Below are 144,179 nucleotides of genomic sequence, written 5' to 3'. Positions count from 1 at the left end.
GTGAAAGCTCTCCTATTCTCATTGATGCCAGAACAAAAAAGTGTAGATAAGATGATAAACCAACAAAGGGGAATTATGATTTGTGAAATACACAAAGCACACCCTTTGGCATTAGGCCCATTTAGTGTGGCAAATATGGCCATTTTCCAAGATTTTCATGGCTACCATTGTTCCTTCTTCAAAATGTATTGCAAAGTGATGCATGAGAAAATTAGTAATTTGATAGATTGAATCCAACAAAGCATAGATATTACACAAATTACAATCTTTGTTGAAACTATTGTAAGGATGAATATGGAAGATTGTGGATACACAAATCTAGGACGATCCTTGTTGGAGAAAACACAACTATTGAAGTTGCAATTCATGTGAAAAACAAGGATCTTGCTTATATATGGATTTTGGGATAATTTAAGCAATAGAAAGTGTCATTTGGGAAAGAAACATAAAATTATATTTTTTGGGCTCCACACACACACACACACAAAAAATGAGCCTACAAAGTGCCAAAAAGGTGTGGAGAGACAATTATGTAAGAGGTGTGTAGGGTAGGTAAGAAAATGGGTCAATGGTAGGGCAAAAGTGAGAGATAGTGTTGGGGGGAGAGAGAGAGAGAGAGAGAGAGAGAGAGAGAGAGAGAGAGAGAGAGAGAGAGAGAGAGAGAGATAAAGTTTCCATTTTAATCAAAAAGAAATGGCTCACACCAATGTGCATTCATCCCCCCTCTCATTGGTCCATTTTTTAATTAGTGTTAATTATTTATTTCTCCTTAAAGGAGACCCTTTTTTAGTCGAAATCTCTTCTAATGTCAAGCTTGATAAGATATAAATATGAGGGGCATGGACACATCAAATTATCTGACATTGTTAGAAAAAGCATGCCTAAACTAGTGGGATAATCAATTAAGAAAATTTGATTAGATTGATATCACCACATGCTCATCACTTCCAACATCATGGAGTCCACATATGTGAAGTGTTTCAGAGTAATTCGTCAAATCTAACACTTAATTCCTAGAGTCACCATATCATCTCCCACAGTCATATATCTACAATTTTCCTTTCATCTCTTTCATTCATAAAAACCTATTCTAAACTTTCAAGGATCTCTTCCACTCACCATCTCCATCTATTTTGCAAGTAGTCTACTTCAAGATTAAAAATATGGCACCCACAACTTCTATGGAAAATCAAGGGCCTCATGAGAGGGTAGGCTAGTAGTTTATTAACTAGGTCTAATTCAATGGGACCAAGGAAATTTGATACCTTTATATTAGTTGCATCACTTCCTTGAGGACAAAGCCATCATTGTAGAAGCTAATACTAAACAACTACAATGTAGACAAAGAGGGTATACCATTCCTTAACACTTCATCTCTTTGTCTCCACACCAATAATTCATCCTACCAAGAGAAGATAGATAAAGAGGTAGAACACGCTAAGATGGAAGTGCATTTTTCAATCCATAGCTAAGGAAGTAGGCAAGAAGAAGGTAGAAGCAAAGATTGCAAGAAGGAAGGCCCAATCCAAAGAAAAAGAAGCCAAAGTATTGATGGCATGGACAAAGTATTGATGGCATGGACACATCAAATTATCCGACATTGTTAGAAAAAGCATGCCTAAACTAGTGGGATAATCAATTAAGAAGATTTGATTAGATTGATATCACCACATGCTCATCACTTCCAACATCATGGAGTCCACGTATGTGAAGTGTTTCAAAGTAATCCGTCAAATCTAACACTTAATTCCTAGAGTCACCATATCATCTCCCACAGTCATATATCTACAATTTTCCTTTCATCTCTTCCATTCATAAAAACCTATTCTAAACTTTTAAGGATCTCTTCCACTCACCATCTCCATCTATTTTGCACACACTTCCTTAAACCCACCAAGCATTTGACGCCCAATCCAAAGAAAAAGAAGCCAAAGTATTGATGGCATGGACACATCAAATTATCCGACATTGTTAGAAAAAGCATGCCTAAACTAGTGGGATAATCAATTAAGAAGATTTGATTAGATTGATATCACCAAATGCTCATCACTTCCAACATCATGGAGTCCACATATGTGAAGTGTTTCATAGTAATCCATCAAATCTAACACTTAATTCCTAGAGTCACCATATCATCTCCCACAGTCATATATCTACAATTTTCCTTTCATCTCTTTCATTCATAAAAACCTATTCTAAACTTTCAAGGATCTCTTCCACTCAATCACCATCTCCATCTATTTTGCAAGTAGTCTACTTCAAGATTAAAAATATGGCACCCACAACTTCTATGGAAAATCAAGGGCCTCATGAGAGGGTAGGCTAGTAGTTTATTAACTAGGTCTAATTCAATGGGACCAAGGCAATTAGTAGTTTATTAACTAGGTCTAATTCAATGGGACCAAGGTAATTTGATACCTTTATATTAGTTGCATCACTTCCTTGAGGACAAAGCCATCATTGTAGAAGCTAATACTAAACAACTACAATGTAGACAAAGAGGGTATACCATTCCTTAACACTTCATCTCTTTGTCTCCACACCAATAATTCATCCTACCAAGAGAAGATAGATAAGGAGGTAGAACACGCTAAGATGGAAGTGCATTTTTCAATCCATAGCTAAGGAAGTAGGCAAGAAGAAGGTAGAAGCAAAGATTGCAAGAAGGAAGGCCCAATCCAAAGAAAAAGAAGCCAAAGTATAGATGGATTTGATAAGCAATCTACAAGATAGCCTCCACCAAACCCTACAGTAAGATCAACAAAGGGGTTCTATACAAAAAAACATGTACCCAAAAAAGCACTAGCCAATAGCTCATGACTACACCAAGTTGGCAAAAAAAATCCAAAAATTTATGCAACCCAAAAGACCATACTTAAGCTCAGAAAAGCAATTAGAAACCAACCCATCCAACCAGCACCTAGCACCAATTAAAAAAAACACAACCTACCTATGATACTATCCTATGATGCATGTAATTTTTCTACCAAAAAAAGGTAGGACTATGATATTGTCCAAGCCAAGTAGAACTAAACCTCAATATGTGGTATATAAGGCAATCTCCCAAGTAGCAAGCTTAGGCTATATGGGAGCCACAAGCAACCTATTGATATGTATGGCAATCTCCCAAGTGGCAAGCCTAGGTCTAACCAGCCTAGATGGGAGCCACAAGCTACCTAGTGATATCTAAGGCAATCTCCCTAGTATCGAGCTTAGGACCTACCTAGACTGGAGAGCCACAAGCTACCTGGTGATTTTGAACCAAAGCAAATCCCACTTACTCACCTAATCCCAAAAATCAAGAAGCTAAATGTATTATTGAGATTGCCCAAGTAAAAGCTAAGATCGAGTATTTACTCATTTCTCAAGTCAACCCAAGTGATGCAAACTTTGAGAAGCACCTTCAAGACTACATATTCTTTACACAATCCACAAAGCATGTAAATGCTCTTCTTTGTTGTATTATTATTTTAAGTGGAATTACCATTACTCTTGTTTTTTTAAGATCTACTAAAAGGAGAACACATTTAACTTTCATAGAGAAGGAGCACTTTATCCACACATTAGAATTGTTTAGTTGCACCTCCTTGTGCACCTAGTTTATGAGGTTGCTATTGTTGGCAAGATTCACAGCTTTTCTTTTTCTTTTTCTTTTTGTAAAAAGTGTAAGCAACTTTGCAAGGCAAAGAGAGTAGGCCATAAGGAATTAGCAAAATCCCAACACAAGGTTGGTGCAAAAATAATTTGTATGTATCTCGAGTCTCCTTGCTCAAGAAGATTAGAATACCCTTGGTACAACGAAACCTATGATAGCATTCTAGTTCAAGTTGCTCAATCTAAAAACTAAATGAATCTCTTTAAGTAAAACTCAAGGAAAGGGAATTTCTTTAAAAAAACTAAATGAATCTCTTTAAGTAAAAGTGAACACACCTCAATTTAGGAGAGATAAAGAAGTGGTGCTAAATACAATGAATAGCACACTAAAAGATTTAATAGAGCAACAACTACGAGAAATAGAAATTGAATGAATCCCCTGTGATCTTGCAATTCTCCCTAGGATATACTACTCTCACTTAGCTAGATCATGTTCTCAAAGAGAGTTGAGCAAACGAAGAGAGTGCAACCTAGTGAGAGTGGATATTTGCAGGGGATGTGATCTTTGGGTTTGTTATCTATAACTCTAATCAACGTGGATAACTCTCCCTTGTTATCACATGAAAGACATGTTCATTGCAAGCATATGGATGCAAGGACCAATAGGTATAATTATAGTGTCATAACAAGCTTTGTTCAAGAGAATATTAATCAAGCCATAGAGATGCCAATCTTGTCTCCTTGTGATTCAAATTAGCAACCTTTGATCAATACCACCTCCTTATTACATCAAAACATTTTTGTTCGTCCTCAACACCAAATTCAAGACAACACTTTCATTGCGAGCATATTGATATAAGGAGCAAGGCATATGATTATAATGTCTTGGAAAACTTCAATAAAGACAGTTAATTAGTTGTAGAAATGTCTTATATCTTCCTTGAATGATTACAATGGACCTGACAAAAAGTCTTGGGGATGGGCTTTACACAATCTCACGTGCCCATTTTTTATGTAGATGGTCCAATGTTGTCTGCAATGGTGTCAATACTTCATGTTGTTGTTTACAATGGTGTCAATGAATACTACCAAGTGATTCCAATGGTTTCTTTGTCATATACTCCACTAAGTTCTCAATAGACCAAAGCAATCCTTATTTTCTACACATTGCAAGTACAGTTTGAAGTGATTGGCATGCACGCATATAAGTAGATACAATACTAAGATTGTCTACCAGTAAAAGCTTATGCTTGTGTTGGCAATAACTGTGTAGATTTTTAGACCCTCTTCTACACAAGAACCACCTGCATGCTACAGATCTAAGTTTTTGATGTTTATGCCTACATGAAAACATACATACAAATTAGGAAGACAATACAGCCACCAGTACGTTAGCATGAATATACATAGGGAGTCATAGTATAATCATGTGATGACTCCAGAATTATGTCAAAATCGCTCCTACAAAAACAGATCGGTCAGCTGACAGCAATAATTGTTCCTCACTTTTACTCATAGCTAGTGAAAAGAAACCATATTGCTAAGGCTGGTTACAAGAACATTCTCAGCCCAAGCAATGTCTTGTGGTTCCTTGTCCAGGCATGCCTGTCCATCCCTGATGGCAGGCAGGCCATAGGGGCCCAATGACAGACAGCTGGTGTGTTGTAACCAGCTGAAAGAGAAAAGCATAGAGTGAGGACTTGGCTTGATTGAGTCTCTTTGCAAGTCCCAAAGAAAGTGTAATGCACTTAATTCTCTTTGAACATCCTTGTCTAGAAAACCCCAAGCTCATAAAAAAACCAAAGCAGAGACCTTAACTATCATTCATTACCTCAGCTGCACAACATAAAAACTGTTAGGAAACCTCCCATCAATAGTTAAGTCTTCAGGACTTCAACCTCCTGTAAAAGAATAATCAAATGCTGGGGTTGAATCTATTGTTTTTACTTTGAAAAAGCTTTCAAGAAAATTCAAATTTCACATCAACATGTGAGTATCGACGCATGAGATTAATCATGGAGGAAGTGAACCTACCAACCAGCTGGTAATCTTCACGAGACTTGGCCTCAGAGACTGTACCATGAATTGCGAGTCGTTTCAAATTAGGGCACCGTTCCAAGAACCCAGCAATCCACTGAGCAAAGAGGTCGTGAATTTTGGATGCACCCAGCTCAAGTACAACTACCTTCTCCAAGATGGCAGAGCTGCGGAAGGCTTGCTGATAATGCACATCCCCTAGGTCATAATTAAGTGCCAGCCAACTCAAGCATGGAAACGATGAGGCAATCATTTCCAAGTCCATGGCATCTTCCTCAGCACCCCACAGCCGAAGTTTCCTCAGCTTACTTGCTCTTGAAATCATTTGAAAGAATTTCGGCCACACAATCGTGAAATCACTCACAATTACCTCCTCAAGCAAATCAGCTGATTGACCAATTTCTAGCTGTATGATGCTCACATCCTCGATGAATAGATGCCGCAAACTGCCCTTGCTCACAAGTTCGAATTGCTCGAATGTGGAGTCCCTTAGTGTCAAACTTTCCAGCTTATCAGCTTCGAGCACAATACTGTCAACACTGAGCCCCTCGATGTTGAGGGTTTTCAAAGAAGCACTATTCAGCTCGATTGTGGATGGTGCATCCGAGAATGTGATGTCAATGTTTATCAGAGACAGAAACTCCAGCTTGGGACAGACAGAGAGTAGCAAGTTAAGGTCTAAGGCTGACAGCCCAGCCCGATTATTGAGAGTAAGAGAGACAAGAGATGGGAACTTGTGGATGGTTGGGTCGACTGTCGGTATGTATGCAAACCCCCACACCAAGTGCTCCAACTTCTGCCCACCACATTTCTCCAGTATGTTCACCCTCGGTTTGGTTGCATTCATGAAGGTGAGAGACCTTAGCGTCTCCTTTGTGTGCATAAGCCATGCAATTACTAGGGCTGCAGAAAACTCCTTCGTGAGACCCATGCAGATTGACAACTCATGTAGACATCTTGTTCGCATCAATGTTTCTGTTATTACAATCTCACACTGACTGACTGTCAGGTCCCTGTAAGTGGGCCAGTCCGAATAGGCAAAAGAAAGCTTGTGAAGGTGATGCCTTGCAGCCTCTCGCCATTTGCGGCAGGTCGCAGAAGCGATCACAACATCCCGAGCAGACGCCACATGAGACAATATGTTGCCCACCACTTCTGTAGGAAGTGAATCCATTGATTCACTCCAGAATGCCAATCTGCAATGCACAACAAAAATGGACATAACAACACAATCATGTTTCAGAAAATCAAACAATCACAACAATTACAAAAATGGACATAACAACACAATCATGACAGCCTAGTAAGCCAGTGTGAGAGTTAGAGCAGTATTCTTACGCTAAAAATTGATACCAAGTGCGATGATTGAAAGCAGAACTTAAGCTTCAGAATTTGATAATAGCAGTTTTCAATGAGTGAGTACATGGAAACAGAAGAAAGCAGCCGACTTTAATACTTTTCCCCACAGCATCATGCTTTCAACAACAGAAACATCCACAGACAAGGCTGGGACAGTTATCCACATGCAAATCAAGGCAAGGCAAGACGATCCATTGAAACATACTTTGTTGAAGCGGCAACATTACATTGCATGCATGCATAAATGCATACATACATATATTTTTGTATATACATACAAAAAACCATCAAACCTTCATCATCATGCATAGCATAGACTATGTCATCAGCACCCAAGATTGTGAGATTTCAACAGCAATCAACAAGCCTCAAATAGAGCATGGTACCCTGCAAACACAACATGTCCATACCATTGCTGAATAAAACTCAAGCTTCAAACACATTCATAATGTTTACTTCTGAATTAGAGTTAACACAATGAACAGTAGGCACTTCCATCAATGCTCGAAATGGCGGATCCAATGGCGTTTAAGGTTCGAACACGAGACATGAATGCAGCAAAGAGAAGTACCTAAAAACAGAAGTTTTGGAAGTAGTACACACAGAGATGGATTTGCCCAAAGCACGCCACCACATTCATGCAGAATCAAAGCAAAGCAAAGGAAGATGGCACGTTTGAGGGGAAAGACTGGAGATAGGTGCCTGGAAGGTAGTGGGGCCCACATGGGGAATATGTGGGCAACAAGGGCAAAAAGCATCGTGGGCTTATTCGCTTTGTTTGAAAAACAGATCTATAATTTCAAGGTTTCATGGCAAGCTCTGCATCGCCGTTGCCTAAGCTGTGGTTAGATCTAAAGTAGTGTTGATAAGCGTGTGTGTGTGTGTGTGTGTGTTTGTGTGTGGAGAGAGAGAGAGAGAGAGAGAGAGAGCTTACTTGCACAGATCGAGTAGCTCACTTTTGCAGAATTTTGGGCTCACCTCTTCTTCAGCAGAGGCGGAGGCCGGCTGTCGACCCCTCCCACGCGCACCATTGCCACGGCTCGCATACACAGATAGAGCTCTTATAGCTTGGATTAGCCAGCAACCACAAAGAAAGCGCTACAGGAATCCGGCGATGCAATCCCTTTCCTTGACCCCCACAACTCCTCCATATACTAAACGCACTCAAAATGCCTTTATATGTACACGTGTGTAATATATATATATATATATATATATAAGTACACATATATACACACGTGTATCCATGTATGAATGCATATTGCATATATTTTTTTTGTTTTTCGAGCCAGGGTCAAAAACGAGCACGCTCGTTCTAAGACTCGAACAAAGAAACGCTTTACACACATATTGCATATATGTGTGTGTAAAGTATGCTATTTGGTATGTGTGTATGTATGCACTTATATACATACAATTGTATGTATGTAGACACACACACACACACATATATATATATTGCATGTCCATACACACACATATATATATTACATACTTGCAATATGGATGTATGGTGGGTGTGTGTGTGTGCACGCGCACACACTCACATTTAGTTGTGCCTTCACATATGATTTTTTTGCATGTTTATATTTGAAATATAAGCATGCATGTGTCTATGTCAGCACATGCTTTTTACAGTTTTATGCATGCATTTTTATAATGCTTCACCAAATCTATCCCATGCTAATTGATTCTTTTTATTGGGCTATTAGGGTGGAGGGGCTAATATAGGTTTTGCCATCAAAGAGCATTGATTCACTTATGTCAACGAGGTTTAAGAGAGTGTTAGAGTAAAAAATATTTCACTCTAACTTGTTGGAAATATTGTGCAGATACGATTTCAAGTATTAGGCACACAAAGATGTGAATGTGAATCTTTTGAGGATTGTGAAAATCAAAATCTTAATGTTCGTTCAACCAATCAAAATGCAAAGAAACTTCCATATACTCATCTCTTTGTGGGATATGTGTGTGATAATGGTGGTTTTGGTGGATTTTTTTGTGTGTGACAGGGTGGGGGGGCACGAAAGAGTGAGGTGGTGTTGGTCATGTGACATTGATGGTTTTGTTTAATAGCCCCCTTATTCCAATTGAAAACATCCACAAACAATACCATTATATTCCAAGACTTTTACTACGAGAGACCTAGTAAGCTCTCTCAACCTCACTCATTGATTTTTTACAATTCTCTAGTTGCTCATTTGCAATGAGAGGGAAAAGACAAAGAACAAAGAACCTTTGTCATAGAGACAAGGCGAGTGCATAAGCTATACCATAGAAGCAAGAGACAAGAAAAAACATGCATGTATATGAAAGAACACTTCAAAAAGTTACCATGAATAAAAAAGACATGAGAGAGGTTTTGAAGAAAGAGGAGAGGAAAGAGAGAGAACAAAATTGTGAAGGCAATAGGGATACAATTATATTGCCCTTGTTTGTGTGAAAATGGTGATCCCATGAAAATAGGCACAATCGACGCCATTGTATTCTAAATGACTTTACCATAGGAGACCTAGCAAGCTCTCTCAACCTCACTTATCAATTTTTTACAATGACATTAGTAATCTTCTCTAGTTGATTATTTACAATGAAAGGCAATGAGGGAGAAACGACAAAGGAACTGCCATAGAGACAAGGTGAGTGCATGAGCCCTACCAGAGAAGCAAGAGACAAGAAAAAGCATGCATGTGTATGAAAGCAATTGTGTCTATCCTTAAAAAAGTTACTATGGATTTTAAAAATAGGATTTTATTCATATTGCTTCCATGAGCACTCATAAAATATAACTTTAATTTAGCTACTTGAATCAATAACTTTCTATACTCATATGTGTGTTTATACACATATGGTGTTTATAAGCATACAATATTTTTCTATGCTTGTATGTGTAGTTATTTATACATCATGTGTAAGCACATTACATATAATGTGTATTTGTTGATATGTATATTTGAAGAGCTTTTCTTGAATAACAAAAGACGTTTGACTAGCACACCATAAACGACAAACACACACTTGAGTTTAAAGACTCTTAAAAAAGGAATCATGCTTAATGGATTATTAAGAGGTTGTGGTCAAACTAAATTCCCACTTGAGTTGAATGTTCCTTACAAAGTGCATCATGTTGGGCCATAAGAGCTTGTGGTCAAACTATTTAATTAGTGCCCTTTAAAGACTAGAGAACTTATGAAGGGGTTTATGGTATAGCACACATATCACAACTTCTATATATTGCCATTCTAAAAGAAAAAATAGTGAATGCCTAACACCTTATAGATGGCTTATCTTACTAGAGCTATATAATCCTTATGCAATCTTGTGAATATACTACATAATTATTTGCTTACACATTTGAATTTCTCGTCTTCATCAATATATGTGCCCAATCTTTTTTATGATTAATTGGCAGGCATAAGGTTTGAAACCTTAGGGGGGAAGGTTCAAAATTTTAGAGGTTGAAAACTATGGAGGATCCTCTGCACGCGTGGTGTCTCTGGAAACTTCCTGTCCTTATAAAAGGAGGCGGAGGCATGTTAGCAGCCTAGGGGAGAGAGAGAGAGAGAGAGAGAGAGAGAGAGAGAGAGAGAGAGAGAGAGAGATGTACTATTTTGTGCCTAAGAGAGAACACAAATATGAGAGAGAACACAAATATGAGAGAGAGATGTGCAGTGTGCCATTCTGATTTGGCATTTTCGTGAGGAGTCTAATGGTGTTGAAAGTTTTTTATTGCATTTGAATGAGGTGTCATTTCTTTTGAACAAGCATGATTAGCCCCAAGGGTACACAATGGCAATGCACACTAACAAAATTTATCAATTTATATGGATAACCAAAGGGCAAGAAGATATTCATAGGATAATGCTAGTGTAACACCCTTCTATTTACACATATTCGGGTCGAGTCTCTATTAATATATTAGTGCTTATTGGGCACTAATATATTCATAGAGACTCGATTCGAATATGGGCACTAATATATTAATAGAGACTCCACTCGAATATGTGTAGGCACTAATATATTAATAGAGACTCGACCTGAATATGTGTAAATAGAAGGGTGTCACAGTAGCATTATCCTATGAATATCTTCTTTCCCTTTTGTTATCCATATAAATTGAGTAATTTTGTTAGTGTGCATTGCCATTGTGTACCCTTAGCTTGTTCAAAAGAAATGACACCTCATTCAAATGCAATAAAAACTTTCAACACCATTAGACTCCTCACAAAATGGCCAGATAAATCTAATCACGAAAAAAAACTCAAAAAAATAAATTGCAAGTGCATTGCACATCTCTATCTCTCACAACTTTAAAAAAAACCAGACCACAACGGTGTACTACGCATCTCTCTCTCATATTTGTGTTCTCTCTCAAGCACAAAATAGTACCTCTCTCTCTCCCTCTGTGTGTGTGTGTGTGTGTGTGTGCACGCACGCGCGTGCATGTGTGTGCGTGCATGTGCGTGCGTGTGTGGAGGCCGATGGCCTAGGCCACTAACATGCCTCTACCTCCTTTTATAAGGGCGGGAAGTTTCCAAAGACACCAATTGTGTGGGAAGTTTCCAAAGACTCCTCCGTGGATTTCAACATCTAAAATTTTGATCCTTCCCCCCCTAAGGTTTCGAGCCTTATGCCTAAGTTAATTAATTTATCGTAAAAAAGATTGGGCACCCATATTGGAAATGCACATAGGTGAGATTTTTCCTTTTGATTCATTAAGCTCTCCCTTCTCTGATTAAGATCCTTTTATGTATGATTGATGATTACCTTAAAATCTTTGCTCCCCCAATCCCAGAAGTGAACTACAACGTTGCTTTTGTTGATTGGCATTGAATTTTATGCCCCTTTTTTAAGGACATTACAGTGCCCTATTGTAAATGGTCACCTTATCAAATTTATTAGCTATATTTCAATGTCCTTATAGTAACTTTAATTTAAATCACCACCTTGTTAAGTTATTAATCTCCTCAAATACACAACATTGATTCCTATGATTTTGGTAGATGAGAGATTGACACTTGTAGGTTCAACTCATTACCTTCCAAGATTGTTTTGTCACATCCTTCTTGGCTCATTTATGTGTTGGCATATAATGCTCCTAATGAACCAACTTTGATAAAGAGGTTTGTGCCCCATTCTTGTCCTTCATTCACTTTAGGCCTAAGTAATTACCATAAGTGAAAGAGATGGTTTGTGCCCCATTCTTTTCCGTCCTTCACTCTTGCTACCTTTTCCCTTAGGCTTGAAGAATTCCCATTAGTGGAAGAGATGGTTTACTCAAGTACAACTTACCAATGCTTATACAATAAAAGATGGATTCTCTACAAAACTCCATGCTTTTTTTGGGGGGGGGGGGGGGGGGGAGAGAGAGAGAGAGAGAGAGAGAGAGAGAGAGAGAGAGGGGGGGGGGAGGGAGGGAGGGAGGGAGAGAGAGAGAGAGGATTCTAGTTTGACATGTTCTTTATTTTTTAAGTATTATTTTCTTTTTTAAATATTCATTTAAGATATTATTTAAATCAATATAGCAGGGTCTCTTAGTCCAAGGTCTTACAAAGTAATGAATACAATCTCTCATTTTGTGCTTTTTTCATTCAGTTTGCTCATAGCTTGCACATCTAGGCAATTGTTGAGATAAAGCAATTCCAACACCTCAACCCCCTCCACCCCCCCCCCCCCCTCTTTCTCCACCCAACCATAAACACACATCAAACAACCCACCTTCCTCCATATGTTAGCAAGCACCCATTCACACATGGCATGAGATCACATATAGCTTTTCACATGCTAGGTCAATCATGCTGCCACCTTCCTCCATATGTTTACATCCCCTATTACTTACTTTTTTCCTCCCTATTTTCACTTTTTAGTGCCTCTTCTCATTGCAATCAAATATTTTACAACATCACCACCACTATAGCCCAACCACTACTCTTGTTCTCACCACTATGAAATGTATCAAGATGATTACCAATAAACCATGATAGATATAATTTCTTTATCTTGAATATCTTGTATGACATAATTTCTTTATCTTCAATATCTTGTATGATAGATATAATTTCTTTACCTTCAATATCTTGTATGATATCAATCAACTTTGCAATCCAAATAGGATGGCCTAGAGGCTCTATTATTCTCAATCAAATTTACAAGATGTACAGGTAGAACAACTCCACACCTCTACTCTCCTTACGAGACTTATTTTGCTTCAAGTAACATATGTATTGGTTTCGTATTAATGATTCACTCTATCTTGTATGAAATGAAGAAATTGAGGGACATTACATGAATAGAGCCTCTATTCTTTTTTAATGCTTGCATATTCACTTTTTAAAAATCATAACAATTTGATTAGATATTTTATTTTTAGCAAGTAATTTGGGCTTACATGTGTGCTTTCCTCTCTCTCTCTCTCTCTCTCTCTCTCTCTCTTGATTTGTTGTAAACTAGCAAGAGTTGTTGTGGAGGGAACGACTGGGGCTTGTGTGGAAACTATGGGTCAAGGAAAAGTAAGGGACCTTTTGGATAGATTGGTGGTGGGAAGGGAGTGGGCTTGTTGTAATGTATAGGCATAGGGAAGATAGCATAAAGTGGGTAGAAAGGTCTACAAAAATTACAATTATATTAAAAAGTTAAGAAAAGGGGAAGGGGAGGATAGGGGTGTTGATAGGGCCTCTTCACGCGATGAATCTTCAATAATGTCAATCAAGGTGTACAAAATATGTAAATGGTAAAAATAGTTCTAAGGTATATACCTTAGTTGATTAAGTGGGCCATAAACATATATTACAGGCATAATTATAAGGTATATACTTAGTTGATCGATCACGTTTCTTGATTAAATAACATTATATATTAAATTCACTATAGGTGACAACATTTGAAATTAACGCCAAATCACAACGATCCCCACAAAATGTAAGCATCATGAACTACCATTTCTAATACCAAATGATAAAAATTTAAGGAATATTCCTATAAAATGTTAGCATGCACTACTATTTCTAATGTTTTGAAAACTACTATTTATATTCGGTTTGCTTTTACTAACAAAGAAAACCCGATCTTAACACAACAAAGCCTATTCTTCTTTTGCACCTCTCTCTCTCTCTCTCTCTCTCTCTCTCTCTCTCTCTCTCTCTCTCTCTCTCTCTCTCTCTCACACACACACACACACACACACACACACACACACACATGTTACTTGATCCTCTTTTGATTATCTTTAATAGCCTCCATCTTGTTACAGTAGCTTATCTCATACAAATTTTGATAATTAGATTTAATTCCAATATATTATCTCATACAAATTTATAATTATTTTCAAGAAAAAATTCTAAATATAGATCTTAGATTAGGTTCTTTGTTGAAGAGAATCAATTTTAGATGGGAAGAGGATCATAAGGGAGCCATTCAGAGCTATAGGATTTGTGGCAAAAGAAGTTTGTTTACATACTCTAGTATTTTCTCTTAACATTATTCAATCAACTCTCTCTCTCTCTCTCTCTCTCTCTCTCTCTCTCTCTCACACACACACACACACACACACACACACACACACACACACACACAACACAACACACACAGAGAAATACTTTGTTGCCTCATTTATCAAAAACTTATTTATCTCAAATAGCTTACCTTTTGTTTCATCAAAGCAACATCTTTGGATTCACCTAATAGATGTAAAGGATTCCTTTTTAGCTCAATTGTGTATTAAACTTTAAGACTTTTGAACCTTCATTAAAAAATAATGAGAACTACATTTTTAAAAGGTAAAAAAAGTTTGGCCTTTAAAAGAAAACATATTTTAAAAAGGTAAAAAAGTTTGGCCTTCAAAAGAAGACATATTTGATAAAGGTAAAAAAGTATAGCCTTCAAAAGAAAACATATTAAAAACTAAAGTTGTTAAGTTAACAAATGTTGTCGACTCTTACCCATGTTGTCCCATAGGTGGTTGTGTGCAACTTAAGACTCGGTTGTGCTTACTCTTACCCATGTTGTCCCATAGGTGGTTGTGTGCAACTTAAGACTCGGTTGTGCTTACTATCTCAAGACTTCATGCTCCCTCAATGAAGGACATCATGGCTAGCAAATGCAACACAATAAGCCAAATCCTTTGAGAAGGTACCAAATTTTGATCTTTACATAAAGAACAACTTGCCTTGCACTTAAGCATCAGAAGAAGGGACATAACCAAATGTTAGAAATGTAGGATTTTGGGTGTAATTCCTTGCCATTACATCTTGACTTGTGAATGTGTGTCAAAGAATGGTAGGTTGTAGGCTTGGTCAAATCACGTCATGTAAAGCGCAAGAGGGATGAATTGGATGGAGTCCAATTTATGTTGGGAATACATTGTTTCATGTGAGATCCAAGTATATTAAGGATGTATTTGTATAAGCATTTTTCTTAGGTGTAGTCAAAGTAATGTGATTTCTTTATACAATAGGTTTCTCCTTGTCGAGCATAAGTCTATATCTCCATCCTCCTTAGATTATAGAAATTTGTCTAATATTTGGACGTAAGTCCTAGGTGCATCTTAAGTTGTCTAATGTTTGGATGTAAATCCTAGTTGCATCTTAAGTTGTCTAATGTTTGGATGTAAGTCCTAGTTGCATCTTAAGTTGTAATATTTTATGAATGTGTGTGCTAAGGTTGATGATGTGAATGGTAGATTGTAGCCTTGCGCAAGTCACATATAAATCATACAAGGGATGAATGAGGTATGTTGGGAAATTAATGAGGCTTGTTTCATGAGAGGCTGAAGTATATTAAGTATGTATTTGGAAGACCTTTGTATAGGCTTTTTTCTCAGTAATACATTATATATCTTTCTTGAGTCAATTTTTTTGTGCTTTCTTTATGTATATGCTCCCATGGGTTTCTTCTTATCTAGCATAAGTACGTATATGCTCCCAAGGGTTTCTTCTTCTCTAGCATAAGTATTTGCATCCTTTATGTATATGCTCCCATGGGCTTCTTCTTATCTATCTCCGTCCTCCTTAAATTTTAGAAATTTGTCTTAGTATTACATCCTCCCTTCCTTGGAAGCCTCTCCACCTTATAACAGCCCTAAGGGAAGCCTCTCCACCTTGTAAGGCCCTAAGGGATATCTTTGTGGGTTCTCATAAAGTTCAGCCAAGGCCTCTCTTTTTGTCCTCTTGCATTCTTCATTTACACACTGCTCTTGAAAAATACAATAGTCTTCAATGCATTATACATCATAGTAGCACATTGTATCCTTCTTGCAATAGTGTAGTTCATCAATTATGCTCACTCTTAGTAGTAAGCATTAAGAAACTAATTTGAAATACTAACAAATCTTCTACATAGCTCAACAATTTCTATAGTAGTGGTAGCCAACCATTTCTCCTTTATATTAAAACTTCACCCTTTTTTCTTTGTATGCACTCGGCACACCAGAAAGAGGGGCTTAGGTCAATGTGTCTTGACATTCAATTTGTAGTTGGCATCGAGACACTCAATTACGCCTTCCTCTACAACCACCAATGGGCATCTTCATCATTGGCTATAGCTAACTCATGATTAGCCATGAGAATCCCTCAACACCAGCAAAACAGGCTAGAAAGGTATCAAAACCTTAAGTTCTAAATAATTCAACCTCCCAAGAGCATGCATAGAAGCCCTATGTTCATCAAAACACTAAGCAGTAGACTACAAAAGTGAAAAGTGACCAATGGAGGATGGCTAGGAAAGCATGTTTTTAGATTTCATTTTTAATCAAAAAAAGAAGGAAAACATCTAGAAGTATGACCTAATAATGAGAAAATATATTTGTATGCATGTATGTAGCATTTATCAATTTATTATTTATGACCAAGGATGTATAATTCATACGTATTTATAGATATGCATTTTAATAAGTCTAGACCTTGATTTAAATTTTTGATATTTTAAAACTCATACAAAGACACCAATTATAGTAAGATAAATAAGTGGTCTAAACAATGAAATTCTTGAATTTCTAAATGCACTAATAGACAAAGACTATCCAAACAAATTCGAACCAATTTCTGAGTCGACATAAAGTTTATGGCTATTTGGAGTTTGGTCCCTCCTTTTAGTGCTAAGGCCAAACTCTAAACAACCATAACTTTTACGTCACAAAATTTATAAATGTTTGGAGTTCGGTTTGCACATTCTCCTCCTTTTGTTCCTAAGGCCAAACTCTAAACAACCATGACTTTTGTGTCTGACTCAAAATCATTTCAAAATTGCAGTTAAATCGAGTGAATGGGGAATTTTCCATCCTTTCATGTATATAGAATTTTAAATTTCATCTATTTAAATAATTTTCATAAAATCCTTAATTAAATTCTCTCCCAATCATGGAGGGATATAGCAACAATAGCACCTATTTCTTTTACTACAATCAATGCTTTTGTATAATCTCTAAAATGCTAAAGTTTCTATAAAGGTTTAAGCTCCTTAATATATAGTTATTATCTTCTATTAAAATATAAGATTTATTATATAATATATAATAAATATTATATTTAATATATTTTATTAAAATAAATTTTAATATAATTATTAATAACATGTATATTATAGAAAATTCTATTTTGTTTTATCACACATCCTATCTTCAAGACAAAAGAACATTCCCATCTAATATGAAATCCCAACTTCTTGGCTGGCTCGCAAAATTGGCTAATTTAAAAACCCTTTTGGAGTCTTTTTCTCAATGTACTCTTTTCTCTTCCAGATTTTTACATCAAGTCTCTTCCCCACTGGATTTTCCAAGAGGTCAAAGTCGGTGTATACAGGTTGCTTCACTTTGAGATACCACCTCCTTGTTTTGGATCCAAATTTTTGAAGTCTAAATATGTAAATGGTTGAATGAAGATTGAATACTGTGCAGTTTGTCTAGTTTTGAAATCATCAGATGTATATGGGTAACTTTTGAGAGAGTCATGATGTAATAGCCCTCATATAACATAATATACATTTCCCCCAAAAAAATCTATTTTGTTATATATATTTGTTATGTATGTAAACATATAATCCTATAAAGACATTATTGTAAAGCCTAGGCTTTACCTTGGTACTTCTTAGATACTTTTGAACATTAGTCTTTTTACTTGAGATTTCAGGAGACGTCATTTTGGGCTTTATTTCGAGATGTAACCTTTTGGATCATGCATTATGCAAAGCAAGTAACCAAAACCTTGGTGTTCACATTGCTATTCTCTGTGTTTTTGTGTTTTTCCTATGATTTCATAATTATGTTCCTGTAATGCTGTAACGTTGGATTCTGTGTTATGTGATGGAGATAGATAGTCTGTTTGTTATCCCTAAGATCTCAAATGATGATGATGATGTGTGGGGAGTGTTTAAAGCCTATTCTCTGTAATTTCATATTTCTATGTGTAGTGTTTGTTTGGGGCCTTGTTTAGCCTTAACACTTTTGGCGATCCTGCTATTTTGCATGCCCAAATTGCTTTATCTATGGCAAAGATGCAGGGCTGTGAAGTGTTCTTCCTTTGTTGAGGAGAAGATGGAGAGATGGCTTCAAGAATTTGGGAATTGGATGACGAAAGAGAAGGAATTTGAGGCCTATGTAGAGAGCATGTATGTGTGGGCTCTTGATGCAGCCAGTTAAGATTAACTCATTTCACGTAGTTTTAGATAGTTGCAACTTGTTTTGAAACTTTTAGACAAATCAACCTATTTTCAAGCAGTTTTAGGTAGTTTCAAGAAAACTAACTTGTTCTAGTTAGTTTTGGAAAAAATGGACAGTTTCAAGAAAAGCGGGTAGTTTCTGTAAAAACGGGTAGTTTCAAGTAAGACAAGCAATTTTAAGAAAATCAGAATATGAAAAGTCAATTAGATTAGGAAAAGCAGATCAAATCAGGTTTTGATTAGAGATGATTGAACATGACTCGATTCGAAGGGTTGGAAATCATCTCATATCTCTATCTTTTCACTAATTAGAGGTCAGATAATTGCTTACTCATCTCCAATATGCATAATCGATTTTGTGCATTTTTGTAGAATTGAAATCTCTCTAAATGACTTGTTTGGGCAACCTAGTGTCAGATTTGTTTTGGATCTTAGTATAGCACCAAGCTCTCCATCTCAAAGATGCACTTGGTCTTGCATTGGTGTGGTGCTTCTTTGCAGGGGCCTATTCTTTTCATTTAGCCTGATTTCTGAAAATGGGAAAAAAGAACAAGAAGAAGTGCTCAATTTGTTTTTTGAAACATGATCACTACACAAAGGAGTGTCCCTACATGTGTGAGGAGTGTTGCATGGGGGATAAATGCAAGTACTATTACATGGTTGATCTGTGTGAGGAGTTGCATAAAATTGTCAAGAGGTTGCGTAGTGCATCATCTCATAGCAAGATGGAGGGAGCTAGGGAGAAATTAGAGGAGTTCGAGGATTTTCTTGAGGAGGCATATGAGTGGCATGATGATCATGAGGGGCAGCGATGTAAGTCTTGTTCTAGTAAGAAGAGGATTTCCATGTTGCAAAAAGCATGTGAGATATTGAGTGAGAAGTATGAAGATGAGTTTCAGGAGGAGAGTGATGATGATGATGAATGGAGTGTACCTAATTGGATGCCGATGATTGAGGTTAAGGAGGTGAGAGACGAGGAGAGCCAGAAGAGCCTAAAACCATCCTCGAGTACCCCTAATCCAACATCAAAGCTACCTTTGGTCACCCATAAAAATCAGCAAAGTAATCAGAGAGATCAAGGAGTGGAAGAGGGTGAAGGCAAGAAGAGCCAAGAAGAAGCCCCAAATACTCCTAGATTAAACTCAGATGCAGATTTTGTTTGTAGATCATCTCCATTGATCAAAATAATAAAGGTCTTTGCAGGATATAGAAATCTTTGCTTTTCCAATGATGCATAGAACTTCAACTAGGACAGATTTCAAATTTGCAAGTTTTGCAGGAATTACAGAATTTTTAGAATTTTGCAATGCAATCTTTGCAAGAAGTGTAGATTTCATAATTTTACAGGCAAATTTCATATTTTTAGGAAAACAAATTTTGCAAGAAAAGAAAGTTGGATAGTGAGGCTTTTCATAAGTTCCCACAATCAGATTTGCATGAGGGAGAAATCACAAATGAGAAGCATGCTAGAGTTGATGTGCATAATGATGAGAAGTGTGCTTATTTATTTGATGTTGTGGATGAGGATTGTATGCAGTCAAGATGATTTTTGCATGCTGCATGATGATTTACATGTGGGAAAGAGTATTTGGCAACCCCGAGTATTTGGAGATTATGAAGAGTTTGATTAGTGCAAAGTTTCAGTTCTCAAGATTTCAACTGTTTTGGAAGTTCAGTGTTAGTCAAGAATTCAGGAATATTTGTAGTTTCAAGAAATTTTACGAATTCAGATTTTCCAAATCAAATTACTGAATTTTTTATTTCAAAATATTAGTTTGTACAATATCAGGTTGCAGAATATGAAAATAATATTTCAGGTGTGCAGAATGTAGAATTTTAGAATTCAGATTTTTTGAATTAGAATTTTTAGTTAAAAAGTCAGTTTTGAAACCAAAGATGTTTGCAGTGGATTCTACAATGCAAAAGTTCTTGATGCAGTTACTCCTATCCCTATTTGGAGTACTTCTTTGATCAAGGTATGTGTGGGATTCGAGTCTTCAAGTTTTGAGAAAACTTTAACCGCCAGGTGTGCCAGGTGTGTAAACCTAGGCTTTACCTTGGTACTTCTCAGATACTTTTGAACATTAGTCTTTTTACCTGAGATTTCAGGAGACGTCATTTTGGGCTTTATTTAGAGATGTAACCTTTTGGATCATGCATTATGCAAAGCAAGTAACTGAAACCTTGGTGTTCACGTGGCTATTCTTTGTGTTTTTGTGTTTTTCCTGCGATTTCAGAATTATGTTCCTATAATGCTGTAATGTTGGATTTTGTGTTCTGTGATGGAGATAAATAGTCTATTTCTTATCCTTGTGATGTGAAATGATGATGTGATGATGTGTGGGGAGTGTTTAAAGCCTATTCTGTAATTTCATATTTCTATGTGTAGTGTTTGTTTGGGGCCTTGTTTAGCCTTAACAATTATACTATTAGGGATACATAATGACTAACAATGGCTTTATTTGATTTTGGGCTTTGAAAAAAGCGAGACAAAGAATGCACAATATTTAGACTAATTTTTTATAGTTATTCTGAGTTATTGAAAGATATTATTCTACCATTTCTTGTTTAGTCTATCATCACTAAATCATCTTGATTATAGTCCTTGCTCAGTCATTTACTACTTAGGAATAGAAATCCTCTATTTACTATAAGCAATATTCATATGTAAAAAAGGTTTAATGAAGCTAAGCTTGCATGATAAAGCCTTCTTAATTACAAAATTCTACATTCATGAATATGGCAACTTAAAGTTGAACTTAAAGTATTAAATATTATATTTCTTCCTTGGTTTTGTTAACCACTATGGTTAACATGACCTTTTGCGTGGCTACCACATTACTCTTGTAATCCATCTTTTTTTGTAACCGTGCAAAGTGCCAATCGTAAATGAGACAAGGGATGACCGCGCTTACGAGCTGTGTAAAGTCGGTCATAAGGAATTGATGTACATAGAGCTAGTTAAACTAGGAAGACTAGTTTTGGGCCCCCATTTGTAATTGGGCAGTCGACCATTGTAAAAAGTGAGCTCATGTATATAAGACATTTTATGGAATATGAAAAGGGACAATCCCATTTGTCTCAATTGAGTCTTGCTTTCTCTCTCTCACTCTCTCTTGAGTTTATGGTAGTTTACTTGCTTGCTTGTGATTGTTGGTGTATGTGAATAGGAATGGTGTTGATCTCCCTTCTCTCCTTCACTCCCTTCTCATTGATCTCCACCTTGTCTTGCTCGCATACAATTGGCATGAGGTAGAGGTTGATCCCTCCATAGATCCTTCCCTCTTGCTCCTACCTAGCTTACTTGGATCTCTCTTTGGGTGACACAAAGAGAGTGTAGAGTGAGCCCCTAGCGGCACATCAGGCACATCAGGGAGTTAACCCTAATAGGGTTGGCCAAGTGCAAGTCACCGGATTCGACCCTTGCAAAGCACTCTCTCTTCTTCTTCTCTCTTGTGTTTGTTGTGAGGTAGCATGTTATTGGTCCTTTGTAGCTCAAGAATACCCATTCATCAATAAGTAATATTCATGTGCAAAAAGAGAAACAAATCCAATCTTGTGATAAAGCCTTCTTAATTGTAAAATTATACATTCATGAATATGGTAACTTAAACTATATATAAATAATTCATTTTGGTAACAAGTTTCACACTTGGCAAGAAAAAACCCACCTTCATTTGATGGAGAAGGATCTTTGGGGAGTTATGGCAAAGATAATCAAAACATTGAGCTTAATGAAAGGTCACTTACCATCATTGACCGTAGCATGTTAGATGGGTTTATACATCATGTGGACCTCACCAAAAAAGAATAAATAAATGAGGGACAACCTTAACAAAATCTTTGGTACAAAGGTGAAAAAATTAGAAATATTTCTCAAACAATAATTTTTGGCTTTGGATATGAAGCACTTGGAACACACCGAACACCCCCCCCTCTTTGCTAGTCATTTTAATATCTCCTACGCAATTATTTTGTCTTTGTTCTGATGACGATGCCATAGTTGTGCTTGCCATTCCAATGTCAAATCCAATCTTTGAAGCTAATTTGATATAACCTTGAAAACCATAATTTCAACTCTCCTAGATGAGGATAGAAGATGAAAAGACTTAAAGCCCTCTAGACCTATTAGTGAAAATACTTTTTTAAGACAATCATTTTAACGTCAACCATAGGCCTTCAACAAATTCTACCAAACATAAGAAGTGACTCTAAGAAAAAAGACCGTGGAAAAAGTTAATTGACCATAGTGAAGGAAATTTATCTAAGAAGGTGATACTACCACATATAAACTCAACTCTAAACATCTATATTGAAGATCAAACCTAAAGTTGGATAAAGTGAAGAAACTTTCATCTAAAAAGGTGATACTACCACGGATAAACCCAACAAATGTCTATTTTGAAGACCAAACCCAAAGTTGGATGTAGCAATGTGCAAGATCTTAGAAGTAAGGGCAACTATGGGCCTACGTGTTCTTGTAGTTATGGTGGTATATGTGCATGAGATTCTTGCAGCTATGGTTATACATGTGCTTAAGATATCATGGCATGTCCATTTTTATATAAGCACTAGTTATGATGTGCCGCCCTAAGGTTATCCTAATGTTAAAAAATGGTAGATTATATCCTTGGGCAAGTTACATGGAAATCATAAGTGGAGTCTTAATGTTGGAAAGTTCATGTCTAAAAGTATAGGAGGGTTTTTTCATGTGGGATCCAAGTTTATGTTGGAAAGGTCATACGTCTAAAATTAGAGGAGGGTTGTTTCATGTGGGATCCAAGTTTATTTAAGCATGTACTTGGAAGGCCTTTGTATTAACATCTTTTTTTTGCAATGGAACATATGTATTAACATTTTTCTTATCAATGGACATGTGTCTATTAAGTGCAAAATTTATGCCCTCCTTTTGCTTATAATCCAATGGAATTCTACTTCTCTAGAGCATAAGTGTTTATCCTTCTTAGATTTTGTCTCTCCAAGTCATTTACACGAGGATCTCACATCTTACACCCTTAGACAACCTAGTAAAGTGAGGCAACTTTGAGTTTTTTTCATAAATTCCATCTATAATGATTTTGAAATATCACTCGGGAGACTACAAAAACTTCTTTCTACGTTTTTAAACTTGCTTATGTGTTACAAACCATGTACTACGAAGGGATAGTGTAAACCCTATGGGTAGTGAAAAATACAACATAATTTAGAGTTGGTAGTAGGGAGAGGTGCAATAATCCCATAAACTTAAAGTCGATAGTAGGGAGCGGTGTGAAATAATCCCATAAATTTAGTTAAATTTGATTTATAACAAAAGCCTTGGGGGCTACATAGGTGAGGGGTATGATCATAAGTTTCTTTGAATTTGGTTTAGTGTATAAAGCTAACTATGAATCATTGAATCTTATAGTGCTAGCTACAATAGGGCATCCAACATAGCCATACATTAGCAAGGTGGTATATGGGTTAGGATACCTTACTCTTATGAGTATCACCATAAGCTTACATCTCTTGTGCTTGATGCAATTATAACACTTACGTTGGTGTGTTTTCTATGCATGTGTGCATGTATTTGGTAATTTAGATGCAACTAGCTCACATTTCTTAGAGTAGTTCCCAATTCTAAAAAATGAGAATTGGAACATAGACCTTTTTGTACATCCTAGGAGATGTCGCATTGCATTCAAACTTTTTTAAGGCGATGTTTTATAAAATTTATGGGGCATAACTTTCTTTGTGGTTGGCAAAGAGGAGTGGCACAAAGGAAGCACCTCTTACCTTTGGGCTAATATAACCATTGGGTTTTGGTGGAAAGCACTACAAAAGTGTCTCCTATCATAGCACTAAAAAGTCCCTTTAAGCAAAGCAGAGTTTAAGCTTTTCTTTTCTTTTAGCATGATAGCTTTTTGTTTTTTTATTTCTCTCCAAAACTTAAATTTGTTATTTATACTAAAGTTGAGAAGAAAAAACTAAATATCCAAAACCTTAGTGTGCTAAGGTCAAGAAGAAAAAACTAAATATTCACACATACAAAAAATATGTAATTTATCATTGAGCTTTCTTTTAGTGTATACTTTATCTTGATATTAGTTCAAAATGCTATTTGTAATATTCCATTAGCCAAACTTTGGACTTAAAAAAGGGCCCTAAAAGAAATCCCATGTCAGCTTTTTTATTTAAGGGCTGATGGTTAAATTTTTGCAAATCAAATCAAAATTTGTCGAAGATTGTAGATTAGGAATCTACTCTCTTCGGGATCTATATAAGTGGCTGATGGTTAAATTTTTGCAAATCAAATCAAAATTTGTCGAAGATTGTAGATTAGGAATCTACTCTTCGGGATCTATATAAGTAACTCTCTTCGGGATCTATATAAGTGGCTGATGGTTAAATTTTTGCAAATCAAATCAAAATTTGTCGAAGATTGTAGATTAGGAATCTACTCTTCGGGATCTATATAAGTAACTCTCTTCGGGATCTATATAAGTGGCTGATGGTTAAATTTTTGCAAATCAAATCAAAATTTGTCGAAGATTGTAGATTAGGAATCTACTCTTCGGGATCTATATGTAGATTAGGAATCTACTCTTCGGGATCTATATGTAGATTAGGAATATACTCTTCAGGATCTATATATACTTATATAGATCCCAAAGAGTAGATTCCTAATCTACAATCTTCGACAAATTTTGATTGTAGATTAGGAATCTACTCTTCGGGATCAATATGTAGATTAGGAATCTACTCTTCGAGATCTATATATACTTATATAGATCTCGAAGAGTAGATTCCTAATCTACAATCTTCGACAAATTTTGATTTGTCAAAGTATATATAGATCCCGAAGAGTAGATTCCTAATCTACAATCTTCAACAAATTTTGATTTGATTTGCAAAAATTTAACCATCAGCCCATTTTTAAGAAAAAGTTGACATGGCATTTTCTAGAGAGCCCTTTTTTAGTCCAAATTTTGTCTAATACACATGTTATGTATTACACATGTTTACTATGTAATGTGTAATTTCATGTGCAGAGTATGATATCAAACAAAAGTCAACCAAATTTCACAATCACCAGACAATTCAAGAGCTAGATAAGATTTTTCCTTTCCCTTTTTCTTTACTTTTATATATTGATTACATTGTAGAGAAAATCTATGATCACACAAAAGGACCATTAACTTGAGATATTCTTAGATGGTTAACTTTCATGATTAAATTAATACTATGTATATTATGATTAATAAACTAGATAGTAAGTTTTATAAACCTATAGTTAATACCATGATTGAGATAGTATGATAAGGTGACCATATGTCATGTTATTGTTGATCAAGAAGTTTTGTTCTATACTAATACTATAAATTATTGAGACCGAAATCATATAATCTTCTGTCATCGTAGTAGCTACCACCACCCTGGGTGGGTCTTGATGTGTTTTACCATTGAGTTGGACATTCTCACCCACCCCTTTAGTAACCCAACGTTAGATCTTGCTAGGCACTAGCTACAACCTTGATCAAGCCTTATCACGTAACACTCTCTCTTTTGTAACTCATCCTTATATATTAATACAAATCTAACCTTTCTTGCCCAATAAAAAAAACAATGGCATTTTAATTATCTTCTCTCAAATCAAAATGTCTTGTACCTTTACCCTTGCTTAAAATATTTATTGTAACAAGGGTCTTCCTTACTAGCTAAAGGATTCATTACTTGCTCTATCTCTACCTTCTCAGCCATGCCTCTATTAGTATCAAAATGGGAGGCCCATCTACACATCCATAAGGCATGTCAGCGTGTTAGCAACGCAGACCCTATGATCTTTCTTTAGCACCAAGATCAACTACTTATGTGCTCATCATTTATCTCCCACCTATGCTTTGTCAACTACAAAGATTATTCTCAAGTCCACCTATAACTACTTCTTAATCCTTCTCATCACATTTGAGTAGCCCTTAGACCTTCATTGTGATTGTGCTTGGTTGATTTTATAGTTCTATGCCCTCTTGGATCACTAAGTCTATCCAAGTGACAAAGTTCACCACATACAACGTCGATGTAGGATTCAGCTTCTTAGTCGAGTAGGGAATTCTTCCATGGGAATTGATACTGAGCTCCTTTTTCACAACAAAGCCATTGACACAGCCCGCTCTCCCACTGGGCTTGAGCATAGGGGAAAGCCCAGAAGAGATGAAAGACATGTTCCCTTTACGACTGACAAAGGGGCAAGAAGACACAGATGTCAAGCCTGAAGGTCGGCCCAAGGTAGGGAGTTTGTGATGGAGAATCTTCCAGAAAAAAGCATTAACCTTGAAGCCTAGGGTAGCTTTCCAAAGTTCTATAATGTGTCTATTCCATGCTCTAGGAGGGCATGCTGGAGGTTCCAATTAGTGAAGTAGGATGGGAAATTTGTAGCCTTCATGCTCAATAGGGGCTTTCCCAAGGTGGTACTCCAATTGGAGAGCTAATTGTCCAGTTTAAGCCAAAGTGTTGTGGGCTAATGGGCAAGAAGTGCTTCTAGTACTGCTTGCAACACATTGAGAGGGTGAGAGCCCATGTTTCTTGGCACCATGCAATACATGCATCCCAAAGGTTGTGCTAAATGCAAAGGCTTCCCTTGTGAAGCTTACGAGCCTGGTATAGGTGTATGAATGCTCGTGGATTTCCTGTTCCTTATTGCAATGAGACCACATGCTTTCTCCTAGGGCACCATCACCAACAAGTGGGCATTGTTGGTGTATGAATGCTCGTGGATTTCCTTGTTCCTTATTGCAATGAGACCACATGCTTTCTCCTAGGGCACCATCACCAACAAGTGGGCATTGTCGCCCAATCAATTGTAGTGTAGTTAGAGCCCCTTTCCACACATGCACCAGGCCTTGGAGAAGTGGGGGCTTTTAATGAAGCATTTCCTGGGGGTGCCTATCCTATGGTGCCATGTGAGACCCTGCCATTGTCAAGGGAGAAGCCACTAGCTTGCTAAATGTAGTGTCTTGTGATCACACTCCATGGTCTGCCCTTCTCAATTCTCTACAATCACTAGGTTTGTTACTTTCATGGCTAAGCTAGTGATGCCTAGTCCACATTTTTGCTCAGGTGTAAAAAATTGGTCCCAAGAGATTGAGTGCCAGGCCTTACCATCTTGAGCTCCCTAGAGGAAGTCTCAGAATAACTTCTCCACTTTTTGCCATGCAACTTTATTGAATACACAATAGGTGGTGATAAAAACAACATATGGTAGCCTTCTAGAAGGCTGGTGATATCATCTTCAGTTGGAATAGGTCGTTTGAAATACAGGTATGCTATGCAGTCTGTTTCAAACTTGAACTCGAGCAGACCCTATCCATCAGGAGGGAAACAATGCTTCAAGATCTTTCTTGCTAGCAGGAGAGTGGGAGTGTACTCGGTTCTTTCCTTGGTGGCCTTGAGATTTACAACCACCGACTCATAGAGGTTGTGCATGGTGTTAGCATCCACAAGGCCATTGTTACATTTATGTTTTGGAGATGAAAGTTAGATAGAAGGATAACATAGTAGCAGAGATATGAAAGTTTCAAAAGGGGGAGTTTAAGAAGTTAAAACCTTTAAACTTTCAAAAGACTAGTGTCACTACCTGTCTTCGATAGGTAGGAGCTAGACACACCATTAAAATAGATAACTTTTTCAAGGAAGCATCTTTGCATGTAGTTACATGCAAAAGAAATATGTGTTAAATCACCCTTCCTTTCCTCTTTTGAATAGAAAGTGGGCTTACTCATCTACGACATGCAGGAACTCGGCACAATAGGGCCTAGCGAAAATAAAAGCTAGGCACATTGGGTTACATACAAACACACATATAGATGCATGTATGTATGTGTATGTGTATGTGTACGTGTAATCCGTTGAAACCATACATGCTACAATAGGAAGATATGTGTATGTGTGTGTGTGTGCCTATGAATGCATGTGTGCATGTCACATACACACATGTAAATATGTGTATGTGGAGCATGCTTGCATGCACGTGCGCACGCACACACACACACACACACGCACACAATTTATGTATGTGAGCACCCATGATATCCATAAATATTATTTACACTCATACATGTATGTATACATATATTTATGAGTTGACTTCATGGTCCTCAACTTGCCAACCTTATATATAAACACATCATGCTTGCCATATATATCTATATAGAAGCTCCTAAAGCACCAAACTTGGCATATAAATATACATTTAGCATTCCAACCCAATAAAATGATGAACAATCTTAACACACCTGAACCCAGCTTTAAGACAATCTAATTAGATTTTATCTCCTTGGAAGCCTATACTCCTCGCCTCTATCTGGCAAAATATATTCAAGATAAAAACATTAGCTATTGAAGATATAATTCTCGAGGAAAAAAAGAAGGATAAGGATAGAACCTTACAAAACTCATTTGGTGGATCAATATATGAGGTGAACGACGTTTGAACAGGCTTGTAAACAGCAAATCAAGAAATTATGTATTGTCCAGTGCCTATGCACCGAAAATCTAACTTATCAGGCTTTTCATAGTCCACAAACATTACACGTACATGAAGTTGATCCACAATCTTAGATTGTAAATTCCAAGGAGCCCAAAGCTCTCGTTGTAAGTGTCTCGACCATACAAACCTAACAATAATCTGGGTTCTAAAAAATAAAGATACTCCCTGTTGCAAAAAGAGTGTATCAATAACACTATAAATTTATCAAATAAAACGCAAAAGCTACATAAAAAGGAAGTTTCTTTATATACCGTGAAACACCGGTGCTCTCTAATAGTTTGGTAATTAGAGATATTGCTTTTCCTTCCCAAAATGGAGGGTTTACAATTCAGCCATGAATATTAAATAGATTTTAGAAAATAATAATATCTATATTATAGCAACCGTCTTAAAAAATCACCTTCAATATCTTATCCATCATCATAAATGAACGAAAATGATCTCCTTGCCACATCCATCCTTAGCAATATACCCCTGATATCAAATATAACTCTCTCTCTCTCTATATATATATGTGTGTGTGTGTGTGTGTGTGTGTGTGTTTAGTAGCTTGAGCCAAGTAAGGAATAATATAATGGCACTTTATATAAAAGCAATCCAGAAGCAAACAAAGATTGCACATGTCACACCTTTGCAAACATTCTCCATTCAAATGCTTACTTCATTGTACAAAGATATGTATAAATGTAGTCTCTAACATTTGTCGGCTGCCATTTACATTTACATTCTTTGGCATGTCATTTGCAAAACCTCCTTGTAGACAACATTGGTTGTGAAGACTTTGTTTGTACCTTCTGTGCCGCTTTCGTATTCCACAATATGCTTTACACACACATTCACTGCATCAGATAATCTAACACACGACATAGCAACGTACGGTTGCCCATGTGTGAATACTTGTGTGGCCAGATAAAGTCCCAATACACTCAATGTTTGTCCTTGGGACTTATTTATTGACATACCAAAAGCTAACCTGGTAGGAAATTGTCTCCTTCTCATGTCAAAAGGCAATTGAAGCATAGTAGGTATAAATATTATCTTGGGAATAAAGACCCTGTCTCCAATGTTTGTACCTGTAATGATTTCTGCTTCTATCACCTTTGAGTTAAACTGCTTGCATATCAATCTGGTATCATTACAAAGTCCCCGTCGAGGATCCAAATTGCAGAGCAGCATGATAGGAGCATTAATCTTTAGAAGTAAGCAGTGAGGAGGGTAACCACCACCTAAGTTCAAACTGTTCAAGTACTCAGTTGGATACAATATTACGTCATTCTCACAAACAAGAAACAACCGAATCTACACTGAGGTATTCTCTTTCAAGACCAAGCAATGAACTCAAGGCTAGTTCCCCATGCAATCGAGATATGAAGACATTGTAAAGATAGGTTTTGCCTGATCCACTTGGTCCAACTATTAAGACTCCTTTCCATGGAAACAGACAAATCAGCCCGTTGAATAGAATTAAACATCATTTCTTCCATAAGCAAATCATTGTTGATAGTGGCAACACTTGATCTATGTGAAATAGGCAACCCTTCAAAATCAGCTAGCCGCTTTCCATACTGTTGTAAGAGATCTTGCATGTGCAACAAAGCCTGATTCTTTGATATAGAATGACAAACACCAACATCAACATAGCCTCTTTGTTGCACAAGGAATGTAAAAAATATTGTGAAAGTTCGGTGGAGAATTTGAACCAAAGCTATCCAAGGTATATAGGCTCACAAAAAACCATTATAATGACAAACAATTGACGCAGTTGGAATCTTGTATTCTGAATTGCACCTTCTTGGAGACACATATACCACTCCTCATCACTCTTCAACATCCCTTTAGCTTCACATACAGCCTTAAAACATGGATACAAATGTCCATTCACTGTTTACAAATCCTCAAAAGATTTACACCCTTTGCACACTGTGAGTAGCATGCGTAAGTAATATTGCTCACCTGCACTCGGACTAACATTATACATACGTCCGATCATATTTCTCCTTTTCCTTTTAGTCCATGAGCGAAGAGCCAAATTCCATACCCACTTGCAAGGGAAATCAACATACACTTGATTGGCTTTGAACCATTCGGTGAGAGATGTTCTTTGGTTTCTGTCACAACTAATCACATCACGCAAGTCATTCTGGTCATTAAAAAGCACATTATTGTGCATCGGGAGATGAAGATGTAACCTTTGTATATCAGGCTTTTCATCGTGCAATCATGTTGATATATGCGCCAGCATGCCTCTGACACAGACACATAGGAAATTCTTCCATGTGAATTGATACTGAGCTCCTTTGTCACACAAAGCCATTGACACAACCCGCTCTCCACTAGGCTTGAGCATAGGGGAATGCCCAGAAGAGATGAAAGACATGCTCCCTTTACGATTGACAAAGGGGGTAAAAGACAGAGATGTCAGGCCTGAAGGTTGACCCCAGGTAGGGAGTCTGTGAGATGGAGAATCTTCCAAAGAAAAACATTAACCTTGAAGCCTGGGGTAGCTTTCCAAAGTTATGCAATGTGTCTATTCCATGCTCTAGGAGGGCATGCTGGAGGTTCCAATTAGTGAAGTAGGATGGAAAATTTGTAGCCTTCATGCTCAATAGGGGCTTTCCCAAGGTGGTTCTCCAATTGGAGAGCTGATTGTCCAGTCTAAGCCAAAGTGTTGTAGGCTAATGGGCAAGAAGTGCTTCTAGTACTGCTTGCAACACATTGACTGCTAGGGGTGAGAGCCCATATTTCTTGGCACCATGCAAGACATGCATCCCAAAGGTTGTGCTAAATGCAAAGGCTTCCCTTGTGAAGCTTACGAGCCTGGTGTAGGTGTATGAATGCTCGTGGATTTCCTTGTTTTTTATTGCAATGAGACCACATGCTTTCTCCTAGGGCACCATCACCAACAAGTGGGCATTGCCACCCAGTCCATTGTAGTGTAGTTAGAGCCCCTTTCCACACATGCACCAGGCCTTGGAGAAGTGGGGGCTTTTAATGAAGCATTTCCCGGGGGTGCCTATCCTATGGTGCCATGTGAGACCCTGCCATTGTCAAGGGAGAAGCCACTAGCTTGCTAAATGTAGTGTCTTGTGATCACACATGCACCAGGCCTTGGAGAAGTGGGGGCTTTTAATGAAGCATTTCCTGGGGGTGCCTATCCTATGGTGCCATGTGAGACCCTGCCATTGTCAAGGGAGAAACCACTAGCTTGCTAAATGTAGTGTCTTGTGATCACACTCCATGGTCTGCTCTTCTCAAAACTCTAGAACCACTAGGTTTGTTGCTTTCATGGTGGCTAAGCTAGTGATGCCTAGTCCACATTTTCGCTCATGTGTAAAAAATTGGTCCCAAGAGATTGATTGCCAGGCTTTACCATCTTGAGATCCCTAAGGAAGTCTCAGAATAATTTCTCCACTTTTTGCCATGCAACTTTATTGAATACACATTAGGTGGTGACAAAAACAACATATGGTAGCCTTCTAGAAGGCTGGTGATATCATCTTCAGTTGGAATACGTCGTTTGAAATACAAGTATGCTATGCAATCTGTTGCACACTTGAAATCCAGCAGACCCTATGCATCGGGAGGGAAACAATGCTTTGAGAACTTTCTTTGGTAGTAGGAGAGTGGGAGTGTACTCGGTTCTTTCCTTGGTGGTCTTGAGATTTACAACCACCGACTCATAGAGGTTGTGCATGGTGTTAGCATCCACAAGGCCATTGTTACATTTACATTTTGGAGATGAAAGTTGGATAGAAGGATAACATAGTAGATATGAAAGTTTCAAAAAGACGAGTTTAAGAAGTTACAACCTTTAAACTTTCAAAAGTGAAATTACTTAGAACTTAAAGGTTTAAAGAACTTAAAACCTTTAAACTCATAGCATGGCGAGCAGGTTGATCAGCGGAATGGAGCTGGATGCTTCCATCGCCAACGTCCTGAGCGCACGAGGCATTGTTACTGCCAAGGTATGTAGCATTTCCACACACTCCACACACACACGCACACCCTCGCACACACCCACACTCAGAGAGAGAGAGAGAGAGAGAGAGAGAGAGAGAGAGAGAGAGAATGCTTTCACTGTCTTTGTTTGTAGTTGAGCAGACATGGCGCTTGATTTTTTGAACATGGGAGCTTGTAATTTGTTTTAGTATAAGTGTAGTAATGCGTTGAAGAAGGGGCACACAGGACAGGACAATCCAAATGAAATATTGGCTAAACTAAAAATTAAACGGCTCGAAGAACGAGCTCTCTCGCTAAGAACTCCTCTAGGGCGTGGGTATTGGTGGTGGGCTCTGATGTTGTAGTAGAGGAACTGTTGTGGGCAATGGATTCGGATGTGGATGTGTGTACCACAAATGGCTCTCTGTGAGGTGTCCCGTCAGAGCTGGGGTTGTCTCTCAGCATGCTGCCTCAACACTACATCCCTGTGTCGTCTGAGCTCCATCAAGTACATGCCCAAGCACCTCTAATCCTCAAATTGTATCACCCGTGTGAGTGGTCCGAATCCCTCTCGGAAGAGGCAATGGAATCTCCTCCGTATCTTGTAGTAAGCCGGGCAATTGAACGAATAATGGGCCTCATCCTCTACTGCTCCTGTGGTGCATATTGTGCATGCCTCTCCTCATGTGGGATATCCTTAGCTCTGCTAGTCTCTACTTTGAGGTGGTGGGAGGATACCCTGAGCTAGCCGAGCGTGATACGCATAGCATGTGCATGTGTATCTGTATGTATTCTGGGATCTCAAAGAATCTATTCACTGAGAGTCTCAAGAAGCGATCTCTGTAGAACTCACACTTCTTACCAATCCCTGACGGAGACACCCAAGTCTGGTGTATGTGTAGCCTGAGTAGATCTAACCGGATGATCCGGTTGATCTCTTGTCGTGAGAGATCAAGGTAGGGGGAATCCAGGCTATAATGAAACGGGGGGAGACATTCCATCTGTATGCCGTGTGCACGAAACCACTCGACTACCTCAGAGTACCATGTATGTGTCGGTAATGGTGGTGGCCGTGTTGCTGAGGATGAGGGCAGTCTAGCTCGTCTTAATCGCTCCCTCCCTCTTGCAGTATAATTGCATAGAGGACTCTAGTGCTAGTCATGGGAGGCGATCTCTATCAAGCGTGTATACATGCTGAATATAAGTGACAGTCTGAAAAAGGGCATCTGTAACCAATGGGCCACCCCAAACTCTGCATGTAGAATGTCATGTGGTACAGATGGCTTACTCTTGATCATGCGTGGCAACATCATCACTTGTAGCCTCTCTTTGCTCCTCTAGTGCCTTCCCTAGGCCCCACCCCCAAAAGGCTGCACCATACATAGCCGTTGGTCATACTAGAGTTTCAAAAGAGCCAGCACTTAGTGCGAGGTTCTTGGAAATGTGCTTGGAAACTCAGTCTCTCCATATGGGCTAGGGAGGCATGCCCCCTCGCAAGTCGGTCAGTGGGCAGCTGTGGTCATGCAGAACAAAGGGTCTGTAAAAGTGACTCCTAGATACACATACTTCGGCACAATCTCCACTGGGGCATCTCTGTATATGAAAGAAAATCGTGAGGCGATTGCATAAGATGTGTTGAAGACCATAACCTTGGTTTTTCCCAAATTGACTGTAAGGTCTCTCTCCTTGCAAAATTTGTCCAATGCATTTAAGTGTTTCTGTAAACCCTCGGCTGAATTTGAGATCAAGACAATGCCGTTAGCATATAGCAATATGGGCACTAATGTTTGAGCCAATGGTGAACCTCTACCTCCGAAACTATCCACAAATATTGCGATCTCATCAATGTATAGGCCAAAGACTGTAGGTGAGAGTGGGCAGCCCTGCTTAACCCCAATAGTGCTACATATATCTCTCGAGGTCCCACCGGGTGCACGTACTCGGCCGAGAACTGCCTCATATAGTGCCATCACACTCCATATCATCTTATGTGAGAAGTGAAAGAATGGCTGTAAAACAGAAAAAAACAGCAAATAGATCTTGCAAAGAAGCACATGTGCAATAAAACTGAAGTAGAAAACTTGTTATCTGCGGAAGTAGAGCACGAGGGCTGCCCGTAGGTGCATACAACCAACAGCAATGGCTGAATAATGAAGTGCTAATGATGCAAACCCAAGCCACCTATATATAGGTTGGACAAGAGCTGGTCGACCAGCATAAAAACAGTGGGCTGGCCGACTATGCAAAAAATACTAAAATAATGTCTAAATAATAGACAAAAATAGCAAAAAAATATCTAAACTAAGATGAATGCATGGCCTCATAAATCTGGCCAGATACAGCATGAAATATGCACCAATCTGGAGATGATAATGCCAACACCTCCTCTTCAGCGCGCCAGATGGGCAGACTGACTCCAGCATGCTGAAGAAAGACCTCCAAAGAGTCTGAAGGAACAACCTCCTCATAAAAGGCACAAAGCTTGCGAAGATATGGTACATCTGAATACCGAGAAGGTCTTCGGAAGAAGCCACAAGAAGATCGAGAAGATATCGAAGACGAAACAATAGAATCAATCTGAAGAGAGAAGCCCTCAGGAGATGGAACCATAGATGATACCTCTTCTGCACATGCAACAAGTATCGGGACCGAAGTAGACGACTCCTCTGAAGAAGAAGGAAATGAAACAACCACTGGAACAAACTGATCATCAGTAATAGTAGAAGTTGCCAGGTTCAAAGTAGGGACAGATTCCAAGATAGTGGAAGATGCCTCCTCTGAAACATAGGAAGGAGAAGCAACTGCCAAAGTAGGGAGCTCAAGAATATGTGAGGATATCTCGGCAAAATCATCCACCTGCCCAGTAGAAGAACCACTATCCTCCTCTGAAAGAGACGAGAGAAAATCAGCAATAATAGCATCAGCATGAAACAACACAAGGGAAGGGAGATACTCATCCAAAGGGATTAGAGGAACTGATAAGGTCTCTATCAGAAACTCCTGTAAATAATCCTCTGTTGCGGATAGGGCATTGACTTCTGAATCAGAAGTCTCCTTTGTGACCACCAGGATGGACTCATCCTGCTCCTGTGAAGATGAAAGAACAGGGGGATCATAGACAGCAAGAAAAGCCATCTTAGCATGAGACTTCGTACCCTCCTCTGTCATTGGCAAAGTATCTGAACCATCTGTTGTGGGTGAAGTGTCTGAGCCATCGGAGGAGGACTCCTGTTTTGCTTTAGCTTTGGCTTTAGCTTGTCTGGCAAAACATTTGGCCTCAGAATGACCAAGTCGGCCACAAAACTCACAAGATTCCTTCATCCTGGAACCCTTGTTGCTGTCAGAATTGTCGTCGTCAGAAGATGACTTTGTGGTGACTTTTTGCTTGTTGTTGTTGGAGTTCCCTTTTCCGCCTTTGCCTTTGTCCTTGTCCTTGTTAGAGGCAACAAAAGCAGACTCTGACTTGCTTTTTCCGCGAAGCATGCACTTGTCGTGGAGATAACTCACGACTTCCTCAAAAGGGGGGAGAGGCTCACGGAAGTAGATGTGATCTTTGAAAGAGTCAAAGGATGATGGCAGCTTACCAAGCAGTTTATGGATCGGGTTGTTGATTGAGCTCCCATACTCCTCAAGCTGCCTCTTGATCCTTGTGAATTCCCCAATCTTATCAATGATATTATCTGAGTCACTGATGGTAATCTTCTCAAGATCCGCCTCCAACTTAGCAATCCTCACACGGAAGATACTCTCCCGAACCTCCTCTGAATCTCATTCCACATCTGTCTGGCATCACTCCGGGAATATATGAATTGTGCCTGGATAGATGGTGTCATACAATGGATGATGATGAGACGGGCCCGTGCATCCAGAACTCCACGAAACGTGGGATCCACCAAGTGAGGAGTGGTGACAGAGGGCCACACACCTGCTCCTTCAAGAAGCAATTGCGTATAAAACGACCAAGTATGGTAGTTGATAGCAGTCAGCTTCATGGAATCACTCACTTGAGGGGGTGAATAGGATGGCACATGGGAAGGGGTTGGGATGAGGGTTTGTGGGAGGGGAGAAACAAGAGAAGTGGTGGTGGTGGGGAATATGGAAGGAAAAGAAGCAGGAATCTAGGAATAAGGTAGAGAAACAGGAAGCTGGGAAGAAGAACCCTGTGAATTTGGGGCTTGGGATCGGGGAGAAGAAAAGAGAATCCCCGAGTGAGAAGAATGACTATGACCAGAAGCCATATCTCCGATAACGCAGCAGAATCCTCCTCTTCAACAGAGCTGATCAGAAAATCAGCAGACGACTCCTCGAAGGCTGAGTGCAGCCAAGAGAAAGGAAGGAGCAGAAGGGATGGGAGGGTGGGAAACCAAAAGGAGAGGTAAGAAATGACTCCCTTGGGTTAAAAACCTGTTGTAGCACCAAAATACGGGGCTGAGATCTGAAAACGCAGCACCTCTGTGGAAAACACAGCACCTCTGTGGAAAACACAGCACCTCTCTGGAAAACGCAGGTCCTTAACAGAAAACGCAGCTCCTCAGTGGAAAAACGCAGCTCCTCAATGGAAAACGCAGGTCCACAGCAGAAAACGCAGGTCCACAACAGAAAACGCAGCTCCTTTGTAGATGTAGATGCGGTGGATCTTTGCCTACAGCAATAGATGTAGAAAACGCAGGTCCCTTTGCAACACTGGGCTCTGATACCATGGAATGGCTGTAAAACAGAAAAAACAGCAAATAGATTTTGCAAAGAAGCACATGTGCAATAAAACTGAAGTAGAAAACTTGTTATCTGCTGAAGTAGAGCACGAGGGCTGCCCGTAGGTGCATTCTTCCAACACAATGGCTGAATAATGAAGTGCTAATGATGCAAACCCAAGCCACCTATATATAGGTTGGACAAGAGCTGGTCGGCCAGCATAAAAATAGTGGGCTGGCCGACTATGCAAAAAAATACTAAAATAATGTCTAAAAAATAGGCAAAAATAGCAGAAAAATATCTAAACTAAGATGAATGCATGGCCTCATAAATCTGGCCAGATACAGCATGAAATATGCACATATATGCCCGATCTGGAGATGATAATGCCAACAAGAACTGGAGCTCCTGCGAGCGTCCTATCAGATGGGATTGAGGGATGGAGTCAAAGGCTTTGCGGAAATCCACAAAGTAGCAATACACACGTCTCTTTGAGGACCTCGCCTCCTCTCTGATAGATATCGTCAAGCGTAGAGAAGTTTCTCCTGAAGCTTGCGTGGCTTGATGCTCTGTTTTCCATCCTCTCTGCCATAGAGCTCATCATGTCCTCTAGTACTGCCCCATAGATTTTGGCCATTGTGTGACCAATCATGATAGTCTTGTAGTTACCTAGGTCCGTGGGTCTCTTGCTTTGTGGATGGGGACAATGGTGTTGGTAGTCCAGCAGGGTGGGAAGCCTTCACAGAGTGCTCTGTTAAAAAGACTGCCAAGAATGGGAGCCAATACGTGGTGCCCGTGGGCAAAATGTTTCGCGCGTAGACCCTCATGATCTTTTGCTCTCCCATTATGCAGCTTTTTAAGAGCCCTAGTGACATTGGGGGAATCAAAGAGATAAGATGATGTAGGCCGAGGGATGTGTGACATTTGTGGTATAGGTTGGTCTGGCACATCACACAGTTGTCGTGCATAGGCTTCCCAAAGACGAGGATTTGTGATAGGTGTAGGTGCTCTTTTTTCTTTGAGAATGCGCCAAGCCTTTGAGTTGTCCTCGCTCAAAAAGAGATGGTATAACTCTTGCTCTCGTCTGGCAAGAAATGTCCGTTTCTTTCAGTGAGTGAACGTACGGAAGATGCGTTGCATCTTATGTGCTAAAATCAGCCCATGTTCCCTCTCGCGTAAGAGGCGAAGCTTGGTGGTTTTGCACTCTTCATCATACGATCCATTTTGGGGTTGGGATCCCACTGGCAAACTTGTTGTGGAGCGTGTGGTGTAGGGGAAGTTGGCGTGGGCGGAGTCATGGATGATGGAGGAGAGCTGGGATGATGTAATGATGGAGATAGGGAGGGATAAGTTGAGAGCTGAAATGTGGCAGAAGAGGTGGTCCTCATAGATGTGGTCAAGATCATGATGGGAATGAATCCGGGTAAGGTGGTGGCAGGGGGTGTGGGTGTGGGCGGTAAGGTGGGGCATGAGTGTGTGAAAGAAAGTAATGCACGGTCCACTAGTATGGGGGGAGGAGGGATGGTGAAGTCTGGGATGTGTGGTATAAGAGCGGGTGTCACATGCACTTTGCACTATAGTGCATGGTGACAAACTGGCTCATCACAACATTGTACAATATTAGTTCCATTCAGGATGATATTTGTCGTATGCCGTGACCCCATTGTAATCCTTAGTCCAGGATAAGTCAGGCACGAGTTACATAGGTTATTCTCAGCCATAGCAAGTTAGTCAGTCAGTCTAAGTCCCTTAACCCACTTAAAGAGACGCATTCATGCATATACAGTCCGTAGAAACCTTAGGGTTTGCATCAAAAAGCATTCTGCATATTGCACATCATTCATCCATTGCATCGTGCTTGACTATAGTTGATAGATTTAGCAAATTTGTTATGCTTATTCTATGCAGGGCTAATGTGACCGCCTGAAGATGTTGCCCATTTGTTCATTAGGCATTGGTACGTGATTGGCGGGATCCCTAGGACCATAGTGTCAGACCAAGATGCCAAGTTTACCCGTCATTTTTGGAGGGCATTGTTTGATAACTTTGGTACTAAATTGAATTTTTCTAGTGCATTTCACCCACAGACGGACGACCAGACAGAAATCTACAACCAGCTGGCCTTTGATGTGCTGCTGAAGTGTTATGTCCATCATCAGCAATGTAAGTGGGAATCCTGTTTGCCTTTAGTTCAAGTTGTTTTGAATGATTCTTTTTCTTCAGTTCTTGGCGAGACTCCATAGCACCGTTTGGAAGACCATTCCAGTCGTTATTGACCTGAACCTCATCTTCAGTACCTGAAGCGAACAAATTGACGGAGTCTTACCAGGAGATTTTGGAGTCAGTAAAAGACAGGTTGGCTAAAGCATAGGAGGCCTACACTTGACAGGCCAACAAAGACCGAAGGGATATGAAGTTTTCGGAAGGTGATTGGGTGTATCTTCGGATTATGAAGCAAAGGTTGAAACAGGCGGGCAAGCGATGTCCAAAGTTGTCATTCAGGAGCTTCGGATCTTTTCCCATCCAGAGAGATTAACGAGGTTTCAATGAAGTTGAAACTACGTCTGAGTTGGACTATGCACGATGTGTTCCATGTCAGTTGGTTAAAACCATATACTGGTCTGATCCCTTCAGAAGTGAAAGACGAAGCGGAACTAGATATCATTGATGAAGCTGAAGTGATGGTTCCAGAATAGATCCTTTTGCATCTCTTCAAGCATGGCTCAGGCCGAAGACAAAGACAGATCCTCACAAAATTTCAGGATCGAGGGACCCACGAAGCAGTATGGCTTGACAAAGAGTTCTTCGATGGCTATCCGGCTTTATTGACGGATTATTTGGAGGCTATGCAGCTTCCGTCAAGTTAAGCAGAAGGGGATGTCATGTGCATCATGCACTTGGCTGCCACGTAGACATATCTGAACAAGAAGGTGCAGGACCTGGGGTGGAAAACTGGTCCCATGTGAGTCCAGTTCGGGACGAGTCAGCCAGGGTTCCACTCCATTCGTCCGAGGTTAGGTATGCATTGTCCTGCACATGCGTCCAAGGTTAGGTGTGCATTGTCCTGCACATGAAACAATGCCAGTCCGCACTGTGAGTCTCCCTTTGGAATGATGGCAGTTGCTTTGTGTGTTTGGTCTGTGACCAGATGCCAGACATCTGTGTAGGGCATGTAGGTTGTATGTAGAAGGGCACATACCTTAGGGCTACCCCAAAAAGGGGTATTATATCCCATGTTTGGGCAGAGGGGCCAGGCAGGCCCTAGGACTTGCCCATCAGCCCAAGGAGGGGCTGGGCAAGCTGTCGGCCAGCCCAAGAGGGCTTGGCTAGGCAGCCGACTACCCTTTGGGCCAGCCTAGCCAGTCGGCTAGCCCATAGGGCAATGAGGACCGTAGGCGGCCAGAGCATAGGGTCTGCCCAAACAGCCTGGACAGCAGCCCAGCGAGGTGGCCAAGGCAGTAGGTGTGAAAGGATGGCAATATAAGCATTTAATGCTTACTAAACAGGTTGTGGGTCTCTTTTCAGCAAACCGACCCTGATAAAACAGCCGACCAGCATCTTTAGGGGGTATAAATACCCAAGGCATAATTCAGTCCCATCCATCTCATATTTCATGAAGTGTTGAAGCCACTTAAGAGGCGAGGACAGCCAAGGAGAAGCTAACGCAAGGGTGGATTCTGCAGGTCAAGGGCAGAGGATTATCCTCAGCCAAGAAAGTTCAGGTTCGGTTTTTGTGCGTTATTTTCGTTGTGAAACGTGTGCTGATTTCTGAGCATTGAAGTTACTGATCTCCCACGAAGCTTCTGCATGTTACAGTACAAGTTGACCCCTTTGCTTTCTTATGGTTCTTCTCTAGCTCTTTGGGATGCTTGGTTTGGCCATTTGAGCTATCAGCTTCTACAGCGAGCTTCGAATGATGGGTTGGTTGTGGGTTTATGGACCATCAAGGCTCCATCTTCTGTTTGTTCCCCTTGTTTACAAGGGAAGCAACACCGAGCCCCCCTTTCCGAAGGAGGCAACACACAGATCTTCGACATCACTTGCTCTTGTTCATGCAGACTTATGTGGTCCTATGAGTACTGCGTCTATGAATAAGGCATTGTACATGCTCGTGATGGTGGATGACTTCTCCAGATATACTTGGGTCTTCTTTCTGAAGTCCAAGGAGGAGGCTTTTCAGCACTTTTGTGATTGGAGGGTTGAGGTGGAAAAAGAGACCGGTTCCTCGGTGAAGGCTCTCAGGACCAACAGAGGTGAGTTTACATTGTAGGAGTTGCAGCAATATTGCAAGGCTCATGGCATTCGGAGATAGCTTACTACAACATATACTCCATCACCGAATGGAGTTGTAAAGAGGATGAATAGGACCATTATGGAGATGGCCCGTGCTATGCTTGAGCATTCTTCATTACCTCAACGAATCTGGGCTGAGGCGGCTTCTACTGTTATCTACATTCAGAACAGGTCTTCTACTGCTGCTCTTCTAGATAAAACTCCATATGAGGCTTTCCATGGTGAGAAGCCCTCTATTGTTCATTCCCGGGTATTTGGTTGTTCGGTGTATATACATGTGCCTAAGGAGCATCGCTTCAAGTTGGACTCGAAGTCTCAGCGTATGACTTTTCTTGGATATACAGCATTGTGTCCAAGGCATATCGTCTATATGATCAGCAGGCCGACAAAGAAGTTGTGAGCCGTGATGTGGTGTTCGACGAGACTCCTACATCTTCAGAGGAGAGTGGTGAGCTTCTTCTTTCTCCTCCTCCTCCTCCTCCTCCTCCTCCTCCCTCTGCTTCTGTTACACCTGCAGCTGTGGATTCTCAGTCAGATGATGATGACTCTGCTGCTCTTCCAGCGAGTTCGAGCAGATCTGTGATTCTGGGTTACGTGAGCTTTCTTCTGCTCCTCCGCCTGGTTCTCTCAGGTGATCTTCCAGAGTTTCAGGGAAACAAATCCATGAGGGCAACATGTTTGTTAACTATGCTCTTATGTCCTCTATGATTCATGGTCCTTTTGATCCCACTTCTGTGGATGAGGCTCTTTCACATGAGCCTTGGCGTCGTGCTATGCAGGCAGAGCTGGATGCTATTGAACGAAATGGCACTTGGACTTTGGTGCCTAGGCCACTGCAGCGTAAGGTGATTGGTGTGTGCACTCGATCTTCAAATCGAAGTTCCGAGCTGATGGCAGCTTGGACAAGCACAAGGTGATGTTGGTTGCCAAGGGTTAGGAGTTGACTTCGATGAGACCTTCACTCGAACGGCCTAGATGACTACCATTTGCACCGTTCTTGCTCTTTGCAGGACATCATAGATGGCCTATATTCCAGATGGACGTTAAGTCGGCTTTCCTGAATGGAGAGCTTACACAGGAGGTTTATGTTGATCAGCTGCCGGGATTTGTTATTCCAGGCAAACAGGATCAGGTGTACCGGTTGAAGAAAGCTTTGTATGGTCTGAAGCAGGCTCCGTTGGCTTGGTACCAGCGGATTCGTTGGCTTGGTACCAGCGGATTGATGAGTTCTTTCAGAAGCTCGGCCTGCGCCGTTCTCATAATGATTCGAACCTTTATATCCTCCTTGAGAAGGGGTTGATTGCTATCATGGTGGTCTATGTTGATGACCTCATCTTTAGAGGTTCTTATTCGGTGAGGATCCGTTCAGTCATGGTGTAACACACGGAAGCTCTGGGTAGTCTTCTTTCAGCCCTAAACACTCTTGGAAACCTTCTGATGCAAAAACGCACCATCTGATGCAAAAACGCAGGTAGAGAGAGAGTAGAGAGAGAGAGTGAGAAGTGCTGGAAATTCAGTATATACTATGGTACAAAAAGGGTACATATCTTGCAGCCCTTGGCTGCCTTCATAAAAAGGTGGTTAACCCTAAAATCTGTCCCCTATGGGACCTCTAAGGATCCAAACCCCTAGTGGGATTGAATGCCTACAATGAGGAGCACCCTTTGCCTTTTATACCTCCTTTTGGACTTCTTGGACTGTTGGTAAACTGGCCGACTCCTGGTCGGCCAGTCATACATGAATTAAATGCCTTTTAATTCAGCCGACTGGTTATCTTGCCTTGTCATCATGCGCCTTCAGCCACCTTGCTTCTTGGTACAGCCGACAGCTCCTGTACTCAGCCGACTGCCCCCTGGTGCTTCTCCAAGTCCAACCTGGCCACTTCTGTATCTTGTGCTCCACACTCTGACTCTATCTGGTTCATACTATTTATCTGTTTGCCCCCTCTGGATCTAGCCCTGAGATTGTCCATGGCATCTATGATGCACATGACATCCCCCTCTGCTAAACTTGATGACGGGAATCCAACCTGCTCTTGGATGACTGTCATCATCCCAATCCTGTTCCGAAGTCCCTCTGTCATCATCCATCCTTGGCAAAACCTTTTTCTCTGAAAATCCGGTCTGTTCTCCAAACCACTCTGTCTCTGATGAAGATCTATGCATCTGGTCTTCCTCTAGTCCACAATCCATTCCTGCCCTCACTTTGAACACCGTCTTGGTCTTCGTTCCTGGAACTGAGTCTGGCACTCTCACATCACCCTTGGAGGATCAAACTCCCTTGGGACCGTTCCCTTAGAACCTATCTGGCTCACGGAACTGCCATCCCCATCTGGCACTGTGGAACACCACCAACAAACCTCCTGGGAGTTCTTCCCGCTTCTGTGCTCCTCGCCTTGGGCTTCGAATCCGTGTACTTTCCTGTACCTTGGACTTGTACACCATCATCTGGGACTGAATCAGTGTTTAGCTTTGCTGAGCCTGATGCTCTGATACCAATGTAACACGCGGAAGCTTTGGGTAGTCTTCTTTCAGCCCTAAACACTCTTGGAAACCTTCTGATGCAAAAACGCACCATCTGATGCAAAAACGCAGGTAGAGAGAGAGTAGAGAGAGAGAGTGAGAAGTGCTGGAAATTCAGTATATACTATGGTACAAAAAGGGTACATATCTTGCAGCCCTTGGCTGCCTTCATAAAAAGGTGGTTAACCCTAAAATCTGTCCCCCATGGGACCTCTAAGGATCCAAACCCTTAGTGGGATTGAATGCCTACAATGAGGAGCACCCTTTGCCTTTTATACCTCCTTTTGGACTTCTTGGACTGTTGGTAAACTGGCCGACTCCTGGTCGGCCAGTCATACATGAATTAAATGCCTTTTAATTCAGCCGACTGGTTATCTTGCCTTGTCATCATGCGCCTTCAGCCACCTTGCTTCCTGGTACAGCCGACAGCTCCTGTACTTAGCCGACTGCCCCCTGGTGCTTCTCCAAGTCCAACCTGGCCACTTCTGTATCTTGTGCTCCACACTCTGACTCTATCTGGTTCATACTATTTATCTGTTTGCCCCCTCTGGATCTAGCCCTGAGATTGTCCATGGCATCTATGATGCACATGACACATGGATGCTTTGGAGACAGAGTTTGAGATGACGGATCTTGGCCTTCTGCATTATTTTCTTGGCTTTAAGATTGTTAGACCCCGAAGGGCATTTCTTCTCACAGCAGAAGTATACACAGGAGATACTTGACAGATTTCAGATGACTGGATGCAAACCAGTATCTTCTCCTATAGATACTAGTGAGAAGCTTTCTCTTGTTGATGCTTCTCGAGGGATTGATTAGGGACAATACCGGATTCTCATCGGTTGTTTGGTTTGGTTGACCTACTCCCCATTGGACGTGTGTTTCGCAGTCAGCTTATTGAGTTCTTTCTCATCCAAACCCTGTCAGTAGCATTGGTGGTGTGCTCTCAGAGTTCTTCGGTACTTGCGTGGCACTCTAGACTTTGCCATCTTCTATGGCCAAGGATGCACTCTTCTTGGATGGTCTGATTCAGATTGGGCTGGAGATCCAAATACGTGGCGTTTGACCACCGGTTGTGTTTTTTCACTTGGCTCTGGAGCCATTTCATGGACTTGTAAAAAGCAGCCTATTGTGGCGCTTTCCTCTACAGAGGCGGAGTATCGTGCAGTTTGTTATGCTGCATGTGAGGCGATTTGGTTACGGAGATTATTGGGGGAGCTTGGCTGTCCTCTTACTCGATCTACTCTTCTTTGGTGTGCCAATTAGAGTTGCATCGCCATCGCCAAGAACACTATGTTTCATGCTCGTACGAGACACATTGAGATACATAGTATCGCTATGTTCGTGAACGAGTTCTTCCTGGTGATTTGCGTTTTGAGTATTGTCCTTGAGTGGAGAATGCAACAAATTTGTTCACCAAGCCTGTTTCTCAGTCTTCCTTGGTTCCTCATCTTCGGCTTCTCGGAGTATGTTCAGCATCTGGTGCTGAGAGGGGGTGTTAGCACATTCATCCCGAGATTTTACTCATCATTGGAGTCCCCTTTTTGGTCCTTTTTCATGGCCCTTGGTTGTGGGCTGGCCACCCTATTTTTGTATACTTTTCTAGCATTTTTCCCAGGTCGGGTACCTTTTTCCCAGTTGGCCAGGTTCAGATGTCCAGTCGGCCAGCCCCTCTTATGTATAAATAGGTGGGCTGCCCTCCCTCTTTTCTTATAGTCTAGTCTTCCTTTTGCTCCCTCACTTATGAGACTCTTCGTGTCTCTTGCTTGGGACTGTAGCACTTGAGTATATTCAGCATAGTTGCTTCATATCTCTCTCTCTCTTGCACTCTCTGCTTAGCACACTCTAGTGCTTGTTTGCTTCCGCTCTGTGCACTCATTCAGACATCACAGTCCAAATCGCATCGTGGTAACTAGAGCTCCTGGAAGCATCCAATGAGGTGGGATTGAGGGACCGAATCAAAAGGCTTCGTGGAAATTGACAAAGCAGCAATCCACATGCTTTTATCATGATCGGTTTCCTCTATGAGAGCCCATAGAGTGAATATATGAGAGCCCGCAGAGTGAATATATGGTCTAGTGTGGAGAAATTTCTCTTGAACTTGCTTGACCAACTGCCCTCCTGTGACCCTGATACTCTACCACGGAGTTGATTATGTCCTTAAGCACCACCCCATAGATCTCAGCCATACTATAGTCTTGTAGTTATTGGGATTCCTGGGGTCCTCCACTTGATGATATAGAACAATGATGTTGGTGATCCAGGTCGAGGGGAAGCCTTTGTTAGAAGTCATCTCCTGTCTAGATTTATACACCAGGGCCTTTGTTGTGGGTGTGCCCGCCCTTATCAGGTGTTTTATCATTTTTCCTCACTGCATTTTTCCCCTATTTTTCCCATTTTTTCTGTGGCTTGGGAGGCAGTTCTGAGCTGGCAGGAGCATTGAGTAGCTGGTCGGCTGACCCATCAGCAGTCGTGGACCTCTGTACTGCTGGCCGACTGGGCATATACAGTCATGGGCTTCATTCAGTGCCGGTCGACTGATGCTACAGTCGTGGAGCCTTTTTCAGCAGGCTGACTGCACATCTAGGGGCATATAAATAGGCCCCCAGTCCCCATACCACACTTGTATCATACCGGGATCTTCTTGTGTATATTAGAGCAGAGTTACACGCCTACATCTCTCTCTCTGTCTTGTGCTGTTTTTTTCTGCATGCGTTTTTTGCTCTCGTGTTCCCAGATCTGGTCATCATCTCCACTGCGTATTCTGACATGGTATCAGAGCCCTAGGCTCTAGATAGGTCTTGGGATTTGTGTGAGCAAGAGGGGGACTGTTTTGTGGCTAATTGGTGGACTGTTTTGGAATGTTCGGGAAGAGGAGAAGCAAGAGGAAGGCGGGCTGATTTGCTGGACAGCCACTTGCAGGTATCAGTTCTTCTTTGTTCCCACCCACCCACCCTTTTCAGACTACATCCCCGCTATGGCAGATCTGTTTGAGATGGCCGAGAGACATGTGAAGATCCCGACACTCCCCACGTCCCGGTGGACCGTCAGTTGGACGGGAGCAACTACGGCATATGGAAGGTTATGATGGAATTTGTTCTGGAGTCTTACGACCTCGCTGATTTCGTCGTTGTTGGGGTTCCACGGCCAGAAGTTGAGGAAGGGGAGTTACCGTCAACCCGAAAGGACCGGGAGGCTCAGACACAGATGTGGGATCGTGTCAACGCCAGGGTCCGTTCGTTTATCTTTCTCAACTGCACACCACAGGTAATCAATCATGTAAAGCATATGACGCTGGCCAGAGGTATATGGCAGCATTTGGCCTCACTTTACAACAGGGTATCGCCCATGAAGAGGATTTCCTTGGAAGTACAGATGCGGGTTATGAGCCCTGCAAAGTCGTCGACAGTGCGGGAGCATATTAACAAGCTGCAGGCTCTTCAACAGGAAGTTCTTTAGGCTGGGAAGGAGATATCGTCAGAGGACATGGCCATCACGTTGCTGTCACATTTGCCCTCTTCGTACTCAGCATTTTACTCGTCTTTGATTACCAGTGGCAGGCTCAGCACGGCCCATGGTCCTGGACCAGGAGGAACGATTCACGAACCCTCCTCAGGGTGGAGGTTCGGAGGCCTTAACTGGCCAACGGTCAAAAGGCCGTAACATGGGCAAAGGGAAGGCTCCGTCGGAGAAGTCTTTTGAGAAGAAGTCCGACGCTGACCGCGAGAAACTGAAGGCAGAGAGGACCTGTCATGATTGTGGCGAGAAAGGCCACTATTGGAGGCAGTGTCTCAAGCGGAAGACCGAAAAGGGTGAAGATTCCTCAGTAGCAATCATGAAGACTCCGGCTTTTGTGCACCTGGAGGTGATGGACACCGATGTTTCATTTTCTTCATGCAGGGAGGAGATTGGAGGACTCTCCGCAACGGATACTCGGGAGTGGATTCTCGATAGTGGTGCTTCCAGGCACATGACTCCTTCCCGTTCCGGTTTACAGGATCTTTGCAAGCTTTCTGGTCATATTCTTACTGGGGATACGTCCACTATTCCAGTTCACAGTGAGGGCAGGATGGAGATAGTTCCCGATGGCAGAGGGGGGAAGCATTCCTCCCAGGTGTTGTATGTTCCGGCACTTGGTTTTCATCTGGTGTCAGTGCATCAGGTTTGCAAGACTGGCGTACGGGTGGAGTTTGATGAGCATTTTGTTGCTCTCCGGGACAAAGCAACAGGCCAAGTGGTTTGGGAAGGCGGAGTGGATAATGGAGTTTACAAGCTTTCAGCACTCTCTCTCCCAGGTCCTCAGGTTTGTGATGAGTGGCGGTCTGGTAATGGCCACTTAAGTGTGGATACGCTGCAGGTACGGGCTTTCCGAGACCAGATGGTGGATAGCTTGCCAGTAGATGGCAGCAGTTGGCAGGAACTTTCCAGTACTGATGTTGGTAGTTCTTGTGTTCGTCAGTCAGAGGAAGCTGAACAGGTCACTTATGCTCTGATGTCTCGTAGTATTCGGGACAAAGAACCTCCAGTAGATGAGGATGTTCTTTCCACGGGGACCTTTCGGAAAGCCAGGCAGGTAGCAGGTGCTTACTTGCAGAAGGAGGTGGTTTCTCCAAGCTTTGTGGTTCCGGATTCAGAGGGGGTGGTTGACAGGTTTCATCAGGTTTCCAGGACTTGTTTGTGCACCGTAACAGGTGTTGATCCTTGTGAGCAGTGTGATGTCTCTGTGACTCAGAAGCTGTATGGTTCATTGATCTGGTTGATGGACACCAGATTGGACGGGAGCTTCCTGATGAGGCAGTTGAGCTCATGGTTGCGGATGACTCTTTGGGAGGCAGGATTGCGTTTCCTGTGGTTTCTGCGGCATGCGAAGGATCAGGGACTCTTGTACAGAGGAGGGGGATTGTTGGATGTAGTCCGACTCCACGGTTGGAGTGACTCAGTTTGGGGAGGAGATCCGGACACGAGGAGATCTACTTCAGGCCCAGGAGCAGTTTTACGGAGCAGTTGGAGACAGTCATCTTTTGCCTTGTCGAGAACAGAGGCAGAGTACCGGGCTGTTTGTGATGCTGTTTGTGAGGTGGTGAGGATGCAGAGGTTGCATTGCAGGTTTGGAGGAACCCATGGTCATCCAAAGGCACTTTGTTCGTGAACAGATCGTTGCTGATGACATCTTGCTAGAGTTCTGTTCGACGGAGGACAGTACGGTGGACCTCTTCACGAAGTCGCTCTCTCAGGATTTGCTCAGGCGGCACCCCAGCTCCATGTGGTTGGTTTCACAGCCAGGAGCTGAGAGGGGGTGTTAGAAGTCATCTCCTCTCTAGATTTATACACCAGGGCCTTTGTTGTGGGTGTGCCCGCCCTTATCAGGTGTTTTATCATTTTTCCTCACTCTCCGCATTTTTCCCCTATTTTTCCCATTTTTTTCTGTGGCTTGGGAGGCAGTTCTGAGCTGGCAGGAGCACTGAGTAGCTGGCCGACTGACCCATCAGCAGTCGTGGACCTCTGTACTGCTGGCCGACTGGGCATATACAGTCGTGGGCTTCATTCAGTGCTGGCCGACTGATGCTACAGTCGTAGAGCCTTTTTCAGCAGGCCGACTGCACATCTGGGGGCATATAAATAGGCCCCCAGCCCCCATACCACACTTGTATCATACCGGGATCTTCTTGTGTATATTAGAGCAGAGTTACACGCCTACATCTCTCTCTCTCTCTTGTGCTGTTTTTTTCTGCATGCGTTTTTTGCTCTTGTGTTCCCAGATCTAGTCATCATCTCCGCTGCGTATTCTGACAGCCTTCACATAGTGCTCTGTTAAATAAGCTTGCGAGAATATGGGGCTAAAACGTGGTGTCCATGTGCCAAGTGCTCTGCTCTAAATCCTCATGATCACTTGCCCTCCCATTTTGCAGCTTCTTTAGGGCCCTGGTGACATTCCTAGTGTTTAAAAGATAGGATGTAGGCCTGGAGATGTGTGCCATTTGTGGTATAGGCTGATCCGGCACATCATATAGCTGGCTCGCATATGCCTCCCATATGACAGGGTCTGTGATGGGGGTGGGGGTTTTCTTCTCTTCAAAAATGTGCCAAGCCTCCGAATCGTCTTCACTTATGAAGATGTGATGCAATTCTTGTTCCCGTTTGGCAAGGAAAGCTCTCTTCTTGCATGAGTCAGCGAAAGCTATGTTGCATCTGGCGGATTGTGATCTGTCCGAGTTCTCTCTCACGTAAGAGGGGCAATCTGGTGGTTCGGCACTCATCATCATACCATCCATTCTGGGCTTCGGAACCAACTGGTAGGCTGGCTGTAGAGTGTGGTGTGGGGGAAGGTGGCATGGGTGGAGTCATGGATGATAGAGGAGAGTTCGGCTGCGATGTCAAAGAGAGGTAATGATAGTAGATCCAGAGTGGGGATTCGATGGTATAAGTGGTCCTCATATACATGATCAAGCGCATGGCAAAAGAGGATGCGGGTGTAGGTGCTGGCAGGAGGTGTAGGTGAGCGAGTCAAAATGGGGCAAGAGACTGTACACGAGAGATATGCATGAACAGACAAAATGGGTGGGATGGTGAAATTCAGGATCTGTGAGGAGACCCCATGAGGTAGTCCACCGTGCTAGTCCCCCCTTGCATGTGGGAAGGATGTAAGGTTGTCGTACTGTGTCCATCTTGTCATCCCGTGTATATAACCAGTTCATGCATCCCCCCCATCTCTAAGAAGTGCTCTAAGAAGTGCCTACATAAGCTGTAACATCCCCTTCATCTTTGTTGCTCCTCTCTAATTCATTTCAGCTAAATCAATCTGTGACAATCTGATGGCATCATCATGGAAATCATACATTTGCACTTGCCTGCCTGCTGTCCAAGCATTTAAGTCCCCTAGTAAGAGTATGTACCCCTGCTGGGAGAATTCTGCTGAGAGTGAAAGTGTACATAGTAGATAAGATTTATAATTTTCAGCTATTTTTTAGCTGTCCTGTAAGCAAATATTCAATGGTTTCTTATCCTGCCTTTGCCAAAAGTGAGGTTTCTCCCCTTAAAAAAGAGACAAATTTTCTAATTCAATCTTATGGTTGGTCTTGTAGGATACCCTTTGTAAACTTCTGGTTTCTCTTGTAGGGTTCCCTTTGTAAACTTATGGTTGGTCTTGTAGGGTTCTCTTTGTAAGCTTATTGTTGGTCTTGTAGGATGCCCTGTGTAAACCAGAACTGGAGTTAATGGAGCTACTGGATTTACCATTGTCATTGATAAAAGCGGCCACAGCTCAGATCAGTCTGAATGCTTGTCCACCGTACCGTTCGGTAAGGCTCACTCCCTCACAAGCAAGGGATAGTTTAATCAAAGGAATTTCTGGTAGGTGCTTTTGTCAATAAATTAGAGTAGTACCAATTGCTTGTTTTGGCCTTGTCTGATCACTGGTATTTGCCAATATAGTTGTTGCTTTCGGATCTACATTAGTGTTCCCTTGGGTCATACTGGGTACCTCTTCTCCTGAGAAGGAAGCCATAGAATGAATGTTGTATGTGATGGATGGTGGGCATCGTAGTAACTTCCAAAGAAGTATAAGTAAATGCTTGAGATCATTGACCCTAAGTTTAATACATTCAACAATTCTTTCCTAATTAGGTTTGAATGCGGCTCCTCTCATATGAGGAGTTTAGCTTAATGTTGGTGGAACTGAATGGGGTTTTTGATTGGGGCAGGGAACAAGCTTTCTTTGGTAGCTCAAATGGGGAAAAAAGAAAGCTGAGCCAAAGAAGCCAGCCTACAAGAGCAAGTTCTTCTCTTTGCGTGGTGTATTCGTTGTTGATTGATCGGGAGCAAGCCGTTGCAGCACACAGGTTGATGAAGATGTGTGTGTATGCTGGAGAGGAGGGGCAAGACACTTATATAGTGCTGACCCCCCACTAATACCAGGTCGGTTGCCCCTGTCGACCAGCCAGCTCGACTTGGTAAAAAGGCCCTTTTTAGGCCTTTGGAAGGCTTATAATTGAGGCCTTTTGGGCCATTTTGGGCTAGCAGCAACAATGTTTCTGCCCAGACCATCAAGCCATCGGCTCTACCCCTTGCACACAGCAGCAGCCCGGCTGATCAGCGCAATCATCTTCATTGATTCAGCATCCAGCAGCACATAACCAGGTTAGGCCTTGCTCCGAAGATTTGACATTCATCATATCTCCAGTCGCCTTTGCTTCATCTGTCAGAATATGCAGCGTAGATGCAGACAAGATCTGAAAACACCTAGAGCAAGTGCACAACAGAAAAAGACAGAAATGAGAGAGAGAGGGAGAGAAGCGTATAACTCTGCTATATAAACAAGAAAATCCCGGAATACAATATGTGAAGTGTGGGGGCAAGGGGCCATTTTATATGGGCCCAGGTAACCAGTCAGCCTGCTGAAAAACAGCCGACAGCCAGAAAAAATGCCCACGACCAGCTCTGCCCTCCAGTCGGCGAGCATCTCCTAGTCGGCCAGTAGCAGACCGTGTCGGCGCACATAAGGGAAAGTCGGGGGCAGCAGAGCAGTCGTATAGCCCTCCACACCAAGGAAAAATAGGGAAAAATATGGAGAGTGGGGAAAGATGAGAAAACACCTAAATCGGGCAGGCACACCCACAACAGAGGCCCTGGTGTAAATATATAGACAAGAGATGACTGCTAACACCCCCTCTCAGCCCCTGGATGTGGAACCAATCCCAGTGAGCTGGAGTGCTGCCGGAGCATAGCCGGAGATAGAGACTTCGTGAAGAGGTCCACCGCACTATCCTCCGCCGAACAGAACTGTAGCAAGATGTCATCAGCAACAATCTTTTCACGAACAAAATGCCTCTTGATGACCGAGGGTTCCACCAGTGGAAACCCAATCCCGCCAAGTAACCTTTGCAACATCATCACCTCGCAAGCAACACCACAAACAGCTCCTAAGCCAAGGGAAGAACTGTAGCCTGACGTCAAGTTCCTCGTGTTTGGCTCTCCTCCCCAAACTGAGTCACTCCAACTTCGGAGTCTGACTCCATCCATTGTTGGGGTAAAGGCATTATGCCCACCCTTATAGTGTGTACAAGCCCATAAGTTGTATGGGACATAGTACACTTAGTACTTTTAATGTACTAAGTGCACTATGTGTACTTGAGCAAATATACATGTGTGATAGGGGAGTCACACACTCACACTTGATGAGTTGACTTATCCCCACAACTCTCTCTCTCTCTTCTTCTCTGTGTATGTCTCCCACATGAAACCCTAATTCTTCTCCCTTCAACTGGTATCAGAGCATGCGTGTACTGTACGGACCTGCGTGCTGCATCAGAACTGGTCGCCTGGGTGTGTTGCGTAGACAGAAGCTTGTGTAGGTGCCAAGGCACATGTGAAGCTGTTGTGTGCAGAACAGGGCAAATGCTTCTACAGTTAGTGCAACAGGGCCAATAGTCGGTGCTGCAACCACAACGGGCGGTGCTCATCCTTGAGGCTTACGTGGAGTTTTTCGTGCGCAGCAGGAGGAGTCGGGCGCCGTACTGGATTTTTGCGTGCAGCTAGAGGAGTCGGGGATTTGCTTGTTCATTTTCATCAATTGAACAGGTACAATCATCAATTGAGCAGGTACAGGTCCAAATTGCTCAATTTTTGAGCAAAATTGGCAACATTGGGTGACATTGGTCACATTCAGGATCAATTTGCAGGAAATTGGATGTCAAAATTTGGGGCTTTTGATGTAATTGTGCCATTGGGCATTTATACATGCTGTATGATGTGAGCAATCTCACATCTGGGGCAAAATTGCAGGAAATTGGAGTGCAGATCAAAGAGCTTTTGTGCCGATTGGGTTGATTTGCATGCAGGCACTCGCATTTGATGCTTTGGGCAATGTGTTGATGCTTGTCAAGCACTCAATGTGCCTGTAAATCAAGGGGCTTTTATGTATTGGATGTATATGTGGCCAGGCGGAAGCATTGTGAAGACTCTGGATGCCTTCATGTGCGTGAATGTACCATGTATGATCAGAAATTGATCTTGAATCAAGGGGCTTTTCAAGATTTTATGCTTGTTGAGCTTGGCAAAGCAGCAGGCAAGACTTTTATGCCTTGAATCCTCAGAAATCCACTTGCAGTCAAGGGGCTTTTGCCCAATTTCTGTTCGGGACTGTTGTATGCAGTGGTGGGGACTGTAAAAGTCTGATTTTCACTCATTTGGACAGCCAGGAGAGCATTTATTGCTGCTGTACTTGCTGGTACAGATTTGGTACAGCTTTGTACAAGTTTTGGCATGGCTGTACATTGATTTGAGTGAGGAAAAAGCTCATTTTCAGCTGCTGTACTTGTTGGTACAGATTTGGTACATCATTGGCGAGCACTTAGTACTGTTGTACAGTGGGTGTAATGCCCGCTTCTCTTACTGCTGAAGAATGGGAAGATATAGATGAGCTGGCAAGATCTACCATCATGTTGTCTGTGTAAGACTCTTTACTTTTCAGCATACGTGAAGAGAAGACAGCTTGGGGAATGTGGCAAAGATTGCAGGACTTGTATGCCCAGCAAAGTGCCTCAAGCAAAGTGTATTGGTTGAAGAAACTCATAGGTCTTCAAATGAAGGAAGGGGCATCTATGACAGCCCATCTAAATGAGTTTAATGGTGTGTCAGCCAGGTAATCAATCAAAAGTTGGCAATGGACGATGAGTTCATAGCCACCTTTCTCTTATGCACTTTGCCAGAGAGTTGGGACACATTCAGGACAGCCACTAGCAATTCAAATGCTATGCTGTCATATGCAGATGTGGAGGGTGCTCTTCTTCAAGAGGAGATGAACAGGAAGAACAACTCTGTTGGAAAGTCCAATGCAATGAATGCACGTGGGAGATCCCAGCAAAGGGGTAAAAGCCAAGAACGGGGAAGGAGCAAGTCCCGCTCCAAAAAGGACTTGGAATGCCATTATTGTGGCAAGAAGGGACACTTCAAAAAGCAATGCTACAAATGGAAGAATGATCAAAAGGAAAAGGGAAAAGGCAAAGACAAAGACAAAGATGAAGCCAAAGATGTAAAGCCAAAGGGCAAAAGTGGAGTCAAGATTGAAGAAGTCAATGTGTCACATGCAGGTGACAGTGAGGATGAAGTCCTATTCACGTCTTCACTTGATGCCCATTCACTTCTTGCAGGAGATGGTCATGGTATGCACTCATGGATCATTGATTCAGGTGCCTCCTTTCATGTCACAGGTTGCAGAGACTTGTTTGTCAGGTATACTGCTGGCAATGAAGGAGTAGTTTATTTGGGTGAGAACCATGCATGCAAGATTCTTGGCAGAGGTGATGTGAGGCTTGTGTTTTCAGATGGCTCACAGCTTATGCTCCATGATGTCAGGCATGTGCCTGAGATCAAGAAGAACCTGCTTTCTACTGGACAGCTTGATGATGCTGATTGTGTTACCACATTTGGTCGTGGAAAGTGGAAGATTAGTAAGGGCTCACTGGTTGTTGCCAGAGGCTCTAAGGTGGACACTCTTTACTTCATGCATGCTGGTGTTTGTCACCATGCTAATGTAAATGCAACCGAGCTACCGGAAATCTCTATGTGGCATAGCCGGTTGGGACACATGAGTGTCAAAGGAATGGAGCAATTGTCTCGTTTTGGTTACTTGCCTTCTCTAAAGTTCTCAAGTTTTCAGTTTTGTGAGCATTGTATATATGGCAGGCAACTCCAGTGCCCCCACAAGAAAGCTCTTGGACAGAAAGATGCTCAGTCAGAGCTTGTGCATACAGATGTATGTGAGATGCCTCAGCTTTCTTTGGGAGGGGCAAAATATTTTGTGTCTTTTATTGATGATGCCACACGCAAGGTGTGGGTTTATCCTCTTCGTTTGAAGAGTGATACATTCTCAGTGTTTGAGAAGTTTGTTGCTCATGTTGAGAATCAAACTGGCAAAACACTGAAGGCTTTGCGTTCCGACAATGGTGGAGAGTATATGTCCAAACAGTTTCAGGACTTTTGTGATGCTAAAGGCATCAAGAGGGGGCTCTCTACTCCTTATGATCCTCCACAAAACGGGACAGCAGAGAGGATGAACAGGACCATTCAGGAGAAGGTCCGTTCTATGTTGTCACATGCTGCATTACCTCATGGTTTTTGGGCTGAAGCTGTTATGACAATCGTTCATCTTATAAACAGGTCACCTAACACGAGGCTTGGTGGGAAAGTGCCAGAGGAAGTATGGATAGGGAAGCCTCCGTCCTACAAGCACTTGAGAGTGTTTGGTTGCGTTGCGTACGTGCACATACGCAGGGAAATGCGCACCAAACTTGATCCTAAGTCTCACAAATGCATATTCCTAGGATATGGTGACAGAGGTGAAATGGGGTATAGACTTTGGGATCCAGTGAATAGAAAGATTATACGCAGCAATGATGTCATTTTTGATGAAACATGCATGTATGAGGAGCCTGCAAGGCAACAGGAGCCTGGCAGAGTCATCTTTGATGATGATGGACATCATGGACAACAACCAAGGGCTGTAAATCAGCCATTACAGCAGCAAAACCAGCCCTTAAATGGTGCTGAAAATGGTCCAAATGGACAGCTAGAGATGGCAGAAGATATCCCTATGGATATCCCACAGTTAGAGGAGATACCGGGCATGATCTTTCAACCTTATGGCATGGAACAGGAGCCACCAATAGGTGATATGCAAGTTGGACAGCAACCTGCAAATGATGGTCATTGGGTACGGAGGTCCACAAGACCCTCTAGAGCCCCTGACAGGTTTGTTCCAGGGGTTGACTACTTGATGCTCACTGACTGTGGGGAGCCCTCATGTTATAAGGAGGCTTTACAGAGGGCAGACAAGGCTCTTTGGGAGCGTGCTATGAAGTCAGAGATGGATTCTCTGCACAAAAATGGAACATGGAAGTTGGTGCATTTGCTAAGAAGGTTTTGCCAAGAAGGTTTTGCCATGCAAGTGGGTTTACAGGCTCAAAGTTGCACCTGATGCAAAGCCAAGATACAAAGCCAAGTTAGTGGCTAAGGGCTTCAAGCAGGAATATGGTGTGGACTTTGATGAGATCTTCTCTCCAGTGGTCAAAATGACCACACTTAGAGCTGTGTTAGCTTTGATTCAGCTTGTCAAGATTCATACGGATGACAACCCGGCTGATCTGTTGACAAAGAGTTTGCCTCCAGAGCGGTTTGCTCATTGCAGACACTTGATGGGCATTGGATGAGGCCAGTTTCAGTGTAATATGCGGAAGCTCTGGGTAGTCTTCTTTCAGCCCTAAACACTCTTGGAAACCTTCTGATGCAAAAACGCACCATCTGATGCAAAAACGCAGGTAGAGAGAGAGTAGAGAGAGAGAGAGTGAGAAGTGCTGGAAATTCAGTATATACTATGGTACAAAAAGGTACATGTCTTGCAGCCCTTGGCTGCCTTCTTGAAAAGGTGGTAAAACACCAAAACCTGTCCCCTATGGGACCTCTAGTGATCCCAACCCCTAGTGGGATTGAATGATTAATTCTATGAGCACTTGGTGCCTTTTATAGGATTCTTGGACAAGGTAGGAGCTGGCCGACTGCTGGTCGGCCAGTTCTGAATACATTAAATGACTTTTAACTCAGCCGACTTGGTTATCTTGCCTTGTCATCATGCGCCTTCAGCCACCTTGCTTCCTGGTACAACCGACAGCTCCTGTACTCAGCCGACTGCCCCCTGGTCTTTCTCCAAGTCCAACCCGGCCACTTCTGTATCTTGTGCTCCACACTATGACTCTATCTGGTTCATACTATTTATCCGTTTTGCCCCCTCTGGATCTAGCCCTGAGATTGTCCATGGCATCTATGATGCACATGACATCCCCCTCTCCTAAACTTGATGACGGGAATCCAACCTGCTCTTGGATGACTGTCATCATCCCAATCCTGTCCCGAAGTCCCTCTGTCATCATCCATCCCTGGCAAACCTTTTTCTCTGAAAGCCCAGCCTGTTTTCCAATCCACTCTGTCTCTGATGAAGATCTATGCATCTGGTCTTCCTCTAGTCCACAATCCATTCCTGCCCTGACTCTGAACACCATCTTGGTCTTCATTCCTGGAACTGAGTCTGGCACTCTCACATCACCCTTGGAGGATCAACCTCCCTTGGGACCGTTACCTGAGAACCTATCTGGCTCACGGAACTGCCATCCCCATCTGGCACTGTGGAACACCACCAATAAACCTCCTGGGAGTTCTTCCCGATCTGTGTTCCTGCCTTGGGCTTCGAATCCGTGTACTTTCCTGTACCTTGGACCTGTACACCATCATATGGGACTGAATCAGTGTTTAGCTTTGCTGAGCCTGATGCTCTGATACCAATGTAATATGCGGAAGCTCTGGGTAGTCTTCTTTCAGCCCTAAACACTCTTGGAAACCTTGTGATGCAAAAACGCACCATCTGATGCAAAAACGCAGGTAGAGAGAGAGAGTAGAGAGAAAGAGTGAGAAGTGCTGGAAATTCAGTATATACTATGGTACAAAAAGGTACATGTCTTGCAGCCCTTGGCTGCCGTCTTGAAAAGGTGGTAAAACACCAAAACCTGTCCCCTATGGGACCTCTAGTGATCCCAACCCCTAGTGGGATTGAATGATTAATTCTATGAGTACTTGGTGCCTTTTATAGGATTCTTGGACAAGGTAGGAGCTGGCCGACTGCTGGTCGGCCAGTTCTGAATACATTAAATGACTTTTAACTCAGCCGACTTGGTTATCTTGCCTTGTCATCATGCGCCTTCAGCCACCTTGCTTCTTGGTACAGCCGACAGCTCCTGTACTCAGCCGACTGCCCCCTGGTCTTTCTCCAAGTCCAACCTGGCCACTTCTGTATCTTGTGCTCCACACTCTGACTCTATCTGGTTCATACTATTTATCCGTTTTGCCCCCTCTGGATCTAGCCCTGAGATTGTCCATGGCATCTATGATGCACATGACATTCAGCCTTGATATGGCCTTGTATATTACCATGTACATGCTGATTTTTCTTTTTCCTTCATTTAAGGGCACTTTGCCTTTAAGTGGGAGGTTGTTGGGGTAAAGGCATTATGCCCACCCTTATAGTGTGTACAAGCCCATAAGTTGTATGGGACATAGTACACTTAGTACTTTTAATGTACTAAGTGCACTGTGTACTTGAGCAAATATACATGTGTGATAGGGGAGTCACACACTCACACTTGATGAGTTGACTTATCCCCACAACTCTCTCTCTCTCTCTTCTTCTCTGTGTATGTCTCCCACATGAAACCCTAATTCTTCTCCCATTATCGATCAATCCCCCTCCTGTGTAAAAGAGTCCAAGATCCTTTGCATGCTGCAGAAACCACAAGATAGGCAATCTTGCCTCCCAAAGAGTCCTTTGCAAACATGAGCTCAACAGCCTCATCAGGAAGCTCTCGTCCAATTTGGTATGCATCAATCATGACAATGAACCATTTTGCTTCTGAGTCAAGGAAGCATCATACTGCTCACAAGGATCAACAACTGTTACAAGCTCTCGTTCAATCTGGTATGCATCAACCAAGACAATGAACCATTCTGCTTCCGAGTCAAGGAGGCATCATACTGCTCACAAGGATCAACAACTGTTACGGTGGGATGCCAAGTCCTGGAAACTTGCTGAAGACCACTCAAGGCCTTCGAAAACCTGTAAACCACCCCCTCTGAATCCAGAACCACAAAGCCTGGAGAATGTGCAACATCCACCTCCTCCTGCAAGTAATCAACTGCCACCTGCCTAGCCTTCCAATAGGTCCCCGTGGAAAGAGCTTTCTCAACTATAGGAGTTTCTCTGTCCCGAATGCTACGAGACATCAGAGCATAGGTTACCTATAAAGTTTCCTCTGACTGACGAACACAAGAACTACCAACATCTGTACTGGAAAGTTCTTGCCAACTGCTGCCATCATGTGGCAAGCCATCCACCATCTAGTCCGGGAAAGCCTGCACGTGCAGCGTATCCACACGTAAGTGGCCATTACGAGACTGCCACTCTTCACAAAACTGAGGACCTGGGAGAGAGAGTGCTGAAAGTTTGTAAACTGTATTATCCACTCCGCCCTCCCAAACTACATGGCCTGTTGCTTTGTCCCGGAGAGCAACAAAATGCTCATCAAACTCCACCTGTATTCTAGCCTTGCAAACTTGATGCACTGACAACAGATGAAAACCAAGTGATGGAACATACAACAGTTGGGAGGAATGCTTCCCCCCTCTGCCATCGGGAACTATCTCCAACCTGCCCTCACTATGAATTGGGATAGTGGATGTATCCCCAATAAGGATGTGTCCAGAATACCTGCAAAGATCTTGTAACGCCGTGCGGGAAGGAGTCATGTGTGTGGAAGCACCACTGTCTAGAATCCACTCCCGAGTATCCATATGATTCCATAGCGGAGAGTCCTCCAACCTCCTCCCTGCACGAAGAAGATGAAACACCGGTGTCCATAACCTCCAGGTGCACAAAAGCTAGAGTCTTCACGGTTGCTGCTGAGGATTCTGCACCCTTCTCGGTGCTCCGCTTAGGACACTTCCTACAATAGTGGCCTTTCTTGCCACAATCATTATAGGTCCTCTCGGCCTTCAATTTCCCTCAGTCTGAGTCGGGCTTCTTCTCAGAAGACTTCTCCGATGAAGCCTTCCCTTTGCCCTTGTTGTTGTTATTATGGCCTTTGGACTGTTGGCCAGTTAAGGCCTCAGAACCTCCGCCCTGTGGAGGGTTCGTGAATCGCTCTTCCTGGTCCAAGACCATGGGCACAAGCTCCTCCCATGTGATGGTGCTGAGCTTGCCACTAGTAATCAACGAAGAATAAAAGGCTGAGTACTGAGAGGGCAAATGTGACAGCAACGTTATGGCCATATCCTCCGATGGTATCTCTTTCCTTGCCTGGAGAACTTCCTGCTGAAGAGCTTGTAGCTTGTTGAAGTGCTCCCGCATCGTCGACGACTTTGCAGGATTCATCACCCGCATCTGAACTTCCAAGGAGATTCTCTTCATGGTTGATACCTTGTTGTAGAGAGAAGCCAAATGCTGCCAAATACCTCTGGCCAATGTCATATGCTTTATGTGGTTGATCACCTGTGGTGTGCAATTGAGGAAGATGAAAGAACGGACTCTAGCATTGACACGATCCCATAATTGTGCCTGTGCCTCTCGTTCCTTCCGAATAGAGGGTAATTCCCCTTCCTCTTAACTCCGGCCACGGCCCCAACAACAATGAAATCAGCAGGGTCATAAGACTCCAAAACAGATTCGATCATTACCTTCCATATGCCGTGGTTGTTCCCGTCCAACTGACGGTCCACTGGGAACGTGGGGAGTGTCGGGATCTTCACGTGCTTCTCAGCCATCTCAAGTAAATCTGCCATTGCGGGGGTGTAATTGAAAAGGGAGGGTAGGTGGGAAAAAATGAAGAACCAAACCTGCAAGTGGCTGTCCAGCAACAAGGCCCGCCTTTCGCTTGCTTCTCCTCTTCCTGCACGTCCCAAAACAGTCCTCCAATCAGCACTACAAACAGCCCCCCTCTTGCTCACACAGTTCCCAAGATCTTCCAAGAGCCGAGAGCTCTGATACCATGTCAGAATATGCAGCGGAGATGAAGACAAGATCTGAGAACACCTAGAGCAAGTGCACAGCAGAAAAACGCAGAAAAGAGAGAGAGAGGCAGAAGCGTTTAACTCTGCTATATACACAAGATAATCCAGGAATACAATATGTGAAGTGTGGGGGGCAAGGGGCCATTTGGCCATTTTATAAAATGGCCCCAGGTAACCAGTCGGCCTGCTGAAAAACAGCCGACAGCCAGCAAAAATGCCCACGACCAGCTCTGCCCTCCAGTCGGCCAGCATCTCCTAGTCGGCCAGCATACATGGGAAAGTCGGGGGCAGCAGAGCAGTCGCACAGCCCTCCACACCAAGGAAAAATAGGGAAAAATATGGAGAGTGGGGAAAAATGAGAAAACACCTAAATTGGACGGGCACACCCACAACAGAGGCCCTGGTGTAAATATACAGACAGGAGATGACCGCTAACATCATCATCCACAGCAGTTTGCCGTCTGGCTTTGCTTCATCGTGTAGGAGGAGCGTTTCTGCTGCCATAGTATCCAGGTTGCCGCCCTGCTCTTTGCGCAACACCGTGTGTCTACTGCAGTCTTGCGTTTGTAGCCTTCGACCTCTACATCACTCGGAGTGCCACCACTGTCCCCGACGTGAGCCTTCATCACCAACCAAGCCTCTTGCACTGACTTCGTCCTTGCTTCATCGCCGGAGTAGTACCGACAGGGCCAGCCAACCTGGCATAAGTGGGGGGCCAGCACTATATAAGCGTGCTGCCCCTCCTCTCCAGCATACACACACATCTACATCAACCTGCGTGCTGCAGCGGCTTGCTCCTGATCAATTAATGCATCCAGCAGCAGCATCAACAGCTGCGTTTCTGCCCATACCATCAAGCCGCCTGCTCCACCCTACACACAGCAGCAGCCCGGGTGATCAACGCAATCATCTTCATCGATTCAACATCTAGCAGCACACAACCTGGTTAGGCCTTGCTCCGCCCTGTTGCTGTAACCAGAGGATTCGACATTCATCATATCTGCAGCTGCCTTTGCTTCATCATCGACAACAGTTCGCCGTCTGCCTCTGCTGCATCATCTAGCAGCGTTTCTGCTCCCACAGTATCCATGCTGCCGCCCTTTTCTGTGCACAGCACCCTGCGTCTATTGCAGTCCTGCGTTTGCAGCCTTCGACCTCTACATCACTCGGAGTGCCACCACTGTCCCTGACACGAGCCTTGGTCACTGACCGGGCCTCTTGCACTGACTTCCTCCTTGCTTCTTCGCCGGAGTAGTACTGACAAGGCCAACCGACCTGGTATTAGTGGGAAGGCAGCAGTATATAAGCGTGCTGCCCCTCCTCTCCAGCATACACACATCTTCATCAACCTGCATGCTGCAGCGGCCTGCTCCCGATCAATCAACGCATGCAGTAGCAGCAACGTTTCTGCCCATACCATCAAGCCGTCGGCTTTACCCCCCTGCAAACAGCAGCAGCCCGGCTGATCAACGCAATCATCTTCATCGATTCAGCATCCAGTAGCACACAACCTGGTCACGCCCTGCTCCACCCTGTTGCTGTAGCCAGAGGATTCGAGATTCATCATATCTGCAGCTGCCTCGGCTTCATCATCCACAGCAGTTCACCATCTGCCTCTGCTTCATCATCTAGCAGCAGCATTTCTACTTCCACAGTATCCAGGCTGCCGCCCTGCTCTGTGCAGAACACCCTACGTCTACTGCAGTCCTGCGTTTGCAGCCTTCGACCTCTACATTACTCGGAGTGCCACCGCTATCCCCGACACGAGCCTTCATCACCGACCAAGCCTCTTGCACTGACTTTGTCTTTTCTTCAGCACGGGCCTACTACTCAGAGTCACTTCATTTGTGCCTCACTCAGAGGCCCTTTTGCACTGGATTACATTCACCATTATACATATACTCATTCATCCATTTCATGCTGTGGTGATTTGCTTTGGTCTCTCGCACATCTGGTCCTTTCGTCCTTTTGCCCTCACAATGGGCTACCTTGGGCACCCATAGCATATTGCTCCATTGTTGATCTCTGCATCTCATGGTACTTTTTGGCATCTTTGGCTTTGGTACAAAGCGAGGGTGGTGGGCTACCTTAGGCGCCCATAGCATATCGAGCTGTTGCTGATCTCTGTGTCTGATGATACCTTTTGGCATCTTTGGCTTTGGGAAAATAGAACTTTGGCGCAGGTGTAGTGGGATTTGTGAGAGTTGACCATTTCGGCCATCTGGACCATGGTTGCTGTTCTTTCTTTGACTGTTCAGCATGGCTAGGGTGCTAGCAGCTCTCTCAGCATTGCCACACTCCAACAAGGCAGCCCCACTAGACGGATTAAGGTATGCCAGCTTATTCTTGGGGAGTTGATGGCTTTGGACTAGATACTGCCCAAGCAAGGTCAACATATTCGAGTGGGATGGCCCACGACTGTGTTGTAACGGGCGTGTGCCTTTGGCTACCATAATTGACATGCCATTGCCAATGGTGTGGGGCACCAAGTTCATTTTTGTGGTACACTGCCTTAAACATTGTTGGGCCGTCAAAGCAGGCTTGGCACTGGATTGTGTGTTTGATTGCTTAGTCTTCAGGGCACCTGATGTAACATGTGTTCAACGGAAGCATACTCATTATGCCCTAATTAACACTATTGAAATGTTGATCAAAGACGTAATTGTGTAGAACACAAAGACCGGAGAACTATTCACCTAATCTACTGGATATTGCAAAGTTGAATATTTACAATGCTGTAAACTCAGATCTGCACACCATCCATGCTAGCATTAAGCTACAATGCATGAACAAAAGGTTCTACTGCTGTCCCTAGTATTGTGCTACTGTAAACTGCACATGGACTGTGTCAATGCTGATCTGGGCACTCCCATTGCTGCCCAATTGCTGTACTTAGCAGATCTGGCATTGAATACCTGAGATTAACACTGGCCCATTCTTAGATGCATAACTAGTGGTCAGCCAGCCTAGGGTTGGTAGTGGGCAGCACATATCCCCACAAATGTACAACATACATGCCCTTGAGTTTGCTCATACCAAGAACCATGTCCAATTGGCACGTTATTGTCATCCCCTTCTATATGTAACTCGGAGCACTAGGGAACATGATTCACTTTTGCTCTACTTCCACCAGGGTCATACTTTTTTTATGGGGGATAAAACCACACTTTCTATTTCTTTACTGTACAAAGAGAAGAGCCCTCAAAATGAGGGCACTTCTTATACAATGTACAACTAAAAGCAGGTCCATATGCAGCTGGTCTAGTTGCGGTAGCTTAACACAGTCATATAAAGATTGATGCAATTATCGACGCAAGTAGTAATACTTGTCAATCTGAGGTGATTGGAAGACTAGTCTATTGCGACCAATCCAGATTGTCCAAAGAGCCGAAAATCTTGTCCGTGCAAAAGAAAGGAGCTTTGTCTGTGAAATTCCTTGCCAATTTGCCAAAGATCCAGAAGTTTCTCGAAAAACATATGCCCTGAAATCTAGCAGTTAAACACAAGGATAGGCGTTGTAAGAACTCCTTGGTATCTGTGCAATTCCATAGCATGTGTGGAATAGTCTCATTCAAGCATGAGCATTGTATGCATTTCATAGTAGCAATTTCTATTTTTGCCTAGCATGTGCCAACAGGGAGTGTTCGTGCAATACATCTCCGTAGGAATAGCCTTTGTTTGAGGGGGAGTTGACTATTCCATATCGCTTGCAAGTTTTGCTTCCACCATTTTTTTGTTTTGTTCAATTGCCATATCCCATTTACATGCTTTGAAAACCATGGGCAAGGGATGATCGATTTGTAAATCTTTGATGTTGGAATTTGAGTAAAACTAATTGTGGCAGAAGCATGAAGCCTTGCTCTATGTAATGTCCAGTCTTGCAATCTATTCTCTTGAGGGTCATGCAATACATCTTGAAAGGGTTGCATTCGATTGTTTATTTGCTACCATGTTGTCCTATAATGCATACCCAATCCCCATCTTATTTGTGCGAGTGGAAATGACAAGATCTTTCCATCACAAGATATCACATCCTGTGCGGTGTTTATACCTTTAGTAGATAGAAAATAAGCATCTTCTAGGAGTTGTAATCGCCAATGGAGCAGTAAAGACTTTACTCCGATGCATATGTTATTGCCTCATATAGGATTACCTATTTGTGGAGGTTTTCCAAACCAATGTAAGTATTGCAACACTTCTTTCCAATCAGCAATGAATTTGCTAGTGTATGGAAAACCAGGAATTTTGCCTTGCACATGTCTAAAAACTATGTCCTAGTATTGTAGCTGCCATTTACCAAAGGAAGATACTTTAAATTTTTTACACATTTCCACTTCCATGAGCGTCCAAGGTCGTTCGTGAGGCAAGAAAGTATGTAACATTGTTGCTTCTCTTGTCAACATATGATAATGAATATTTATAACATTCAGTCCACCGTGCATTTTAGGTGAGCAAACCTTCTGATACCTCAACAACCTCGGTGCTTTTTTAATCTCCATAAAACTTCCATTGTCTGTGACATGAAAGAAGAAATTTGTTTTTTTGACCATATCAATAGTGGCAAGAAAAACTGTACGCCATGAGAATAGATTGTACAATGCAAAGTGTGACATGAAAAGTCATGTAGGCAATTTCCAATAATCTAGCTTCATTTGTATTTTTTGCATTACCCATTTAGTAGCGTCCCGGTGAGAGACATTCCAACCCAATGGATATCCCAAATGTCTAACAATTTCAGTGGGTGGGAGAATTTACCCATGCCATAAAATACCGTGTCAGTCTTCTTTCTTTAAAGGCAACAATTTTGATTTCTTGAAGTTTATAAATAGCCTTGCAACCTCGCCAAATAGATCTAGAGCGTGCATGAGTATGCATAGATCATTCTGATTATTTAAGGGAAAAAAGGAATCATTAGCATAAGCCTGAGCAATGAAGACACGATCATGTGGCAATTGCAACCCATGTAGAAGTCCATTGTTAGTAAGTTTATCCATATAAAGCAACAATGGATGAGTGGCTATCACATATAACAAGGCACTCAAAGGGCATCCTTGCTTGACTGATTTTCCTAGCTGCCATGGAGAAGATAATCCTTTTCCCAAAATACATTTTGCTGTGCTGTCTTTGTTTAGCCAATAAATGACATTACACATTTTTTCTCCAAATCCAAGTTTTGTCATTATCACTGCAATATAATCCCAGTATACAGTATCAAAAGCTTTAGTCATATCAACTTGTAGTAACAATACATCCTGCTTTGTGTATTTCGCATATTCTGTCCCCACATATACATTGTGAATATTGTATGTGATTTGTCTTTTGGGGACAAAACCATATTGTGCCAGATGAAGACCTCTATTCAAGATGTTTTTGATTCTGTGGGTGATCATTTTAGTGATCAATTTGTAGACCACCATCATCAATGTGATAGGTCTCCAATCTGAAATATTTTGACATATTTGTTTTTTGGCACCAACTTAACCTGACCCTCTTGCCATGAGGATGGCATAATTCCTTGTAACCATGATTGATTGATCATAAGCAAGGACGGTTGTTTAGTATATCCCAGAACTGTGGAAAGAATTCAAAAGTCAAGCCATCCCATCTTGGGGATTTCCGTTTGCCCAAAGATTTAACAGCATTGTCAAGCTCCAATTCCACAAAAGGAAGTTCAAGATCTTGTGCTTCTTGTGCATCCATAATTCCTGTCACATGAGAAAGTAGGACAGCACGAGCATCCATAATTCCTGTCGCATGAGAAAGTAGGATAGCACAAGCAATAAAAATTTTGTTTGTTAATGGAGCAGGCGTTGCAAAAGCATGTTGAAAATGAGTCACAAATTCTTGTTCTAATTGCATGATAATATGTGCCATTCACCATTTGTCCTTTGCAGTCTTGAAATGCATTGCTTTTGTCTTGATGTGTGCAAGCTTTTGAGGAGCATCTCTTATCCAACAATGGTTTTTGGTCGCGATCGGATCTGCCACTTTTCCAACTTTCTTTGATCATTTCTTTCTAGCTCATGCCTAGCATAATGCATTCTTTCTTCTTCTTGAGGGGATAACATACAAATATGGGTGAGTTCTTCAAGAACTTGTAGTTGTCTTTTCAACCGAGAAATTCTTTCTCTCTTCCCCTAAGTACCATTTTCCATAATTAGTTATAACTCTTTGCATGCGAACAACAAAATGGTACCAAACAACATCAATATCCTCACAAATCTCTGCATTCAAAGCAGCAACAATATCACCCACCATATCTTGAAATAGAGGGTGAGTGAGATAGCTATTATTTATTAAACACAGCCTCTTTACTAGCAATTTCTCATCAGCAATTGAAGTACCAAAATAGAGACCCATCCATAGAGGAGCATGATTTGAAAGTTGCAATAAATAATCAACCCACATACGATAGGTAATAGATCAGAGTGATCATCATTCAAAGAGTACAACCAACGATCTAGTCTGGCATGATATTCAATAAAAGCATTATGATGGAATGTAAAACCTTTCCTGTCTACACATGTTTATTTCCACATATCCATTGCATTTAGTTGACACATTGCGTTTTTTCATGACATCTTTTCAGCTCCAATCATATGTGAAACACTTCTAGTGTTGATATGGCGATGACGAGTTTTTAGAGTCTTTCTGCATAAAAATGCATTTGCCAACCATGGATATTGTAATAGTTTTTGCCCAAGTCTAGCCTTTTGTGCTGAAATTGATGGAGCATAAATTGATCCAAATCCATAAACTATTCCATTTAACAGGCCCTATACAATAATAAGAAGACCATCCGGATCATTATAAGCTACCATTGGTTGTAATTCATGTTTCACAAGCACACAAACCTCAGAAAAAGTATGGTTCCAGCATAATATGTATCATAATCATGGAGAAAATCAGTTTGCCCAGCTAGGGCATGCTGATTATCTTCCTGCAAACACACTATATCTGGTTTCATTCTATTTACATAATCCTAAACTAGTCTCCAAGTTCTTGGATTATTACATTATATGGCATGCATTTTATTTTGACATTCATTATTATGATGAAGGGGCAGATATATGAGCCTATCAAGTGCAAGCCATATCAATATCATCTTGCAAATCTTGCAATTTCAGCATTTCTCCTTTGACCACTTGAGCCCAAAAACCTCCTCCCTCGGCATTTGTAGAAGTGGAAGCTCTACCCTAAGGTGTTGTGGATTCTGTCCATGTGCGAGATTGCAATGGTTGAGGTTTAACAGTGACTACTTTACGCGCATTTGAAGTTTGCCATCCATCTGCATCTGGCACATTTTTATCCTTGTTTAGAGAGGATTTCTGAGTTGTACAGCTTTGCCTTGAGTCTGTACACCTGTGCTTACAGTCGGACTTGACATAGGATTAGACGTCTTATTGGGAAGAGGCTTTTGGGTAGCTGTATTTGCCAAAACAATTGGAGGTAGAAAGAAAGAAAGAAAGAAAGATTTTATTAACGTCTTCCAAAAGACCGAACTCGGCCTATGAGACAAATCGGAGTACCTGTATGGGGTATCCTCTGTCATCCCAACAAAATGAAAAAGTACTGAATAAAAAAGCTGAATCTGGGTGTGCAGGAGATGGAGCTCTATTACTAGGAGAATGCAAAGCTATATGCATGGAGTATACAATCATGATATGCAACCTAGCTAGCTCCATCCTGTACCATACTGGGGGTATAAAATGGTATACATCAGTGAAGGGGGTGTCCACAGCTCCCTGAAGAACATGCCTGGGTGTGCTCTGAAGCGAGCCAGTCACTCCGCACCCTCTCTGTGAAACTGAGCTCTGATCTCTGTCATCTCTCTCTGGTATAGGCGTGGTGTCCGAAAGCCAGGTGTCCTCTGTCTCCTGCGGGCTCTAAGTGTCTCTGCTCTCTGAAGAGTAATTCCCTGCCGTGTAGGGGCTAGGAGGGGTATGGATCTCTGAAAAAATGTAGTGATCTGTGTCTGTCGCCCCCCCTCTGGAGCTGTCTGAGCCTGTAATAATGTCTCTCTGTGGCGCTGTATGTCTAGAATGTATCTCCCCAGTATGCGCTGGTCTGCTGTCTCAAAGATCTGGCGTAGGGAATGTGGCTCTCTGAATAAAATGGAATATCTCTCTCTGATGGCTGTATATGCTCTGCATCTGCATACATAATGCTCCTCACTCTCCACCTCCTCTCTGCACAATCTGCATACCCTCTCCTCTCGCGGGATCCGTGCTGCTCTGCCAGTCTCAATCTCCAATCGGTGTGATGAAACTTTGAGCTGACCAATAGCCACTCGGGAGCCATGTGGTAAAAAGCCCTCCATGTATCTCGGCCTCTCTATAAATCCATCATCAGTGATACTCATGAAGTGATCTCTGTAGTATAGCATCTTCGGTGGAAGAGGCTGTGTAGGCGATATCCATGTCTCTCGTGTATAGAGCTGCCATAGATCCTGTCTCAATACTCTGTTCCTCTCACTATGAGAGAGACGGATATGTGGTGCATCCCTATCATACTGGAATGGTGGTAGATGATCCATGTCTAGGCCATGCTGTGAGAACCAATGTGTGACCTGTGCATACCATGATCCTCTGTCTCCTGCCTCAGCCAACTGTCTAGATGCCTGAAAAGCTCTGTATGATAATCTGTCCTGTGGCATCTCTCTGAATCTGTCTAGCAGGCATATAGTCTGAAATATGGCCTCTACCATCATAGGAGGCGCAGCAAACTCTGCTCGGATAATGTCATGAGGTACTGACGGTTTGCTGCGTATCATGCGTGCCATCATGAGGGCCTGTGGTCTCTCTATCTGTGTCTACCAATGGGTAGCAAGGCCTGGCGCCCATATTGCTGCTCCATACATCAATGCCGGTGTGACTAATGTGTCAAATAGCCACCCCTTCGTCCTGGGCTCCTGAAAATGCGCCTGGTGGCACTGTCTCTCTAGCATAGCCAATGCTGCATATCCCCGTGTCAATCTAGCTCTGGCTGCTGAACCCATGGTAAAGCGTGTGGCTGCTGCAGAGAAGGTAACCCCTAGGTACACGTATGATGTCACCACCTCCACCTGGCATCCTGCGAGAGTGAATGTCAGCTGACTCCTGCCCTGTCTCGATGTATGAAAGACCATAACCTTGGTTTTCCCAAGGTTCACAGTAAGACCCCTCTGTGTGCAGAAATCATGGAGGGCATGTAGATGCTGCTGTAGACCACCTGGGGACTCAGACACTAATACAATATCATCAGCATAGAGCATAATATGTACTGAGGTACCTGCTAAATCAATTCCATCTCCGCCTCCCCGTGTAATGAAGTCAGCCACCTCATCAATGTATAACCCAAATAGCGTGGGGGAAAGTGGGCATCCTTGCTTCACACCAATGGTGCTAGCAATAGTCTCGGACATACCTCCTGGACATCTGACTCGCCCAAAAACCTGCTCATATAATGCATAGATGCCCCATGTCATATCTGCTGGTATGCCAAGAGACTGCAGGCGCTGAAAGAGCCTCTCTCGTGGTACTGTGTCAAATGCCTTGCGGAAATCCACAAAGCAGCAATAGAGCTTTCTCTTCCTCACTCTGGCCTGATCAATCATACATCTCAAAGTGAATACATGGTCAGTGGTAGAGAAAGCTCTCCTGAAGCCTGCCTGCCCTGATGAGCGTAAACCTGCTCGCTGAGCATATAAGCTAAGTTCCTACTCCAGCACTGCACCATAGAGTTTGGCCAGCACGTGGCCAACCATAACCGTCCTGTAGTTGCTCGGATCGAGCATATCCCCTGTTTTGTGAATCGGCACAATGGTGTGCATCGTCCACTCCGCAGGCAAACCCTCTGCTAGTGCCCTGTTAAACAGGTGTGCAAGAAAAGGAGCTAAAGAATCTACTGCATATATGAGATGCTCACCCTGCAGGCCCATATGGTCGGCGGCCCGTCCATGCTGTAGGCGGCGGATAGCTTCCTGTACCATCGAGTGGGTAAAGAAGCTAGCTGTGGTAGGTCGAGGCTCCTGTGGCTGAGGTATAGGTGGCTGCTGTGGGGCATGGTATAGACCCTCTGCATATGTGTGCCATGTCTGTGGGTCTGCAATAGGTGTCGGGGTCCGGGGCTCTCTGAAGTGCCGCCATGATGTAACATGCGTTGCGGAAGCGTGTTCATGATTAACGCTAAGCAAAGAAGATAACGCTAATCCTATGTTTAGCAATGACACAAAAGAGAGGGAGAGAGAGAGACCTAATCTACTGTATATTGCCAAAACATGCTATATATACAATGATCTTGCTGATTCACAGCTTCATGATGCATACCAAAGATCCTTGCAACCCTCTACTTGCAATCGGACAAGAGAAGCTCCTGTTGATCCACCACTGTGTCCTTGCTGCCTTGCAGACTCTGACAAATGGATCCTCTTGATCTTTGAATGATGATTCTAATGAATGCCTAATGATCCTATTTATAGGAAAAAGGAATGAATTCGTAATCAAGTCGGTTTTGCCTATTTTCCCCACAAAACATTGTCCAAACAGTCATATTTTGTGTCCAAACTATGCCCAAAAGGTGTCCCAACCATTGGGCTATGTCTTGGGCACTTCCGGGAGCTTGTAGGGCTGCAAAATCTGCTCTAAATCTGCCCCTAAATCTACCCATATATTTGCTTATGAGAATATACATGTCTATGAGCATTGGCATGAACGGATGCACATGACATCCCCTTTTGCTAAGCTTGGAGCACTGGGGTAATCCATACACCTTTGCTCCGTTTTCCTTCTGGTCCAATTGAAGATTGCACTTCATATCCATTGGCTCAATCCCCAAGCTCTCTAACTTGGTCTTCAAGTTCTCTGGCTTGGTCTTTAGATCTTCTGAAAACTCCTCTGAAATTGTCGAGATGACCTCATCCTTCTCCAAATAGGATTTGGAGAGATCCACCTCCTTGGGAACTATCGGGTTGACCTCATCCTCCTCCAAATAGGATTTGGAAAGATCCACTTGCGCGAGCTGTGGTTCTGGTTTTGGTTTGGCTTCTGGCTCTAGCTTTGGCTTTGGTTCTGGTTCTGGCATGTGCATCCCGGGTAATGGCACCTCCTCGGAAACACCTCTTTCTGTGATCACGTCTCCCGAGAACTCTTGTCTTAGAAGCTCTCTTTTCGTTGGGTAAACGCTCTCGGTCATGGGCTGCTTTACAACCCTAGGTGATTCCTTCTTGGCCTTTGTTGATGCTGCCATGAATTGTGCCCATGTCTCCTTGAGTTGTGTCCATCTTTGCTCGTATAGAAGTGGGTCTTGACGCATCTCTTCTTGAAGCTCTTCTATGAGTTGTTGCCTAAACCTAGCCCCAACGATGATTTGTTCATACTGAGCATAGCGTTCTTGTTCCCTTTTGTATCGTTCATCTTCCTGTCTCCGACGACTCTGCAAAGTCGTGAGAAAGTCATCGTCCATTGTCTCTGAACTCATGATATTATTTTGCTGTTTTTTCTGTTGTAATCAGCCCAAAAACCCTAACTCTAGAGTTCTACATGCTTTCTAAACTCCCTAGGATCATGCTAGGCTGAAAACTAGACTTTCTAGCACTATACTATGCTGAAAATGAGCAAAAAGTTGATGCAAAAACGCAGATTTAACGCGAAAACGCAAACCCTAATCTTGCTCGTAAACCCTAAAATGCAAACCCTAATTTCAGAAACCCTAATTCAGCATGCACCAAATATAAGCTAAGAATTGTCCTAGGATGACCTAAGCTCTGATACCAATGTAACATGCGTTGCGGAAGCGTGTTCATGATTAACGCTAAGCAAAGAAGATAACGCTAATCCTATGTTTAGCAATGACACAAAAGAGAGGGAGAGAGAGAGACCTAATCTACTGTATATTGCCAAAACATGCTATATATACAATGATCTTGCTGATTCACAGCTTCATGATGCATACCAAAGATCCTTGCAACCCTCTACTTGCAATCGGACAAGAGAAGCTCCTGTTGATCCACCACTGTGTCCTTGCTGCCTTGCAGACTCTGACAAATGGATCCTCTTGATCTTTGAATGATGATTCTAATGAATGCCGAATGATCCTATTTATAGGAAAAAGGAATGAATTCGTAATCAAGTCGGTTTTGCCTATTTTCCCCACAAAACATTGTCCAAACAGTCATATTTTGTGTCCAAACTATGCCCAAAAGGTGTCCCAACCATTGGGCTATGTCTTGGGCACTTCCGGGAGCTTGTAGGGCTGCAAAATCTGCTCTAAATCTGCCCCTAAATCTACCCATATATTTGCTTATGAGAATATACATGTCTATGAGCATTGGCATGAACGGATGCACATGACACATGAGACAGGGCTATCTCTACTCATGAAGAAATGAAAGATCTCTAGCTCCTATATCTCTGCGAAGGCCCGCCTTTTGCGGCGAGTAAGTCTCCTCATCTCTCTCCTCGACTCCTGCTCTGTGATGGCTCCCAAGGCTCTCTGTATGCGGAGTCGTGAGTATAGGGCTCTGCACTCGTCATCATACCATCTGTTCTGGGGCATAGTCCCAGGTCTCGCAAGCTCTCCTGAGTGTACACGATGTGGGAAGCTCTGTAATGCAGCCGTGTGTAGGAGTGATGCGAGCTGGGTTGTAATGGTATCCATAGATGCCAGGGGATCCATGAGTAGGAGCCCATCCTCTACTCTGCCAGTGTATATGTCTGCCATGTCATGTGTGAAGTAGATGGTAGTGTATGGCGTCGGTATGTGGGGGACTGGTGATACTGGTGATCCGGCTAGTGAAAATGCCAAGTATGTATGATCTGCCCCAATAGGACGAGGTGGAATGGAGAATGAGGTGACAAGCTGTGATGCCTCCAAAGACCCCATAATGTAGTCTACCACCGTGCCTCCGGTCCGTGTATGACCCCCATGTGCGAAGCATGTCAGCCCTCCTGATCCCGGCCACTGTAGCATCCTGTATAAATAACGAGACGATGCCTGCTCCCAACTCTAGTAAGTGGTCCCCATAATGTCCTCTGTCTGGTCCAGTGTCCTCTGATGCCCGACTAGCCCCTATCTCCTCTGGATCCACAGGGTGGAGGATCTCCATGTCATCATAGTCATACACCTCACATTGTCTGCTCTGTGTGTGGGCATTGAAGTCGCCCGTAAGAAATACTTCCCCTAGTGTAGAATAATGCATAATCTCCTCTGACAGACAAGTGTATGGCGAGGCTCCTATCTCCTCCTCCTGTGGCATGTCCTCTGTAATGACATAGGAGGATCCTGATGGAGAAAAGTAACATAGAGCTATGTATATAACCCTGTCCTATGAGAGCTATAAGCTGATCCACATGTATCTGGCCTCTGGATCCTGTGCTACCACTCTCAGTCTCCCCTGTAGCTCCCGTCTGAATAGGACTGCTACTCCCCCCGACCCTCTCGAGGTACCCTGGCGTGTGGTCCTCCTGTATGCTGACTCCCACTGGAATCCCTCTACTCGAGGTAGCCCTCTCTCTGGGCTCTGATGTGTCTCTGTCAGAAGTATGATGTCTCTCCCCACCATAACATGCTCCAGTCGTCCAGGCTGCACCCATAGTGAACCATTACAGTTCCATACTGCTATGTGTATCTCTGTCAGTGGCCTGGTCTGTGTCCCATAGGCCCCAAACCGCTAATCCATGGGCCGGCCATCAATGATGACCCGACCATCTCGATAGAAGGCCTTCTTGCCTTCTCTCCTCGCGTGTAAGACTCGTGGCATGCAAGTTCTCCTATGCTCAAGCTGCATCCTCGTGAGATCATCATCCAAGAAAATAGGAGCTCCCTCTAAACCCCGTAGTATGACCCTCTTCCTCATGAAGGTGACCCTCTCCGTCTCCCCTGCAAACTGAAGGATGAGGGCTCGCTTGCGTGTTGAGTCTTTCCCGGCTCTCCATGCTTTGGTGAAGGGGAGAGGGTGCTCTTCCTTGTAGCCGAGCTTCATGCATAGAAGCTGTCCATCTTTCTCGGGAGTGGAGTCGGGTGTCTCGGCTATACCTGTGACTCGAATGTTGAGGCGGCGGGCATGCCTCATCTTCTCCTCCTCAATGGTGGTGTGAATGATTTGGTTTTCTTCCCTTTGAGTTTCCTCCCTCACTTCTTTGCGGATGTTCTTCTTCACCACCTCGACCCATCCTGACTGCTTGGCTTCGAGCTTTCCCTCCATGTCCTTTGTGATCTCCTTGGAGATCTCTTCTTTGATGGCCGTGAGAGTGTTGTCATTGATCTCCCCTTCTTCCTTCTCAGCATTCTTGATGGCTACCATTTCCACTTTCAATGCACTCACCTCCTCCTTGAGTGCCGTGTTCTCTTGTTCGAGGTTCGTGACCCGTGCTTCGAGAGCTATGATGTGCTTGTGTAGTTTGTTTTCCACCTCATTGAGGTTGGAATCGGATGTCTTCTTGTTCTCCTTGATTAATGCCTTCATTGCCATCTCAAGGGCCTCGAGTTTCTCTTGGAGACTCGGGGCCATTCCTCCAAATCACTCTGCAGTCCTTCCCACAGGCAGGGAGGAGAGAGAGAGAGAGAGAGTTATGTTGCTGCCTTGGGCGCCTGAGCAAGGGTGGGTGGGGAAAGAGCGCCCAGGCGAAATGGTGGGCAGAGAGGCGAACTGGCGAAATGGCAGGCAGAGAGGCGAACTGGCGAAATGGCAGGCAGAGAGGCGAACTGGAAGACAGGCGAAATGGCAGGCAGAGAGGCGAACTGGGCGGGCAGGTGAACTGGCGGGAGAGAGAGAGAGAGAGAGAGAGAGAGAGAGAGAGAGAGAGAGAGAGAGAGAGAGAGAGGGATCAAGTCAATAGATGGTTGCAGTTTCAAGGTTGGACATTCAATGGCTAGGTGTCCAAACTTGTGACATGTGAAGCATGCTCTTGCAAAGACACCCCATTTCAGCTTGAAAATTTTTTCACCCATATGCACATTCTCTATTTTCACACTTATAGAATTATGGGTGGGTTTATCAGTGTCTCATAATATGCAAAATCTATTACGGTTTCCCATTATAGGTGGTGGGCATATCATTGTACGCAATTCTTTGGTTAGAAGTGGCAAAGCATCACTAAAAACTAGTGGAAAGTCCACTTCCACCCATACAGGACAATGCTGCTTAACCAATGCCTGATAATCCTTGGTGGGAGTCCAAGGAAGCACATGAACCATCTACGTGCCATAAAATAAAGGGGATTTTTCCAACAATTGTTGTTTATGCATCATGTCAGATGACACAACCTCAAAAAAACCCCTAGTAGCATAATACACACCCTCAACAAAGCAACCTCCCAACAGTTTTTTCAGCCATTGAGCCACATCATTTGCAGAGGGCATTTTGCCAAGAAAGAAAAGTATCATTGCTTCCTTTGAAAATTTCTTGACCTTGGGCAAAATCATTTGCACGGGAATTTTGCATTTTAAAGTGGGTTTAGGCTTATCCCATGCAACCTGATTTGCCTGAAAGTCCTTATGCAAAATATCATATGATAATTGTGCATCGAGATCAACATGTTGAGCGCCAAATTGTTTTGTCTCTTTCATTCTCTTTGGATCTGAAGCATCATGAGATTTTTGTGTTCTAGGAGACTCCATTAAAAATACAGAAGCGGAGACACACACAGAGACTTTGCTATGAACAAAACTGGCAAAAGGCCAGCAAAAGCAAGAAAACCTCGAGAAGAAGGAGACAGATAGCTCTAGCAGGCAAGCAAGAACCGACGAGAGCTGAGAGAAACGATGAGAGCTGAGGTAAGGGCAGAAGCAGAAGACCAAATCAACAAGGATTGGCAGCACTGAAGGCACGAACGGAAGATGGAAACGGCAACAATGAAGGTCGAAGGCAGGATCAGAGGACTGCAACGAAAATAGGAAGCATCGACAACAATGATAGCAATAGCATCAACGACAACAACGCTAGCGTCGACAACAATGACTCCATACACACTTTTTTAAATATTTTATTATTATTATTATTATTATTATTTTTGTAAAAGCTAGTTTTCTATTACCAAAAAACAATATACATGGGGGGGGGGATGTACTTTAGAGAGAAGTCATCCAAGGAGGAAGACTAAAAAACAGTAGAGGAAGACTGGCCCAGGTCCTAGCCATGAGTCCCCTTGACATCAGGGGCGCTCGGGCATTCTTCAGACCTTGGCAGCATGGCTTTGACCCAGTAGCGGCCGAGCAGGGAGAGCGCCTTTTCCATGTTACAGTTTGCTTCCCTGGACTCCGCCGCGAGTACCTTCCGCTCCTTTCGAGGCTAGGAGCACTGGTGGGCTCGGTGCTCGAGACTGGGCCCACTGCAGCTTCAATGGTGGCTAGAGCAGCTGGGCTACCTTGGGTCAGAGTTTTGGTTCCTGACATCTCCTCCCTTCCGAAGGTCATTCAGCTACCTAGGATAGGGGGGGGATGGATTGATCAGAGAGTGGAGTTCTCGGGGCTCCCGAACCAGTGCTTTATTTGCAGACAGGTCGGCCACCTGGCCAAGGCCTACCCTCGCAGGAGACCTTGACCTTCACCGCAGCAGCAGGCCCCTGATGGCCCGCCGCCCACAGATGCGGCTCGGCAGGCAGCCTCCGGGACACCTGCTCAGCCCACAGAGACCTCGGAGTGGCAGCCTGGACAGGGGCGCCGTCGAGGGAGACAGCCACAGCAGCACGCCCAGGGACCGATGCAGCAGCAGCCACAGTTTCAGCATCACTGGGTTCCCGTGAGGAACAGCTTTGCTCCCCTCTAGGAGGAGACCCCAACGTCAACTGAGGACCAGCACCCCCTCCTTCGCCCCCACCCCCTCCTCCTCCGTCCCCCCCTCCCACCTCGCTTCCACCTTCGCCTCCTCCCGTCCCTGCTCCGGTTTCGACAGCGGCTCCTTCCCCACCCCCTTCTCCCCCCCCTCCTCCCCCCCCACTCGCCTCAGCTCCTCGGGAGGCCCTGGCAGTCCCCTGGCGTTCACCTGCAGTCCAGAGGGCTCGAAGCACCGACCTTGCTCGAGCACCGCAGAGGAGACTTACCATGCCGATTCGGGCTTCACGAATATCCTCTATCCGCAGTCGGCTGAGTCGTCTCGACACTAGACAGGGCTCGGAGGCTTTTGATTACTCCTTCACACGGCTTTTTGGAGCAGAGGGCCCCCATGAGCCAGCACCCATCAGAGTTCATGTAGTGATACCTCCGGCCCGCGGGGAGGAGGCACTTGATTCAGCGGTGGCCTTCTCATTCCCTCTTTGTGGCCCACGCGACCGGGAGTGGACTCTGGAGCTCGCTCTTAGCACTTTGAAGACTCGGCCAGTTGAGTTTTCGCACCATGTGAGCGATGTGGAGGTGACAGATGTGATAGGCCGACTATGGGAGTTGGCTCATTTTTTCATTGATCCTGGGAGTGTGGATGCCTCACGGATTCGACATTTGGTCGTTCGCATAGTGGCAGACTTAGCACGCGACCCTGGATATGTATGCATACACGAGGTTGCTCTGTCTGAGCGGGAGACAGTCGCCATGGGACACAGCCACCACTGGCGCCTGATCCGAGATTCTTGCAGCACACCGGGTGGGCAGATTCGTAGCCGCTCGGATGGGGACTATTCTCCATCCAAGCCGCTCGCGAAGGCCCACCGTACGGCTGAGACAGCATCCACCTCAGCAGGTCATCCATGAGGATCATTTCATGGAATGTACAGGGCCTTGGCGGCGCACATTATATACGTTATCGTGGTTGCTTGAGGCAGGAGCTTCAGAGATGCCTGGTTGGGGGCAGTATTGATATTTTGATGATGCAGGAGCACCATTTGGGTGAGAGCAGGATCCGGAGATATGGTTCGGTGATGCGTGGTAGATGGGACACCTTTTGGTCTGCAGGGTTTGGCCCCTTGGGTGGGCAGGGAGGAGTATGCATGGTCATTGCGGATGTATGGCGGCGGCAGGCCTTTGTGGATCGCGGGATCATTGTGCCTGGTAGAGCACAGTATGTCATTCTGAGGACGCATGATGAGCTCTTTGGCGTGCTTAATGGCTATGCGCCCAACCATGCTAGTGCCAGACAGAGTTCTAGACCCAGGTTACGGATGCATTGCCAGAGGCCGCACATTGGTGTGTCGGGGGAGACTTCAACATGCTTGAGGACTCGGCCGATAGGGTGGGAGGCAGTCATGTTACAGTGCACGGTACGGAGCTTGTAGCTTGGGAGCGATTTGGCATGACACTGAGGATCACTGATGCATGGTAGCATGAGGCCTTCTCCCGCTCTCAGGACAGTCTTAGTTTCTCTCGGTCGGATCGCCGGCAGGGAGGGACTAATCTATCACGAATTGATCGCTTTTATGTGGGCGACAGGTTAGGGGAGCGAGGGGGCTCCGTTGGCATTCTCGCTGGCACCTCTTTCTCAGACCATGCACCAGTTATCTTGACACTTGAGGAGAGGACATGGGAGACCAGCTTGCAGTTGAGAATCCCAGAGAGGGTACTTACAGATCCTAGTCTCGTTGAGGACATTGAGAGGATATGGCATGATAGTCAGAGCTTTGACTAGGATGCAGCAGGCCAGTGTGCCCAGGGACTCATCGAGCTCAGCTCTTTTTTGCACGCTGCAGCCTTGACACGGTTGGGAGAGGCTCGCGAGCGGGAGCGTCGGCTGAGACGTAGCCTTGCTTCGCTTCAGCGCCTTCAGGAGCAGCAGCCTACATGTGAGTGGGTGGCGTCCCAGCTGAGCCAGGCACGCCAGGAGGTTAGAGAGGTAGAGGAGCAGAGACATGAGTTTTACTATCGCCGCTAGGCCTCTCAGTGGACGCAGCTTGGTGGTAGAGTGACTGGGGAGTTTTTTGAGATTACTGGGCCCCGCCATGCTCGAGCAGGAGTCCGCCAGCTTGGGAGGCCGGACGGATCGGTAGCTACTGAGCCCGAGGAGATCAGAGCCATTGCCACTGGGTTCTATAGAGACGTGCTTTCAGCGGAGCCAGCCACTGAGGCTCGGGATGCTTGCAGACAGACTGTGTGGACCCATGTGCAGAGGAGGGTCATAGATCGTATGCGTACAGTTCTGGGTGAGCCTCTCTCAGAGGTTGAGCTTGCTGAGGCCTTGAGGGTCCTTCCGCGCCATAGTTGCCTAGGGGAGGACGGATTGACGCCTGCCTTTTTTATGCGCTATTGGGACCTTTTGGGGCTAGGCCTCCGCAGGGGCTTTCAGTATGTTTTGGACACTTGGGTGATGCCACAGACCCACAGAGCTTTCAGAGGGCTTGATCTTTCTTATCCCCAAGGGGGAGAGAGTATCAGATGATATTCGACATTGGAGACCTATTACGATCCTCAATACTGTCTACAAGGTCTTAGCAAAGGCCTTGAGTTTGAGGATCCAGCCCTTCCTGGGGGAGTTGATTCATGCTACCTAGACAGGATTCGTCAAGGAGCATAGTATCCTTGACAACATTTTCACCTTCTGGGAGGTGACGGCCCGAGCTAGATTTCTTGGTGAGGACTTGGTCTCGTGATGCTTCTCGATTTTGAGAAGGCATACGATAGAGTCGATTGGGGTTTCTTAGAGGGCACTATGCTTCGCCTGGGCTTTGAGCTAGGTTGGATTCGAGGGGTGGCAGCTCTATATTCCACAGCTCGTAGCTAGGTGCTGATTGCAGGAGGATGGGGGCCGAGTTTTGAGTTGACCAGATCAGTCCGTCATCAGGGGTGTCCTCTCGCCCCGTTTCTTTTTCTCTTCTTTGCTGAGGCTATGAGCATGTATCTGACGGCAGAGGAGGTTGGTTTGAGAGGACTCCAGCACCCAGTCCAGGGGGAGGACCTGCTCGATGCTGAGTTTGCTGATGACACGGGTTTATTTTTGCATGGCCAGGAGGCCAATCTTCAGCGGGCAGAGTAGTCGCTCCAGGTTTTTAGTGCAGCTTCGGGAGCATTGATCAATTGGCCCAAGACAGTGGCCTTTTGGATCAGTAGCGCTCCCACTCCGGCATGGAGCCCAGACCCGGGTTTTAGATGGATTCCTCCTGGCACAACAGTGCGATATTTGGGATGCCAGATTGGACTAGATTTGTCACCTGAGCAGCAGATTGCCCCGCTTCTTCTGAGCATTCGGAAGAAGCTTTTGTATTGGAGTACAGCTCGGCTATCCTTGGCTGGGAGGGTGGTGGTGGCAAATCAGGTGCTTTTAGCGACCATGTGGTACATTACGTCTTGCTGGATCTTCTCGAGCTCTTGTATCAGCCAGGTACAGAGGCTGATCAGGAACTTTCTTTGGTCTGGGCGGGATGGCCAGCCAGCCCGGGCTAAGGTTGCTTGGGCAGTTATTACACTTCCGATGGCCCAGGGAGGCTTGGGCATTATAGATCAAGTTGATCAGAGTAGAGTCTTATTGGGGAAGCTTATTGTTCGGGGGCTGCTTCCAGGCGCTGAGCCTTGGAAAGAGCTTCTTTTGCAGTAGCTGCAGGCTCAGGCTCCCCCAGTAGGGGGCACTTGGGCACCAGAGATACGATGCATCTTCATAGAGACGAGGAGGACAGGCCTCGGGAGGAGAGATTTGCCTTGAGCATCCTGAGAGCTTGGGAGTTGCTGAGACCAGGGCTCTCTCAGAGACCTCCTTCTTGTGATGAGGAGCGGGCCAGACAGCCGCTCATCTGGAGCCTAGCGGTTCGCACAGAGCAGGGTCATATGCTGGGTTCTCGGCCTCGTCTAGCCTGGGGACCATTGGCGGCAAGCCCAGCACGTAGTTTTGGAGATTGGCAGGCCTTCTGCAGTCTCCCAGAGGAGATCCAGGTGGGAGTGGCCTAGTCACTTCAGAGAGGGGTTGATTATGAGGGATGACATTCAGGAGGCACTCACAGAGGAGTGGTTCACGCCTCTCGAGCACGTGGCCCCACGGTGGATGGGAGCCTTTACATAGTTGGAGATCCTGATTCTGTCAGAGCTTGCACTGAGGATGGCAAATGCCTCTACTATGAGATCCAGGATGAGGGCAGACTTCAGAGAGTGGAGGTGGAGTCGCCTTTGGTTGCAGAGTGCATCTTTCAGAGGATACGGGTAGTGGCTGCCGCTTCTCTGAAGTGGCATATTGACCCAGACCCTGCAGGCCTTTCACACCACTTGGCGCAGCGGCCCCTTCTATACCCTACACGCGGGGTCCCCCCGTTGGCACTATAGGCCACCTGTTTGGCTTTTCCCCCCTCCTATTGTATGATATAGCCTTTCAATTCTTTGTACTGATACTTGTACTTTTCAGCACCTAGGGAGAGTCTCCCTGGCTGCCTTGCTTTGTTCTCTGCTTTGTTTTCTTATGAGCAGAGAGGATCTTTTGTAGCCCTATGGGCGTTTTTATATAACTAATGAAAGGATCTTTTCTCGGGGAAAAAAAAAGCATCCTGTGTAGACATATGCCATGCTAGTGGATGTACCAGATCTCTAATCAATTGATCTGCTGCTGGAATAATTTGCCCTGATCATAGCAATGCATGCCAGTCACAAACAAGAGGTCAATGAAAGCAGTTTGGACTTAGAAAAATTGATATGAAGTTCAGTTGCTTTACCGAATAATTCCAAAGTTTTCATGATGCACTTGAGATCATTTGGATCATTTTGAGGCATGAACAAAGAATCATCTGCATAGGCTTGAGCCACAAAATGCGAACCATTGGGTAATCGCAAACCATATTAAAGGATCCATATACATCAAAAGTGGATGCGTAGCAATCGCATAGAGCAATGCACTAAGAGACCATCCTTGACGCATAAATTTTTTTAAAGTCCACTGCGATGAAAGATCACGACCAAAAACACACTAGGCTGTACTATCTCTATATGGCTAGAAAATAGCTTGTTGCATTTTACAAACAAAGTCCATTGTAGTCATGACCTCAGCTATGTAATCCCATTTACTGTATCAAAAGCTTTAGCCACATCCACTTGCATAACAAGAACATCCTGAGAAGTATATTTGGCATATTCCATTGTCAAATATACATTAGCAATATTGTCCATAATTTGTCTTCTGGGGACAAAACTATATTGTTGTGGATGCAAACCTTGGAAAAGCAAATCACCAATATGATTTGCAAGCATTTTAGTTGCCAATTTATAGATAACTGGCATCAATAAGATTGGTCTCCAATCATCAAAAGATTGTCCCAATGCTTTTTTAGGTACCAAAGTGACAAGGCCTTCTTTCCAAGAATCAGGCATATATCCTGTTTCCCATGCAACATTAATCATATTCAAAATTGGAAGTGTAAGCTCATCCCAAAAAGCAACAAAGAATTCAACTGCTAGACCATCCCAACCAGGTGACTCCCAACGCCCCATACCATATAACGCATGTGTCAACTCTTCCTCAGTGAAGGGGAGATCATGCCTTAAAACAGATTCACTGTCAACATTGGAGTGCACACATATCAAGAAAAATTTCCTAGCATCAAGGACATCAGAATCCACACGAGATGAACTTTGGAAGATGTGCTGATAATGATTGACACATTCAATTGCAAGTTCATTTTTATGGATGCCCATGTGTCATCAAATTTCTTAATACGCACTATTTTATGTTTTTGCCTATCAGTATGCAAGGTTTTGAAAAATTGCTTAGATGAAAAACCTTTATCTTGGAGTTGCTTACATCTCGATTTGATTTGCTATTTTTGTATCTTGGCTTCACATAACACATTTTGTTGATCTTGTGTAAGAGTTTGAAGATGGTTGAGTGACATGAGTGATTCGATTTGTCTCTTAGCCATTTCAACTCTTTGCCTGATGTCTGCAATGACTATCTACATTTGTTGAACAAAACGAAACCAAACAGTGTCAACAACATCTAATAACTGAGCAGAAAGTGGAGAAATGGCATCATGTACCGAAGCTCTGAAGGCATCATGCAAAAGATAGCTGTTATTTATGTGTAACATCTTTGATGTTGTGGAGGAAAGGGCGTAGGAAAATATAAAGCCAACCATGGTGGTGAATGATTAGAGAGTGTCAAGGCATGATCAACCCAAAGCTTGCATGAAAAGGAGTCATATTGTCGAGTATATAACAAATACCATTTGTCCAATCTAGCCCAATATTGAGTGAGAACATTATGGCGATAAGGGAAACCTAGAGTGCCAACCATAGTAGAGAGCCAAAGATCAGAGGCGTCTGTTTACAAAATGAAATTGTCCCAAGCCTGACGCTCAACCTGTAACATATGAAAAAAGCCTGATGTATTATCCTCCCTTTGTGGAGAGTTATATAAATCTCCACAAACAAAAGCATTTGACAACTAGGGATAGGAATTGAAGAAATTCCAAATCCTTTCCTGCTAATGGGAAGATTGAGATGCATATCCTCCTACATATTGGAAAATTTCACCCTGCAAAGTACATTGTGCAATGATACATCGGCCCGTACGTGCAATGGCCAAGTGGAGATCTTCCAATATTCTAATTTGTCCTGAATTTTGTTTAATACCCAAGATATTTGTTGCTTATTTCTGATTTTCCAGCCAATGGGATAACCCAAATGTCTTACTATGTTTTCCGGATAAATAATCTGGCCGGGCCACAGGATAGCATGCCAGTCACAATGCTTGAGAGGTAAGAGTTTTGATTTCTGAAAATTAATTTTTAGACCAGCTGCCAACCCGAAATCTGAAAGAGTATCCATCAATAGGCGAAGCTCCAGAGGGCTGTTCTTTGGCATGAAGAATGAATCATCTGCATAAGCCTGTGCAATGAAAGGTCGTGAACCAAAAATCTGAAGCCCCTCTAACTGTCTAGTATCAACCAGATGATCCATATAAAGAAGCAAAGGATGTGAAGCAATAGCATAGAACAAAGCACTGTGAGGGCATCCCTGTCGAACTGATCGTTCCAGAGTCCAAGACTCAGACAAATGATTCCCTATAAAGCATTGAGCAGTGGAATCTGAGTAAAGCCAATATATGACATTAACTAGCTTTGGCCCAAAACCAAGTTTAGACATGATTTGGTGAGCCAAAGTGGAGTGTGATCAGATAGTTGTTGAGAATAATCAGTCCACATTTGACATGTATAATCATCATATTGCTGAGCATGAATAAGATACCATCTATCAAGCCTGGCCCAATATTCTGTAAAAGCATTATGATGATATGTAAATCCCAAAACTGAAGGGTGAGTTGCTGTCCATAAATCTGCCGTATGAAGTGATGAAGTCATATGTTCCCATTGCTGGATTTCAGAGGGTAGCATATGGGATTTATGTGTGGTATTGTGCTTCCAGTGAGGAGAATTATTGAAGTCACCACAAAGTAGAGCATTTGAGGACCAAGGATATTGCTTTATGGAGTCCCACATTTGAGCTCTGGAAGCTGAAATTTGAGAGGCATACAAGGAGCCTATTTCAAAAATCTCTCCATTGATCATACATTGGATAATCATCCATCGGCCACAAAGATCATTATATGCTACGCAGGGCTGCAGATCATGTCTGGCTAAAATGCACAGCCTAGAGAATTGTTCAGATCCTGCATAAAATATATCATATCCTGAAAAGAACCCATGCTGGCCAGCAAAAGAATGCTGATTATGCTCTTGCAGACACACAACATCTGGATGAGTTTTATTTATATAATGCCATAGGAGCCTCCATTTATGCTGGTTGCAGAGGCCCTGTATGTTATAAGAAATACATTTAAGAGAAGCACGCATGAAAATATGTACAAGAGATGAGCAGTCCTCAAAGAGAAAGGGAGGCATCAGGCCTCTGCCATTGCCACAGGGTCTTGCTGACCCTCAGAATCCAATTCCCTGACTAGATCATCTTCTTCACAAAGTGGAATACCCTTCTTGACTGCATTGACCCATGCCTTTGAGATGGGGCTGTCCGAAGAGGTAGAAGGTTGACCAGGAGATGGAGCAGAAGCAGATCCTTACACACACACACACACACACTGAGAAAAGGATGTACAGACAAGAGTATCGAAAGACAGAAGCTGGGTGGAGGGAAAAAGCAGAGGAAACAATGGAGGCATGAAAAAAACAGGCGGCGGGTCGGCGTGCAGCAATAGTAGGCTGGCACTGCATAAGGTAGCGAAAGTTGACCAAGAGCTGACACTGTAGAGGCAGCGAAGGGCGAGGGAAGCTGGCGCTGCAGAAGCAACGAATGGGCAGGACAGCTGGCGCTGCAGAATCAGCACACTGCGGCTTACGCTCCAGAACAACAGAGGGTGGAAGCAGCCACGCGGCACTGCGGAGATGAGTCAATCTCATGAAGAGAGAGACAGTCATATAAAGATTGCTGAAGAGAGGAACGGAAGAACGAGTAAGCATCCAAATGAGGCCCAGCAAAAACTATCCTGTTGCGAGACTGCCAGGTAGTCCATAAAGCCCAATAACGAACCCAATCAAAGAAGACTTTATAGGATCTAAGGGGTGATGGGAGAAGACCGAAGATCCAAAAGTATTTCCCAAAGGGTGCCTGTCGGAAGCGGGCTCTCAAACGTGCAGCAATCTGATCCAAAAAAGTCATGGTGAGAGGACAACTCCACAAAAGATGAAAGACTGTCTCTTGAGAAGCACCACAACTATGACAAGTTGAAGGTGCCAAAAGTTCACACACACACACACACACACACACACACACACACACACTCCACCAGAGTCATACACTCCCTGATTGTGAGTCGTGACCGTGTTGCACTTTCCCGTTGGAATCCGGAGCGATTGCAGAGGATGGAGTCATACACTCCCTGATTGTGAGTCGTGACCGTGTTGCACTTTCCCGTTGGAATCCGGAGCGATTGCAGAGGATGGCGCAAAACACAACATGCCATAATTTAGTGGAAATGGGTTCATGGTAACATGTGGCTCCAACTCCCAAAAGATTACCTAGCAAAACGGATAGAACTGAGGAATCTGACCCTACTGTAGGCTTAGCACTTTTGCTCGAGGCTCCCTTTCTAGGGAGAATCTGGTTTTGCACTCTCCACCAGAACATCGGTCATAGTATCCATCTCAGAACTGGCACTCTCCTTCACTGGAATACACTTGGCCAGCTGGGGAGAATCTGGTTTTGCACTCTCCACCAAAACATCTGTCATAATAATATGTATGCTTATTTGGGTCTTGCTTTGACACTCATGAAAAAATGATAATTTCAAAGACAATCAATTGACAAATCTGAAGACAATCAATGGATAATGCTCTTTATGGTAAGCTGCAACTATGCCTGTAAACGTGTGGCATTTTTTATCAGGTGCTAACACTGATGAAAGAGAGGCAAAACGAGTTTGGTTTTGGGCATCTGAGAACCCATTTAAGCGACATTGATTCTGCTCTTCATGGTGGGATTCCCTTTGGTGCTTTGACAGAAGTGGTGGGTCCTGCAGGTTTTGGAAAAACCCAAGTAAGATTTTTCTCTTGTAAAAAATTTAGAGAAGTTCATACATATTTGTTGTGATGACCACCTCTGTATAGATGGGGGTACTGGAAGAAAGATTGATATTTTTGTGCGTGTGTGCGTGCGTGTGTGTCCCTCTTTCTAGCGTGAGCCCTCACTTGTTTGCCTTTATCAGGACAGCAGCATTTGGGCACTGGACACCAGCTATCCCGGATGTTATTTTTGGGCATTTTCAAGGCCGCATACCTGGCTGTCCATTTTCTACCCATTTGATTTCTGACTGGCAGCAGCTTTTGACACATTCATCTTGGTTTGGCCGCCCTCCGGATATGGGCAACTCGCTTTGTCAGTAGAGTCTACACTGGAGTCGGGTCTTTGATTCCCCTTTGGCACTTTTTCAGCCTCGTAAGGCTTATTTTTTGCATCGTTTGGGCATTTCTCTCGTGGATGATGTAGTGGCTGCACACTCTCTTTTCCGCAGGCCCAAACACGGTTTCATCTGGGGATGCATCACCAGCCTATATGGCATGCTATCATTGATTTGCTACAGCCTTTCCAACCAGTGCCTCACATGTTTTTTCTCTTCCACTACTTGATTGGAAGTTTGATCGGGAGCTACCAAGTTATTCCACTTTCTCTTTTGCTGATTTGTCTGCCAAAAAAGCCTGCCGTCTTCTTCTTCCACAACCATGGATTCAAGAGCATGGCAATCGTTTCTGGCATTTGGATAGGCCGCTTGGGTGGTGGAAACCATGTCTTCATCGTATATGGAAAAGTAAGCTTCCCCTCAAGCCAGTGGGTCTTTCTGTGGCGATGTCTGGTGGGTGCCCTTCTAGTGGGTGTCCTTTTGGCTGCCCGGTGGATTGTCTCCTCGGTTTGGCCTACTTGTTCGCATCCGCGCGAGATGGTTCTACATCTTCTTTGGGCTTGTCCCACCGCTCGAGATTTCCTGGCTCGTTTGAAAACTCTTCTCCATACCCGGTTTCCCAGGCTTTCCTTTGGCAGGCACTTTTGGCTTTGTGGTAGATATCCCTCTACCCCCGATTATGCTCTCTTTTTTCGTGGTGCCGTTATTGGGCGTTATGGAGTTTATACCATGCCCGCAACACTCAGTTGTCTGGACACACTTTGGTGAATGTCTTCGCCTTTTTGAGATTTTCCTTACTCTAGTCTCTCCAAGATGCCCACTTTCTTGGAGACCTTTCCACGGCCCAGTTGGAAGTATTTTATCACTGCTTTTAGTTTTCCATAGTAGCTCCTCCATGTCGGGGAAGCTATGAATGTACATTGTATTTATAATGAAACAGTGGTTTTCACAAAAAAAGTGTCCCTCTTTCTACATGTCTATACGTTGCTACTACTTCAGAGACCTTTTGCTTATTATATGTTGCCAGCTTGTTTTTTAAATTGATGGTAAATTTTAAGCTGTCAAAGTTCAGATTCAGCCGAATGGCTTTAGAGAAATTTGGATGCCTTCCAGGATTTTTGCATTGAGCTGGACGTCATTGTTAACCTTGGTAAAACCAAGGTAATGGTCTTCAATACCTCCCACCCCTTCACATCGAGATTGAGCTTCACATATAGAGGGGATTCTATGGAGATTGTCTCATTTTATGTCTATCTTGGTGTCACTTTCAATGGACCACGCTTCACCATGGTGCAGCACGTGCCAGGTGACACGCAGATATGCAGCCTTGAGCTTACTTGAGCGGTAGTGCTTCCAGTCACATTTCGTGGAGCCTAGGATAAAGGGTTGGCTTTTTGAAACCTCATCATTGTTGGAATTTGGGTTAGGGCTGAAACAATGCACACACACAACATAGAGAAGCTTGAGAGCACACAAACTCACTAGATTAGAATGAACAAATGTGTGCCAGATACAAAAGATAAGTACACACCTAAAATGAGTAGATAAGAGGGTGTACATACGCACGGGAAAAAAAAGCCCCTAGTAAGGGAAAAAGTGCCCCGGTGATCCTAAGTGTGTTCACACACATCACTACCATATAATGCTACAAATCCCCCCTGGAGTGATGATGTGAACATGTACAGGGTATGGCTAATCAATCCTGAAAAGGCACTAACTTCAAAGCTTTACGAAAAGCTTCGAACTTTTTACGAGAAAGAGCATTCGTGAATAAATCTACCATGTTGTCATGTGTAGGCACATGACCAAGCTAATCTCTGTTTTGCAGAGAGTCTTTTCCTGACATAGTGGTAATGCACCTCAATGTGCTCAGTGCGAGCATGAAACACTTGGTTTCTCGCAACTGCTAATGCGCTCTGGCTGTTAGTGAAAATCGTAGTGCTGGACGACTGTCCAACACCCAAATCAGCCAAAAGATGTCTGAGCCACACACACTCAATTGTAGATGTAAAAGCTGTCCTGTACTCAGCTTCACAGCTGGAAGTGGCCACTGTAGGTTGCTTCTTGCTGAGCCATGATATACATGAATCACCAAGGCGAAAGCAAAACCCACTAGTGGACACTCGTGTGTCGTAACATCCAGCCCAATCTGAATCACTGAACTTGGCATCCCAAATATCTAGCAGTACATCCTCTGTTGATCCAAGTAAAACCAAGCTCTGCACCCCAATCAACTCTCGGTGAATCACTAACCCAAAAACCAATAGATTTGTGCCAATTAATGAGTGCCCCTGCTGCCAAACAGAACTCCTCTAGTAGCTACCTTGAAGGAACATAAGCATATATGTGAAGCCTCCAAAAACAGGGCTGTGTCATCAGCTAACTCAGAGTCAACCAACTCCTCATGACTACGAAGAGGCAACCTCAATCCTGAAATACCAACAGTGGAGCGGAGAAAGATGCTCATGGCCTCTGCAACTATGATATATAATAAAGGGGCTAATGGGCAGCCCTGTCGTACTGAGCGAGAAATACCAACAGTGGAGCGGAGAAAGATGCTCATGGCCTCTGCAACTATGATATATAATAAAGGGGCTAATGGGCAGCCCTGTCGTACTGAGTGAGAAATCTGAAACCGCTCTCCTCTATCACCGCAAGCAAGAACTCTACTGTGGGCATCACGATACATGCATGAAACTCCCTTGATCCATCTCTGAGAGAAGCCCATATGACTAAGAGCACCCTCAAGATAGTCCCAATCCACTCTATCATAGGCCTTCTCAAAATCCAAGAACAGAATGGCCAAGGGCTGATTGCTCGCTTTAGCCCATTCGACGGCCTCCCAAAATGAGAAAATGTTATCAAAGATGCTCCTGCCGTGTAAGAATCCATTCTGGGTATCGTGAATAACATTCTGCAAAATTGGCTGCAATCTGATGCTCACTGCCTTAGCAAGAATCTTATAGGCAGTCCCAAGTAAGGTGATAGGTCTCCACTGGCCAATCAATGTCTTATCCCCGCTCTTAGGAATAAGATAAATAAGCCCCTCAGTGAGAGAAGAAGGCATAGAACCCGTGTCCCACATCTCCTGCAAAGCCGAGGTTATCTCAGCCCCAATCTCAGAGCATGACTGAACTCCTGCATAGAAAAAGGGGCATCCAGAGCAGCACACATCTCCTCGGTGATCAAATGTGGCAATGCATTCCAAACCTTCCTCTGTGTCCTGTGTCTCAGATCAGAATACGGCTCAGCACTAAGAAGGTGGCAGTAGAAATCGGTGGCAATTTGTCTAACCATGAGAGGATCTGAGTGAAGAGTGCCATGTGAATCCTGCAACTGTCTGACACTATCTTTGGCATGAGATGGGCCGTGAGAAGCAAAGAAATGTTTGTTACATCTGCCACCCATCTGTGTCCAAAAGGATTCCTGGGCATGGAAACGATACTTCGCGGGCTGCTCAAGAGAGTGATGAAGTTCTGCTCTAATAGTACATAAAGAATCTGCAACCCATTGAGCATGAGGATGTTTCTCGTGCTCTTTCTGCAAGGCAACCAATCTACGTCTAATAGCCCTTTCTAAGTCCAAGGCCTCTTGCCTCTTAGACAGGGCACATGTGTGATAAAAGTCACTAAGATCACAGAGAGCAGAGGCCAGGCTTTGAGAGGCCTGTAAGAAGTCATGAGATCTCCAAATATCAAGCATACGACGCGATAGTTCTGCATCTGAAAACAAATGATCAGGGATGCGTACATGGGGTGCTGATCCATGGCAATTCGGATCTCTAATACATAAAACCACTAGGCAATGATCCGATTTGGAGGTGCCTGGAGCAATCAAAGTATGTCCACCTCTGTCAAGCACCCAATCATCCACATAAAATCTGTCTAACTGTGCATAGATACATCCTACATCTCTTATTCTGTTAGACCATGAATAAAGAAGAGTGGATGGACTCCTCAAAATATCATCCTCATGCCAACAATCTCTACCATGAATGGAGAGTATAAACCTCTCCCAAGACGCTCTTTCAAGAGGATGCACCAAGCCCTCATGTCCACCTCTTTTATCCGTTGGCATCTCAACCATGTTAAAATCCCCACCAATAATCCAATGGTCGACAAGAGGCATCAATTTGGAGGCCCTGTTGGCTAGCATCTATGTACATATTGATACATATATAGAGAAAACACTGTTACAACAACATATCTCTCTCTTCTCTCTGTTCATCTTTGCATTTTGCACATTTCTTAATAAAGGCAGTTCTTCCAAATGTTACATTGGTATCAGAGCTTGGAAGAAGTCCTAGAGGTGGTGCATATTTGGAAAACGCAGTACAAAGGTGGCTGTTTTTGGTCCAGTCAGGAAAACACGGCCAAGTGGGTCTCAACATCAAGTATCCCGGTGGTGGCAGAATGAGGGCATCCATGGGGTATAGAGCTTCCATGTGGGTATCATGGGGTATGAAGCCCTAGATGTTCAGCTCGACAGCCATGGTACAAGGATGAGGGGAGAAACAAGGGGTTGTAGATTTTCAAGAAGGGATTACACTCTCAGCCCAAGAAAGGTACAGGTCTTCAACTCAAGGAGGGGACAAGAAGGACATGCGCACGTTCCTCAACGCTAAACAGAGCATTAGACATTGGAACAATTTAAGGTCGTGCAGAGGTTTTCAAGACAAGATCCAAGTGGTCAAGAGTGCTTCAAGTTTTGGAAGTTGGATGCCAAGGATGGAGTCCACATGCAGTAAAGGGATGATGACAATCATCCAGAAGGAAGGTGGAATTCCCTTCATAAATCTTAGCAGGAGGGGATGTCACATGCACAACATGTGGACATACTTAATCCCCAGTTTTAGGCTGTGATTAGTCACCTTTTGGTGCAGTAAACAATGAGGATTAATGATAGGTATTTTACCCAAGGTAGTCAGAAGAAGCTGGAGAACATAACGTGGCAGTTAGGCATTTTACGGGTCTTTTGTGTAAGGACCTGGCCGACAACAATTGCATTGGCCGGCTGCAGCATAGGGGTAAAATGGAGCCTATCCCTGATTGGTGGGACAGGCTAGGATCTATGTACATATTGATATATATATATACAGAAAACACTGTTACAACAACATACCTCTCTCTTCTCTGTATTCATCTTTGCCTTTTGCACGGTTCTTAATAAAGGCAGTTCTTCTACATGTTACAGACCATCTCCATAGGACTGAGAAGCGTTGGATGGAATACTACTTTATGCAGATGATATCGTCCTCCTCTCAGACTCAGCCGAAGGGCTTCAGAGACAGTTGGATGCCGTACATGACTTTTGCACTCAGCGGGACCTCTCTGTTAACCTTGGTAAAACCAAGGTAATGGTCTTCAATACCTCTCACCCCATCACATCCAGATTGCGCTTCACATATAGAGGGGATCCTCTGGAGATTGTCTCATCCTATGTCTACCTTGGTGTCACTTTCAGTGGCCCATGCTTTACCATGCTTCCCGCAGCACATGCCAGAGTGACGCGGGGATATGCAGCCTTGAGCTTACTTGAGCGGCAGTGCTTCCAGGCACATTTCCAGGAGCCCAGGACGAAGGGCTAGCTTTTTGACACCCTTGTCACACCAACCTTGATGTATGGAGCAGCTTTTTGGGGGCCAGATTGTTACCTAGTATGTATACCTTGGGATCACTTTTGCTGGACCTAAGTTCTCGATGCGGAACGCGGCCGACGCTAGATTGATGAGGGGATATGCAGCCCTTGGCTTGCTAGAGAGGCAATGCTCATAGATACAGTTTCAGGAGCCGAGGACGAAGCTTTGGCTATTTGATACTCTAGTTACACCTGCACTATTGTATGGTGCCCCCATCTGGGGTCCTAGCTTATTGTAATACGCGGAAGCTCTGGGGGTCTTCTTTCAGCCCTAAACACCACTTAGAACATGCTGATGCAAAACGCAGACATGAAGAGAGAGAGAGATATGTAGGAAATTCAGTATATTCATATAGTACAAAAAGGTACTCCGTCCACAGCCCTAAGCTGCCTTGTAAAAAGGGTGAACATCACCAAAATCTGCCCTACTCTAGGACCCTAAGGATCCACTCCATAAAGGAATGAATGACTAACACAATGAGCAACTTATGCTATTTATAGGGGGAGCTGGCCGACTGCTGTCGGACCAGCCGACTGGTGCTTGGATCCCCAATAAATCCTGGTCGGGCTGCGCCTCTTCATGACCTGAAACGCTTACTGCAGCCACCATTGACTGGTACAACCGACATCTTCTGGGTGCAGCAAACTGTCCCACACTGGCCACTTTAGCACCCTATGCTCCATCTTCTGGTTCTATTGCTCTTTTTCTGGTTGGCCCTTCTGGATTAGCCCTGAGAAGGTACATGAGCATGTCATGCACATGACATCCCCCTCTGCTAAACTTGATGATGGGATTCCAACCTTTTTCTTGGATGACTGTCATCATCGCAATCTTTTCCCGAAGTCCCTCTGTCATCCATCCATCCGTGGCAACCCTTTTCTCTCTGAAAGCCCGGCCTGGTCTCCAAAACCACTCTGTCTCAGATTAAGATCTATGCATCTGTTCCATCTAGTCCACAATCCATTCCTACCCTGACTCTGAACACTGTCTTGGTCTTCATTCCTGAGAAATGAGTCTGGCACTCTCACATCACCCCTTGGAGGATAATCCTCCCTTGGGACCGTTGCCCAAGAACCATGGCTTTATGCAACACCACCAAAACAAACCTCTTGGGAGCTCTTCCCGATTTTGTGTTCCTTGTCTTGGGCTTCGTATTCGTGTACTTTCCTGTACCTTGGACCTGTACACCATCATATGGGACTGAATCAATGTTTAGCTTTGCTGAGCCTGATGCTCTGATACCAATTTAATACGCGGAAGCTCTGGGGGTCTTCTTTCAGCCCTAAACACCACTTAGAACATGCTGATGCAAAACGTAGACATGAAGAGAGAGAAGAGAGAGAGAGAGATATGCAGGAAATTCATTATATTCATATAGTACTCTGTCCACAGCCCTAGGCTGCCTTGTAAAAAGGGTGAACATCACCAAAATCTGCCCTACTCTAGGACCCTAAGGATCCACTCCATAAAGGAATGAATGACTAACACATTGAGCAACTTATGCTATTTATAGGCTCTTGAATCAATGGAGGAGCTGGACCAGCCGACTGGTGCTTGAACCCCCAAAAAATCCTGGTCGGGCTGCGCCTCTTCATGACCTGAAACGCTTGCTCTGCAGCCGCCATTGACTGGTACAGCCGACATCTTCTGGGTGCAGCAAACTGTCCCACACTGGCCACTTTAGCACCCTATGCTCCATCTTTTGGTTCTATTGCTCTTTTTCTGGTTGGCCCTTTTAGGATTAGCCCTGAGAAGGTACATGAGCATGTCATGCACATGACACTTATACCATAGGAGGAGACAGAGGAGAGAGCCGGCCGAGACAGATATAGAGGAGGTATATGATGGGTGGAAGCCGATGGAGAGGCCCCTAGTGGCGATGATCTCACGCATGATTAGGAGTAAACCATCAGTGCCACATGAGATTGTGCGGGCAGAGATGGGGGTTGCACCGATAGTGACAGCGGCTCTATTCCAGACAGTGACATACTGGCATAGGCTATGGGAGCTTCCACCCCCCGGCTAGCCCTGGAGTCCTCGAGACAGTTGACACTTGAGGGAGATACAAAGTGTTAGTATGCACAGGTAGGCACTTGGTTTGGCATGCACGGTATGCAGATGGAGGCAGTCCCCCCCTTCCAGTACAGCATAGAGGCCCCGTCATTTGCTCTCAGCCGCATAGAGCGGAACGGGGTTATCAGGAAGGACATTGTCAGACTGGATACTCAGAGGACATGGAGTTCACCTAGTCGTCCACTGGGGACAAAGATGGCCTTCTACAGAGATCACCTCCTATGCCTAACAGAGGATGGGTTCATCATCCATCCACTCTACATGGACATACACCTATCCTTTGGGGTGAGATGTGCGATTAGCCAGATCCACACCTCGTCCCACCAGTCGAGAGTGGAGACTGCCAGATATGGGCCTAGGGCAGCCGCACCAGAGGATAGGATATGCCAGCTCTGTCACACAGAGCCCGAGATAGAGGACCATTACATATGCCGATGTCCCGTGTACTATGAGATTCGGGGGAGGTTCCACTGCCCCTTCCGAGCTGGGTTCGGACCACTTTCCAAGATCATGGACTTCCCGGATCAGAGATGCCTGGGACTTTTTCTTCTATAGCTCCGTAGACACAGGGAGTCCTTAGTGAGATCCAGATCAGCTGTACTTGCTCGAGGACCAACAGAGAGAGCTCTCACTGACTTCTTCCATACCAGCACTCTGAGGGCCGATCCACCCATCATACCCAGACCACAGGCTAGTGTAGGAGCTCGTCCGAGAGGTGTGACACTCGACAGAGCCACTGAGTTATGCAAAGCTTGACGCCCTAGACCCCATGGCCCTCACCCACGGCCACACCACCACAGGAAGATCCGGGCCATCATCTCCCATCATCGCAGGACCTTCTCCCGCCAGCTCAGTTTTACCACCTTGAGCACCATGTCACAACGGCCCATGAGGGATGTATTAGGGTGATATGAGAACTCTCTGCTCATGTACCTAGATCAGATTTTAAAGTTCTAGATTTTTGTTATCTTTCTTTATTACTATTTTGTACCCAGGATTATGTACCTCATGGATATGATGTAACCTTTTGGTCTCATAGGTCATTTTCTCTCTCTCTGTCTCTCTCTCTCTCTCTCTCTCTCTCTGCTTGTGAGTGCATGGACAGATCCAGTGCATCTGTGCTGCTGGAAAGCTCTAATGCAGTTGTAAGGACAACAATGTGTGTACCTGTACGGGATCAATAATTGGGAGAAACACTGTGTTTGTACGGACAGAAGATAACTGTGCAGGGTTCAGATAGCCAGATGAGCACTTGCAAATCAGGGTATATTCTGATTTGGATTTCTTGACATTTCGAACTTGTTGTAAAGAATGCATTAGTGGCCATCTTTCGTCTACAGGGCTTAAGCATTAGATTGGGCCTTTTGTTTCTATTCTAGCCCCAGCCTACTATTTCCATGGCCATTTGATGGAAGGCAATAATGCATACGACACATGAAGGTTTGGTGCAGATGAGACAACAAAGTTTCAGAAAGAAAGAAAGAAAGAAAGAAAGATTTTATTAACGTCTTCCAAAAGACCGAATTCGGCCTATGAGACGAATCAGTGTACCTCTATGGGGTATCCTCTGTCATCCCAACAAAATGAAAAAGTACTGAACTAAAAAACTGAATCTGGATGTGCAATAAGTACAATGAGTTGGGGAGGGGATGGAGCTCTACTACTAGGAGAATGCAAAGCTATATGCATGGAGTATACAATCATGATATGCAACCTAGCGAGCTCCATCTTGTACCACAGTGGGGGTATAAAATGGTATACATCAATGAAGGGGGTGTCCACAGCTCCCTGAAGAACATGCTTGGGTCTGCTCTGAAGTGAGCCAGTCGCTCCGCACCCTCTTTGTGAAACTGAGCTTTGATCTCTGTCATCTCTCTCTGGTATAGGCGTGGTGTCCGAAAGCCAGGTGTCCTCTATCTCCTGCGGACTCTGAGTGTCTCTGCTCTCTGGAGAGTAATTCCCTGCCGTGTAGGGGCTGGGAATGGGATGGATCTCTGAAAAAATGTAGTAATCTGTGTCTGTCGTCCCCCCTATGGAGCTGTTTGAGCCTGTAATGATGTCTCTCTATGACGCTGTATGTCTAGAATGAATCTCCCCAGTATGCGCTGGTCTGCTGCCTCAAAGATATGGCGTAGGGAATGTGGCTCTCTTAATAAAATGGGATATCTCTCTCTGATGGCTGTATATGCTCTGCATCTGCATACATAATGCTCCTCACTCTCCACCTTCTCTCTGCACAATCTGCATACCCTCTCCTCTTGGGGGATCCGTGCTGCTCTGTCAATCTCGATCTCCAATCGATGTGATGAAACTCTAAGTTGACCAATAGCCACTCGGGAGCCGTGTGGTAAAAAGCCCTCCATGTATCTAGGCCTCTCTATAAATCCATCATCAGTGATACTCATGAAGTGATCTCTGTGGTATAGCATCTTAGGTGGAAGAGGCTGTGTAGGCGATATCCATGTCTCTCGTGTATAGAGCTGCCATAGGTCCTGTCTCAATACTCTGTTCCTCTCGCTATGAGAGAGATGGATATGTGGTGCATCCCTGTCATATTGGAATGGTGGTAGATGATCCATGTCTAGGCCATGCTGTGAGAACCAATGTGTACTTGTGCATACCATGATCCCCTGTCTCCTGCCTCAGCTAGCTGTCTAGATGCCTCAAAAGCTCTGTATGACAATTTGTCCTGTGGCATCTCTCTGAATCTGTCTAGCAGGCATATAGTCTGGAATATGGCCTCTACCATCATAGGAGGCGCAGCAAACACTGCTCGGATAATGTCATGAGGTACTGACGGTTTGCTGCGTATCATGCGTGGGTGCCATCATGAGGGCCTGTGGTCTCTCTATCTGTGTCCACCAACGGGTAGCAAGGCCTGGCGCCCATACCGCTGCTCTATACATCAGTGCCGGTGTGACTAATGTGTCAAATAGCCACCCCTTCGTTCGGGGCTCCTGAAAACGCGCCTGGTGGCACTGTCTCTCTAGCATAGCCAATGCTGCATATTCCCGTGTCAATCTAGCTCTGGCTGCTGAACCCATGGTGAAGCGTGTGGCTGCTGCAGAGAAGGTAACCCCTAGGTTCACGTATGATGTCACCACCTCCACCTGGCGTCCTGCGAGAGTGTATGTCAGCTGACTCCTGCCCTGTCTCGATGTATGAAAGACCATAACCTTGGTTTTCCCAAGGTTCACAGTAAGACCCCTCTGTGTGCAGAAATCATCAAGTGCATGTAGATGCTGCTGTAGACCTCTTGGAGACTTAGACACTAATACAATATCATCAGCATAAAGCATAATATGTACTGAGGTACCTGCTAAATCAACTCCATCTCCGCCTCCTTGTGTAATGAAGTCAGCCACCTCATCAATGTATAACCCAAATAGCGTGGGGGAAAGTGGGCATCCTTGCTTCAGACCAATGGTGCTAGCAATAGTCTCGAACATACCTCCTGGACATCTGACTCGCCCAAAAACCTGCTCATATAATGCATAGATGCCCCATGTCATATCTGCTTGTATGCCAAGAGACTGCAGGCGCTGAAAGAGCCTCTCTCGTGGTACTGTGTCAAATGCCTTGCGGCAATCCACAAAGCAGCAATAGAACTTTCTCTTCCTCACTCTGGCCTGATCAATCATACATCTCAAAGTGAATACATGGTCAGTGGTAGAGAAAGCTCTCTTGAAGCCTGCCTGCCCTGATGAGCGTAAACCTGCTCGCTCAGCATATAAGCTAAGCTCTTGCTCCAACAGTGCACCATAGAGTTTGGCCAACACGTGGCCAACCATAACCGTCCTGTAGTTGCTCGGATCGAGCATATCCCTTGTTTTGTGAATCGGCACAATGGTGTGCATCGTCCACTCTGTAGGCAAACCCTCTGCTAGTGCCTTGTTAAACAGGTGTGCAAGAAAAGGAGCCAAAGAATCTACTGCATATATGAGATGCTCACCCTGCAGGCCCATATGGTCGGCGACCCGTCCATGCTGTAGGCGGCGGATAGCTTCCTTTGCCATCGAGTGGGTAGAGAAGCTAGCTATGGTAGGTCGAGGCTCCTGTGGTGGCTGCTGTGGGGCGTAGTATAGGCCCTCTGCATATGTGTGCCATGTTTGTGGGTCTGCAATAGGTGTCGGTGTCCGGGGCTCTCTGAAGTGCCGCCATGAGATAGGGCTATCTCTACTCATGAAGAAATGAAAGATCTCTAGCTCCTGTATCTTTGCGAAGGCCCGCCTTTTGCGGCGAGTAAGTCTCCTCATCTCTCTCCTCGACTCCTGCTCTGTGATGGCTCCCAAGGCTCTCTGTATGCGGAGCCGTGAGTATAGGGCTCTGCACTCGTCATCATACCATCTGTTTTGGGGCATAGTCCCAGATCTCGTAGGCTTTCATGAGTGGACATGATGTGGGAAGCTCTGTAATGTAGCTGTGTGTAGGAGTGATGCCAGCTGGGCTGTAATGGTATCCATAGGTGCGAGGGGATCCATGAGTAGGAGCCCATCCTCTACTTTGCCAGTGTATATGTCTGCCATGTCATGTGTGAAGTAGATGGTAGTGTGGCGTCGGTATGTGGGGGGCTGGTGATACTGGTGATCCGGCTAGTGAAAATGCCAAGTATGTATGATCTGCCCCAATAGGACGAGGTGGAATGGAGGATGAGGTGACAAGCTATGATGCCTCCAAAGACCCCATAATGTAGTCTACCACCGTGCCTCCGGTCCGTGTATGACCCCCATGTGGGAAGCATGTCAGCCCTCCTGATCCCGGCCACTGTAGCATCCCGTTATAAATAAAGAGACGATGCCTGACTCCCAACTCTAGTAAGTGGTCCCTATAATGTCCTCTGTCTGGTGCAGTGTCCTTTGATGCCCGACTAGCCCCTATCTCCTCTGGATCCACAGGGTGGAGGATCTCCATGTCATCATAGTCATACACTTCACACTGTCTGCTCTGTGTGTGGGCATTGAAGTCGCCTGTAAGAAATACTTCCCCTAGTGTAGAATAATGCATAATCTCCTTTGACAGACAAGTGTATGGCGAGGCTCCTGTCTCCTCCTCCCGTGGCATGTCCTCTGTAATGACATAGGAGGATCGTGATGGAGGAAAGTAACATAGGGCTATGTATATAACCCTGTCCTGTGAGAGCTGTAAACTGATCCACATGTATCTGGCCTCTGGATCCTATGCTACCACTCTCAGTCTCCCCTGTAGCTCCCGTCTGAATAGAACTGCTACTCCCCTCGACTCTCTCGAGGTACCCTGGCGTGTGGTCCTCCTGTATGCTGACTCCCACTGGAATCCCTCTACTCGAGGTAGCCCTTTGATGTGTCTCTGTCAGAAGTATGATGTCTCTCCCCACCATAACATGCTCTAGTCCTCCACGCTGCACCCATAGTGAACCATTACAGTTCCATACTGCCATGTGTATCTCTGTCAGTGGCCTGGTATGTGTCCCATAGGCCCCAAACCGCTAATCCATGGGCCGGCCATCAATGATGACCCGACCATCTCGATAGAAGGCCTTCTTGCCTTCTCTCCTCGCGTGTAAGACTCGTGGCATGCAAGCTCTTCTATGTTCAAGCTGCATCCTCGTGAGATCATCATCCAAGAAAATAGGAGCTCCCTCTAAACCTCGTAGTATGACCCTCTTCCTCATGAAGGTGACCCTCTTCGTCTCTCCTGCAAACTGTAGGATGAGGGTTCGCTTGCGTGTTGAGTCTTTCCCGGCTCTCCATGCTTTGGTGAAGGGGAGAGGGTCCTCTTCCCTGTAGCCTAGCTTCATGCATAGAAGCTGTCCATCTTTCTCGGGAGTGGAGTTGGGTGTCTCGGCTATACCTGTGACTCGAATGTTGAGGCGGCGGGCATGCCTCATCTTCTCCTCCTCAATGGTGGTGTGAATGATTTGATGTTCTTCCCTTTGAGTCTCCTCCCTCACTTCTTTGCGGATGTTCTTCTTCACCACCTCAACCCATCCTGACTGCTTGGCTTCGAGTTTTCCCTCCATGTCCTTTGTGATCTCCTTGGAGATCTCTTCTTTGATGGCCATGAGAGTGTTCTCATTGATCTCCCCTTCTTCCTTCTCGGTGTTCTTGACGGATACCAGTTCCACTTTCAATGCGAGTACTCACCTCCACCTTGAGTGCCGTGTTCTCTTGTTCAAGGTCCGTGACCCGTGCTTCGAGGGCCATGATGTGCCGGTGTAGTTTGTTCTCCACCTCATTGAGGTTGGAATCAGATGCCTTCTTGTTCTCCTTGATTAGTGCCTTCATTGCCGTCTCAAGGGCCTCGAGTTTCTCTTGGAGACTCGGGGCCATTCCTCCAGATTACTTTGCAGTCCTTCCCACAGGTAGGGAGGAGAAATGAAATGAAATGATATATTAATGTCTTCAAAGGGCCAAAATGACCTATGAGACCAAAAAGGTTACAACAATTGGTGGATCTGAGAGAGAGAGAGAGAGAGAGAGAGAGAGAGAGAGAGAGAGAGAGTTATGTTGCTGCCTTGGGGGCCTGAGCAAGGGTGGGTCCGAAAAGGGCGCGGAAGGGGGGGCACTGAGCCTAGCGGAGAGGGAGGTGGGCCAGCATAGCGAGGCGGCGGCGAACAATGAAGCGAATCAGTGAGAGAGAGGCCTGACGAAGGGCGAAGAGACTAGCGGGCAGGGTGCACAGCAGAGCAGCGGCGGGTGGCTGCCTTGGGGGCCTGACGAAGGGCGAAGAGAGAGAGAGAGGGCAGGGGGGCTGGCGGGAGAGAGGGCAGGAGGGGGGGTTGGCGCAGAGGGGGCTGGTGCAGAAGGGGTTGCTGGCGGGAGGGGGGGCAGAGTGGGCTGGAGAGAGAGAGAGAGAGAGAGAGAGAGAGAGTTAAGGAACATGTCATTCACTTAATGTAGGCTCTCAACTATCTTTACTCTGGCTAACGAAGCTTTTTAATCAAATTGGCGCATCATCACTGCTTACAAGAGGATGAGGCAGTTAATAGGGAGTGGCTTTGGATTGAGATACTGAAATGGGTGTGAAACAACCATCTCTTTAGGGTAGATAAGGATGGGTAGCCTCCAGCCAGTCTAGTTTGAAGCTACTAAATTTTGGTGGACAACTTTGCTTTTGGGTTGTACGAAGTATGGAGGTAATACATTTCTTCAGCTGGTGTGCTTTCAAACATACAAGTGCTGAATGGATATATCGAATGTTTTTGCTTTGAAATTTTTATATCCATTCAATAGTGCCAACGAGATCGTGTAACCCGATTTTTGTTCTGTGCAGTTGTGCCTTATGCTGTGTGTAATTGCAGCCCTACCAAAAGAGCATGGTGGACTTGATGGCAACGTGATGTACTTTGATACTGAACGCAAGTTCCACTCTGGAAGGTTGCTGCCCGTTTAAAGGCTGCATACAAGACTGGAAAAAGTTCCTGTGAGATTAGGAGAATGCCTTTTTGTTGTTTAGCATTGCTGGTATCAAATTAACTTTTTCTTTTCCAAATTTCAGGATGGCAGAAATTGGTCGTTCTAGATATCCCCACATCTTTAACAATAACAACACATTGAGGAAGGTACTCAATAATTTGCTGTGTAGCATGGAAAAATATAATGCACTTATGCTTTATGAACTTCGTGAGGAAATGAAGCTTCTCTTGTCAGAATTCTTTGTGTATTTGATAGAAATAAACTACTTAGTTTGTTTGCTTTAGTGTCTTTTTTTTTTTTTCCCCAGGAAAGAGGCTTCTATTAAGTATGAAAAAAGGCATACAACAATCACGACTATGAGCTGGAATAGAATAGAATCACCCCAATATATAAGGTGATCTCAAACACTGAGGAGCATCATGGTGCCATGAAAGACCTGTGGTACTAGAAGAAAAGAAACTGGCATGGTTCCACTCCCGCATAAATACAACGCGTTGTGCACGGAACGAGAGGACCTTTGAATATGAGCCCAAGTAGCCATGAGAGTATGGATGATATCACCCCATATAGTGCTAATGCATTGAGACTCAAAAATCTTGACACACTCAATAGCCTCCCTGCATCTAGCTCTCTGGATTTGTCATGTTGTAATACTGGCAACAATCTCCCAACTGGTGTCAATCCTCTGTCTGTGGGGTGTATAATGTGAGTGAGGGACATCCTGCAACAAACCATGCTGGGCAATGCCTCTATGAATGAAAATAGCAATGTCTGTATCACTGCCCTCGTAGAAAAGCTGCGGGCCAGATTCGGAAAGCCAAGCAACTGTCCCCCAAGTAACATACATGGCACATCCACTCAATTTGGCCATAAGTTGGGCTATAGAACCCCAAATACGTTGTGCAGTGCTGCATCCCCATAAACAATGTACAGTAGTCTGAGAATTTGCTGCACATCTCGGGCAGGTAGGTGCTACACTGAAAACCGGTCTCCATTGATTGGTGGGGAGACCACCATGTAAAGAAATGAGAGATTTGGCTCTTTTTGTATGAATGCCAAAGCCTATGCCAATATGCGCTGTAGCAGTGGAGTGATGTTAAACTCTCCCAATGTGGCTTGAGAGTAGGGATCCTATGCATCTGTTGAGTGATGAGAAGTCTGGCATTGCGGACCGTGAAACTGAAAAAGGGAAGGCTTTTCAATGGATTGGAAGCATCAATCCACTCCCACTCACTTGGATCCCAATGAAGATATCTGATAGGACTGCCACCATATAGCCACAAACACCAAGAGCCATGAGTCACTATCTGAGGAGGAGGATCAATGAACCAATGCTTCCCTGAACGACCAACAATCCTCACTGGACTGAGTCTGGTGTCTGTGATGATCCCCACCATGCTACATCTCCTCAATCTCCATGGAGACACGATAGAATAGATGATTTAATTTGTAGCCTCCTGGCTCGGGATAGCAATGACTTACAAGGGTACACCTATCCTAGAAAAAACTCCTAGACATCTCAGATGATAATCTCCATGAAAGATCCCAAAGAGCCACTCATGCGGTATAGTTGCATCAATCTGAGGAGGAGGATCAATGAACCAATGCTTCCCTGAACGACCAACAATCCTCACTGGACTGAGTCTGGTGTCTGTGATGATCCCCACCATGCTACATCTCCTCAATCTCCATGGAGACACGATAGAATAGATGATTTAATCTGTAGCCTCCTGGCTCGGGATAGCAATGACTTACAAGGGTACACCTATCCTAGAAAAAACTCCTAGACATCTCAGATGATAATCTCCATGAAAGATCCCAAAGAGCCACTCATGCGGTATAGTTGCATCAATCTGATCAATATGTATGCGAGAGCTCCTAAGTTGCTGAATGGATGCAGCTCTCCGATCCACCGCAAGACTCTTGAAGGTCTTCCAAGCAAGAACTCTATATGCACATCTCTCCCATCCTGACCACTGCATGTAATGAGATGCACCAACCGGCCTCATCCCTAATGAACTTGTTCCACATAATAGGTTTTCGATTAGCCTTATCCAAAGACCTAGGGAGCCTCTGTTGCAAGAAGGGTCTCATGCTCTAACAATGGCTATATTAAGAGGGGAAGATGGTGCCTTGATATGTGCCTTTGTGAACAAAAACTGTGTGCTGGGCAGCCAATCTCTCCTAGCACAGGGCGTACATCCAGAAATTTGAGATAAGAAAAAATGCTTCCAAGGCTCAGTGCGTGGTAGGAGACCTCTAACCACTAGTTTGCAAAGCAACGCCTTGCACTGAACATCCAGATCAATAATATTCAGCCCCCCCTCTCGTCTGGGTGGAATAACTGTGAGCCAAGCTACCTTGGCACGTGTGTCTGTGGTGCCATCCAAACCCGACCAAAGAAAATTGCGGATCAACCTCCGCAATTGACCAATGCACGCACGAGGGAAGCACTGACAAGAGGCAATAAACCAAGCCGAGGCAAGCAATACCTGATTAGCCACCGATGCTCTGGAGGTTAGATCCAATCTCCTGGAACTCCAATGAAGAAGATTCTTCTGAATACTCATAAGTATCGGAGCAACTGCTGTGCAGGAGAAATATCAACCCCATCTTGACATCCTAAGTATCTAGTAGTGCATCCTCTGCTGATCCAAGTAAAACCAAGCTCTGCACCCCAAGCAACTCTCGGCGAGTCACTAATCCAAAAACCAAGAGATTTGTGCCAATTAATTAGGGCCCTTGCAAAACAAAACTCTTCCAGTGCCACCCAGAAGGAACATAAACATATGTGTGAGGCCTCCAAGAACATTGCTGTGTCATTAGCTAACTTAGAGTCAACCAGCTCCTCCTGACTACGAAGAGGCAACCTCAATCCAGAAATACCAGCAGTGGAGTGGAGGAAGATGCTCATGGCCTCTATGACCATCATATATAATCATGGGGCTAAAGGGCATCCCTACTGTACTGAGCGAGAGATCTGAAACCGCTCTCCTCTATCACCACAAGCGAGCACACTACTGTGGGCATCATGATACATGCATGAAACTCCCCGAGTCCCTTGATCCATCTCTGAGAGAAACCCGTATGGCTAAGAGTACCCTCACGGAAGTCCCAATCCACTTTATCATAAGCCTTCTCAAAATCCAAAAGCAGAATGCTTAAAGATTGATTACTCGCTTTGGCCCATTCCAGGGCCTCCCAAAACAAGAAAATGTTATCAAAGATGCTCCTTCCGTGTAAGAATCCATTTTGAGTATCATGAATGGCATCCTGCAAAATTGGCTGCAGTATAATGCTCACTGCCTTAGCAAGTATCTTATATGCAGTCCCAAGTAAGGTGATAGGTCTCCACTGTCCATCAAGGTCTTATCCCCACTCTTAAGGATTAAGGAAGATAAGCCCCTCAGTGAGAGAAGAAGGCATAGAACCTGTGTCCCATGTCTCTTGGAGAGCCGATGTGATCTCTGTTCCGATCTCATCCCAAAAAGTAATGAAAAAAACAGGGGAGAGACCATCGTCCCCCGGACACTTACCATGAGGTTATGCATGAAGAGCATGACTGAACTCTTGATAGAAAAAGGGGCATCCAAAACGGCACACATCTCCTCAGTATTCAAATGTGGCAATGCATTCCAAACCTTTGTCTGTGCCCTGTGTCTCAAACCAGAATGAGGCTCAATGCTAAGAAAGCTGGCGATAGAAATCAGTGGCAATCTGTCTAACCATAAGAGGATCTGTTTGCTTCAGATTTTAAATGAGTATGCCCCTCTTTTCCTAAAAGCAACTGCCTAACCTGGCCAGTATCATATTCCACAGGAGTGTGCTCAAAGGGATAGAAGTGGAGCTCCCCTCCACCCCTTATGTGCAATTGAAACATCCCCCCTCCCCAAAAATAAAGAAAAGAAAAGAAAAAGGAACCTAAGTGCACCTCTCCCTTGCTTCACACCTGCACATCATTGCCCAGCCCTTGCCGCTGCCTGTTTTCCAGCACTTAGGGTGCTCACTGCTCCCCCTCTCACCTGCATGGACCTCTCCCTTGCCGGTCTCTACCACCCCTCCCCCTCCCTCCCTCTTTGCTCTTGTGCATCCCTCACTGCCTCTCAGCTGCTGCCCAGCTCTCTGCTTGCACGCTGCCTCGTTTCTCTCCTCTGTCCTGTTTCGCCTCTCTTCAGCTCCTGACCGCCTCCTGTTTTTTTCTGCCCCTTGGTGTGGTCCTTCTCTGCTTCCCTTTGCTTTCCCTTAGTTCTGTGTCCCTTCCCTCCCGTTTGCTTTTGTGCTGTGTTCTACACTCTCCCATCCTAGTACACTTTGCTCACCGCGCTGCTCACCCTTGTGTACGGCCTTTTAAAGGTAGTTAGTGCTCTTCATTCGGTGATTGGCTCTTTTTAGGTGTTGGCGCTCTTCATTTGGCCATTAGACATTACTACCAACACACTCATCTCCCCCCCACACCCCAACCAACTTCCCCGCCCCCCCACCCCCTCTTTTCTTCCTCCTTTCCCCCTAAAGACAAAAACTGTCCCCTTCCTGGGGAGGAGTCCATGACAGTTGCTTCACCATCCTCGAACCAGGCCACCCTCTATCGAAAGCCCCCTTCTCTTTGTCTCATTTTGTCTCTCTTCAGCTTTTGACCACCTTGTTCTTTTTTCTGCCCCTTCTTATCTTTCCCTGCTTCCCCTTTCCCACAGCCCCATGATCCCCTTCTTTCCTTCGTGTTGTGTTCCTTCCCTTCCTAGCACACTTTGCTTGTTGCTCCATGCATCTCGGTATGGCTTTTCAAGATCAATTACCATGATCTTCATATCCATTAACCTCAATATGACTAGCTTGAAGTCTGTCATGTATTGCCAAATATGTTCAAGTCAAGAGATTACGTTAGCCTTGCCTAAGCATGTGTTTTTGGGTATTGCCCTCGAGCCGTGGGTGCTTTTGGTTACATGCAGTGGCGAGGCTTGGAGAGAGGCACACCGGTAGTTGATCTTGGAAGATTCCTATAGATCAAAGAGAGGCCTCCACTAAGCATCTCAGAGAAAATCACAGGAGGATTGAGCAGATTGACGCAACTATCCCTCGTAAGTGCTTACTGGCACATTCCATTATGAGTATCACCCAGATGGCTGGGTGCTTTCTTGATGACAGTTGTACCGCTACAGGTACTAGCCATGCTGGATTAGGATCAGGAGGGAGACTGTGTACAGTGTATTCTACACTATCCTGGAAAGATGGAGAATCAAGATTGATGAGATGCATTACTTAGGAGTTTATTCGAGACACTGTCATATGCTACAGGTACTAGCCATGCCGGACCAGGATCAAGAGGGAGACTGTGTATTCTACACTATCTTGGAAGGATGGAGAATCGAGATTGATCATATGCATTATTTAGGAGTTTGTTCCAGACATTGTCATCCTGTGAGAGTTTGGGTCGCTCAGGGAAGCATTGATCTATTGACCCCCTCCCTGGTCTATGACTCAAGGATCTTGGCGCTTTTGTCTGAATGGTGTTTGCCCCATCAAATTTCTTCATTGGAATCTTGGTGAGTGGGAGTGGATTGATGCAGCCAACCCTTTTAAGAGTTTGCCTTCTTGAGTAGATTCAGAGGATTCCTACCCTTGTAGAGGGGTCACTTCCTTGATTTTTGAGTTGCAAATGGGTTTGAAGACTAGGGATCAGAGAGGATGTGTGTGAGTTATTCCATATGCACATGGGTGTGAAGGTGTCCTTAAACTTGTATAAAAACCCCCTTTCGCAATGAAAGAACATCGCATCATCTTGGTTTCGTTCAATCGGTTCTTGGGTCTCTCAATTGTGCATTTGTTTAATTCATTTTATACACTTCTTTAATTGTTGGGCATCAAGGTTTGCTACACATGTAGCAATTTCTGGCATTACATATGTTGCTGCCCAGTATAATATGAGATCCACGGGAAGTTTCACTGTCTGTTCCATGAGGGATTTGGCCCACTTTCTAGGATCATTGACTTCTTGGACGAGCGCTGCCTAGGGCTCTTCCTGCTCAAGCTTCGCAGACACAGGGACACTTGCTTGAGAGAGCTTTGGCCCCAGCAACCACAACCCCTCCCTCTCCAGCCAACCATCACCAGTTTCTTCCGGACCCAGGAGGAAGAGGAGGACACCCATACAGTGGATATCCCGTGGACCCACCTGAGGCTGCTGCTGCAGACCCACCATGCCGGAGAGGAGTTACGTCGGATTGGGCCTCTGCATTCTAGCATGCCCGACGTGTAGACCGCATAGTGAGCTTCTGCATAGGGCAAGTGTTAGAGAGATATATGGAAGAGAGAGAAAATGGCATGATCAAGTGATGTGGTGGATTGTTATAATTGAAGTGATGTTACTCACCAAGCACAATGCTTTTTGTAGGCTTGAGAGCATATAGGGCGAAGCATACACAGTGGTTTTGGCATGACAGGGATTGTGTGGGTACTGTTCAGAGAGCAGAGAGGAGGTTTAGACTGCCAAGACGCACTGTTGTGGCTTCCCAGGAGACCACCCAAGTGTGGGGCTTTGATCCTCAAAATCTGGGCATACCCCTGTGTGAGGGGGACGCCTCTCTTCGTGGCTGAAGATCTGAAATTGAGCGTAAAGATGGTGCTCCTGGATGAAGAGAATCAATGGGTCCACCAACTTCTGCTCTCTGTGAAGCACCTCTCTAAGGACACCACGCCTCTAAAAGCACTGTGGAGCCCCCAAACCCTGAATGTTCCATGGGACAATCCGCATAACTAAGGTCTGTGGGAGGCGGAACTGTCAGAACTACCCTCCACTCGAAGTCTTGGGTGTGGGTTTTGATGGAGAGTAGTCATAGTCGGAAGCCGTGCCACATGGGCACGAATCTTGCCCTCCATATGGAGCCACTCCATCCGAGCTCTGGAGTATGCATACTCTATGCTCCATTTGTCGCAATGCAGGTATCTGTAGGAGGGGGGGAAGGGGTACTGCCACATCTCTCAAGCTCATCCTGCCACTGCACCATCCCTCCCGCCACCCCTGCAGTCACGCCTTCTTCCATTGTTGGTGGCGCGGCATCATCCAGTCGCCCACTATCTTCGCCTGCAGTGGTCTCCACCCTCTCCACCTCACCTCTTTCCTTGCTAGCAGCAGGTTCTATCCACTTCACAACTTTGCCACCTGGCCTTAACACCCTGACCACTTCCCCATCACTGCAAGCGGGCAACAGGTCGTCATCCAGATTCCCTCTAGACACTCCTACTACTATGGTGATCACCTCCATCCCTGCAGTTTCATCTACCATCACATTTGGAGAGCCCTCTATACCGACACCTATCTTGGGTTCTCCACATGAGGTGACCTTCCACATAGATCGGGATGACAGCACTGAGCGCATCGAGTTTCCAGACTCTCTATTTGCCTGTAGTGCTTGAGACATTTCTGTGGGTGATCTCCCTTGTTTGCAGTTTCCTGGACCCTCCAGAACAGCTGTCATTGCCTCATCATTGTTGAGCTCGCCCCATAGTCTGGGGATTGGATAACCTCTTGCTGATCTCCAAATCTACTCCACCTACCTCATGGACTACATATTTGAGCTCTCTATTGATCTCTGAATCTACTCCACCTACCTCACCGGCTACATATTTGAGCTCTCTTGTGATCGCCGTTGCCAGAGGGATCGCACTCGGCAGGCCAAGGACACCATTCGAGCTCTTCAGACTGAGGTATCCACTCTGGAGCAGAGCCTACAGGAAGAAAATTCAGAGCTCACTTACCTCTGCACCTCATCTTCTCATAGTACATAGGAGGTGCTTGAGATACGTAATCAGGTGGCATAGCAGACCACCGAGCTCGTCTCTTTACAAGCCCAAGGAGTGGACCTGGGTACGCTTCAACAGTCTCTCCATCCTCTCCAATCACTCCTCACTGGATCCCAAGCCTCTTCATCCATACGGGTACCCAGCACGACATCAGCCAGCACTCGGAGCTTTCGCCCAACATGAAGAGGACCTTTAGTTTTTTATTATCATTGTATATACTGTCTTTCACTGTTTTTATCATTGTACTTATCATCCTTCATGATATATTGTATCGACAGTATAGTGCATCTTTTCATTCTATAACAATTTATCAGTTCTGACTTCCTCATCGCGGTTGACAATCCAAAAATGGGAGCGCACCACCAACAGATACATGAGAGGTGCATGCACCAGCATTGAAGTCACGGTACTGGCACTCTGATGGGAATCTACCAGAGATAGAGGATGCAAGATCCCACCGATTCTACCGACTCCGCCACCTCATAGGAATCCTCAACTCATCCTTGAGGACATCCTTTCTCCTATCCTTGAGGACATCCTTCATCCTACATCCTTCATCCTACATCCTTCATCCTACATCCTTTATCCTTAACCTTCCCATTTGGTCTTGTTCGTCGAGTTCATCGCCGCCCATGTTTCGTCCTACTCATTGTGACCACTGCTGGGTGTGCACGGTACAGTGAAGGGCATGTAACAGTGTCTTGGAGTAATACAAGTGTTGTTTACAATATTCTTGTCATTGTGTTGCGCTCATATTCTAACCTGTATATTCATGTGTGCACTGTGCTGTGACATTGAGGACTTTGAACATACCCATCTATTCATGTGTGCACTGTGCCGTGAGCACTGAGGATGGCAAATAGATGAGATGGGAGGCTATAAGCTAATACAGGTGCAGTAGACAATAAAGAAGATATTTAGTGAGTGGATAGGCTGGAGTGTGACTAGGTAAATAGCTTGTTTGAACTGTGTTTGGTCCATGGGGGCCTCCGCAGTCATGTGTAGCATGTGCAAATTGGCTTGATGAGACCGTTTCATGTGCATTGGCCAATTATGCTAGTCACACAAGGCTATGGTTTTTGTAGCTTGTGAGACCATCCGGAACCATTTGGGTGTTTGTTCGTGCATCACTACCCAATGACAGGGTTTCCAAGAGAATAATCTACCAAATCGATGTGTGGAATGTTATATTACAATAAGAGGGTGGAGCATTGACATTCAACAAAAAACTTACTTTTTGATTAGGCAGCTGGGTGTGTGCTCAGAGTTGGGAACATTCTCAACATTTCATGGGCTGAATGTGTTTGTACTCATCAAGACAAAGTGAGACTTGCATGTTCACTAGACACAACAAACAAAGTAAATGATATAGGTTTTATGAGATGAAAATCGAGTAAGTGGTGATTAGCAAAGATGTTGAGAGTCAAACATGGATAAATCCTGCTGAGGTTATATAACTGCTGAGTTGTACTTTAGGCTCCTGCAAGTGAAGACTGTATTTTTTTCTAGTTCATCATTGAACGCACTATGTTTCCAACCAGGAGGTAAGGCCAATCCTTGTTTTTTTTTAAATTCTACAGCTGTATCTTTTCTCTGTGACTGCTAATGCAAGTGTTGAGTTTCTTGAATCTCTCCTCTCTTTTTCTCGTGCTTGTAATGGATGATGTGTGGTAATCTATGTGCTTGGATGTACAAGTTCAGGAAAGTTTTGAGGTATGATTGTGACATTGATATTCTCTTTTTCCCTCTGTTCAGCTGGCCACACGTGTGCTGGTGTATCATCCCCATTCATTGGAAGAGTTCGTGTCAAGGTGGATCAAGAAACTTTGTGATACGGTTGTGAGAAAGCTGAACTGACTGATGAAGTGAATTATATGCTACATCTTGTGCTTTGGAAGATTACCACAGATTTTGTTTATGGCTTTGATACTTTTTAGTTTGCATTAAACATGCATCCAGTTTACAAGGGTTAGAGGAAGTGCTTATTGAAAACCAAGTCAAATTGCTGATCATTGATAGCATTGCGGCGCTTATGCAGAGGCATGTTCCATGTCTCCCTTTCTTGGTTGTTTGCTAATTGTAGTGTATTTTGGTTATTTTAACTTTATTAATTTCTGTGTGATTCGACAGTGAGTATGCACAAGAAGGGCTATCTCAAAAGCAGAACTTACTGGGACATCAGGCAGCGACATTAAAGTAAGTGGCGTCAACGATGCAATCAGGCTGCTAAAGCAGTCTTCATTACTTTATTGCCTCTCCGAATGCTGTTATGCATGATGAATCTTGATGGGGTTACACTTTCAAAAAAGAGGGCTCTATAGCTTAACTTCCCTGGGAAAATTACCGTGCAATTAATGGTGTCTTGTTCAACCTACATAAATATCTTCCAAGCCTCTGCATGGTTGTAGTTTTAATATTCTCCCCTAGGTGGGGTTACGGCTAGTTTACTAGCTATACTCACTTGGCCTGCTTCTTGCAAACATATATTTGTAGCTTAACTTTCAATTTTGGGTGAAGTCTTTCTTACTGGGTATCCATGCGCAAGTGTTCCCAAGTGCTCAAATCCTCAAGATCCACAATTTAGAATATTGCTCTCAAAAAGTGACTATCAAAACAGTTCAATAAGGATGTGAGAAAGTCTGTGCTATAAATTAATGCTTTACCTTCATCATCTTGTGCCCCAGTTCCGGCTTACTCATGTTTGTAAGCCCTTTCCGATTACTGCACCTGAGGCATGGCATACTTATGCTAGAGAGCTATATGATGCACCAGGACAGCCCCCCACCCCCCCTCCACTCGGAGCTAGACCGCCTAGCAGCACCTTTTTTACTATGCGGATTGTGCTAGATGCGATAGACAGGTTACAGAATGGAAAGACACAGGATCATGATGGGCTAGTTGGAGAGCACTTCTCATATGCACGAGACACTTTGGCTCCGCTCATCGTACATGTGTTTAATCGTGCCATTTGTGAGGGTTTCCCGACAAGCTGGACAGAGCATATCATTGTACCACTCTTTAAGAGTGGGGACCCCATGGTACCAGGCAACTACAGGACGATAATGATTGGTCATTACTTGGCCAAATTATATGGCTCTATATTGGAGTCGGAGCTGAGCCGATGGGGCCATGGGCAGAGAGACATGGTCATCGAGCACATGGACAGGCTGGCTTCAGGAGAGGATTTACTACCTTGGATCACATACTGACACTTCGGGCACTTATTGAAGAGAGCAGGGCACAGAAGAGAAGGATATACTGCTGCTTTGTGGACTTCCGCAAAGCCTTCGATACCGTACCACGTGCCAGGCTTATGCACAGATTGCATGACATTGAGGTACCCGAGGATATGCAGTGGGGGATATCTGCTTTGTATGAGTCTGTGGGGACAGACAGAGTCCGAGCTCTAGGCGGACTATCTGATAGGGTGACCAGCACGATAGGGGTGATGCAGGGATGCCCGCTATCGCCCACCCCCTTTGGACTGTACATTGATGCGGTCTTTGATTATGTAGACAGATTGGGAGGCCCATGGGCATGCTTGGCAGGGGTGTTGATACCCATCTTGTTATACGGTGATGATATTGTTCTAATCTTAGACTCTCCGGAAGGATTACAGAGACACCTGGATGCATTACAGGCTTTCTGTGTGGATAGAGATCTGACAGTGAACCTTGGGAAAACCAAGGTTATGGTGTTTAACACCACACAGGCATGGGTGACGAGATCAGAGCCTCAGTTCACTTTCCGAGGGGAGCCGGTAGAGTACGTCAGGTCATATGTCTACTTGGGAGTTACTTTCACAGGACCGCGTTTCTCCCTGAAGGAGGCAGCAGCAGCTAGATTAGCTCGAGGGCATGCAGCCTTGGGGGACACTTGAGAGGCAGTGTGCACACATACAGTTTCAGGAGCCACGCACTAAATTGTGGCTATTTGATACGCTTGCCACACCGACCCTCCTGTACGGAGCTCCAATTTGGAGGCCCAGTATACATCACAGATCTCAGAGAGGGACATATGAGGGATTAAGGCAAATGGAGAGACCACTGATTATGATGATTGCCCGCACGATTCGGAGCAAATCATCAGTACCACACGAGATTGTTCGGGTTGAGCTGGGTGCCCCACCAGTAGTAACCAAGGCCCTATTCCAGGCAGTTACCTTTTTACAGCGGCTATGGGAGCTCCCTCAGCAGAGGTACTCCCGATTGGCATTGACCTCATCCATACAGTTGGCAGAGGATGGAGATACTCATTGTTGGTACGCTCAGATGAGATCATGGTTTGACCTACATGGTTTGCGGATAGAGACACTACCACCCTTTCAGTACAGTCTGGATTGTCCATTTTTGGATCTCATTCGCGAAGAGCAAAACCGCGTGATCAGGATGGATATCATCAGAGTGGACACAGAGAGGACATGGACTAGCCCCCTTGAGTCTTTGGGCACGAAAATGGCTCATTACAAGAGCCATTTTCTACACCTCTCACCGGATGATTTTATCACCCGCCCGGCATACATGGATGTACACCTATCACATGGGATACGTTGTGCCATTGGACAGACCCAGACCTCATCACACCAGCTACGGATTGAGACAGGGCAATATGTGCATCAGATCGTGGATGACCGCATTTGTCAGCTATGCTACCAGGAGGTAGAGATAACATTTGCCGATGTACAGTCTATTATGAGATCCAAGGGAGATATCACTGCCTCTTCCAAGAGGGTTTTGGGCCGTTACGCAGGATCATGGAGTTTGAGGATCAGAGATGCCTAGGATTGTTTCTACTTGAGCTTAGGAGACGCAGAGAGACCCTCTTGGCAAACAGGAGGCCGAGCCATGATGTACCTAGACAGAGGACCCTGACAGATTTTTTCGGCACCAGCACCAGCAACCCAGCCCACACACCTCGTGATACCTCCTCCATTGGGCCATCAGGGCACCGACCACGCTCCCAAGGAGTCACCACTGATAGAGCAGTTATCTTATGTCGTGCTCGTCGGCCACGCCCACCAGGATCCCGACCACGGCATCGTCACCATCGCCAGATCAGAGCCATTATTGCTCGGCATCGGAGGCGCCTACCTCGCTTCTACGACCTCTCCGTTCTAGACAGCCCCATGGCGGAGATACTTGATCTAAGGAGAGGGCAACACTTCAACTGATCAGCATACATGGATCTACCTGATATACATTTTTTAGTATTTTCCAGTATTTTCTACTCAGTATCATCTCGGAGTCTTACAGTTCTGTTCTTATAACTGTAGGACAATCAGTTTATTGTACTTTTTAGTCTCATTTAGTTGTTCTCTTTGATGTGATACCAACTTCAGCTGTACTCTCAGTTTTGGTCTCATAGGCCACTATGGCCTCTTAGAGACCTTAATATATCATTTCATTTCTCCCTGTCTTTCAAAGGAACGGACCTATGAGCATCGCTCTCTCTCTCTCTCTCTCTCTCTCAATTTATGGATACCCTATTTAGAAATTAGCCGTATGTCAGCCACCCAATGCCCACAATACACGGTTTGGATGGTGGTGTACATATATAGTCCAGGTACTCACGCCGTCTGCTGATAGGTAGCATACAAGTATGTAACAAGTACTCACACCTTGGATGTGCTCGACTTGGAGAGTTGAAACAGGCATGCTAGTCATTTCTGTGTGTAAACAATATATAGACAGTGTTCCACATCTTCATTATTAGTAATGTGCATATTAACCTGGATGGTCATTGTCTATTCATGGGAGGATTCCAGGTATATAGCAGAGTCTTTCCGTATTCCTATTGTGGTTACAAATCAAGTCAGGACGAGTGCAAGTAACAGAGGTTTAGATATGGGTTTCACTTCTGAAGGTATTCAACAAGTCATTTTTGTTGCAAACACCTAGGGTCCCAAGTATCTGCTTTTAAGAGCACATTCACTTTTTCCAATGTTCATTTTTTGATGCTTTATCCTTTATGATTTATCATTGGTAAAATTTTTTAGGTTTGTTTGTATATTGTGTTTTTCTTCTAGTCACCAGTGCAAGCCACAATGAGGAAGCTGGTCTTACTTTTCAAGAAGATCCTGAGCTTCAGCTTACTGCCGCACTCGGAATTTCTTGGGCTCATTCGGTGAACATACGCCTCATTTTGGAGTCTCTATCAGGTATTTGCTTCTTGTCAAAAATCTTGAAAAATACAAAAACATTACAAAAAAGACTGAAAAATCCATAAAAACAGTTGTGGGCTTCGAAAAAGCGCTGAGATGGTCGCGATTAAAAAAAAGAAGGGGAGAAAGCTATCTGCATTAGCGATCAAGGCACTTGCTGAAAAGATGCAAGGGGGAGATAAGAGTCGATCTGAAGCAGGGCTATCCACCAGTGATGAAGATCTCGACATCTTATGCAGCGATGAAGAAGAAAAATCGGCCTGTCTTGATCATGACGCTATTTGCAGACGAGATGGAGGAAGCTCACACAGTCGAGAGAGCGAATTGGTCATGAGCTGATTAGGTCACACAGTCAAGAAGAGGTAAGTTCGCCTCGTCATGAACTGATTAGGTCACACAGTCGTGAAGGTGGAAAATCGCCTGTACCTCTACCGGTAAGCATGCAGTGCAATCTGACAGAAGTGGGAAAGTTACCTATCATGACAGGCCTAATGCCATCTCCAGTAAATGGTGAAGATATGCAGATGAAGGAATGGGCTGATGTTCAGGACAAGATGCCTCTGCTAGGGGTCAAACAGGCCATTAATAAGGTGAATGGAGGTAATAAAACTGTTATGGATTCTCTTGGACTTGATGCCATGGCTTGTCAAAGTATTGAGTGGGCTAAGAAGAGAATGTATCAATCTCTACAAGAAAAAGGCAGGTCAGAAGTTCAACACGTAGAGGGAAATAGAGGAGAATCTTTTGCAAACTCAGTAGAAGTCTCAGTTTCTTCTGAATTCGTGGACAGACAAGTAGCACTCTTTGCCTCATGTGGGTTAATGCTATACTGTACAGGGAAGGTTCTTTCCAGACATGAGATTAAGGGCTAGTTGGAAAAGGAGATTCTACAAGCTCTTGTGGTTAGAGAGATGTTCTATCTAAAAAAAGTGTACTACAATGTCCTTCTAGCTGATCCCACTTGGGTTCCCAAGGTGCTTGCCAAGGCCCCGTTGTTTTTTTATGAAAAGCTTTATCCATGTTTTACCATGGGACCCATGCTTCAATGTGGATAATGGGCTCATCAATGCATGTCCGGTCTGGGTGGAAGTTGTGGACCTACCACCTTGGCTATGGTCCTCTATTGGAGATTTTGTGAAAGCACTTGGAAGACCCTTGTTTGTTCCCTCTAATCCATCCCTTGGAAAGGGCTCAAACAAGGTTTGCATTACTTGGGATACAGAGGTTCCCACCCCCTCAGAAATGAATATAAACCTGGGTCAATATGGTAAGCTAAAAATTAGCTTACATTTTGGTTCATTTGCAGGGGCTTGTTTCCATTGTGGGAAATTTGGTCATTTTGCCAGGGATTGCATGAAAGCAAAAGAACAATTACAGGCTGGGCAAGTGCAGGCTAGTCAAGTGCAGGCTGGGCAAAGCAAGCACTTAACTCTAGAGCAAGGACAAATGAACAAGGGAAGGGAAAATTCTGAACAACATAAGACAACACAATCTCCGACCTTAGAGCAGGTGTACTACCAGAGAAAAAAGACCTCTTTGCTTAATTCTGAGGTTCCATCATCCAGCAGGGATATTGGCAAGATAGGAGAACAGAAAGGCAAAGCAAAGATGTTGGATAATTCTCAGCCCCACTTAGAGAAAATGGTCCAGGAGAGTCAAGAAGATAGATGGCATGAGATCTTCAACAGGGGAATTATAAAAAACAGAACTGTTTCAGCCCCCCCTATCTATGTGAGGAATGCATTTGAAATCCTTGGTCAGGAGGAGTTTGATATGCAGGACGTGCCCTCAAAACGTGATGTACAGATGTCAGGAAAGGTACTTCATAGCACGGAGGTCCTGAGAGATTCTGAAGAGGGAGATGAGAGAGTATGGGACTCTCAACCACAATAAAGTGCATGGGACTATCAGGATGCTCTTGGAATGTGAAAGGATTGAATGCTAGACATAAGCGGGATGCATTTTGGGATCACATAAATGAATGGGGGCTGGATGCTTGTATGTTGCAGGAGCATAAACTCTATGGTAAGAAAGCTAAGAGGAAGCAGAGATTCAAGAGAATGAAGATTTTTTACGGGGGGTTGGAGCATGGTTACAGTGGGATGATGACAGTAGTACATAACTCATGGAACCCCACAATGATAGCTAACCATCCCTCGGGCAGAATCTTGGTTATTAAAGTGTCCTAGGGAGAAGAACAATTCTTGCTGATTAATGTGTACGGAGCACACTCATCTAAAGAAAGAAAGGAGATGTGGGAATGGATTTGTGGTCTTGACAATCAGAAAGCATGGATCATGGCTGGGGACTTTAAGATGGTGGTCAGACAGAGGGATCTGTTAGGTTCCAACAATGTAGTTATGGGTTCGGAGAAAATCAAATGGGAAGAGCTTATTATGCAAAAGAGGCTGGTGGATGCCTGGGACCTTGGGGATTGGAGTTCTTCACTGGGACATACATATTTCAGCTTGCAATATATATCTAGCTCTTCCAGGGTTGACAGAGTTTATTTCAACAAGGATGCAGAATGGATCCCTCACACCTTTAAGGCATGGGTTGACCACGCAACCACCTCTTCTGATCACTTTCCCCTGAGGTGGGTTTGGGAGAGCAATAATTGCTGGGCTGAGGATAGATTGCCTTTTCATAAGAGGAAACTCATTGTTAATAATTCTCTCATCAGGGAAGATGCCTTTGTGGATGGAACTAGAGGTGCAATTACAAGGTTAGACTTAAGGGCTTATCACGATGCCCAAGCATGGGATAAATTTGTGGGAGAGATGCAATGCTTAATCAGAAAAGTGGGAAAGGACATGGCAGCAATGAGGAGAAAAGAACAAGAGGCACTGTAGGAGGAATGGGATGCTTTGATTTTGATTAGACAGTCCAGACCCCTGTCACAAGCAGAGTTGAGAGATTTTATCAAATGTAAAAATATGTGGGAGGAGATAGAAAACAGGAGAGCTCAAAAAGGGAGATTATTATCAAGAAAGCTGTACTTTGGTCAAGCTCAAACCCCCTCGAAATTCTTCTTCAAAACTCTCAAAGAGAAGAGGGATAGAGAATACATATCCAAGGCCAGGGATAGCAATGGTAAAATGATCTCAGACCCCAAGGAATTGGCTGTTGACTGGACCACATTCCTTGGGGATACTCGCCTGAAGGAGGATGAGTCCACGGAAAGATTCTTTGTTGAAAATTGGCTTCTGGACATTATCCCTCAGGCAGTGGTGGAGATGGACCAAGCCAAATGGATTGAGAGGAATATCCAGGAAGATGAATGCTTGGATGCTTTGAAAGCAATGGGGAAGGATAAATCCCCTGGCTGGGATAGCCTTACTGTGGAGTTTTTCCTCGAGTTTTGGTCATATCTCAAGGTTCCAGTCACCTACATAGTGAATAAGGCCTTCAAGTATCAACAATTATAGAAAAGTGTGAAGGAAGGGCTAATCAAGCTGATTCCTAAACAGGTTGTCACATGCACTCTGCACTCAGTGCATGGTGACAAGATGGCTCATCATCAGAAGTGCAACATTTGTACAGTTTTAGAACCCAATAGGATGATATTTGTCGTATGCCGTGACCCCATTGTACATCCTCAGTCCAGGATAAGTCAGGCACGAGCTACGTAGGTCATTCCTCAGCCTTAGTGGGTCAGTCAGTCAGTCAAGTCCCTTAACCCACTTGGAGAGAATCATTCAGGCATGTAGAGTCAGTAGAAGCCTTAGGGTTTGCATCAGAAAGCACTCTGCATCTTGCATAATATGCATACATATGCCTGTGCATCATTTAGAACATCCCCAAAGCCTTAGGGAATTTACTGGGATTTATCTGGTATTTTTCCCATATTTATTAGTATTTATTTATCATTATTTGCATTATTGGGCATTTATAAATATTAACTTTATTAAATGACCAACTCCCAGTTAGTATAAATAGGCATGCCTAGAGCCTCTTTTGCTCATTCAGTCTTCATTGTGCTAAGAGCTCTCCTCTCTCTCTTGCTCTCAGCATAAGACTAATCCATGCCCTAGTGCCCATAAGCTTTCTTCTCCAGCCCTTGAGAACCATAGCTTCAGTCCAGCCCTAGGTGTTTGTCCTCAGCCTCTAATCAGCCTGAATTCAGCATCAGTTCATGCCATAGTTCAGCCCCAGACTCAGCTCAGTTCCACGCCTGAAAACCAGTAGCATTCAGCCTGTATACCTGCGTTTTCTGGTCCAGCACAGCAGCAGTGCTGCGTTTGCTCCAGCCGTACAGTTTCCAGCCCTACAGTCATCTGTTGCTGCTGCGTTTCAGTCCACAGTCCTCTCCAGCCCTCAGCGTTTCTGTCTACAGCAGAATCCAGCCTTGAAGCAACAGTTTACAACAGTTTCCAGCATTGAAACAGTTGTTTGCATCAGTGTCCAGCCTTCTCTGCATCATCAGCACATTCAGCAGTCATCTGGTGAAGGTAACTCAGCATTCATATGTGTTTTCAGCATTCTAACAGTGTGTAGAACAGTCCACCTTCTTCTTCTTTGAGCCTCAGGTGTGCAGCCCTTCCTCATGCCCTTGGGAGGAGTGCATAGGCTCAAGATCAAGTCATCGAGGTGTTTCTACAGCAGTGTACAGATCAGCCTTACTCCGATCCTCCGAGATCTTGCGTTTGGCTTATCTACAGTCCAAAGTCTTTCTCTCTAAAGTAATAAAGCAAATACTATCTCGTTATCGGGATAGGGGGCCCTTCAGTGGGTAATTCGGGACCCAATCTGGTGTACAGTGTTCATATCTCTCTCTCATCTCTTTAAAGTTTGAAGTAAATGAAATGGATTGCTAAACTCACGAAACTCAGGATACAGAAGACGGTGTGAGCATAGTGTGTGACAGGATCAACCAATACAAAGACTTCCGCTGCATATCACACAGGTGGCCTGCGAATGTTTTTCACATTGAAGGCCAATCACCATGCTTACAGTCTTGTATAAAATCATAGATAAAGTAAGGGGAGATCCATAATGGACAACATATATGCAACCCTATTAGGGAAGAAGAAGAAGCAAAAATGCATCATGCTACAATTGGACCTAGAGAAAGCCTATGAATAGAGTCCATTGGTCATTTCTTAGTAGAGTGCTTGCCAAGTTGGGTTTTGGACCCTTAATCTCAAACATTATTTATGTGCTCAGCTTTGGTGCTGAGTCAAGTCTTATGTTCAATGGCTTTGTGGCTGGCTCATTCAACCTTAAAAGATCGGTCAGACAGGGCTGCCCACTTGCTCCATTGTTATTTGCTGTAATTTCTCATCCTTTGATTCTAGCTCTTGAGTTGGCAGTATTGAAAATCAAATAAAAGGTCTACAAGTGAATGATGAACTGTAGATGGTGATTCAATGCTTTGCTGATGACTCACTTCTCCTCTTGGAGGCATCCAATGAAAATGTTAGAAAGGCTTTGGCAATTGTACAAGTCTTTGTAGATGCATCTGGCTTCAAATGTAACATTCACAAGTCAAGGTTAATCAATTTAACCGAGGATGAATCCTTTGATGTAACTAGATGGGGTTGCCAAGTTGTGAACAAAGGCCAGATCTTTAGACATTTGGGATGCCCCATGGGAGTGGATGTCTCAGGTAAAGACATAGCGGACTGGCTTATGGACAAACTCATAGCCAAATTTAGAGCTTGGGATAATGTATATCTTCCCTTTCATTCAAGGGTAGTAATAGTAAACATGGTGTTGTTGGCATGCTCAAGATTTGATAAGAATCATCTGCATGTAATTATTGGTAAGCTCAAGACGCTAACTATCAATACTTCTCAGCTCACGGAAAGGTGGATCAAAGATTGGGGGTGGATAGATGGACTTCTCCTTGGTCGGGAATCAACTGCCAAGTTTTATGAGATGTTAATGCAAGAGAAGACAGATTTTAAACATTTCAATACAATATGGAAAGTAGCTTGGCCGGTGGGAGTCCAGATGCAGAAGAATTTGGGGATCCAAACTGCCAACACATGCTCAGACTTTTTTGTGGAGAATCATGGTTGGGGCTCTTCCATTAAGCTGTAAGCTAATGGTTGGGGCTCTTCCATTAAGCTGTAAGCTAGTGATCAGAAATATGGCCTCAGGGATATGCCCAAGATGCAAAGCAGCCATCGAGGATTTCAAGCATGCCTTTTGGGATTGCCTGGCATATAAATACATCTTCACTATAAAAAAAAATTCCATAAAAACTCAAAATTTATAAAATTAGTTTCCGCAAGCAGATCAAGTGCGTACGCATTTGTAATTAGGTCGAATCATTGCTGTTTTGACAAAATCCTCTCGAGGGGGACTTGAAAAGAGCCCAAAATCAAAATCCCTTCCCCTAGCATGCACATCATCTCCTGGTATGTGAATGGACTAGGTGGGGTGCGCAAACACAGCTGCAAGATGATGGTTCGAGAGGAGCTTCAACGTAGGCTGGTAGGATGTGCTCTTTAACTAGGAACACCACCTTCGAAAGCACACTTCCACCTCAATCATCTATGCTTGCATCTAGATGACCACTACCCCCCATTGAAACCGTTGGTGAAATCCTCCCAAACTGAGGGGTGACTCAAATCAAGCCCAAAATCTCTCCCCTTGGTCATGAGCATCATCTCCTGGAAGGTGCCTTGTGGACCAGGTGACGCAGGCAACCACAACCACAAGCTGAGTGTGTGAGAGGAGCTTCAACACACTCTAGTAGGAGGCAAGATAGATGTGCTCTTTATTTACAAGCGCTGCCTTTCCACATGCCACACCTTTAAGGAATGCATTGCCTGGGAGGAGTGGATCTTCATCTATTAGAGTTTGAGTGCACCCTCACAACTGATGGCCTAGGTAGCCTAGGGTTAGGGTTTCCAAGAGTGCAGGCAGCTATGGTGGCTTGAAGGGGTCCATGGTGGAGAGGTAAGAGAGAGAGAAAGAAAGAAAGATATATTAAGCTGTCTACTAAAGATCCAATGGCCTATGCGACCAAAGTGATACAATAATGTCCATGGCATATCTCATCATGGAATGGAAAATAAAACAGAAAGAAAACATAAACATAGCTATCTCACTGGGGTGATACAAAACTGTGACGTGTCCATGGAAACTCATCATGGAATACTAAGAACATAGAAACATGAGAGCATATTTGATTCCGTATGTCGTACGGCTGAAACCGTACGTACCTACTGTACGGTATGATACCGTACTTTTTTTGGGTTTTTTTTTTGGTTTTTTGGGTGTGTGTTGTTGTTTTTTTGTTTTGCGTGGAGCAATTTCAGTCTTCTAGAGAGCCATTCATCGCCCTTTGCAGCCTATAAGGAGCTGTTTGTCAGGAGCATGTGCACTTGCCATTGCCATATTAGGCAAGCGATCATAGAGGTAAGCATTATTTTACTTAAGTGTGGCTGATTTTGTCATTTGTGCAAAGCCCTCAACTCATATGATTTATCTACCATGTAGGTTGGGGCTCAAAACGCGGTGCAAGTCATCGCATCAAATTCTCGACGCATGGGCCGCTTGCTTGAGGAGGAATTCCCCACCATTGTGTGGACTCCATGTGCGAGTCATTGCATTGACTTACTCATGTGTCTCGTCCACCTTCGAAGAGTCCTCTTCAGAGAACTCTCTTGATGGACACTCTAGTAGTGATCATGTTGATGATCATGCAGATGTTGGTGATGATGTAGACTTTTGATATGTTATAGCTCTCTAGGCATTGGGCATCTATCTCCTTCTAGCCCATCGATGATGTATTGTAGTATGTAGTATCATGTATGTACGCATGTTGGCGGTCGCCCATGTCATGAGTTTTTGGCCTATCCTTTTGTAGCAATTTTGTACTCTAATGGCATGATGACATTATGTTCATGGTTCTACTATTTTGTAACTTCTTGTCTACAATTTTTAAGTTTAGGAAGTATTTTTTTTAAAAAAACGTACTAATATCGTACCGTACCTCAAAAAATTTTAAGGTACCAATTAGTACCGTATTTTATCGTACCGTACCGTATCGTACCTTTCGTACTAACTAACCATGCATGAGAGCAACATTAGCTCTGAGTAGATGGTATACCACTCTCCAGAATATCAAGCATTGGGCTAATGAGTATGGCCGAGAGGTCTCCCTAAGCTATGTCACGTGGAAAGGTAGCTCGATGGCGGTGGAGCATGTCTTAGATGTGGAGCTGATGAGGTGATTGTGGCCGACGGAGGGGCCGAGGGCATCGGGCACGTTGGAGTGCGGAGGCCTGGTCCGAGGTAACTCCTCTCGGGCGAGGTAGGTCCAGAGCAGCTCGTGGAGGGTCCACAAGATCCACTATGTCGAAGTCCTCCACCTCCTGGGTCCAGAACAAATTGGTGATGGTTGGCTGGCGAGGGAGGGGGCGGGGTGGCTCGGGCCGCGAAGCTCTCTCAAGGTGTCCCTGTGTTTGCGGAGCTCAAGAAGGAAGAGGCCTAGGCAACGCTGGTCCTGGAAAGTGGACCAAATGCGTCACAAAATAGACAATGAAACCTCCCGTGGATCCATAGTATATTGGGCAACGGCATATGTAATACTCCTCCGTCTCAACCTCTGTGTGGCATAATTGGCAGATCCTCTCTTTGGGTCTCCGTATGAGCTTCCCGGCTCTGAAGATGCGCTCAGCTCTACTTGTCTCCACTCTGAGGCGGTGCGATAAAGCCCGTATCTAGCCAATCGCAATCCACATGGCATGGGACATGTGAACACTCAATTAGCCCAGCTGCTGGATGAATCCATCCTCAGTGAGTGTGAGGAAGTGATCTCAGTAGAAGTGCATCTTTGTGGGGAGCTTTGGAGGTGTGATCCATGTGCAATGGGTGTAGAGGCTGAGAAGATCTAACCGGATAATCCGGTTGGTATCCTCGTGAGACAGCTGGAGAAAAGGGGAGTCCAAACTGTGCTGAATGGGGGGGTAGGCGGTCCATGTGGAGCCCATATACTGAGAACCAAGTTGAAACTAGTGCATACCATACTCTAGAGTGGCCCTCAAGTGCTAGCTGTCTTGAGGACTCCAGGGCAAGCCTCGGGTACTTGTGGGGATCCATGGAGGTATGTCACTGTCTGGAAGAGTGCCTCCACTACCATCTGGTTGCAGCAAACTCTGCCTAGATAATCTGGTGTGGGATTGATGGTTTGCTGCGGATCATACCGGAGAACATCATGACCTGGGGCCTCTCAACTCGTTGCCAATCCTCATCGGATAAATCTGGCCCCCAAAAGGCTGCTCCCGTGTGACGAGGGTGTCAAAAAAGCAAGCCCTTCGTCCTAGGCTCCTGGAAATGTGCCTAGAAGCACTCCCGCTCAAGTAAGCTGAAGGTTGCATATCCCCGTGCCACTCTAGCATGTGCTGCGGGAACCATGGTAAAGCGTGGGCCATTGAAAGTGACACCAAGGTAGACATAGGATGGGACAATGTCCACAGGATCCCCTCTATATGTGAAGCTCAATCTGGATGTGAAGGGGCGAGAGGTATTGAAGACCATTACCTTGGTTTTACCAAGGTTAACAGAGAGGTCCCGCTGAGTGCAAAAGTCATGTTAGGCATCCAACTGTCTCTGAAGCCCCTCGGCTGAGTCTGAGAGGAGGACGATGTCATCTGCATAAAGTAGTATTGGGATCAATATGCCTGCCAGTGTGGGACCAGCCCCGCCTAATCCGTCAATGAAGCTCAAGATCTCATCAATGTAGAGACTGAAAAGAGTGGGTGATAGAGGGCAGCCCTGTTTCACCCCAATAGCGCTGGAAATCTTCTGTGATGTACCTCCTGGGGCTCTCACTCGTGCGGTGACGGACCATAGAGGGCGATGATGCTCCAAACCATGTCAGATGGGACTCCGATCTCCTGTAGGAGGTGGGCTCCGGGTACAATATCAAAAGCTTTGCGGAAATCTACAAAGCAAAAGTAGATCCTCTGATGTCGTGCTCTACCCTCCTCGATGATGGCACGAAGGGTGAAGGTGTGGTCAAGGATAGAATACTCCTCCGAAAGCCAGCCTGTCCTGAGGCTCTACATCCCTGGCTCTCTGCAAATGAACTGAGCTCTGCCTCTAGCATTGATCCATAGAGTTTGGCAAATGTGTGGCCAATCATGATCGTCCTGTAATTATTAGGATCAAGTGGATCTCTGGCTTTGAGAATGGCAGTGATGGTGTTAGTGGACCAAGAGGGTGGAAATCCTTCACAAAAGTCTCTATTGAACATGTAGGCTAGTAGGGGCGCTAGGGTATGATCGGCATGTGAGATGTACTCGGCAACGAGTCCCTCATGATCCTGGGCTCGCCCATTGTGTAGTCTATGAATGGCCTTGAGGAACATGCCCTTTGTGAAGAAGGTGGAGGTGGTGGGATGGGGATCTGGTGGTGGGGGTAGGGGTGGCTGATGGGGGATATGATAAGAGGGAGCGTGCATAGGAGTGCCATGTGTCCAGGCAGGTGATAGGTGTGGGAGGGCGATGTTCTCGGAGTTTCCTCTTGGCCTCTTTGCAGTTCGGCCCTAAGAAAAGTCGGTATCAGTCATCCTCTTTCCGAGCATAGAACTCCCGTTTCTTGCATTGGGTGAGCCGTTGAGAAATCCGTTGCGCTTGGCGCTTCGTGATTTGCCCAATCCGTACCTCATGCTTAAGACGGGAGCATGTGGCCCGGCATTCGTCATCGTACCAAGAGTTTTGGGGCATGGAACGACAAGCTGGCTTGGTCGTAGACCGCCGCATGCAGATGAAAGAAGCGGTGGCGGATGTGTGGAGTATGGTGGTGAGCTGTGATGTGAGGGTGGATAGGGGGATAATAGGTTTCACATCCTAGAGTTGGCGGTAGATGTGGTTGGAGTAAACAAGGTCAAGCTCGTGATCAAAAGGACCTGAGTGTAATGTGAGATGGGGGGTGGTGGTGGAGGGACAGGTGGTGTGCAGGTAAGAGTGAAAGAGAGGTAGGCATGGTCAGCTTCAAAAGGGGGTGGCGGGAATGGAGAAGTCGGGGAGAAGGTGTGCCAAAGCTGGAGATCCCATAAGGTAGTCCCTGGTGCTAGTACCTTCCGAATGAGGGAAGGAGGTGAGGGCGCCGGAGGAGGGCCATCTGGACATCCCGTTATAGATAACGAGACCATGTGCAACTCCCAGCTCTAAGAAATATCTCCCATACACTGTGACCTCCTCACGGTCGTGTGATGATCGATGATCGTTGCACCCGTGTCAGTGATGTCCAACTCCGGTAGTCTGATAGGGTCGTCTAGATCAAGTAGTGGGACCTATTGACTTCCCGTCCTGGCGTTGAAATCCCCGAGCAGGAAGACTTTCCATAGCTATGAGAACTCCATGATATCCCCATATAATGGTAACTATGGTGGCTGGCCATGCTGTGCGGTGTAAGGGGAGTGGGGTGGTGCAAAATAACACACAACAATGTGGATGACTCTGTCACTGCTAAGCTGTAGCCGCACCCAGAGATACCGTGCATCCTTGTCCTTTCGGACGATGCTGAGAATCTATCGGAGATGGGATCTAAAAAGGACAGGTACCCCTCTAGAGCCACATTCTCCTCCTTATGTGCGGGTCTGGCCTTGGAAAGCTGACTCCCACTCATACCCGGCTATGTATGGTAAGCCCCTCGAACGGTTCTGATGAGTCTCTGTATAAAAAATTGACATCCCTGCCTATGAGAATCTCGCTTAAGCCTCCTGGATTCGACCATAGCATGCCATTGCAGTTCCATATTGCTAACCTCAGGTGTTTGGTCTCATAGACCCCGCGTCCTTATTTGGGACGGCACTCAGTGATAATGACCCTACCATCTCTCTAGATAGCCCACTTGCCTGCTCTGCGGGCCTCATGAACTGTCACCATCGCCTCACGCCAGTGTGCCACCCATACTGGAGTGAGATCATCTCCCATGTACACCGTGTGCCCTTGAGGGCAGCCCGCCTGTCTAAGAAGGCCTGTCTGCTGCTGGTGGCATCAGGGAATCTAATGATGAGGGGCCGCTCTTGTGTCATATCCTTGGGGGTGGGGGGGGCGATCCCGTGGACTCCTAGCATCTGGCAAAGTGTCATGGGATCCTCCTTGGGGGAAGCCCCCGCCCTCGCACATGGAGGGCCCTATCCTTCCCACGTTTCTCCTCCTCGAGAGTCTCATGTATGATGCTCTGTGGCGGTTTGTGCTTCTTCACCACCTCCACCCAATCTTTCTTAGTGGTCTACAGTTCTTGCCGCAGCTTTCAACTGCTGCAAGTCAGTCCTTAGACCCACCTAAATATAGTTCCCCTTCCTCCACTGTATGGTCCTTGACCGTAGCCTTTAGGGCTTCCATTTCTGCCCGAGTTCCCCTATCATTGAGAGAGGGAGAAGAGAAAGAAAGAAAGATATATTGACGTCTGCGAAAGGCCAAAGTGCTATCAAAGGAAAATACTCCTACTGAGGTACAACAAAAGTGTATAATATCTACAACTAGCATAGGATTGGTGTAATCTACTCATCTCAGTTTCTCTCTCATGGGGTGCTGTAAGATAGAGAAACTAAAGTGGCGGGGTAGTTGTCTCTTGTTGCGGGTGATGATGGAGCGTCCGTGGATGAGGTCTTGGTAAGCGTGGGCGTCTCGCTCGACAAAGTGCTATGGCTCTGTCAAGGGTGACTCCTCTTGACGGACTTCTATGGGACGTCTTGCTCGCCGAGGGGGTAGTGGAGGTCATGGGGTCGTATCTGCCAAGGTGGTGCTGGCCTGAAAAAATCTGTCATGGCTCGCTAGCGGGGTGGATCCTGCTGTGCTGTCCTGGCTCGTAGGAGAGCCTCTCAATGGCGTCTGAGCTCCAATAAGAAAAGCAAGAGTGCGTTTCATTTCTACACTTGGCGCAAGCAAGAGTGCGTCTTCAAAGGTGGCTGGCCTAAACATACGCACCTCCCATTGGATTTGCGTGTCAAGGCCATACAAAAACTGCCCTTTCTTGTCCGAATCCGATAACCCTAATTGCAAACATAAAGTCTTGGCAAACTGAAGGACTGGTTGCGCGTTCTGACGCGCTCCCCTGAACTCGTCTTCGAGTCGCTCAAGGTAGTGGGGCGGTAGAAACCGCTGCTTAAGGTCGCGGACAAACTCGTCCCACACATAAGCTGCCATACCTAATCGGGTGTGGGCATGAGCCCACTGAGTCCACCAAGGAATGGCCTCACCTTCCAAGTACCAACTGGCTAAGATCACCCTGTTAGTATCTGTTTTTCTAACTGCAGCAAAGTAGGCTTCAAACTGATGCAACCATGAATAGAGAGTTGTGGGATCGAGTTTACCGTTATACTTATTGAAGTTCATTTTCTCGGGAAAATGATTCGAGGGCGCCGCCGGTGTCAATCTGGCGTCCAAAGCTGCTAGGTAACGCTCGTGCTCCACGCGTCGCATGGCTTCATCTTCACGTTGTCAGATCTCCAATGCACGCATCTGCAACTCAAGCAAAGAGCTCGGTTGCGGTCGTGACCCCGCAAAAGGGTCCCTATGTCGAGGATCTGGAATCTCGGATACGAAAGGAGAGGGAGGAGGAGATGGAAAACGCGACGCTGGAGAACGGGTACGCTCTTCTAGAGCCAAGATCTGTGCCTTCTGCTCGTCCAACTTGGTTGTCTGGTCTGCGATTGCTCGCATCATCTGCTGGAACATATCTGTAACACTCAACAAGCCTGGTGCCCTAGCTGGGCTACTTGGTGCACTCTGGTCCCATGGTTCTTGGTCTCTCTCGTCGTCGAAGCTCGCCGTAGCAGAAAAATGCACTTCCTTTTCGGAACGCAATCTGACCATCCACTATCTGTGTGGGAGACGTCCGGAGGCTTGCGGAGGCTGAAAACCAACTGTCCTTTGAGGGACAGGAGTCACTCCAAAAGGGGTAGTCCATTGGCGTCCAAAAACCAACCACACGAGCGAGAAAAAATTCTGGTTGCTTTGCTGAATCTTTGCACTTGAAGTAGGCTCTAATACCACTGTAACATGCGGAAGCTTCGGAGAAGATCGGTAACTTCAATGCTCAGAAATCAGCACTCTTTTCGCGATGGAATTAACGCACAAACTGAATGAAGATGTGCAAAAAATAGAGAGAGAGAGAGAGAGAGAGAGAGAGAGAGAGAGAGAGAGAGAGAGAGAGAGAGAGAGAGAGAGGACACAGTATTGGGTCCCAATTACCCTCTGTAGGGACCCCACCACGGATGGTGTATTTGCTTTATTAGAATGATGTGAATCTGAAAAGAAAATACAAAAATCTTGACCTTTCTTGGTTGAGAAAGCCCTGCCCTTGACCTACAGTCCTTCACCCCTTTGCTTAGCACCTTCTTGGCTTGTCTAGCCCTTTTATGCTTGAGCTCTTGGTGAGAAATGAGATGAACTAATGGGATTGTGGGCTCACCCTTTTATACTACTCCAGTAATAGCAGTCGGCCAGTTCTAAACCAGGCGGCCAGCAATAAATGTCCCACGCAGGTGCTATGTGAAGGTAAAAGAATCAAGAGTTTTTTGAATAGTGGACGTTGAAGTGGATGGGGTTTCCATTTAATGCTGAAAAAATCACATAAATTCCAGCGCTTCTTTCCCATGTTGGCTGGGCATCATGCGCATGCTTCTACATGGGCTGGATACTGATTTGCAAACAATCTGAGGGCTGGGCAGCCTGTATGGGCTGCCCCATACCTGCCCTACAGCCATACAAAGACTATATCTCCTGAGTGTTTGCCCTTAGCCTGCCCCTAGGGCTGTCCTACAGCCCCTCCATGGCTGGTGGGTTCAGCCAGGGCCTTCCTAGCCCTCATGGGGGTGGTTTCACACTATCCCCATGCCCACACAAAGATCCGGGGTAGCCCTATGGGCTGGCCCCTTGTTCTAAAAGCAAACCCTAACTAACTACTCAGTGATCTGGCATCCGTTACCATACCAGATACACAGAATCACTGACATCATTCCAGAGGGAGACTCATAGCGCGGACTAGCACTGTTTCATGTGCAGGACAGTGCACACCTGACCTTGGACTCATGTGCAGAGGACAATGCACACCTTACCTCGGACGACTGAGATGGATCCCTGGCTGACTCATCCCGGACTGGGCTCACATGGGACCAGTTCACCATCCCAGGTCCTACACCTTCTGTACAAATACGTCTACGTGGCATCCAAGTGCGGGATGCACGTGACAGCCCCAAACACCTCTGATCCTCAAACTCCATCACATGTCGTAATGGTCCAAAACCCTCCCGGAAGAGACACCAGTATCTCCCTTGTATCTCATAGAACACAATACATCGGCATATGTGGTGCTCCTCTGACTCCACTTCTTGGTGACATAGCTGACAAATGCGGTCTTCTGGCTTCATCCCCTCATATCTGCCAGTCTCTATCCTCAGCTGATGTGATGAAGTGCGGATCTGTCCAATGGCACTGCGAATGCCATGTGAGAGATGGGTGTCCATGTATGTAGACCGTGTCATCCTTTCTGCATCTAGCCTCACGATGTCCATCCTGATCACCCTATTCTGCTTAGAGCGACTAAGGTCCAAGAAGGGGCAGTCCAGGCTGTAATCATATGGAGGGAGTGCATCAATTGTCATGCCATGTAATCTCAGCCAGGTACACATCTGGGTGTACCAACATCGTGTATCGCCATCTGTTGCTAAATGCCTGGAAGAGATAAGTGCTAGGTGTGGGTATCTCTGTCTGGGGAGCTGCCATATCCTCTACAAAAATGTCACTGACTGGAACAGGGCTTTGGTAACCACTGGTGCGGCTCCTATCTCTGCTCTGACAATCTCATGAGGTACCAATGGTTTGCTTCGAATCATGCGTGCGATCAGTCACGAGTGGTTTCTCTAGTACCTGCCATCCATCATAGAAATCTCGCTTTGGTCCGACCTGGTCGACAAGCGGCTCCCTCCTCGTGTGGTAGAGGGCCAAGATATTCGGATCTATTTTGGATCGAGAGCTGAGTAGATGGGCTAAGACACATGGACTCAGAGCACCTGGGCAGGCAGGTTTCAGACGAGGTTTCACGACTTTGGATCACATATTTACCCTCAGGGCTCTCATTGAGGAGGGACGAGCACGGGGGAAGAGGATATATTGCTGCTTTGTGGACTTCCGCAAAGCCTTTGACACGATGCCACGTGCCAGACTCATGAGGAGATTGCATGACATTGGTCTTCCCGAGGAGATGCAGTGGGGCATTTATGCATTATATGAGGCGGTGATGGGCAGAGTACGGACTCCCGGAGGCATGCCGGATACAATGACTAGCTAGCACCATTGGGGTGAAGCAGGGATGCCCCACTGTCACCCACCCTTTTTGGACTTTACATTGATGAGATATCCGACTACATTGACAGGATGGGGGGGCAGGGGGCCAGTCTGGCGGGGGTTTGGATACCGATACTGCTATATGCGGATGACATTGTACTTATTGCAGACTCCCCGGAGGGTTTGCAACAGCATTTGGATGCTTTGCAGTCGTTTTGTGCAGATAAGGACCTCACAGTGAACCTTTGGAAGACTAAGATTATGATCTTCAATATTGCACAGGCCTGGGTGACTAGATCCGACCATCAGTTCACTTTTAGAGTGAATCAGTGGAGTCCACCAGATCATGTGTACCTAGAAGTCACATTCACTGGACCACAGTTCTCTATGAGGCAGGCAGCAGAGGCTAGATTGGCACGTGGATATGCAGCCCTAGGGGCACTAGAGAGACAATGTGCCTACATTCAGTTTCAAGAGCCGCGCACCAAACTTTGGTTGTTTGAAACATTGGTCACACCTACACTCTTATATGGCTCACCCATATGGGGACCCACTAGGTGTGAACACCCCTTATATCTGAATAAGATAAGTATGCCATGTGTTAGTCCATGTGTCCTGCGCCCATTTGTGTTTGTAATATGTGAGAGTCAAAAGATAAGGCTAAAAGCCTACAAAAGCATGTACTTGGTGTAGCTTTAACATAACATTAATCCAATATCATTTGAGTTATGCAATACTTCTCTCTCTCTCTCTCTCTCTCTCTCTCTCTCTCTCTCTGTACGAGGACATCATGAGATTTGCGAGCTTGGGAGATGTACTACTAACGTTTACGAGGACATCATGAGATTTGCGAGCTTGGGAGATGTACTACTAACGGGGCCTTTAATGCACGTACAGGCCGGGAACAATCAGCTCTCTATGCTACAGATGAGCCCATATACCGCGAGCTAGCAGCGGATGAGATAGGGATGCAAAGATCTGCCCAGGACACAGGAGAGGTGACAAAATATGGGAGATACTTCCTAGCTTTGGGGAGTGCACATGGACTAGTTATCTATAATGGCCTATCCAGGTGCTCACACAGGTATACATGAATAAGGTTACACATCACACATAGGGTGAACACCCACATACATACACACGTACACACACACACACACATGGGGTGAACACACATACATACGAACACATAAAGACGGTACACACACACACACACATACATACGAACACATAAAGACGGTACACACGTGAAAGTCTGAATGCTCATCAAACCCCCCTTCGGAGCGAAGGTGGAGTGACCTTAGGAGACCTTCAATAACCATGGTGATTTGGGCTCAAGATTCCAACACGTGATACAAAAGATGAGAGTGTGCCAACACTTGAACTCTCACGTCAGGCTTGATATAAGAGCTTGTGTTTTCGGATTTTGGGGAACATCTAGGCAGAGAACCTTGACTCGCACATATAACACGGAAATTACGTATTTCGAGGAAATCAGGGTGAAATCCCCCCTCGATGCTGGTGGTATCACCTTTTCTAGCGTCTTTTCCAAGCTACGGCACTCTCCATGGCGCTATGGAGTCTTCAATTCGATACCAAAGGCTTAATTTTTGGCCAATTTTGCCCCAAAATTGTGCTTATGCAGAAGCTTCAATTTGCTGATTTTGCCTATTTTTGGAAAATCCTCAAACTTTTGCAGTTACACAGGCTTTAATTTGATGATTTTACCTGGATTTTTGAAAAGCCCTAAATATGATTTTGTAGGTACTAATGATAATGATGCCGATGGCAATTGATAGGAGCAGCTGTCGGTGCTGGTGACGATGGTGTGTTGGAAGCTTCACGTGACTTTAAGGCTTAAGCCTTTACAAGGTCATGTGGTGGTATGAGGCAGCGCCTGAAGGAGCATAGGTGGCTGGCTAATGCAGAGAGGGCGGAGCTAGGTCGGGCCAGCAAGATGGTGACAGCATGTGGAGTAGCAGATGACGATGGTGTGCAGCAGATGATGGACATCGTGGCACGGTCACTTTAAAGGCTATTAAAGCCCCACAATAATGATGTGGACGGCAGTGGGTTATTGAAGCGGCAATGCTCTGATAGCTTGGCGTGGACAGGTGTGCAGAGACAAGGTGCAGGAGAAGAATAGGGTTAGGCTCTGATACCAATTGATGGCCCAGCAAGCGTAGGGTCAGGGTTTCCAGGAGTGCAGGCAGCTATGGTGGCTCGAAGGGCTCCACGGTGGAGAGAAGAAAGAAAGAAAGAAAGACATATTAACGTCTCCTAAAGGCCGAAATGGCCCATGAGACCAAAACAAGGTACAACCGATGATGATGATGTCTCATCATAACAAATCTGAAAGAAAGAATGAAAATAGTAACATCCTAAGAGAGCTAAGAGCTGAAAGCTGACCGCTGAATTGTCGCGGTAAACTCCTCCAGTGGCGGGCAATGATGGCTCGAATCTGCCGATGGTGAGGGAGTCGTGGACGCGATCCTCGTGGTCGTGGTCGTGGTCGTGGGCGTCTCGCTCTACAGATGGCAATGGCTCTGTCTAGGGTGACTCCTCTAGAGGGTGGTCTGCCAGGTAGGCCTGTAGATGGGGGAGTAGAGGCTGGTAGGGTTACAGTGCTGGCTCTGAAAAAATCTGTGAGGGCTCTCTGTCTAGGCGGCTCTGGTCCCACTGTCCTCCTGTCCCTCAATAGGCTCTCTCTGTGGCGAGAGAGAGAACCAATGCTCTAGAGAGAAGTATTGCACGACTCAAATGATATTGGATTAACGGTATGTGAAAGCTACACCAAGTATATGCTTTTGTAGGCTTTTAGCCTTATCTTTTGACTCTCACATATTACAAACACAAATGGGCACAGGACACATGGACTGACACATGGCATACTTTTTTCTTTTTTCTTTTTTGTTTGTTTGTTTGTCTTTTTTTTAAATAAAAAGACTCCTGATCATGTGCGAGATCATCATCATAGTGGCCTCCATCGCCTTCCACCCATCATATACCTATCCTGTATCTGTCACAGCTGACTTCCTTCTCCGTCTCCTCCTGTGGTATAAACTGGGACCCCAAATGGGAGCTCCATACAATAATGCAGGTGTGACTGATGTGTCAAACAGCTAGAGCCTCATCTTCGGCTCCTGAAACTGTATCTATGAGCAATGCCTCTCAAGTGAGCACAGAGCTGCATACCCTCGCATCAATCTTGTTTCGGCTGCCTTCCGCATAGAGAACTGAGGCCCCGCAAAAGTGATCCCAAGATATACATAGGAGGCCACATACTCCATGGGCTGCCCACTATATGTAACTTGAGGTGCGGATCTGCCTACCCATTGTGGGGATGTGTTAGAGATCATAACCTCGGTTTTCCCGAGGTTCCCCATGACGTCCCGATCCACGCAAAAAGCCCGTAATGCATCCAAGTGCCTCTGCATCCCCTTTGGTAAATCAAAGATAAGGCAATGTCATTTGCATACAATAAGATATGTATCAAGACTCCTGCCAACTGTGCTCCTGGTCCTCCCTGTCTATCTATGTAGTCAGATATCTCTTCAATGTATGGCCCAAAGAGAGTAGGAGACAGGTGGCAGCCCTGTTTCACTTTGATAGTGCTGTGTATGACATCTGAATCACGCCCCGGGGCCCGTACTGTGCCAGTGAGACTGTGCCAGTGAGACAAACTCATACAATGTGAGGATCACCCAAAGCATATCTGCTGGTACTCCCATATCTTGTAGTCTCGTCATCAATCTGGCCCATGGGATGGTGTCAAAAGCCTTGCGAAAATCCACAAAGCAACAGTGCCCATGAGCTCTCCCCTCAATGATGTCCCGTAATGTGAAAATGTGATCCAATGTGGAGTGTCCTCTCCGAAAACCTGCCTGCCCTGGTGCTTGGAGTCTTTGTTCCTCAGCCCATCTACTGAGCTCATGCTCCAAGATCGATCCATAAAATTGGCCAATGTGTGACCAATCATAATGGTCCTGTAGTTGCTAGGGTCCATGGGGTCACCTGCCTTCAGAATGGGCACAATGGTATTCAAGGACCAACTGTCAGCAAAACCCTTGCATACTGCCCTGTTAAACATATGAACCAAAAGTGGAGCCAACATATCCCTGGCATGAGAGAAATGCTCGGCAAGCAGCCCATCATGATTCTATGCTCTCCCATTCTACATCCTATCAATGGCATCTCTAATCATACTCATGTGGAAGGAGGAATTGTGTGTGTGTGTGGGGGGACGTGGTAAAGGGAGGCGGCATAGGTATGCCAAGTGTCGGGTGAGGTAATCGGAGTCGGTGTGTGATGATCCTGGAAGAGCCACCAGGCCACCTTGCAAACCCGTCCCAAAAACAGCTGGCGTAGCTCTTGCTCAAGTGTGGCTAGATAGGCATGCTTTTTCATCCGCATGAGGCGCTGGAAGATCATTTGTGCCTGCTGGTGAGTGGTGGAGCTCAGAGCAATCTCCCACTGCAAGCGGGCATGGGTCTTTCAACATTCGTCATCACACCAACTATTCTTTGGAAAAGTCCCATCTGGCAGTTGGCGAGTGGCTCTTGTGTATGGAAAAGCGCTGTCGGGTGTGTGAAGGGAGGCTGCAAGCTGTGTGGTAAGCTCATCAAGTGGGATGTGGGGGTCGAGGTCGGAGATGATGCAGAAGATGTGTTCTCCAGAGGGATAATCGACTCTGCGAATATCGATCAAAATTCCAAGACGTGTATTGGTATGATACCTCAAAAACCCACAGTAGACTGAGGAGGTCTCCCTGGTGAAGTGGTATCTCGGGTGGTGATGGCGTGGTAAGGTAGGTGGATGAGTGGTGTACTGGCATGTGAGGGAGAAGGCTAGGTAGGCATGATCAGCTGCCACACCAATGGGGCGGGGTGAAATGGTGAAGTCTGAAATGAGCAGTATCGAGGAGAGAGATCCCATCAAGTAGTCCACCATACTGGCTCCGTGTTTGAAAGGGTAGCAGGTGAAGGGGTTGGAACCAGGCCACTGGGCTAGGCAGCCCCACAAGGGCGAGAAAGTACTCCCGTTGTAGGTCTCCCGTGTCCTGTGATGTCCGCTCCAGGTCCGTGCCCACACTGTCTATCTCCTGATACATGGGATCATCTGTCCCAAAGAGGGGTGCTTGTGCACTGGCAATACGGGCATTGAAGTCTCTAGCAAGGAGGATATCCCCTAGGTTTGAGAATCTCATAATATCATCATATAGTGACAGGTATGGGGACTCCCCACTTGTGGCATACCTGGATGAAGATGGTGCAAAGTAGCACACTGCACGGTAGATGTCATGGGCTCTCTGTGTACCGATCCTCACCCATATGAATTGTGCTTCCTCATCCCGTCTGATCACATGTATCACATGCTATAGCTCCTCCCTGTAGAGTATGGCCACTCCTCCCGAGCCTCTAGTGCCTCCTACTGTACGGGACTGTGGACGATGGTGGATGGACTCCCATCTATATTCCCTCACCTCAGGTAGCCAAATCCTCTGGCACTGGTGTGTCTCTGTGTAAAGGATCATGTCACTCCCTTTGTCCTCAAACAAACCTGCATCTGTCTGTAGAGCTCCATTGTAGTTCGAGACCACAATCTCTAGTGTGGTCTCACAGGTCGTGCACCGTCATGTAGAGCGCCGCTCCGTGATAATCACCCGCCCATCTCTATATACTGCCCACTTCCCCAGCTTTCCGGACCTCCACTGCTTGTACCATTCCTGCCCGTCTGTGCTCCACCTGCATGGGTGTGAGGTCATCTCCTAGGTAGATCTTGGTTCCTTTCAGTGTGGCCCTCTTTTTCAAGAAGGCTGTGTCTGTTTCTCCATCTTTAAATTTTAGGAAGAGAGGCCTCTCCTCTGTAGGGTTCTTCGCCATGCACCAGGCTTCCATGAAGGGAGGGGGGGCGCCTAGTATTCCCATTTGTTTGCATAAGGCTTCATCATCCTCCATCGGTCAGCCTTTTACGTTCAACCCTGTGATCCTCACATTGAGGGCCTTATGCTTGCGATGCTTGTCCTCCTCAAGCGTGGCTGTCATGATAGTGCTGGTGTTGGGGGTCGGGGCTGATTTTTGCTTCTTGACAACCTCTGTCCATTCCTTCCCGACCTCTGCTGTTTGACGACATCTGCCCATCCTTTCTCGAGCTTGTGTTCATGGTTCTGAACTCGCGTTTGCTTGGGCAACCAGCTTGTCCATCACTCTCTTTAAATCTCCCTGTACTCCGTCCCATTTTTTGGACCGAGTCATGATCCTGTGTGTCCTTCGTCTATGCAATGCACAAAGTCTAGAGGGGGAGTCCTCTCCCGTTCTGCAGCTCGAAGAGAATTCCCTTGGGGCCAAAAAGGGCTGCCCTGCTGCATTGGGGTAGGCTGGAGCTGAGGCGGGGGTGGGAAAGGCGATGCAGGCAGGCTGGTGCGAGAGAGAGAGAGAGAGAGAGAGAGAGAGAGAGAGAGAGAGCACATTCATCGGCTATGCATTCAAATGAGTGGCTTTTGGAAAGGTAGTGATCAGATTGAGCATTTTGATACTTGGTGATCCAGGGCAACGATTTGTAAAGATAGCTAAATCCCCAATATCGGCTGTCACTTCATACCCATATAAAGTGACCACCAGGGGTCTTGAGTTGATAGGAGGCGAAGAATACAGAACAAGAATTCATAATGACGGTTAGTTGCTCTACACTTGATCTTGTGCTCTCTTTATGCTGGCAATCAAAGCAGGCACTTGAAATGCTTTTCAAGTCAGATTTGTTGGACATGATTTCCCTGTAAATATGTTCTGTCATTTCTAAGAAGTTTCTCTGGTTGACAAGGTTTTGTTGCTTTGCCACAGATTTTGAAGCTGCTGAGAGTGAAGTCTTCGAGGTGTAAATAGACCCTTCTGTCAGAAACTTGTCATTGCAAAGCTCAATAGGTGGTGGTGCAAGAATTGTGTAGTCCCCCTTGCGTTGAAAAATAGTTGGAGATACTCATATCTTCATGTCAAGCTAAATCGAGAAAAGAGGGAGTGTATGAGTTTGTACATCAAGTGAGAGCATAGTCTGCATATAGAGAGGGAATATGAAAGAGTGTGCAGGTTGCTCGACCTTATACTCATAGTCGTCATGTTCTGTAGCGTTGGAGTGGAGCATTGGAGTGAGTTTCCAAGGATGATGTAAAGGGCCAAAACCATGGTCTCATATTTTGTAGATTTAAATGTTTGAGATATGGTAGAACTGGTGCAGTTTGACTCGCTGTAATGTCAAGATGAGGTTACTGATGGCCATACAACGTGAGGTATTGATTTATAATGCACCACTCTACAGTAGAACTAGATTCTAGATAGATTAAGTGAAATGTTTGTTTTCTATTGCTAGCACAAGTTGGACTCTTTGATTGCTTAAGCATTACTTTCTTGTAACAGTTTTACAAGTTTGATATGCGGTATAATTACATTGTTTAATCTATGTGAATTGTGTGTTTGTTATTATGACCTGGGGTCCTGACTCCCCCCTCCTCTACAAGCACACAGTGGCAAAGCGTGTCACATGCTAGTAAAGCGCAGGAACCAATGGCGGCATAGGATTACAGATCACTACTTAGGTAATTAAGTGCAAACTCTTATCTGCAGCAGGCAGGGGTTTATGTTGTAGGCTAAAAGACTCCATGATGTGTAGCATAAGGATGCCAACAGGGGCATATGAGTATGTGTGGCCGGTAAGGTTCCTCATCCTCTTGGCTTGACTTTGTCAGAGTGTCTGTTGTGTTTGCGTTCTTTTTCATGGCCGACTCCAGCAGTTACTCTCGTCGTGAAGTCGAACACAGAATTAAGCAATATAAATTGGTCAGTTCTGGTGTAGCTCTTTCTCTTGAGGAGCAGTTTGTTTGTGACACACTTGCTAAAGATTTTGCAGAAGCCTGACAAGCTCTCATGAGGGGAGCTGTCCCATACCCTATCTCCCCTGCCACACATAATAACTCTAGGATGCAAGAAACAAAACAAGCAGATCTGCCAGAGCAGGCTGTGATGATGATGATGCAGTTTCCTATGGACATCTTGTCTAGACTTCAATATGTTCATCCACAATTCATTGTAGTGCTCGATAGTGAGATCAAAACCAAATATAATAGAAAAAGTGATCCACCCAAGTAAGGCAAGGACAACACATGATTTTTTTATTAGAATGCACCAACAATATCAAATGTAGAGAAAGACATAGGCATGTTTTGATGCTCACCAAATAGAGGACATAAAAGAACCAACCATCCACTATCTGCCAGGCTCACTACTACGACAATCATGCCATGCTTGGCATGCCCCTCTCTCAATCTATTCCGTAGTGGAATCCCTCCTCTAGTCTACATGCTTTCACCACTTGGAAAGTCTAGCATAACAAAGTATGCTCGGTTGCCCACTTCACCTTTCTCCCCATCTTCATGTATTCCTTTGTTGGAGTCGCAATGGACAAGAAGATCTTGGCTCTTCTTGCCCATAGAGAAACCACATCCCATCTCAATATAGTTTCCCATCACACAACCATATCTAATGGGAGATCCATGAGCCAACACAACATCTAGAGACGGTGGATAGCAATAAGCTTAATGGATCTCAACCTTTTCCAAGGCTAGAATGTTTGCACAAACCAATGCAAAATGGGAATCACACAAATCTTTAGCCCATGGAACTAATAAAATGGCAACTCGAGGCTACTAATACACACAACTGTGTTTGAAAACATATACCATCACCTTTTCCATGGATCTCTTAAGTAGCACCTATTGATACTGTGGGTTGATGTGCGAGGAGTGATGTCGAGTCATCCTCATCCTCAATAATGATACATGACAAATAAATGTAGCATTCTTCACTACATTTAGTATATGCAACATAAATCTAAGTAACTACCTAGGTTTATTATATGGCATGCACATAATACCTTATATCATGTATTTCTTTGTTGGCTCCTTCCACCCTTTTGTTGCTTTTGCCTTTTGTTGAGTTTCTATCAAGGCTCGTTTCTTTGTAGCATGTAACATGTACATGTCCCTTTCCCTTGATCTTGGGTTAGAGTCTATCCACCAAGGGCAATTGGCCAACTCCCATTGGGAGAGACCATGCATGCTCTTAGGATACATACAAGTCAAAGGTTGAGAGATTTCTTTCCAACTCAAGCATTGTTTTAGCATCTCCAAAATCTTTTTTTCTTTAAGCAAGTGAGAGGGGTACCTTCCATCAACAAAAAGACAACTCAAGACAAACCAACCACACCACAGATTCATTCATGTATATTAGAGCCATATTTCATAGTAGTACTCATCAATAGCTAGGCTCTTTGTGTTGATATTGTGGTGTACCTATATTATGCTTGACTTGTAGCGTGTATTAGTTTAGTGTTTGGCTCTCCACTCACTACTTCCCTTTGCAAGGAGAGGCAAGAATTAGGGGGACTTTGTAGTGTGAACTCATTGAAGAAAGAGGCAAGGTTGAAGGGTATTGAAAGTTTTGTAACTTACGAAACCGCACAAAAAGAGGGTGGAGTTAAGACTCGGGCACACACAGCTATGACTGAGGGGATCCAATGAGGAGGGCACACGTGTTAGATGACACAAGAGAGGGGTCATGATTCTAACGATGGAGGTTGGTAGTATCTAAAGCAAGTCTCAAGGAAAGACTGACATGGCCAAAGAGAACAATGATATCATATATAGGGTAATAACATAAATTTTGTACATATTTATGCACTACATAATTCTAATAATTGTTCTTCACCGAATATCGGAAAGTTAAAAATAACATGGGATCGTGGGATTCTTTGAGGTCAGTAATACTTGCTTTGTCACTTGACAAATGTGCTTTAAGTACAAAAAAGAAAAAGAAAAAAAAGTGGGGAAATGAATTTCTCGAGAAAAGATTGGTGAGTCAATTTAATAAATATGAGTACAATC

At 44.8% G+C, this 144,179-nt stretch overlaps 2 protein-coding genes across 16 annotated transcripts; one reads left to right on the top strand and one right to left on the bottom strand.

Moving 5' to 3' along the window:
- Nucleotides 1–4,446: 4,446 nt before the first annotated feature.
- LOC147605480 (F-box/RNI-like superfamily protein) lies at nucleotides 4,447–8,144 on the bottom strand. 12 transcript variants are annotated; one of them, XR_015265128.1, is made up of 5 exons: nucleotides 7,969–8,144; nucleotides 6,970–7,014; nucleotides 5,629–6,827; nucleotides 5,426–5,495; nucleotides 4,447–4,754 (listed from the first exon to the last, which is right to left on the bottom strand). XR_015265128.1 is itself a non-coding variant. In XM_086793121.1 (4 exons), the coding sequence occupies exons 3-4, from the start codon at nucleotides 6,803–6,805 to the stop codon at nucleotides 5,488–5,490; spliced, it is 1,185 nt and encodes a 394-aa protein (XP_086649247.1). In that variant the 5' UTR covers nucleotides 6,806–6,827; nucleotides 7,284–7,377; nucleotides 7,925–8,144; the 3' UTR covers nucleotides 4,918–5,487. The 12 variants fall into 12 exon arrangements, 10 of the variants coding, with proteins under 10 accessions (XP_086649247.1, XP_086649239.1, XP_086649238.1 ...); XR_015265127.1 differs by lacking the exon at nucleotides 4,447–4,754 and adding an exon at nucleotides 4,918–5,266; XM_086793121.1 differs by lacking the exons at nucleotides 4,447–4,754; nucleotides 6,970–7,014 and adding an exon at nucleotides 7,284–7,377 and having other exon boundaries at nucleotides 4,918–5,495; nucleotides 7,925–8,144.
- Nucleotides 8,145–32,991: 24,847 nt separating this feature from the next.
- On the top strand, nucleotides 32,992–141,694 carry RAD51B (DNA repair (Rad51) family protein). 4 transcript variants are annotated; one of them, XM_086793194.1, is made up of 12 exons: nucleotides 32,992–33,126; nucleotides 51,792–51,905; nucleotides 88,420–88,569; nucleotides 103,893–103,996; nucleotides 104,118–104,177; nucleotides 113,588–113,668; nucleotides 113,792–113,872; nucleotides 113,963–114,028; nucleotides 117,597–117,694; nucleotides 117,858–117,989; nucleotides 140,796–140,921; nucleotides 141,088–141,692. In XM_086793194.1, exons 1-12 carry the CDS (start codon nucleotides 33,043–33,045, stop codon nucleotides 141,123–141,125), a joined length of 1,134 nt encoding a protein of 377 aa, XP_086649320.1. In that variant the 5' UTR covers nucleotides 32,992–33,042; the 3' UTR covers nucleotides 141,126–141,692. The 4 variants fall into 4 exon arrangements, with proteins under 4 accessions (XP_086649320.1, XP_086649319.1, XP_086649321.1 ...); XM_086793193.1 differs by having other exon boundaries at nucleotides 113,588–113,671; XM_086793195.1 differs by having other exon boundaries at nucleotides 104,118–104,181; nucleotides 113,588–113,643; nucleotides 141,088–141,691.
- Nucleotides 141,695–144,179: the final 2,485 nt, after the last annotated feature.

This window comes from Cibotium barometz, chromosome 59, assembly GCF_041138505.1.
Source record: "Cibotium barometz isolate CiBa-2024 chromosome 59, ASM4113850v1, whole genome shotgun sequence".
NCBI lineage: Eukaryota > Viridiplantae > Streptophyta > Polypodiopsida > Cyatheales > Cibotiaceae > Cibotium > Cibotium barometz.
The sequence above is the reverse complement of the archived record's forward strand: the minus strand, read 5'-3'. Positions and strand labels throughout refer to the sequence as shown.

Coding starts and splice junctions, on each gene's coding strand:
- LOC147605480 (XM_086793111.1), bottom strand. CDS start 8,036: ATGCGAGCCGTGGCAATGGTGCGCGTGGGAGGGGTCGACAGCCGGCCT. Junction 6,828..7,968: donor CCGCCTCTGCTGAAGAAGAG/GTGAGCCCAAAA, acceptor TGTGCATTGCAG/ATTGGCATTCTGGAGTGAAT.
- RAD51B (XM_086793193.1), top strand. CDS start 33,043: ATGGCGAGCAGGTTGATCAGCGGAATGGAGCTGGATGCTTCCATCGCC. Junction 113,672..113,791: donor AGAAACTTTGTGATACGGTT/GTGAGAAAGCTG, acceptor ACATGCATCCAG/TTTACAAGGGTTAGAGGAAG. Junction 113,873..113,962: donor ATTGCGGCGCTTATGCAGAG/GCATGTTCCATG, acceptor GTGATTCGACAG/TGAGTATGCACAAGAAGGGC.